This window comes from Equus quagga, chromosome 1 (genome assembly GCF_021613505.1).
Source record: "Equus quagga isolate Etosha38 chromosome 1, UCLA_HA_Equagga_1.0, whole genome shotgun sequence".
In the NCBI taxonomy this organism is placed as follows: domain Eukaryota; kingdom Metazoa; phylum Chordata; class Mammalia; order Perissodactyla; family Equidae; genus Equus; species Equus quagga.
In genome coordinates this window covers 36,998,593-37,142,771 of record NC_060267.1, presented here as the reverse complement: position 1 = coordinate 37,142,771, position 144,179 = coordinate 36,998,593, and the positions used below count along the sequence as shown (strand labels likewise).

Sequence of the window (144,179 nt, the reverse complement as noted above, 5' to 3'; positions counted from 1 at the left end):
AATGAATGCGGAAGGAGAATAAATTCCAGGTGGCAAGGGCTTGTCATATATCTGCTTCCAGCTGGCTGAGGGAGCCATTGTGTTCAAAATCTTGGCTCGTCTCATTTCATGGAATGCCCATCTGCATTGTCTGCCATGCAATGGATTTTGTGCTACAAGAGGCAAGTTTCACAAGTCGTTAATTGTACCAGATGGTGGCAGAAGACTTGATAGACAACATTAATCTGCTGGGGAAACAAACATCAACAAATCACTTCAGCAAACAGCATCTATCCATATATCATGGACTGTCACTAGTTTCACCACAGGAGGTATCAGTCATTGAAGCTGGTTGGATAGTCACAAATTAAGTCATCCTGGAATCCAGATAGGAAAATCCTATTTTTCTAAAACGTAAGATCTCAGAATGATCAATTCCAAGAAGAAAAACCATACTATGCCTCTATATTTGAACAGAAATATAACTCAGTGTAGTGCACTCATAGTGCAGGGGCGTGGAACCCTGTGAAAACAGAAAATTGATTAAGAACATACTTGTTATGATGGCAGGGACCTGGGATCTGTGACAGGGTTGCTCCTTTGAGTAGAAAATGGTGCTGATGTACCAGGAATGAGGTCAAAGTTGTGTATTCAATCCCCGGGTGGGCCAATTTTCTTTGTTTTCAGGCTGCAACGTGCAATTTCCCCTTAAAGAGGACAGAAAAGGGGGGAGCACTGAGAATGTATGAATCTATTTCTATTATTGGAAAGCTACTCAAATGGCTTATTCTGCTGGTGGCAAGGCAGTAGAATTTTCTTTAAAATGAAAGGGAGAACCCGGAAGGTACTTGTAACTCATATCAGTGGTGGAAAACATGAAACGTTATTTCAAGAAATGTAAACTATTGTTTTACTTTTGATATGAGGTAAAGTACTTTTTTAACAGTTTTTTAAAATTTAATTTAATTTCTTATTGCAGTAACATTGGTTTACAACATTACATAAATTTCAGGTGTGCATCATTATATTTCAATTTCTGTGTAGATTACATCATGTTCACCACCCAAAGACTAATAAGAATCCATCACCACACACATGTGCGTAATCACCCCTTTTGCCCGCCTCCCTCCCTCCTTCCCCTCTGGTAACCACCCATCCAATCTCTGTCTCTATGTGATTGTTGTTGTTTTTGAGATAAAGTACTTTTTAACCACGTGGGACCTGGTAACAATTTAACTCACGCTATTTCCCATAGAAAACTGTGTTCTATTTTAAATTTTCCTAGTTTAGCATTAAACGTTAAAAGAAGTCACCATAGTAGCTCACGGAGAAGAAACATATTGTAGTGATCTTACCAGCTTACCCTAGATACTGCAAAACAGCATACTGTTAGTTCTTTCCCATAACACTTGTCATTATAATATTCTTAGCACTTGACTTTTCCTTTGTGAGTAAAAAAAAAACCTATTAAAAAGTTAATAATAATAGCAGTAGTACAAAAACTATTACTACAAGCCTATAAATACTGGTATAATAAAAGTAATAGGATTTATTTATTATGTTTAGCAACAGCTCATTAATTGGGAAACCTGGAAACTCTTTGCCAATTTATCAGAATTACAACCAATCAAATTTTTCAAAGGTAGATGCTTAAATAAAAAAGTTAGCACTGAATTTAATAAAATTGAAACCTTGATACTTAAATTCTAGTCACAATTTTTGAGGAAAAAAGTGACCTAGAAAAAATGGATACTTTCTTTAGTCTAAAAATCTAGCCCCTGGATGCTTATCAGCTGTAGATAAAGAAAATGAAGCATAAGGAAGCAGGCAGAAGAGAAGGAGGAATTACTGCTAGATTTCCGGGATGAACAAGGAAGGTTCTTCCCAGATGAGTCCATAGAATCAGGTAGGATTGGCTAACTGCTATAGCAACCCAAGATCTCAGTGGCTTAACCTGGTAGAGGTTTATTTCCTGCCCTATCCTGCATGGGCCTGGAGCATCACCAAAGTTTTAGCTGGTCATGTCAAGACTCTGACCATTCTTTACCAGAGCCATTCTCAGGGTGATACTTGCTGTGAGCAACCTTGAAAGATGAGATAACGTCTTGCCCATGGGCAAAGTTCAGGCTTGCTTCTGCTTACTATAAAAGTGGTAAGTTCCCCAAGTTCAGTGCTCTTCTCCTGTAGTGTAGCCCACTGCCTGTGTAGACAACTCTCATGTGTCCTGTGTTGCCTGAAGGGAATGTGGGAGACAAGGAGAACAGATACAAACCAATGTCAAGCTGTGGCTACCACTTTTGCCATGAATAATAAGTCCTTTGTCTCTGACTCCGGAGTTTTGTGTCTTCTGCCAGGATCCATGGTAGAGTAACAGGTTAACTAGTTATCTTGTGAGTAAGATAAAATCCTATACCCTTCACAGTTCTTGACAGCTGGAGCCTGGGGCTCTGTTCCACACAATCATGCAGGGACCCAGGCATGTTCTATCTAGTGGCTCTTCCAGCTAAAGAGTCCTCATCTAGATCTTCAGCATCTAGCTGCCAGGTGAGGGAAGGACCAACGTGGACTGTATAGGAGGTTCTAGGGGCCAGGCCTGGAAGTGGCATATATCACTTCCATTGACTAGAATGTAGTCATATGATTCCACCTTACTCCTGGGGAGGCTAACATGTAATTTAAATTTAATATAACTGTGTGCCCAGGAGAACAAGGAAACAGGGCTTGGGGAGTATATAGCAAGGTCCTTGCCACAGTCCATCGTACTGGTGTGATCATGGAAAATATGAAATTATTTTTCAAACTAGAATTTACTCAATGGGAGCTAGTGCCTGAACCAAATAAGATCAACAATTACATCTAGAGTTTTGTTTTTTGTGGAAGAATCAGCATTTCTAAAATACGGTCAAATGGGAAAAAAATAAGAAAGAAGGTACAACATTTTCTATTTTTCAGAAAATGAAGAAGGCTTTCTCATCTAGATCTGAGGCCCTTATCCTGTAAAGGCTTGAAGCAAAAGGGGAATTAAACTTGCCAATTAAAGGTAACTCATGTTATTTTTTAAAAAGTCTGTTTGGGTTTAACCTTGTTTATTTCAGGCAATTGCTCAGTCATTCAGAGTGTCTCTCTTATCAGAGGGTGTCTGGGTGTGGAGATGAGGAGAAAAGGGTCCTGAGGTCTGGGGCAATGGAGGTGTGTCCTGCACTGTGCTCTTGACCCTCCTTGACGTCTGTGAGGCTGTTTCTCATCCTGCCAGGACATTGGGCATTTTTTCTGGTATCGACTACTGAAATCCACAGGAAGGGAAACTTGTAGTCTTTCCTCTTTCATGATCAGATCCTTGTGCTGGTCCCTCCGTGATGACTGAGCTTGGCCTTGGTTAGTTAGAAGAGAAGCTGACACTTCCTCTCCTCTGTCGAGGGACCCTCTCAACCATTCCAACCTGTCACCTCGGATGCACCTTCCTGGCTGTCCTCCTTCTCTGAGGAGACTTGAAATCCCAGCCTGTGTCCAAGGAAATGAGGAGAAAGTCTCTATTCTCCCATATACCTGAACCTTATCTGGTTGTGTTTAACACTTGACGTGAAGCGGAAGGAAGAAGTCATAAATCTGACCATGTCCTTCTTTCCTCTTCTCCACTCACCCCTGCAGATCTCCCATTCTTCCCCATGCAAACGGAAGCCTTCCTACATCACAGCCTGTATTCTTCTTCTTCTTATAATCTCTAGTAGAATTTGAAGTCCAGATCCCAATCTTTAAGGAGTTTGAAAATGTAGAATTCCTTTTCTCTCTAAACAAACCTTGCGTCTCAGGAGCCCCTTTTTACAAGAGCCATAAATGCATCTGTGCAATCAATAGCATGTTCTGTCCTTCCTCTGAAGCCCTGAAACCCACTGGGTCATCAGGTGGAAAGTCTAGGCCATCATGATTTAGAGGGAAGGAAAGTACATCCCTTCACTGTTTCAAATGCATATCTGTTACACTCTCACTCTTGAGGGAAAACTGCTAAAAATATTCATGATGTTTCCTTCCCACACATACTCTTCTAGTACCACTTGTAACAAATATTACTTTGTGATGTTTTGGGATATCATAATGTTCCTTTCTACCACAATGCTAACATCTTGGATGACTTTCAAATCCAGTCTTACACAATCAACTTCCAGTAATTACTTCTCTGGCCCTTTTTCCCACATGAGTGTTTAGTAGGATCCACTGTCTTAGAGCCACACTGGGAACTTCAATGTGGCTATTTCATGTTTAAAGAAAAGAGACAGCCCTTGTCATAGAATTTTAACTTGTCAATGTCAGTATTACAATGAAAAGGGCAAGTTTTCTTGTTTACTGGTATGATTTTTCAATGGGATTTCCAAAACAAGCCTGCTCTTTGTGCTAGAACTCTGACTCTCAAGGTCAGAAAAACTAAAAACTGTCTCAAGCAGAAAATTAGGAAATATAGTCATAGAGGTTTGCTATTCTAAGCATTCTTCATGAAGAATTGCTCTATGCCAGAACTCGATGGGGCGTTGTCATTGAGTACATGACCGTATTGAAGCGTGTCCCTAGTTTCAGGTCACAGTCTCACATGAGCACAGAGGAGGAGCACTCATGTTAGGGCAACCACAGGGCCAACATGGGCATGGGGAGAGACAGAGGATGTGAAGAGTCCCTTAAACTGGTAGTTTAAAGATTCAAAACGACATCCTAACTACACCTCTGTCAGATGGGCATTTGCTTAGCCACAAACCATGACAAATATTTTGTGCTTACGTATTATCAAAACATTTTCTGACAATTACCTGATATCAATGTTCTGAAACTTTTTCTTTGCAGGAGAAGACTCACCCTAAGCTGACATCTGTTTCCAATCTTCCTCCATTTTTTCTTCCTTTTTTGCCCCCGAAAGCCCCAGTACATAGCTGTGTATAATTGTAATTTCCTCTGGTTCTTCTATGTGAGCCACCACCACAGCATGGCTACTGACAGACAAGTGGTATCATTCCGTGCCTGGGAACCGAACCTGGGCCACCCAAATGGAGCATGCCAAACTTAACCACTAGGTCTTCAGGGTTGTCTCTCAATGTTCTGTTACTTTGAGTTGTATTTTTACAAATAGAATAATCTGCCTTGTGAATTGTAAGTTTCTTGTCACAGGAGGTATCTAAACAGGCTGTTGAGGCTTATTATTGAAATATGAAAATAGATTCCTTGTTAATTTACATTTTACAAGATCTGCAGTCTTGTGGAATCTCAATCTAAAAGATCAAAAAGGTAAAATAAGTCCTTTGGATTTGGGGAAGAAAAATCACGTCACTGAAAAGAAGTTTTTCTCTTAAGAATGGAAATATATTCAATAACTAGGAAGCACTCTTGTTCATTCACTTATTTTTTCCACTTCTTTATTTTTATAACCTTAGCAACACAAATATCAAAGCACCTCAGCTTCCACAAGGAGTATCAGCAAGACATTACTTTATATGTAGCCAATAAAAAGGTTATCAGAAGACTTTTTTTCCACATCTGCTGAGCAGTCACAGTAATTTCTATTTTAGCAGCTTCCAATGATCTAAAGTGGAATAGAAACCAATATGCATCTTTCTTTTGAAAGAATTATAAATATCTGAAATGTCACTGACTTGGGAGAATGGAAGATGCCCTCAAAACCCTCCAACGCTCCCCCAGCTCCTAGGTAAGCCCCCTCTCTCTCCTCCATCACCTCCTTGATGGCCCTGGAGTAGCATCAGTAATTTCTTGTTCTTGTTGTCTTTGTGGTATATAGTAGATATCCCAGGGGAGAAGAACTTCTCTGTTCTATAGTATCACTTGCCCTTTTCGTCCTTTTCTTGTGGCGAAAGAGGTGGCAATATAAAAGGATATTAAAATTAAAACAGAAGCAGCTGTGGTCACTCATGTTGATGAAATATAGCCAGAGAGCTTTGTCAAGTCTTTATTGCAATGATGAATTCAGAGAGTTTAAATTAAAAGCATTGTTTTGCCAGTACTAGCTGTGTGACTTTGGGAAAAACGACTCATTTCTCTGTGTTTCATGGAGCAGATAAGATAAAAAATGAAGAGAATAAAATTCCTCCTTTATAGGATTGTTGTGAGGATTAAAAAGTTAATAGATGTAAAGCATTCAGAGTATTTGTATATAATAAGCATGATAGAAACGTCAGCTATTTTTGTTGTGGTTTGTTCCGGTAGAAACCAAGGATAGCAAAGATGGAGCTGGTGTCCTACCTTCTATTATGATTTCAGAATATTTCTTCTTGCTTGGTCTTCAGGAAAACTACTGACTCACTCTAGTCACCTAAAGGCATTCGTGTCCCCTTTTTGTTGGTTGCATTTTCTTTATAGCTACCCATCAGCCACTTGAGGCAATTGTTATATGGCCCCTTAGCTTTCTCTGCCCTACACTTGATAGTGTGACAGCCCTAAAATCCATCTCATATACTTTCATAGCAGATGGTGGATTGTAGAATTTATGCCCTGAGGTTACAGCCCACAAATTTAATACTAATAACACTGTATAAGCCAGGAACTGTCCAAATCAGCACCAATAAATAGTAATCAAGGGAGTTAATGCTAGTAGAACTAGTTTGATTCCCCCCAAAATACAAAATAATATATATTTTATATGTCTAAACTACATGATATGACTAAATTCTAAGAAATATTTATATTTTCGTGTAATTGCAAAGTTTTCTGTGTGAAACGTGATGATGCAGAGTTAGGCAGGATTTTTAAAAACTGGACATTTAAAGTTCTCAACTTCTTTTCTCTGGAGGTGAATCCACTTTTTCGACTCAGCCAGCATTTTACTTGTTCAAGGAAGAGACTGGAAGGCTGTATGTCTCACAGGTTTTCCATAGTAATGCTGAGTGGCGGAGACAGAAGTAATAGCATCCGAAAAATGTCTCCCAGTGGATTGATCAGAGTCTTCAGTTCCTTCTTCACCTGCCACTTGGATACAGGACTGGCCCCTTTGGACCAAGTAAGCCTTCAGGTTCTTACACATTTGATTAGAGAGGAGAGAAATACATGAAATCCTGCTAATTTGAGCAAATGGGTGACTGAGCAATTATTATAAATATTAAAGGAGATATGGGTTATGAGAAAGCAGTGCCATGGAAGCCAAGAGAAGAGAGGGGTTCAAGCAGAGAAGAGTAGTAAACAGTGTCCAAAACTTCTGAAATTTGAACAAGATCAGTAAAGATGCTTTTTAGTCATCTCTCGGATCTTTGGTTTAGGCCATCAACCTTGTGAGCGCAGTTTCAGTGGAAAGGTTGAGGTGGAAATTAGATTTCAGCGGATGGAAGAGTGAATGGCAACTGAAGATGTAAAAAAGAGCAAAATATACTACTTTCTCAAGGAAGGCCAGGTCACTAAAGACCGACAAAGGGAAGAGTGGGAACAAATTTACATGTTGGGATGAAAAACAAATAGAGAGGAAAGCTTGAAAATAAAAGAGCTGGACTAGAATTTGGAGGAGTTTTAGGAAGAAACTCCAAGGCTGTAACTTAAAACCCAGGTGCAGGGACGAGGCTGAGGAAAGAGGAAGGAGTAGAGGGAGAGAGATAGGGTTGGAAATAGCTACTGGGACGAAGGGGCGAGGGAGCAGACGAGAGACAGGCTGAGGTCTACTGTGTATTGGTCACTGTCCAACTGAGATTATTCCAGCACCAATTATCAAGAAAAGGGTAGACAGCTAGAGTGGCCCAGGGTTGCATCTTATCAGCTAATGTGGAAAGAAAATAGATTTGAGACTTGCCCAGCTAGACCACAAAATTGTGTAATTCCTTAAAATAAATCCCTTTATAGGTGCATGTGTATGTATGTATTTATGTGCGTGTGGGTATATACACCTATACATATATATCTCCTAGTGGTTCTGTTTCTCTGGTAGGACCCTGACTGATATAGACATGAAGTGGCTTATTCGAGGGCATGCTGCTGATAAGTGGTAGAGCCACTGTCCTGACCTGGATGGTTTGGGCCTTGAACCAATGCTCTTAATCCACCGCCTCGCACTGCTCCTCCGATAAATTCTAGTCATTAACGGTCTAATCAAACATTCAGGAATTGGCCCTGTGGAAAAAAGCAAAGAGAAAGAAAAACCAAATGCACATGAATGAAAATAAATATAGTATAAAGGAGTTCATTGTGTGTAGGGATCTGCAGAGTAAAGAGAAAAGCGTTAGTCCCTGCAGGAGAGATTTTGAGTTACCTCAGAGAATAGAAATGAAGAATGTGTATTTGTGTAGAAGAAGAGGAGAAGAGCATTCCAAGTGGAGTGGAGGATATATGCAGATGCCCAAGGCAAATCGTGTAGAATTTGGCTATGGCAAGCCTCCAAAATGAAAGTGAATGAGCAAAGGGCATGAACTCTGTATTGGCTGTCAATTGCTGTGTAACAAACTGAGGGCTCGGATCAACTGAAAACCCCCTCTCGCACGTGTCTGGCAGTGTCAGTTTTGGAAAATAAAATCTGCCGCACAGTAACCAAGGGTAGATTAGTCCCAGGGTGAGCTGGGCCGGTATCTCCTTTAAATGCTGGCTGATGAAAACCTGGTGGGGGAGGGAGAAGAGTGTGTCCCCCTCCTGTTTGCTTATCGCTCCTCCATTCGACATTCTTCAAACAGTGGTCTGGCTTTTAAACCAAACCGTCTAATTTCACAGCTCCACCTCAGGGATGTGTAAAATACATGTAAGTCCTCTCTGTCGATTTTTGTCATATTACAAGTGAGGGAGGGGAAGGCTCAGAGCTGAGCAAGCAAGCACCATCGATGGGTCAAGACCCAGCTCACGCTGTAGGCTGGAACTGGAGCTAGGACGAGGCAGGTGAGGTTGTTTTCATTCCACCGAGAAAATGACCTCCATTCACGGCAGAAGCAGAAACAGAATCTGAACACACGTGTTAGTTATCCTTCCTGTAGAGGGCCCAGGAGCCCGGGGCTTCTACTCTCTCTCACTGAGTGGTGGTATGATGGAAAGTGCTATCGCCACCTTCATACAAGTGAGGCTTAAAGACACAACGGACTTTCCAAACTAAGGACGGTGACCTTTTGCTCTGGTTTGGGGCTGTTGTCTATGATTCACAAGGTTTTCCCTAAATGCAGCTTCTTTACTTTACACTAACTGAATCTTGGCTGGCTGAGTCACTCCATTCTGCGTCTGGACATTATGTTACCTTGCTTCCAGGAAGGCTGTGCTAAAATTCTCACTTTCAGGCTGACTTCACTAACCGGAGCCACTGACTTTTTCATGTATTTTCTGACAGCAATAAACACACTTTCCCCATCTATTTCTGTACTCATTTATTTTTTCAGTGCCACCAACAAGCTACATTGATGACTCGTTTATTTTATCAATTACTTCTAAAAACTGCTAACGTGCTCATAATCTGATATGAAGAACATGGGAGTTTTTAGAAAACTGATAGAAAGTTTCTGGAAACAAGATAGAAATCAAAGAAAAAAAGTAAAAGTACTTTGAAAACTAGAAAGCACCACTATTTAAATAATTACATACATGTATGTGCATATATATATAACTTTTCATTTTTTGCAGACTTGTGTAAATATTTATCAAACCTTTACTATGTGAGGGATGCAGTGATGAACGAGAGATATTGTAGTTACTTTCTGGTAGTTGAAGCAGAGGAAGGCGGGAATGCTGCGGGAGAGTGGTAGGAGCTGACGGCAGAGAGGGTGGCAGGGGACAATTTGTACAGAATCTCGCAGGGTTTTAATTGTAGTCTACATGCAGAGTGATGCAGTTAATGGAGAGAGCTTGACTGGAGAGCTCTGTGCTCTAGATGTTGCTAATACAGTTGTACCTGGGTTGTCGTTGTTGTTTAACCTTTCTCTATTTTCTTCCTGTATACGATAATATTTCAAGACTTTGCAGGGTTTTTGAACATGTGTTTTGGGGGATTCGTTTTGAATATCCTTCCCTAAAAACTATAGCAAAGGATAAGCTTAATGGACAGAAAACTGATCTGGGTGACCTAAAAGCCCCCTCCAAGCATAGAATTCCATTTATTATCCTTTGGGAAACTTCCATACATGAAGAGCAGGTCCCCTAGTAAAACCATCTCATCCGATCCTCTCAAAGTTGTTGCCTGCAACTGATAAGTGGTATCCTTCATGTCCTCAATCAGGAGACACATCTCTTATCACCTCCATTTCAGGCCCGGCGTCTATACAGAAGCACAAGCAATAAAGACTCACATCTAACAGTTGATCCAGCACATAAATCTCTTACCCATCTTCCGTTTTACCTGTTTATCATGTGTCTAATAATGAATTGTTTCAGATTCTTTGTTAGTCAAATTTCCCTAATTTGTTATTTTTTTATTTTTTAAGCTTTACCAAAAAATGTTCAGTGCCTTTATCATTAAAACAACAGTTGACCAGGAGTGAAAGATTGTCAAAATGCACATAATATAAATTAGCATACATGCAGTTTCAAATGTGACAGGTAATTAGTTTTCCATAATGTACGATTCTGGAAAGCTGGTTTATGATGAATAATGTATCTGGAAGAACATGGCCATTAGTCTGAACCTCTGGGGCTTTGCAGTTTCAAAGGAGAAAATATATTCTGCATATAATTGCATGGCATTTTCAGCAGCTGCAGAAATACCAGTAACTAAGTACCTTTGATTATACTATTAACAAAAAATTTGGCAGGGTACTTAGCAATTTTTAGTAAATGTGATACATTCACAACCGGCAGGATACAATAAGTATTTCTGAAGTGGTCTTTAAATATTGAAATGGACTTCTTCTTAATCCTTCTTTGATTCTGACCCAGAAGTAGAAATTCAAATTATGCTGAGAAGAGAAGATTTTCACACCAGTGTGAAGCGTTAGCATCATGCCAAGTATCTGAAGAAGTCTGTGAGGGAAGTTTAAGACAGCTTCTGCCTGTGTCATAGAACCAAAATGGAATGTTTCCTGAGGCATTGAACTGCGATAAATTATCTGTTCTAGAATGGTTAAAAAAAAAAAGGAATGTGTTGACTTTAGTTAATAATGTACTCCGTTGTTCCTTCTCAGTTCTCTGGGGAGGATTTCATAACCTAGAGAAAGAAACAGGCAGGAAGCAGTTAATTACAATAAAGTCAGACACTTTCAGTCATAGAAGAAACAAAGTAGAAACCAATCCCAATTTTCCTTATTCTAGTTTCTGTCCTTTCAGTGATGAGCAGGAGTTCACTGTATCCGAGACAGGGCCTCCAGAAACACAGCGAGATGTTTAGCAAATTGAAGGCCATGGGGATTAATTGGTGTAGGTAGCCATATTGGGCTATACGACATTTGAGCCTAAAGAGATTTTCAGCTGGATGGTGTGCATATATACGGGTTATCTGGTGGATCATGGAGTTGCTCCCCAAATTTGTAGGCATTGACTTTAGGCTTATAAAGGAGCAATTCTGTATTTACAAAGTGTCAATTCAGCCACACCTCGAGCTGTAGGACCCTGAGGGCTGTGTCTAGACGGATCTTACTTGACAACCATTTAAAAATCTTGAAAAGCAAGATTTTTTAACCTCTGCCCATTGGGTCACTGCAGCTAGGCCAGATATTCCTGTTTTGGCTACAAAGTACACCATGGCTGCAATCAGAGGCCTGTTCTCTGCTTGGCACCTCCTGGTATTTCCTATACTGGCAGAGTCCAGAGGTCATCCCTTCCCTACATCCTGGGAACTGAGCCATAGAAAGGCTAGGCATACATTTCTTCCTGTTTGTAAATTCTCTCATTGATTAGTTTTTCTCTCTCTGAGAGCAGTGTTGTGTGTGCTGTATATTAACCAGTTACAATGAGGGAGAGAGAGAAAGGAACGAGCTAAGTCTGGCAAAAATCCCCACACTTCACATAACATGTTTTCTGAGCTAAGCTCTTATCCCTCTCATCAATTATCTGAAAGAGCAGCTGGGTGGGATTCTTTTATTTTATTGACGTGATAATAGTTTATAATGTGAAATTTCAGTTGTACCTTATTATTTATCAGATACCATATAAATGTGCCCCTTCACCCTTTATGTCAACCAACCAACCTCCTTCCCCTCTGGTAACCACTAAACTGTTCCCTTTGTCCATGTGTTAGTTTATCTTCCACATATGAGTGAAATCATGCAGTGTTTGTCTTTCTCTGTTTGGCTTATTTCGCTTAACATAATACCCTCAAGGTCCATCCATGTTGTTGCAAATGGGACGATTGTGTCTTTTTTATGGCTGAGTAGTATTCCACTGTACATATATACCACATCTTCTTTATCCATGCGTCAGTTGATGGGCACTTGGGTTGCTTTCACATCTTAGCCATTGTGAATAATGCTGCAATGAACACAGGGGTGCACAAGTCTCTTTAAATTGTTGATTTCAAGTTCTTTGGACAAATACCCAGTAGTGAGATAGCTGTGTCGTATGGTATTTCTATTTTTAATTTTTTGAGAAATATCCATACTGTTTTCCATAGTGGCTGTACCAGTTTGCATTCCCACCAGCCGTGTATGAGGATTCCCTTTTCTCCACATCCTCTCCAACATTTGTTATTTTTTGTCTTTGTAATTATAGCCATTCTAACGGGTGTAAGGTGACATCTTAGTGTAGTTTTGATTTACATTTCCCTGATGATTAGTAATGCTGAATACCTTTTCATGTGTCTGTTGGCCATCCGTATATCTTCTTTGGAAAAATGTCTGTTCATATCCTCTGCCCATTTTTTTGATCGGGTTGTTTTTTTTGTTGTCGAGTTGTGTGAGTTCTGTGTATATTTTGGAGATTGACCCCTTGTCGGATATATGATTTGCAAATATTTTCTCCCAATTAGTGGGTTGTTTTTTTGTTTTGTTCCTGGTTTCCTTTGCCTTGCAGAAGCTCTTTAGTCTGATGTAGTCCCACTTGTTTATTTTTTCTTTCGTTTCCCTTGTCTGAGTAGACATGGTATTTGAAAAGATCCTTTTAAGATCAATGTCAAAGAGTGTGCTGCCTGTGATTTCTTCTAGGAGTTTTATGGTTTCAGGTCTTACCTTCAAGTTTTTGATCCATTTTGAGTCAATTTTGGGGCATGGCAAAAGATAATGATTTCCTTTCATTCTTTTGCATGTGGCTGTCCAGTTTTCCCAACACTATTTATTGAAGAGACTTTCTTTTCTCCATTGTAGGTTCTTAGCTCCTTTTTCAAAGATTAGCTGTCTGCAGGTGTGTGATTTTATTTCTGGGCTTCCAATTATGTTCCACTGATCTGGGTGTCTGTTTTTGTACCAGTACCATGCTGTTTTGATTACTATAGCTTTGTTGTATATTTTGAAGTCAGGGATTGTGATGCCTCCAGCTTTCTTTTTTCTCAGGATTGCTTTAGCTATTTGGGGTCTTCTGTTGCCCCGTGTGAAGTTTAGGATTCTTTGTTCTGTTTCCATGAAGAGTGTAGTTGGGATTCTGATTGGGATTGCGTTGAATCTGTAAATTGCTTTAGGTAGTATGGACATTTTAACTATATTTATTCTTCCAATCCATGTGCATGGAATATCTTTCCATTTCTTTAGGTCATCATCGATTTCTTTCAATAATGTCTTATAGTTTTCATTGTATAGTTTTTTCACCTCCTTGGTTAAATTTATTCCTAGATATTTTATTCTTTTTGTTGTGATTGTAAATGGGATTACATTCTTAAGTTCTCTTTCTGTTAGTTCATTTTTAGAGTATAGAAATACAACTGATTTTTGTAAATTGATTTTGTACTCTGCAACTTTGCTGTCATTGTTGATTATTTCTAATCATTTTCTGATGGATGGATTCTTTAGGTTTTCTATATATAAAATCATGTCATGTGCAAACAGCAAGAGTTTCACTTCTTCATTGCCTATTCAAATTTCTTTCCTTTCTTTTTCTTGTCTAATTGCTCTGGCCAAAACCTCCAGTATTATGTTGAATAAGAGTGGTGAGAGAGGGCACCCTTGTCTTGTTCCTATTCTCAGAGGGATGGCTTTCAGCTTTTCCCTGTTGAGTATGATGTTGGCTGTGGGTTTGTCATATATGGCCTTTATTACGTTGAGGTACTTTTCTTCTATAATACTTTATTGAGAGCTTTTATCATAAATGGATGTTGGGTGTTGTCAAATGCTTTCTCTGCATCTATTGAGATGATCATGTGATTTTTATTCCTCATTTTGTTAATGTGGTGTATCACGTTGTTTGATTTGCAGATGTTGAACCATTCCTGCATGCCTGGTATAAATCCCACTTGATCATGGTGTATGATTTTTTTAATGTATTGCTGTATCTGGTTTCCTTGCCAATGTTTTGTTGAGGATTTTTGCATCTATGTTCATCAGTGATATTGGCCTGTAATTTTCCTTCTTCGTGTTGCCTTTGTCTGCCTTTGGGATCAGGGTGATGTTGACCTCGTAAAATATGTCAGGAAGTGTTCCATCTTCTTCCAACTTTTTGGAATAGCTTGACAAAGATAGGTATTAAATCTTCTTTGAATGTTTGGTAGAATTCTCTGGAGAAGCCATCTGGTCCTAGACTTATTTTGGGGGAGGTTTTTGATTACTGTTTCAATCTCTTTGCTTGTGATTGGTCTATTCAAAATCTCTATTTATTCCTGATTCAGTTTTGGGAGGTTGTCTGAGTCTAAGAATTTATCCATTTCTTCTAGATTGTCCAATTTGTTGACATATAGTTTTTCATAGTATTCTCTTATAATCCTTTGTACTTCTGTGGTATCTGTTGTAATTTTTCCTCTTTCATTTCTAATTTTATTTATTTGAGCCTTCTGCCTTTTTTTCTTAGTGAGTCTGGCTAGAGGTTTGTCAGTTTTGTTTATCTTCTCAAAAAAACAGCTCTTTGCTTCATTGATCCTCTCTACTGTTTTTTTATTCAATTTCATTTAATCCTGCTCTAATTTTTATTATTTCCCTCCTTCTGCTGACTTTGAGCTTTGTTTTTCTTTTTCTAATTCTCTTAGATTGAGTTTAAGATTGCTTATTTGAGATTTTTCTTGTTTGTTAAGGTGGGCCTGTATTGCTATGAATTTCCCTCTTAGCACCACTTTTGCTGCATCCTATACAAGTTGGTATGCTGTATTTTCATTCTCATTTTCCCCAGATTTTTTTTACTTCTCCTTTAATGTATTCAATGATTCTTTGGTTGTTCAGTAGCATGTTATTTGGTCTCTACATGTTTGTCACTTTCCCAGCTTTTGTCTTGTAGTTGATTTCTAGTTCCATAGCATTATGGTCAGAAAAGATGCTTGATATGATTTCAACCTTCTTAAATTTATTGAGGCTTGCCTTGTTTCCCAACATATGGTCTATCTTTGAGAATGTTCCATGTGCACTTGAGAAGAATGTGTATTCCGCTGTTTTTGAGTGGAGTGTTCTATATATCTATTAAGTCCATCTGGTCTAGTTTTTCATTTAAATCCACTGTTTCCCTGTTGACTCTCTCTCTTGATGATCTATCCATTCATGTAATGGAGTGTTAAGGTCCCCTGCTATTACCATGTTGTTGTTAATATCTCCTTTTTGGTTTGTTAATAGTTGTTTACTGTATTTTGGTGCTCCTGTGTTGGGTGCATATATATTTATAAGTGTTATGTCTTCTTGGTGGAGTGTCCCTTTTATCGTTACATACTGTTCCTCTGTGTCTCTCATTACCTGTTTTATCTTCAAGTCTACGTTGTCTGATATAAGTATGGCAACACCTGCTTTCTTTTGTTTGCCATTAGTTTGGAGTATTGTTTCCATCCCTTCACTCTGAGCCTCTGTTTGTTTTTAGAACTGAGATTTGTTTCCTTTAGGCAGCAGCTTATTGGGTCTTGTTTTTTAATCCATCCCACCACTCTGTGTCTTTTGATTAGAAAGTTCAATTTAATTACATTTGGAGTGATTATTGATATATGAGGGCTTAATACTACCATTTTATCACTCGTTTTCCAGTTGTTCAGCATTTCCCTTGTTTTTTGTCTCATGTATTTCGGATTGCCAATTCAGCTTGGTAGTTCTCTATGAAGGTTTTCTCAGTTTTCTCTTTATTCATCATTTGTGTCTCTGTTCTGAATATTTGTTTAGTGGTTACCATGAGGTTTGTACAAAAATCTTATATTTTCTGATAGCCTCTTATTTCCTTAGACTAAGCCGATTCCATCCCTTTCCACTTCCCCTTCTAAGTTACTGTTGTTGCAAGTTATTCCATCTTGTGTTGTGAGTTTGAGGTTAAAATTATGAGATTATATTTATTTTTGATATTTTCCTTCTCTTTATCTTTAATGTTATAACTACATGTTTTCTAACCTGTTCTGATAGAGAGCTGCAATTTTGCGATTTTGTCTGCCTATTTATCTCTTTTCTCAAGCCTTTATGAATTCTTTCTTTTTTGTTTCAGGTATGAGGGCCTTCTTGAGCATTTCTTGTATGGGGAGTCTTGTGGAGATGAACTCCCTTAGCTTTTGTTTATCGGGGAAGTTTTTATTTCTCTGTCATATCTGAAGGATATTTTTGCTGGATAGAATATTCTGGGCTGACAGTTTTTGCCTTTCAGAATTTTGAATATATCATTCCACTCTTTCCTAGACTGTAAGGGTTCTGCTGAGAATTCTGCTTGAAGCCTGATAGGAGTTCCTTTGTAAGTTATTTTCTTCTGCCTTGCTGCCCTTAACATTTTTTCCTTGTCATTGACTTTCCCTCGCTTTACTACTACATGCCATGGAAAAGGTCTTTTACATTGATATAATTAGGAGTTATATTAGCTTCTTTTACTTCTATTTCCAACTCCTTCCCCAGGTTTGGGAAGTTCTCAGTTATTACTTCTTTGAACAAGCTTTCTTCTCCAGTCTCTTTCTCTTCTCCCTCTGGAATACCCATAATTCTTATGTTGCATTTCCTAATTGAGTCAGATATTTCTCAGAGAATTTCTTCATTTCTTTTTAGTCTTACTTCTCTCTCCTCCTCCATCTGAAGCATTTCTATCCTCCAGACTTCTAATTCTGCCCTCCATAATATCAACTCTGTTATTGAGAAAGTGCAGATTTTTCTTTATCTCATCAATTGTGTTTTTCATCTCTAACATTTCTGATTGGTTTTTCTCTATAGTTTCAATCTATTTTGTGAAGAATTCCCTCTGTTCATTAATTTTGTTCCTGATTTCATTGAACTATCTGTATTTTCTTGTAACTCGAGTTTTTTTATGATAGCTTTTTTGAATTCTCTTTCATTTAGATTGTAAATTTCTGTGCCTTCAGGATTGCTTTCTGGGTGCTTGTCATTTTTCTTCTGGTCTGTAGTATTAGTATATTTCTTTAGACTGTTTGGTGGCATGAATTTGCGTCTTCTCATAGTGATAGCATCTGGTTGCAGCTTCCATCTGCTGGAGTCAAAAGCTGTGTATTCCTAGCCCACCACCATCTTTGGAATCTGTGCCTGTCCTTAAAATCTATGCTGACAGGTCCCATCTGTGATTTCCAGTTTGCTCTCTCACAGCTGCTGCTTTTCTAACCTACACGTGGGCCCTCTGGCCAACTGAGCTGAAGCACCAGGCAGGGGGAGGGGTGCTTTCTTTTACCTGCACGATCCTGGGGACATTCTCGCTCTGCCCTCACTATCTGCTCTCTTAGGGTGCTGGCTTGATGAAGACACCCCCACAACAGCTTATCCACCTCTGTGTGAGGCTTTCTCATAGGCTATGAGGGAATTTCAAGGGCCAAGGTGTTCCTGCAGAGAGCCACCCTTCCCCGCTCTTTTCTCAGAGCTGCACCTGGTCCCACACCTTGGGTCACTGGCATTCAGGAGAGAGAGGCAATCTTCTTATGTCCTTCCACTTGCTCTGGGGGTCCAGCACCTCCACCTTCAGACATATGGCTGTATGGGTCTCTCAGATGTCTTTTGTGTTGTGTGAATGTCCTCTGTTGGTCTATGAATGTCCTTCTTGTTGTATCTTAGGAGGGAGCATCTAAGGGAAGAGCTTGCTCTGTCATGATGCTGACAACACTTGGATGGTTATTTTTTTAGAGTCTCTTTTTTAAGTAATTTTATTGAGATTATAATGGTTTATAACATTGTGTAATTTCGGGTGTACATTATTGTTTATCAATTCCTGAATACACTTCATCATGCTCACCCCCAGTAGTCTAATTTTTATCCATAACCATACTTATGTGCCCCTTTGTCCCTTTTGCCCACCCACAACCCCCTTCCCCTCTGGTAACTACTAATCCGTTCTCTTTATCCAGGTGTTTGTTTATCTTCCACATATGAGTGAAATCATGCAGTATGTATTTCTCTGTCTGGCTTATTTCACTTAACATCATACCCTCAAGGTTGGGATAGGATTCTTATTGTTTGACCTGGAACCTTGAATCCTTGAAGACTAGGCTGGACAGAATATTTTTTTAATAGTTCACTAAAATTATATTGCCTTACATTTATACAACTCCAGACACTTACAAAGCACCTACAATTTTTTAAAATTTTTAAGTGAGAAAAGTAAGGTTTAAGGAATAAACTGGCTTGCCCAAGGACACAGAGAGTTGACAACAGTTGTTTATTCAAATATTCAAAAGTTATTTATTTACTGAATACCTACAATTCTATTTTTTCGCAATTTTAAGATGTAAAATTTTTTCACATTTTGGCATCTCTGTAATCAGGGTGAGTCTTAGAGCTGTTGCCCACTAAGCATTGACTGCCCTTCAGCATCAAAATTTGCAGAGTGAATGTCATCATCCAAGAATAAAATCTCAAAGACAATCACACAGCAATCTTTTAAGAAATATTGCTTCACCAATGCTCTTGATGGCTCAATGATATTGTGTGGAAAATAGGGCATAGTGACAACTTTTCATTGAAAATTAATCTGAAGAGTTTGACTCTGAGTGAGAAGTTGTTTCAGGAATAGCTTAACCAATTTTATTTTGGTTACATTCTCAATTTTAGAGTGTACAGTAAGATATATGATAAATCTATGGTCTTTCTAAATAAATCTAAAAGAGGTCTTAAGTACATAGAAATAAAAAGTCTAAAGTGACAAGGCATTATCCCATAGCTTAAATGGTGGCGTTTTTTATTTCATACAGTAAAATGATGGTGTATCTTAAAATTGATGTCAATTTTAACTTTTTACTCATAAAATGATGGTGTATCTTACAATTGATGTCATCTTAGATTTGATGAGATATAGCATATTCCTGGCTCACCTCTGATGCTGGATATTCAGAAATGATAAAGTCTCTGAAGCTTAAATTCTAGAAGGATACTCAAAAGAAACAAACAAGGAAAATATCAAGAGTGAGTGATAAGTGCTATGTAGAGAATTGGAATTAGGTGACGTGAAGAAAGTGACTTTAGATTATCAAGTTTCTCACCTCAAGGAGGTGACTTTAAGCTGAAGAAGTAATAATGCTAGACGGGTGGAAGAGCCAGGACTGGAAGAGGCTCCTGAATACCAGCACTCTTGCCAACAGACCTCGGCAGGCTGATGGTATAGTTATTGTACCAAACCTTATTTACAGTTTTTCATTTCACTCTAGTGGCATAATTCTTATTTCAAAGTGAATGTGGACTTTAAATCATACCACTCCTTCATCTGGTCATTTTAAATGGAAATATAACGATCTTAGATGGGTGGTATTTTATGCAACAAAACACATCCAAATTTTGATGCAGTAAGTGACATTGGGAGAATGAATCTTGAAAATCCCTGTGAAATGCAGAAAATAAAAACAAGGAAGGAAGGAAAGAAGGAAGAGAGAGAGAGAAGGAAGGAAGGAATGAAGGAAGGAAGGAACGAAGGAACAGAAATACTTAACATTGGCAGCGCACTCGGCGTCCCTGGGATCTGTCTCTTGCTTCAACAGTGTTTGAACAGAACAGACCCCTGGGACTCCCCTTCTTCCAGCCTCCAACCACCCTCCAACGTCTTTTCCAGTCGCAGCCTTCGGACCGACTTCTCAACCATCCCCTCCCTCAGGCGAGACCAACCAACACTGTTTTTTGAGCTCGGCTCCTTATAGCCAATCAACCACGAGCTCCCAGATCAGTCAGAATTATTCTACCGAAGTTGAGGTCGCCATCAAGTGGAGGCTGCCTGGTTAGCTTGTATCTGTGGCCCTCCTCCGCCTACCTCTCTCTGGGCTTCTATTTCGACTGCAGCGATGTGGCTCTGGAGGGCGCATGCCACTTTTCCTGCTAGTTTGCGGAGGAGAAGCGCGAGGGCACCAAGCATCTCTGGAAGATGCAAAACCAGCGCAGCAGCAGCATGCTCTCTCAGGACTTACAGAAGCCGTCCAAGGATGAGTGGGGTACAACCCTGGGGGCGATGAAAGCCGCCACTGTCCTAGAGAAGAGCCTGAACCAGGCCCTTTTGGATCTGTATGTCCTGGGTTCTGCCCATGCAGACCCCCCCATCTCTGTGACTTCTTGGAGAGCCACTTCCTAGACCAGGAGGTGAAACTTATCAAGTAGGTGGGCAACCACTGACCAACATTCAGGGGCTCGTTGGCCCCCAAGCTGGGCTGGGCGAATATCTCTTTGAAAGGCTCACCCTCAAGGATGACTAGGAGCTTCCAGAGTCCAGCGGCCTTTGAGGGGCCTCTCTGGCATCCCCCGATGTCAGAGCTTCTGCCTGAGCCTCTCCCTGCAGCCGCTGGATAGCTTTTTAACCACCCTGGAGCCCTTGGCCAAGCCGTGGACCAAATGGAAATAATAAAGCTTTTTGCAGCCGGGGAAAAAAAAAAAGAAAGAAAGAAATACTTTAACGTCAACTTTCTTACTCATGAAAACTTTTGCCAAAGCTTTAAATAATTAGACAAAACCAATATCAGAATTGAAGAATATCACTTTGGAGTTTGGGCAAAGAGATAATTCATCTCATTGGGTTTTTATTCTTTGCCTGATTGATTGCCGTTTAGATAACAGGTATTTTAAACCAGGATGTTTATAAAAGAATTAACTAAAAAGTTCTTGGCCAGCAACCTTAGTTTTAAAGTATCAGGTTGTGATTCCAAAGAGAAGCCTACAAAAGAAGTGATAAAATTTTAAAAGATCCTGAAACATTGGGATCAAAGAATAATAAAATGTTAATAAAAAAGACACACAAGGTAACTCATAGGATAGATTAAAATTCAGATAGCGTGACACGAAAATGGTTAACAAGCTGTTAGGGACGCATAAGCCCTAAGAGAATTAACCGCTTTTTAGCTTAAACAGTTTTATGCTTAAAAGTTTACCTTGGATCCTAAACAATAACATTTCAATTTTCTTTTTAAAAAAAGAAGAAATAAAAGTTTTCATTCATTTTACATGTAATAAATATTTACTGTGCCCTAATATACCAATCACTGTGCTGGTGGTGGTGGAACTCTTCTTAACATGCCAGGATCAGCTCAAGAAATATAAAAGCAACTATAAACAGGTTATTAATAGTTTAAGACCTAAAACCTGAGGGGTAAAGTGGTACCTATGTCCATTCCAATTGAGTATCAAAGAGAATTGGTCTTTAGTTGGGACCATTAAGTGGCAATCCCATAGCCTCCTGCCTCTGGAACATGACAAGAAATAAATATGAAAGCCTTTCTGGGAAATGCCCAAGGGGACAAATAGCAATCAAGCTGCTGAACCCAGCTGCTCCCCACCTCCTTCACCCATTACGAATTGATGTTTCAGCTTTTATTTCCACCATTATAACCACTTTGGTAAATGAGGTGTTTGTGTCAATGTGTGGAGGAAAACTTTATAGACCAATAAGCATTTCTAATATCTACACTGAGAGCCAATCGTGGCTGAGTAATTTATTTCAAAGTGAAGGATTAGGAGGCTGATCAATTTAAATTCTGAGGAGGCCCATCAAACATAACTGAGTCTGGCTAGACAAAAATAGAAATAATTTTTCCTCAATTTCAGAAAGTGAAAAAGAGACAGGCATGACATCTGTAAATAAAGCAGCTTCTCTAAGTAAGCCTAGCAAACACCACCCAAGGCAGACAAGAATAATTTAACTGGATTACTCTGCTATTTAAACATATGTGTGTGTTTGTGTCTGGTAGGGCATGGAATAGTTACTTCCGTCCTTAGCCAAAAGTAATCCATCTTGTTCCCTCAACATGATTCTAGTAGTTTCTCTGAAAATCTTATCTGCGAGGATAAAATGCTGTGTGTGACTGACTGCAATGCAAAAGGAGAAAAACTTTTCTAACCATTATAGATTCTGGGTCATTCTTCATTCCAAGCTTCATCTGTCATCTTCTCTACAGATCTCATCAATTCCCTTAAACAATCTCAAATAAATAATTTCCTGTCAAGAAAACATTACTGCTAGGAATATCAAGTTTTCCAATTAACCATTTATAGTTAAAGCCAGCCCTGGTGGTTAGCAGTTAAGGTTTGGTGCTTTCACTACGTTGGCTGGGGTTTCTTTCCCGGTCAGGGACCCACACCACCCATCTGTTGGTTGTCATACTATGGCGGCTGCGTGTTGCTGTGATGTTGAAAGCTATGCCACTGGTATTCCAAATACCAGCAAGTTCACCCATGATGGATGAGTTTCAGTGGAGCTTCCAGACTAAGACAGACTAGGAAGAAGGCCCTGGCCACCCACTTCCGAAAAATTGGCCATGAAAACCCTATGGATAGCTGTGGAGCATTGTCTGATACAGCGCTGGAAGGTGAGAGGATGGTGCAAAAAGACCCAGCAGGGTTCCACTCTGTTGTACCCCAGGCCACCAGGAGTTGGCATTGACTGGACAGCACTGACAACAACTTAAAGTTACTTCAAAAATCATCACAATGAAAGTGCTACATTGACACACTGGAGGAGAATCTTCAAATACACAATATCTATTTTTACTCGTCCTTTTTACTAATTGATATCATTAAATTCCACAAGTAAGAGTTACAGCTATGAAACATAATAAAATGATTCTATCATTTAGCAATGAAAAATAAACCAACCTTATCAAAAATTCGGAATCATTTACAAGACACATTATCAAACTCAATAAGTGGATGTAGATTTAATTCAGTATTTTGGAAATGTTTCTCAATTGATATTAATTATTTCACAATAATTAACCGTTCAGAAATTGTATGATTTTATAATTAACAAAGAATTTTCAAATTCATTCTTTTCTTTTTCTTTTGAAATTCACAGGATGCTGTGAATTAGGGCACAGATTATTATTCCCATTTTCAAGTGAGGATGTTATGATAAATGGCTTTGCCAAAGCCAAGTTGTAATAAGCAGAAGATCTGGCATCTAAGGGCAGTTCTTCTGAGTCCTAATCCAGGATTATTTTCACTATTCTGCCCTCCTAATATCTGTAAAGTACATTCATTCATTCATCTCTGGGTGTCTGGTGCTTTGCTAGGAAGAGTGGCACAGTTCTGAGGAAAAAGTATTGTGAACCTAGAATTATATAATCCACCTACTACTTCGAGAGTGAAGGTGGAATACAAACAATTTGAGACAAAAATTTTTAGATACACACAGAACCTGCGTAAACTAACTTCTCATAAATATACTTGAGATACAAGAATGAAAAGGAACCCAGCAGAAAGGAACGGTATGTAAAAAAGTAATAATAAGTAGACACCAGGAAAGCACATTGGTAATCTAAATTAGAATTTAAAAATATAAAACAACCACAATTTGTATATGTTTAGAAAGGTTAGAATTAAAAAATCATAGACAACATTAAGTCCTTGCTTATTTGGGAGAAGGATAGAGATACTCCAAGTTTAGACTTGTTAGAGAAAAAAATTATTAAGAAGGTAGATGTGGGAGCTGGCCCTGTGGCCAAATGGTTAAGTTCGTGTGCTCCACTTCGGCAGCCCAGGGTTTCGTCGGTTTGGATCCTGGGCACGGACATGGCACTGCTCATCAGGCCATGCTGAGGTGGCATCCCACATAGCACAACCAGAGGCACTCATAACTAGAATATACCACTATGTATGTATTATGCACCTAAAGTCATAGCCTCAAAATAATAAAAGTAAAAATGCCAAAATCATAAAACAAATTGACAATCACGTAATTACAGTACAAAGTTTTAATGCTATGTATCAGCTAGCTGTTGCTCCATAAAAATTACCCTCAAATTTTCCATCTTAAAATAATTGTCATTGATTATGATTCATGAATCTACTCATCAGTTAACTAGTTCAAGTGCAGGATAGGCACAGTTAGGATGACTTATCTTTGCTCCACAAAGTTTCTCATCTTCTAGAAGTCTAGCCATGGCTTGTCTGCATGGCATGGTAGAGATTCCAGAGAGAAGGCAGAAGCACACAACACGTCTGTGATCTAGGCTCAGAGCAGGTACATCATTACTTCTGCTGTATTCTCTTGGCCAATGCAAGACAGATGGCCAGCTCAAACTCAAGACATGGGAAAATGGATTTCACCTCTTGATGGGAGGAGCTGCAAAGTAACATTGTTAAATCCATGGTTACACAGAGGTCATTATTTAGGGCCATCAATGTAATCAATATACCACATTCACCTCTCTTAGAAATTAATAGATCAAGGGGATAGAAATATTGGTAAGGATAGAGAAGATTTAATAATGTAATTAGCAAGCTTGGTTTTATAGCTACATGATGATGGATGATAGATGGATGACACAGAGATATACAACCTTGCAAGCAACAAATAAACAATGTATTTTTCTTTTCACAGGAAACAGTTAAATTGAACAGAAAAGCAACCAGCGAATTTTCAACAATTCCCAAAGAACTTGTCATTTACATCAAAATATTTCATCATGGTACAACTTAATTAGAAAACAATAAAGTGAAAAAACCCACACATTTGGAGACTAGAAATACACTTTTAAAATAATTTACTGACTAATGAAGAAATCATAATGGTAATTATAAATATTCAGACTTAAAAGATATAAAAACACTGCATAAAACTTGAGGGATGATAAAAGAACAATTTCAGGGGAATTTATAACTTTAGATATGCTTAGAAACTAAGAAAGACTGACAAGGAGCAAGCTAAGCATTCACCCCAGGAAGCTGATAAAGCCTAAAGGAAGTAGAAAGAAAAAACTAAATAATAAAATTGATTGCAATCATTCAGAGAATATTCTCCAACCACAAAGTAATTAGGCTAGTTTATGTGAAGTAAGAAAACTATAATATTATTTAAAGGTAGACTGTGATAAATTACAAGTATATATTGAGCCAGCCCTGAAGGCCTAGTGGTTAACGTTCAGTGCACTGTGTTTCTGGGGCTGGGGCTCAGTCCCTGGGCGTAGAACCACACCACCCATCTGTCAGTAGCCATGTGCTGGTGGTGGCTCACATAAAAGAACTAGAAGGACTTACAACTACAATATATGTTTATGTACTGAGGCTTTGGGGAGGAAAGAAAAAAAAAAAAGGAGGAAGATTGGCAACAGATGTTAGCTCAGGGCAAATCTTTCTCAGAAAAAAAAAGTATACATTGAAAAGTCTAGAGCAAACCACCAAAACTTTTTGAAGAAGAGGCATAACTTATATGTCAATAGTGGGGATAACATGAATAACATGAAATTGGAAATACCTTGAGGGCATTATGCTAAGTGAGATAAGCCAGCCAGAGAAAGACAAATACTGTATGACATCCTTTATATGTGGAATCTAAAAAAATGAACTTTCACGGTATAGTAATAATGGAAAACAGTACTGTATTATAAACATCAAACTTACTGAGAGACTAGATCTTAATTATTCCCACCACAAAAAAGAAATGATAATTATGTGATGTGATAGCTACATAATAATGCTATGGTAGTAATCATGTTCAATATATAAATATATCAGATCAACATGTTGTACACCTTAAACTAACACAATGTTACATGTCAATTATAGTGATAAAATAAATAACCAAAAACAAAATTAAAAAATAAAAATCGGAGAGAATAGTGGTCACCAGGCGCTGGGGAGTGGTGGATTTGGAGAGATGTTGTTTAAGGGTAAAAACTTGCAAATAGTAGATAAAAATGTCCTGGAAATCAAACGCACAGCATAGTGATCATAGTCAACAATACTGTATTATAAACTACAAAGTTGCTAAGAGACCAGAACTTAATTGCTCTTACCACAAAAAATATATCTGGAAAATCCTTAAATATTTGGAAATTAAACAACATTCTTATAATTAACTCATTAGCCAAGGAGGAAGTTAAAAAGAAAATTATAAAATATTTTGAATTTAATGAAAATAAAAACAACATATCAAAATTTGGGGACCCTATTAAAGTAGCGTATAGAGAGTGTATACAGGAAAAGGTATCACATTAAACACTTATTTTAGAAAAGAAGAGAGGCCTCAAATCAATGATCTAAGCTTCTCTTTAAGAAACTAGAAAACCAAGAGCAAATTAAACCAAAAGCAAGTTTAAGGCAGGAAATCTAAACATAAAAGCAGAATCAAATAAAATTGAAAGCAGAAGAAAAAGACAATAAAGAAAAATCAATGAAATCAAAAGCTGGTTCTTTGAAAAGATCAATAAATGAGATGAACTTCTAGCCCAACTGATCAAGAAAGAAAGTGAGAAACCACAAATTACCAATATCAGGAATGAAAAAGGACACATCACTACACATCCCACAGATCTTAAAAAGATAATAAGGAAAGAGTATTAATAACATTATACCAATAAATTTGACAATTTAGAAAAAAAGGACAAATTCCTTAGGCACAAACTACCAAGGTTTACACAAGAAGAAAAAGATAACCTGAATAGCCCCATACCTATTAATAAAATTAATTTATAGTTAAAGACATTCCAATGAAGAAAACTTAAGGCTCAGATGGTTTTACTGGCAAATTCTATCACACATTTATGGTGTAAAGAGCATCAACTATAGATAAACTCTTCTGGAAAACAGAAGAGGGGGGAATGTTTGGTTTAACATTTGGAAATCAGTAAGTGTAATTCACCATATCAACAAACTAATGAAGAAAATTCATGTGATCATCTCAATAGATGGAAACTAAGCATTTGACAAAATTCAAAGTGCATCTTAGAAAAACCCACAGATAACATCATACTTAATAGTGAAGACTGAATGCCTTCCCCCCAAGATCTGGAACAAGCCTAGGCTATCCACTCTTACCACTCTACATTATACTTAATAAGGCAATTACTAATAAGGCCAATTTAGTAAGGAATAAGAAAAATAAATAAAAGTAATTCAGATTGGAATGGAAGAAGTAAAATTGTCCCTATGCACAAACATGACAATGATTATCTACAGAAAAACCCCAAAGAATCACACCAATCAGCAACTAGAATCAATACATGGCTGTAGGATACAAAAGGAATGTAAAAGATCAATTATATTTGTAGACACTAAAAATAACTACTGGAAATTAAACAGTACCATTTATAACGGAAACAAAAAACAAGAAGTACTTAGGAATGAAGCCCCTCCCCAAATGTGCAAGATCTGTGTACTGAAAACTATAAAATATTGATGAAAGAAATCAAGCAAGACCTAAATAATCAGAGAGAAATGGCCTCTTCATGGACGGGAAGACTCAACATTAAGCTGCCAGTGCTCCCCAAACTGATCTAAAGGTTTGACACAACCTCAACAGAAAGAATACAGCAGGTTTTTTCATATAAAAATTAACATGTGATTCTAAAATTTATATGGAAAAAACAAAGGAACTAGAATTATCAAAAAAAACTTTTTAAGAAAGTTAACAAAGTTTTATCTCACATTCCTTGATTTCCAGACTTACTATAAAGTTACAAGAATCAAGACAGTGTGATATTAGAAAAAGGATAGATACATAGAACACATGAGTCCAGAAATAGACCCATACATACATACGGGGTCAGTCAATTTTCAACAAAGATGTCAAGTCAATCCAACGTAGGAGTTAGTCTTTTCAACAAATTGCGCTGGAGCAATTGAACAGCCATATGGCCAAAAAAAAAAAAAAAAAAAAAAAAAGCCTTGACCCATACCTCACACCATACACAAAACATAATTTGAAATGATCATGCACCTAAACATAAAACCAAAAACTGTGGGGCCAGCCCAGTGGCTGACTGGTTAAGTTCACGTGCTCCACTTTGGCGGTCCAAGGTTTCACCGGTTCTGATCCTGGGCATGGACATGGCACTGCTCATCAGGCCATGCTGAGGTGGCATCCCACATGCCACAACTAGAAGGACCCACAACTAAAATACACAACTATGTACTGTGGGGATTTGGGGAGAAAATGCAAACAAACAAAAAACCAAAAAACTGTGAAATTTCTAGAAAATCTTACGGATGTTGAGTTAGGCAAAAATTTCTTAGACAAAACACAGAAAGCACAAACCACAAAAGAAAAAAAAAGAATTAGACTTCATCAAAATTAAAAGCTTCTGTTCCCCAAAGGACAATGTTTAAAGAATGAAAAATAAGCCACAGACTGAGAGAAAATGCTTGCAAAATACATATCTCATTTTAAAACATGCTATCTAGAATTTATAGGAAACTCTCACAACTCAATTGACAGTTGGGTTGAGCACTAGGAAATGAACTTGGCAGGCTTCCTTAAATGAAGTAGGCATGGAAGAAAGAAGTCTACCCACTGAAGAATCCTGGAAAGCTACGAGTCTTGGCCAGTTTGTCGCCGTCACTGGGAAGACCAGCATCTTCCGTTTTGCTGTGTGGAATCCATTCCAACAGCGACACCATGTGGCAGTGAGAAGCATATGCAACAGCGTACCAAGGTGGTAACTCCAGCAGGTTGGGTGTGGAAGCTGAACTCAAAACTTTTGGGGACTACATTGAGTCCCTAGAGTTCTTGGAAAATTCTAGAAGTGGAGACGACCTCAAAGGCGGGAGAGTCTGGATTTCTGCTGATTAGTCTGGTGGGTGTTCAAAAAGTTAATTGGAAAAATAAGAGAGAGAGAACTGTGCTTGTACCCTGAGTTTGTGAAGCATTTCCTGTTACCATAAATAGCACAACTATATGGTAACTTTATCTATCTCTACAGTTTAAATGTAAAAGAATTTGTATTAGTTTTCTATTGCTACCATAACAAATTATCACAAACTTAGTGGCTTAAACAAGTTTATTACCTTACAGTTCCACAGGTCAGGGGTCTGATAGGGGTCTCGCTAAAATCAAGCCATTGGCAGGGCTCTGTTCCTTTCTGGAGGCCCCAGGGGAGAATCCATTTCCTTGCCCATTCGAGTTGTTGGCAAAATTCAGTTTCTTGTGGTTGTAGAACTGAGAACCCGTTTTCCTACCTGGCTGTCAGCTGAGGGCCATTCCTAGTGTGCAGAAGCACCCACATTCCTGGGCTCGTAGTTCTCTTCTTCCTTCTTCAAAGGCAGCAATGGCAGTTTGAGTCCACCTCTCACAGAATCTCTGACCTACTCCTGTACTCCCTCCCTCACATTTAAGGATACACGTGATTGGTAGATTCTAGGACCCTCGCAGATAACCATGGATCTCCCCATCTCAAGGTCTCTCACTTTGACCACATATGCAGTTTCTCCTGTCATGTAAGGTAATATATTCCCAGGTTCAGGAGATGAGGCTGTGGACATCTTTGGGGGCCATTTTTCTGCTTACCACAGATACAGGGTTTTTTTTTAATATTTAAAAATCTAATCTTAAAAACATCTTGACTTTCCTACTGAGGAAAAGCCACACTTTTACGACTGTGTTTACTCACCCATTCCTAATGTTTCCTTCGGCCTGGTACCTTACTCCCCTCCATTCATCCTATACTAGAGTTAACCTGGGGTCAATGATGGGCTTCCAATAAACCTCCTGAAGTAGTGTGCAAAATTTCACATGTATGCTTATTTTTCTGGGGAAAAGGTCCAGAGTTTAGATCAGATTCTCAAAGTACTCTATGAAAGATCTTCCCCTGGGGAAAAAAAAACTACTACAAAAGTGTTTGTAAATAAGTGTGTTGCTTTCACTCAACGTACATTTTCACGCACCCACGTTTCTATGCATCTCGTTCTATGAGACTGGGTGGTGTAGTGGAAAGAGTATATAAGCTTTGGCTCTCCTTCAGGTATCTGACTCAAGCGAGAACTGGCTAAGTGGTGACGGCATTTATCTAATAAGAAATAATGAAGGGTACCAAGCTTGATGGGAGGCACCAGATGAGAGCAATTCAGGACATAAGTTTGATGAACCTTCAAGATAGCCCCAAAAGCAAGAGGACATCATCTTACCTAAGGAAAGCTAAGAAAGTCATGTTGTCCATAATAAAATTAAAAATTTGGACATGATACAAGCTACCATAGACTGCAAGGATGGACAACAACATAAGGGGAAATTCTGTCACACATGTAGCAGATTATCAACAGAAAAAGTCAACCCCACAGAACAGAAATTCAATTTCCAGAGAAAAGTGTGAACTCAAAAAAACTCTCTTTATTCGTAATAGGCAAAAATGTCATCCATCTGTGGAGGCATCCAGAAACCATTATATTAAGTGAAAATTACCAAGCACAAGATCCCATTTACACAGAAAGGGAAGTGGGCTGACTGAAAAGGAAACAGGAGAACTCTCTTGGGGTGAGGGAAATAAATGTTCCTTATCTTGGTTACACGATTGAATCTATTTGTCAAAACTCCTTGAACTGTACACTTACAATAAATTAGTTTTACTGAATGTAAATTACACCTCATTAGATTTTTAATATGTAGGGATACATACTAGGTTATTAACATGGATTGGGAAGGATGTGATGGGGAAGAAGAGAAAGTCAGGCAAAAAGGTAAAAAATAAAACCATTCTATTTAAAAATTGTATGATCCCATTTATGCATTTATGAAAAATGATATCCGTACGCATAAAAAAGCTTGTCAGCTATCCAATTCTGCAACACTGCAAGCCAATATTTGCATCCTTGGCATGTTCAAGTTCAGTGGCAGAGCAGGAGATGAAAGCCAGATGGTAATGGATTATGGAAGAGGAGGAGGAGGAAGTGGGACAGGGAGCGTAGCAAATTCACAAAGTGTTGGTTAAATTGTGTAGTTTACCCTTTGGGGCAGCAATGAAGAATGAAAGAGATGTGAGGGATGCTGTAAATACTGCAAGTGGCCTCAGGATATTTCCAAGAGTAAGTCCCAGCCCGTGTGTTTAAAATGATCATGTTTCTGAGAGAATCCACACATAGGGGAACAGCAGCAGCTCTTGGGGCAACAGAGGGTGACACTGGTTTTTCTGGAAGAAGCCAGTCTTGACATGGGCTGATTGTGTTTCAAAGGCAGCCCGCAGGAACAAATGGCCCGTGTGAGCAGACAGACAGCAAGCCTGAGTGGTTAAAGAAACTCCAGCTTTTCTGGAAGTCAGCCTGGGCCACTGTTGAGTATACAACTGTTCGTACCAAAATGAAGATAGTGCCACCTGGCTAGTTTTAATTAGTAATAATGTATACGCACAGAATATGGCACAAAACACGTACTCAGTGAGTGATACAGTTATATAATTATGCCCCTGCCTAGATAGGACTCTGAAACATACTAGGCAATCACAAAATAGCTGTTGGATGGATGAACAGACGAACTGATGGATGGATGGACGGACGGATGAATAAAACTATGAACAAATAGTCAATTCCAGTGAACTATCTATTTTCCCTGGACAGAGCTTAAACATCCTTTCCTCTGGAAAGCTACCTTCATCCCAGGCTACAAGCATTTTCTCACTTAATAGTAGAGGTCTCAGAGCCAGATTGCTGTGCTTGAATTTCCACTCGACTACTCCCTGTACCTTTGGGCAAATCGCATCAACTCTCTACTCAGCTTCCTCAACTATAAAATGGGGCTTTACAATAGTACCTATCTCACAGGGTTTCTGTACAGATTAAAAGGGTTAGCACAAAAATATATTTATTAGACTGCCTGGCACATAGTAACCATTCAATAAACATTAGCAATTGTTCTAATACTATATACCACATTTTACAAATTATTTACTTGTGTAGCCATTGAAAATAAGCTCCATGAGAGCAGGAACTTAGGCGTGTTCTGTTCACTGCCTATAACTGTGCCCTGGCATTCAATAAATGGTTGTTGAATGAATACCTACCTACCAAAATGCCACAATTACATATAAATATGTATCTTTTTTTTCCCCTCAAAATTAAGACAGGGCCTTGCAAACAGTAGCTACACCACAGACATTTGTTGACTGAAGGAATGAATGGAGATGAACAGATGGAAAGTGATTTCAGACTACAGACAGTACCACATCGAGGAGGCAAAAAAGCGATTTAGGTACATTCCACTTCATCTTTATAAACTTTTTATTTAAAAAATAAAATTATAAACAAAATACAGAAAAATATTGACACCTGTGATAACAAGGAAATGACTCCTAATCTTTAGAGCAGTTTGTTATCGTGGAAGAGCAAAACCATGAGTTTTATAAAGAAATTTTATTGTGCAAAGGAGGAATGTACTTTTCAAGGTTCATTTATAACAGGTATTTGGCATTGACCAAAAAAGTATTTCTAAGTATACATTCATCATTTTGTAGCATATTTACATTCAAGTTACGTTTTCAAATTCTATGCCAAATACAGTCTAACTCACCTTCAAAAATCCCTAAGATATTACTAGAATTCTGCTTATTTGATGGGAGTGCAGTATGATTTTATTAGAAAATAATTTTATATTCCTACCAGATCACTTATATTTTAACTACTTCAACAAAATTCACTGACCTTTTCTTCCCAGCTGAAGTCAAGCCTCTTCTAGACAATGAAACACTAACTGAAGTTTGGCCAGTAACAAAGTTACACGGTAATTTTTTTCTTGCCTCCTTAGAGACATTATTAAAACTTTGAACAGAGGGACAATGGCTCTGATAAATTACTTTTCCGTTTACAGTAGTTAGGACATATTACAGATATAAACTGCAGAATTTTCACTTCTTTTGCTGAACCACTTTCCCTTCCAGTTGTTACCAAATTCCTCATCAAAAGAAAACACGTTTGGAAACCCACATACTCTTCTGAAAACTTTTCTCCATTTTCCCCACACATTCCTCAAATCAGATTATTTATTTATTAACAATTTGTGAATTTCTTGCTTGGTTTGTCTAAATTACACTAGGGTAGCTATCCTAATTTGCTGATAATCTTACCATTTCATCTTTTAAATTAGGATGTTATTAAAATCAACATAAATTACAAATAGCTTTCATCTTTGCTATGGTTCTCTGAGAAATTTATCTGACCTTATTGCAGGGTCGAGATTCCATGGGGCCTGACTGTCTAGGCTTGGCAAAGAAAACATCAAGATTCGAAAATTCTATGCCTCCAAGAGATTCCAGACAAATCAAATCCACCCATAATTCTTTCTTAATTATCTCCAATTAAGTTCATTTTTTAAAGTCTAGTAAGAAAATTAATGACAAAAGCATGGAGACAGATGGATTTCATTTAGCTGAGCTCTTTCTCATTTTCTTCAGGTCGTAACTTCTCCTCCGGTACACGCTGGCTGGCAGTTGGCAGCGGGCTGCTGCGTTGACACCACTTCTAACTCAGATTCACGAGCAAAGACCACTGCATCACCGCTTACGTTTATCAGACACTGTGCCTATAAGAACGACAGGACATGTTCCGTCACAAACTCAACAATATGCTCGTATTCTTCTGTTAGACTAGGTGCGGTCCTGTATAGCCGTAAAAGCACAGGCTTATAAGTCATTAGAGAAAAGATAGACAAACCAATAGAAACAATGAGCAAAGGATTAGAAGGTAATTCATAGGAAAGAAAACTCAAAAAACCATTAATACAGTTATTTAATTTCGTAAAGGAATCTTTAACAATTTTAAGTAAGTTATTATGTTAACAAAACTGATAAAAGAAATGTATCCTAAAATTTAACCTAAGCAACACTCCTTTGCCCCCATTAACAGAATTATATTAATTAGAAATAAACAGTGTGGTCCCATCATGGCACTTGGAACTGGAGACCATCACAGTCCAAACTAGAGAGCATCTAACTCTCCTCGTCAGCCATCACTGCACAGTCAAGCATGGCTTAACCACGGGCACACGTTCTGAGAAATGTTTTGTTAGGTGACTTCACCATTGTGCAAACATTACAGAGTGTACTGAAGAGGAACAAAATTTGCCACCCCAAAATGTGTCTCCTTAACATGAGGATTATTTTAGGCTGATTATTTTTAAGAAACAAAAGACTCACAAAGTTTTTCTTGTTACCTCCCCCTTAACTGCCTAAAAGAATTCAGATTAAAAAAAGTCTGTCTCAAGAAGTGAGCTATCACCTTAGCATACCAAGAACTAGATGGTACACAGGGAGGAACCTAGAGAAGCCTGTTTGTTGGGGCTCCCCTCTGTGTTCTTCTGTTTCTGTGTGGTCAAACACTTGTTTTCCAAAAGTCTGCTCCTTTTCACCTTCTGTGAATTGCCTTCCTTCCCTTTGAAGTCCTTGACTCTCCCCACTCCCAACATCTTTTGTCTTTAGAGAGGATGATATGTAAAGTGAGAGCTTCAGCCATTTTTGGAGAGTAACTCAGGTTTCCTGGGTTTCTCCCATGTACATATGTTATCAAACTTTTGTTGGTTTTCTCTTGTTAATCTGTCTCATGTCAATTTAATGCTTAGATGAGCCAGAAGAAACTAGAAGGGTAAAGGAAAATTTCTTCCTTTCCTACAGTACTTACACAAACTAGATGGTATAGCCTACTAAACACCTGGGCCTTATGGTACTAATCTTACGGGACCACTGTCACATACGTGGTCCGTCACTGCCCGAAAAGTTGTTGTGTGACGTATGACTGTATTCCAAAGACCCACCAAGAAGATGGTGGAAACAGTAACTTCCAGAGGCATTTAAGAATAATAACTAGTCACCTGGGATGTAAAAACAGCATCTGACCTATGTATGACCATGGTTATTAATAAATTCATTAACATGTTTTAAGAATCTAGAATCAAAGACGTCTGAAGAGTAATTCTCTTTTGGGAAGGAGGGTGGAGGTGGAAAGAGCACGGGAGAAATTCAAAGCCTCCCCCACCAGAGATTTTTAACTACATCTCACCTGGTTTTTATTTGGATTCTCCATGAAGACACACTGCTTCATTATGTAGGAGACAACAGCATTCCCTCCTAATGCAGCGACATGAGCTCGCACCATTGCAAACACTTCAGCAATGAAAGCATGGAGAAACCCACTGACTCCTCCCTCCTAAACAGTAATGCACAAGAAAATCAAACTATGCACATGTGCACATGAATGTAGATAACATGTCAAAGAATATGTATTAAAACACCTTAAATGGTCTTAATATAATGGATGATAATTTTAATTTCCTTCATAATGGAGATTTGCTGCATGAATGAACAAACCAACCAAGCTTTACTGAGCAGGTATCTATGACACAGATTACTATCCTTACTCTACAGATGATGAAATTGAAGCTCAGAGAATCTGTAATACGCCCATGACTAGCTATGATCACAGAGCTAGTAAATAAACGGCAGGGGAAGAATTCAAATTGTTCCTCCATCTTCACCATCTCCCTCTATCAAATTGTTCCCATCATCATTCAGATAAACTGATGGTAAATATAAACAATGAAACTTCTCTGTATCCACATCTGCCATTCTGAACCATGTTCCAGTCACATTTGGTTCACTGTTTTTCAGAGGGAGAAAATGATAGAGCTAAATTACATAAACTATCCTCATAGACATCTATCTATAATATAGTCCCTTGCTGTTTATAAATGTAAACTTTTAAAAATTGCTACTTAAATATATCTCAGGCAAATAACTACTGAGAAAACAAAGCTGTTCTTTCAGGGCTATTTGAAACCTCGAATCAAACATAACTAAATCTGTTTTATTTACCATACGATAAGGATGTGGAATTTCTAATAATAAATGGGTTTAAACCCAACATAATTCTTGTGATAATACTAGCTACTATATCAAATTTGATAAGTGTAATCTAGAATCAATCCAGATTACTGAAAAAAATTGCGTGTTACTTTTAGTAAAAACTAACAATTTGAAACCTGTTTGGTTTTGTTACTAATATCTTTAATCAGAGAAAATTCACAAAAACAATGAAATAACATGTATAAAATTACCTCACGAAGAGAAGTGGTTTCCCGAATAAAAAACATGTTGATTATTCCAAGATATTTAGTTATTTTTGCTCCCGGAATGAAAGAAAGAGGTGTCATCTTAACCACCCCAACTGTAGAATTTGCACAAGGTGCGGCAGAACGATTCCGGAAATTTCCTTCACCCATTGGACTTGTTTTTTCAACTGTCACAGCTAAAATCAGAGAAAGAGAGAAAAGCCTCAAGATCAGACGTGGATAACTCAGTTACTCCCTAAGGTTTCCAAAGAAGTGGTGACAACATTCAGCTCTCTGTGAGGCTAAGCCATGTCACGAAAGAAAAGAAATGCTCATGCACCGCATGCAATTAAAAAGAGAGAAAGAAAAACAGAAGAGGAGATGCTGGGATGGAAGTCTTTTGGAAGAAAAATGGCATTCCTGCAAAAGAAAATGTTGATGCGGTGTAGCCACACACACAATGATCGTTACAAAGTGAAGACAAAGAAAAAGCGGTACAGCATTCAAAATTATCTGCTGGAGGAACAAATTATTACAAAGAGAGTGTGAAAGTTGTTACATTTCCCAGTGCAGTTTTTTCCATCTTTTTCAGAAGACTTCATCATTGTCAACTTGTAGATAAACCTTATGTTAACTAGTTACAATAGGTTCCTTTCCCAAACCTTTTTGATCAAACTCATAATTTTAAAAACTTAACAAATGATCCTGGCTGTCTAAAAGTTGTTTATAAAATAACATAAATAATAATAGCTACTGCTTGTCAAATAACTACTATAAGCCAGAATATATATATCTAGTTCTTACAACAACGCAGCAACATAGGTATTATCATCCCCATTTTGCACATGAGGAAACTGAGGGGCAGAGAAGTTAAATAACTTGCCCAAGGTCACACAGCTGTTAAAATGGCACTTCTAGGATTCAAAACCAGATCTGGCTGGTTCCATATCCTGTGAGTCTTTCCTCTAAAACATAGCTCCTTCCCTTTAATATACTGTAAACTCTTTCACTCAAATACGTTTACCTCAAAGTCTACCAAAACACATGGAGTATAAAGAACATATAAGTAATGATCCTGATTCTAGCCGTGAGATAAGAGTTAAGCACTTTCTCTCTGGAAATCTCTCGTTTTCTTAGCCCTCTGGTGTCACTCTCAGGAAACTGACATGCCATATACTACATGTACCTTGGGTCCTGGAAGTCTCTTCAACAAGATAGCTCATAATTTCCTTCCATTAGAAGGACATAATATCTATTTATATACTTTTAAGAATACCTTCACAAAAAGTAAAATTTTAGAACACAATTCTACCGTTAAAATGAACAAATCTAAAGGCCTTTCAGTAACTTTTGCTAAGTGACCATTAGAATCTGCAGCTTTCACACTCCAATACATGGCTGATTGGCAATGTTATTACTGGGAGTAAGGTCTAGCCTTCCCCACTGGGAAATCAGGGATACGCTTCTCAGATCATAACGTGGTAGAAACATCCGCCTACTTGTCTTAATTGATCCGCGCCTTATGGTCTGAGCTTTCAGTTTAATGAGCTCTATCCAGCTGCTGCATCTGTCTGCAAAGGAACTGTAATCAACTGACGTTGCTGAAAACACAGACAGAAAACAAAAGAAAAAACAAAGAAAAAATATGGATGACGTCTCTTACTCGTCATAACACTCCTTTTGATGATGTAATTTAACTGTAACTTAGAAAAAGAATGGTCCTTTTCAAGTCAGGTAAGAGAGATAGTAAAGAGTCAAGCTTTAGACACTGATTTGTCCAAAACCAGGTTCTCAGTTAGTGGCTGAGCGCTTTTGGTGATGTCACAGTGGTGTGCTCTCTGACGGGGAATCAAAGTGGGGTCTAATGGAAATAGTGAAAGGACCATACACTGTATTTTAACCAACTTTATTTCCCATTCTTTGTACTTTAGAATGTTTTAGCTGCTTATATTTCAGGACTTTAACTTACAATCCAAACTTTGTGAATAATTCCCTTCCCTAGTTTTACCCTAAAATCAAAAATAAAAATAATGCGAATCAAATGTGGAAGAACATATGAAAAAAAAAAACCACCAGTTGACTTATCTTTTTAAAAATACCTTCTTTCTACCATCAGTAACAGGAAAGCCAAAGGGTCCTTTTTTTCAATGTTCTGTTTCCATGCCAGACTGGCACCAAAGCTTCTGATAATATGGGGATGGGGAGGTGGGGGGTGAGCCTCATAAGTTTTCCTTTTAAAAAGAACTTTTACTACTACTAAGCTGAAAAAATAAAGAGCTAAATTTTATTTTTAGAAACTTTGAAACTAGTAAAATCCTAAAAAATTTGAATATTACTTTAATAAATATTTTTAAGACACATTCTAACTACAATAAAGCCACAGTTTGGTGTCTATTCCACTGTCCAGTGCATTTCTCCAATGTCTGTATGTTTATGCACCACCACACTAGAATTTCACACCTTTGGTGACTATTTGCTTAATGAGACAAACTCACCTCTCTGTGCAGCTGGTATACCTGAGTTAGAACTTGCACTCTCCAGGTGTTCTAATAAGACAATATGAACAACATTAGCTTGGATGCTAAGGACAAGCCAGTATCTCTTCTTTGCTGTTTGTTAATACTCTCTATAACCCAGATGAACAGACCGAAATCTTTACAGCTTCATTATAAAAGCAAACCAAATAGAAGTATTTAGGTTTCAAATGCAGTTTCTATTGAAATACGACAACTAGCTCGGTTAACAATACCATGCCAAGGAAGACTACTTGTTACTCTAACACAAAGAGAGTTTCAGAAACTTTACAGACACGAGAAAATATAAACACAGGAACAATTGTTAGTAGGATGAAAGCAGGATGTGGGAAAACTGAACAGAGAAAAGGGTCAATGTATTGGGAAGAAAATCTGAAATGAAACACGGAAGGGCAATACTTGTGGGGAGAAGAGCCAGTGAGATTAAAAATTAGACAAGGCAATAACCTGTGTCTCAGAGATGAACACAAGCTGCTTACTAACTGTACCCTCCCCTCACCACCAACCTCTTCATTCAAGGACTTCACTACCAACAGCTCCCTCTGGTGGTATCAAGACTTTATGGAACTAAAAAGCGACTGCTCTCCACAGAAATAACCAGGAATCCCAACTAGAATCACTCCCTCTCCAGCAACCTCATCAAAGCAGCATCCAGAATTTTCCCTGTATTTTATATTTTTATTATAGATACCTGAGGTATTGTACAAATTTAAACAGTACTATAAAAAAATTTCATAATCTATTTCTAATGCTCAGGCTTTACCCACACAAGCATATTTGAATGTTTGTTTCAAAGAATTTTTTAACTAAAGGAATAGTTACCAAGTTAGAAACAACTCATCAAAAACACTGAGAATAACTTGAGTCAGCCAGTTTTCTAAAAAATTTATCAACTAAGTAAATATATATTTTTGTCTCTGCCTAATGTGTTGATCTTTCGGTAATAGTCTTAAATGAATAAAAATTATACTTTTCAAAAATAAAATTTGTACAGAACATTTCTGCTACTTGGGTACAACGGAAGTATGTCCCACACCCCCTCCCCATTTTTATAAAGCAAGTGACCATAAGCCAACACTGGAGAGAGTACAATGGTTAATAGTCCTCTTACATACACAGAGTTGTTGAATAAAAAGGGATCACTAGGTAGGGTCCATAAAATGTAAGGGTACCATGCTGTGGACATGCCCTGACCATCATGCCCTCACACTGTACATTTAGACGGGAGAGTCTTCCTAATTCAGGATCCTGAGGGGCACTGGAAGCCTAAAAGGAGATAGAACCTACAGGAAGAAGACCAAAAGAGAACTGACATTCCAAGGTTTATCAGATCTCTAGCAACCTCAGCACCGAAACAGACCCAGTGCAGAAGCTGGGAGAGCAAATGGCCTACCCTAGGCTTACAAATCCCAGGAGGGTCCCAGGGCTCTCCTGAGCAGTATTAGGCTTGGTGAGTACAGACTTATAGAAAATACAGTCAGCATTAGGAATTCTGTAAAAATTTAAAAAATGCAGGGATAGAAGGGAAAAGCTAAAAAAAAAAGTGAAAATTACTAAAATGAAATTATCTTCTACACTTCCATATTACCTAGATAACATGGAATTCCCCAGTAGCAGCTGTATATAATGGCGAATGCCCACAAAAAGAGCTGAAATATGTAGAAAGAATCTGCTCCCATGTATAAATATATCAAGTGAAAAAACAAAGGTACACAATGATCCACAAAATATTTGTATTTTGCTTGTTTGTTGTTTTTTATGGGTTTTTTTGGTGAAGAAGATTGGCCCTGAGCTAACACCTGCACCAGTCTTCCTCTATTTTTTATGTGGGACACCTGCCACAGCGTGGCTTGATGAGTGGTGTAGGTCCACACCTGTGATCTGAATCCACAAACCCAGGCCACCAAAGCAGAGTGTGTGAACTTGGCCACTACACCACCAGGTAAGCTCCAAATATCTGTGTTTTTTTTTAAAAAAAAAAGGCTAAACAGACTATCTTTGCAGAGTAGACAATAAGCTGTTAAAAATAGCTCTTTCTTGGGAAGGGAAATGAAGGGAGCTTTATTTTGGACTATTTGATTTTTTTTGTAAGATTTGAATTTTTCATAATGTACATTTATTACTTTTCCCGAAAAATTTTACAAAGGGTGGAGCACAGAGGGGAAAAAGTGAGGGAAAATGTTTATCCCCTGCCCTCAAATATGAATGTATTGGAATTAAAATCCGAAAAAACCAAGTTTTTAAATTGGAGACATATTTAAGAGAAAGTTGAAGGGAGAAGATTTTTGACCTCACTTAAGGAGACCAGGGTCATCTTCTAACATGCCTGCTATAATCTCAACTTTCCTCTCAGAGAAAAGGCCCAAGATGAGCTGGTCCTGGCAGCAGATGAGCATCGGCACCTCAGACTCGTCTGAATACCTCAACCATCTAACGACCTCCGACTGTCAGCTCCTTCTGATTACTGTCTGGCTTCCCAGGTAATAGGCTTTTCAAAAGAGAAGGTACTACAGATACAAGCCGTCTAGCTCACTGACAAATTAGTAATTCCAGTTAAAAAGAAATAAACAAATGCAAACACAATCTCTAAGCCAATACTGAAAAAAAGACAACCTATTTCATACTCGAGGCAAAAAGCTCATTGAAAGTCTTTCGGGCTTCGTTGAGGAGCTAACGCTCAGTGTGGGCCATTTGCGTATCTATGCGGAAGAGTTCAAACACTTCTTATGGTAGGTCCCCATTCGGACTGCAAAGTATCTAGACCAAGCCACACAGCAGCCCACTCCTCTGACGATCTCCTTTCCCACTGAACACAGGAAAAAGACGATTGTGCTTTTTTAAGTCACCAGTAAGTGATAACCCTGTTATCCCCAAACAAAGAACCCTAGAAAGTGAGCGAGGCAAACAGAATATGCAGTTTATTCTCTTAGTATATTCTAGCAATACTTAACAAGTCCTAGTGGTGTGGGGAGATGGACTAACCTAGGTTAAAGTCAGTTTGGTGGCAATGAGCATATTGATGACAAACAGAAAAAAAATGTGGCAAGGATTCTTCCTCCCTCAATTATACATGCTCCTACGCTTCTAAAGTTTGAGACCTCTCCATTCTCCTAAATCATTTGTCATAACCAATGACAAAGGTATTATCAAGCTATGAGAAAGTTCTACACTGACCACTAACTCTTCTGACAACTTATTCACTGTGTAGCATTAGCATTTACAGATAATCTTTGCTCTGAACACAGTCATGCGACACATAATGACATTTCCGTCAATGATGGACTGCATATATGATGGTGGTCCTATAAGATTAGTACCATACAGCCTAGGTGTGTAGAAGGTTCTACCATTTAGGTTTGTGTAAGCACACTCTAGGATGTTCACACAACGAAGAAATCGCCCAACAAAGCATTTCTCAGAATGTATCCCCATTATTAAGCAACGCATGACTGTAAATAAAAAATATTTGAGACAATCTTATTTGGTCATCTTAAGAAAATTACTAAAACTAAAAAAATTCCTGCAAATTCTGAAAAGATTCTCTGGTAGATTAAAATACAATATTATAGTTAAAAATAATTAAGGCATAGATAAAAGATATAAATAGCTTCAATTTGGATAGTCTACTAGGGGAAAAAATTCAACTATAATACACAGATAATATATACCTTAGATGACAAAGACAATTAGCTTCTCTATTTGGATCATTAAAGCTTCCAACTAAAGGTGTACAACCTCCTAGGCCGCTTGTCTCTCTTCTTCAATCCCTACCTGTGTTTCCCTGTCTGGTTCCAGGCAGCCACTCCTCCTCTCACTCCCATTCTTTCTATCTTCTCTTTCAAATCATCCCTGTTTTCTCCCAGTAACCCCATTCAATTTTCTTTGCTTTTTACTCCTTCTTCCTCTGACTCTGGATTTCACTGTCTCCAAGCTGCCTTGGAGAAGCGAGGATTCCTTATTCCTACTTCCCCATCAATTCTCTTTCCCTCCTTCCTTCCCATTTCTTGGATGAGGTTTTCAATCATTTCCCACTCTTCAGTTTCTGTTTTCCTCTCATTCTCCTTCCCCTTGGCATCTCCCTCCTTTCAGGACCTTCTAGTGTTTGTTGTGGCCGTCAATAACATGGAGAACTTTAGCGTTTCTTATTGTCACTACCATTTGGCCATAGGACTAAATAAATATATTAAAACAAAAGAGAGAGAGAGAGAGAGAAAACAGACATGCAATGAACTGTTAATACACAAAGATATTTTTAGTCAGTATAAAGAATTATATATACTTGTAAGAATTCAGAATCATTAGTTGGCAGGAAAAAATAAAAACTAACTTTTGTAGTTTCTATAGATTTATATTTCTAATTGCTAGTTTAAAATTTGAGGCAAGTCACTGTAATTTAACAAGTTAAACTATCTTTTAAAATCAAATTTGGTTTAACAAAAAGTAACTCATATCACCTACAATAAAAATAAAGATAAAAAACTTCAAATGTAGATAGCTAATTATGTACTACAATGCATTGAGGGGATAAGCCAATTTGTTTTCTTTTATACTGAAACCCAGAATTTGACCTACGCTTGTCACATCAGTCAGCAGCTGCTTAATGAAAAGAGTACTCCTGCCAGCCTACAGCTTACGCCATTGAACATCAGGCTATCAGCCCAGCATACAGCAAATGCAAGAGGAACAAGCTGGGTAAAAAAAACTTGTCTTCTATACAGTTTCATTCAACAGTATATAAAACTAAAATTGCCTTAACTAAGCCTTTTTAAAGCCTTAAATTCTCAGAATCTTAATGAAAACTATTATCCTATTATAGATTAGATTTATAAAGTATTTGATATATATTTATAAGGGTATATGATTGACACACCTTTGCCTAATATAAGTTCTTAAGCCCCACAATATGGTGTCTATTATCTCGAGATTTAGGTCTTTAGACATGTATCTAAAGTAATATACTAACCTTTTATAACAATTACATGCATAAAATCTATTTGGAAATTAACTACAGTCTATGAGAAAAATCACACTGATTTTCTTAATCAGATTATATTCACTCAGATTCCCTATTTTTACTATATTTGCTATATCTCTTTTGGTCTCTATTTTTTTTAAAGTCTCTTGAACACCACTTCAGAATAAAGTGGTAGATACTCAGAAAACTGAAGTGTAGACATTAATGATGAGGAAAAAGCATGGAAGTGGTACATAAAGTCTATTATAGCCACCTTTTTTCTCATAACACAGCCTCATATGAAAATAAGTAATTTATGTTGATGCCACATCACCTATGTTCCTCATAGTATTCATCAAAGAATTTTGATGACCTTCACATGATACTGTTCTTTAAGAAATCACTCAGGCTCAGCATCTTTTAATATTTCAAATCAGAAAAATTAAGCTAACTAGCAAGGTAACACCAAACCAACCATAAATTTGAGACATACATCAAACTATTTTGTTACCTTGAGAAACAAAACCAAATATAACAAAAGATGGAAGGAAAAAATTGAACGTGGATGGACAATTCAGGCCCAGGCTTACTCTACACAGTTAATTAGGATTCATGTAATTGAAGCATCTTTTCTTCATGTAATAGTCATTCATTTTCAATAACATGAAAAGATAAGGAAAGGTTTATCTACAAGTGAAAAGATGGAAGTATTAAACATACTGTGCATAGCTCTTGAAACCTCTCTGTCAACATGAAAGGAAATGAAAAATTTTAATAAATCATCCTGCTTGTCATAAGAACATTAAAAAGAATTTGAATTCAAAGTTTTCAGAATTAAAAAAAGAAAAGGCTCTATCAACTTAGCTAACTGACCTAACAAAACTATAAAAACTATATATTTATTTACTTAGTATCAGTAGTTGACTTTTAAGCCTCTTGTGGTTGCATATAAGAAAGCAGAGAAGTTTTTTGAATATTTATTCCTAACACTCTTACCTTTCTCTCTCCTGTCTGTTGCCTCTAAAGTGCTAAGCTTAACTTTTTCCAAATATTTCTATTCTCTATTCACAGCCTCCCTTCATGTTACAATGCTTAATTACTACATTGATACTAAAACATTCTATTACTACATTCTTCAGACATTTTCAAAACCCATTCTATTGTCAAACCTTCTGAAACACTTTGAGATAACTTTTCATATCTATTTAGTATAGCCCATGTCCTCCTGAAAAGACTTGAGGGAGCAAAGACAATAAATAAGCATGCAACATAAACAACAATTTACAAAACTATTTACGAAAAGGTACAGATAAACTGTTGAGTGTTTATGCAATAGTCAAGGAAAAGCACATAGGTTTTGTAGTTCAACACTTAGGATGAAAAGTTTCATATATATTAATATTAGATGTGATGATGTTGATCGTTATGAAGATGATGGTAATGATGATGATAAAGGTGGCATGATCTGATTCAGTGGTTTTCAAACTTTTTAAAATCCTTCCTTCCAACAAAATCACATACTGTATAGAGACCAACAAGTAAAAGCACACTGAATCGAAGCTGCTCTAGCTCTGAGGCAGGGGCCCAAAGACCTGTCCTGTCACTTCCCCACCCTCCTCCGCTCCCTTCCCACCCTTCCTCCTAGAAGACCATGAGGCACCTCTGAAGAAACTCTATGGCTTGGAGGAGCAGAGTTTACAAATTATTGGTTTAACTGATTTGAAGCTATTGGGAAAATTTTATCAATTTAATTAACAGAAGCTCAGTATGTCTCAGGTATAATTTAGCTTTTATGTTTTTAATAACAGGAACATGTTAATAATTGAAGGACCATGAACTATAGAAACCCAAGGAACCAGAGAATTTTAAAGACCACAGAGAATCTTAATCCTTTTGAATTTTACAGATGAGGAACCGAGGCTTAACTGGCTTAATTAGAGGCTAATTGGGCCAAGTTCTCCGACTTTATCAGTAGTAGAACTGAGAAGAGAACCCAGGTCTGTTGCTTTATTACGCCAGCTCAGGGCCCCTCTCCACGCTCCTTCAATGAATTGCAAATATTTTACTATTGTTCACATACGACTTATTCCTCTCAAATTCTTCTTTCCTTGTTCCTCAGATCACAGAGTATCATTTGTACAAAATACACTCATGACCACAATAAGCACTTGTTATAATAACCTTGGAAAACATTTTGAAAGCTACTGGAGAAACTATAAGTTATCAACTGTAAGAGTTTAAATCTAATCTTCTACAGAATTCAGTAGCTATTAACAACACGGTAAAACTGAGCTAATAGGGGCTCCAAATCCACAAATACATATTCCTATGGCTTGGCAATTGACCAAATCTTTTTTGTTGCTAATTGGGTTTTTGGTTTTGACTTTTTCCCCCCTGCCTCCACCCTCAACCCTGACCTCCCCCTCCACCCAGCCCTGTCCCTTGCAGGGTAAGGACACATGCAATGATACCTAAAAGTGGTTTGGAACTAACTCTGTGTGAAACAGAAGTTTCTGTATAAAGCCGGTGTTTTAAAAAAGAAAAAAAATTCTCTCTAGTCAGTTCAAGGAAGACCTTGACAGTTCTGCTTTTTATTCTGGAAGTTATTGTTAATTCATAAATCTGAACTGAGATTATCTTTGGATTTGATTTTTCCTCTCTATTCATTCTTTCAAGGAATTGAGGTATGCTAAAGTTCTCTATGGAGTTCTAAACTAGAATTTTAACTCAGAAGAAAAGGAAAGAGGTTACCAAGTTAGAAAGCTCAGAATCTGAAAGTAGCTTATCTTTTCTTCTTGAAAACATGAAACAGGATCTTTATCTACACAGATGAGCCTTGCGCTGATTTAGTAAAGACTCTATTGACATATATACAATGTGAATATAAAACAATTCTGTATTATAACTAATTTGGTTATAACTTAGAAAGATAAAATAATTAACAAGTAGAAATCATAATTTCACTTGTATTATAAAATGTAAAACTTAGAAAAGCTAATTTGATTTTAAATAACAAATACATCATTTCTCAGAATAAAGAATTTAGGAAAAAACACAAATTACATTTATTATATATGTGATGCTATAAAACAAGGTACAGCAATTCTGGAAATTTTCATAATAAAAACTGTACTGAAATAAGAAAAGAAATGGAAAAAACTACCTCCCATTTTTCTCGAAAGATTGTACAGATCTAAGTAAATTTACTGCTATTCAGTTAAGGGACAATTATTTTGCATTTGAAAAAATGGCAGCATCCTGTAAGTACATAACAATGTTTCTCAATTATAACCAAGGCACCAAAAGACAGAAAGTTCATCCTTTTCTCATTGTACTGCCCCCACCCAAAACCTGTCTACATATCTTCTGAAGAAAATAAGTATTGTGTTGTCTACGAAAACCCAAAAATTTTTGTAAAGGTTTGATTGTTGCTGGAAAAAAATTTACTGAATAGAATATATTCAGTAAACTATACCATGTGGGAACAGGAACTTTGGGAAATCCAAACCTCTGAAAATAAAATTTAACACATTTGAGGAAGAAGAAGGGAATATCATATGAAAAATCACCTTATTATGATGAGATTACTCGAGAAATTAAAATGAGACGAACATTACTCTCCCCCCGTTATGAACATGAAGAAATATACAATGAGGAAATGAAGAAGAAATCCTCATCCCAAGATTAAGTAAGACTGCCTACGATGAAGAAGCAAGTGCAAGGAACCAGACACTAGGATTTGTGTTTGCATTTCCCTTGCTTAACCAACCTTTAGCTGGTGGAAAAGGATGAGAAGGAAGTGAATCTGAACAGAGTTCCAGTGGAAACTGCAGAAGTTCTTCATTATCTGTAGAGGCTTGGGAGGCAAGAGAAACACTAGTTATTTAGTAATGATCTATTATTAATTTTTTAAAAATTAAGAATCTGGGATAACAGACATATTCCCCCCCAAATCCAATTTATTCTGGTTATTTTCTCTTTGGTCTCTCAATGGGGACCCCTCACCTGTATGGTGTTGAGAGTGATGCTATCTTCCCTGGCAAGACTGTTGTGAGATTTAGAAAGGATAATGTGTAAATCTCTTAGCACAGTGCCTTGCAAATAATAAGCACCCAATAATTATTATTATTATCCTACTCTTGGTACCATACTAGTTTCTATGATACTTAAATCAGTTATTATCTATCTTTTTTGATAAATATCCTAACACATAATCATTTAATACACCTATCTGACAGTAATTCAATGCTATACATCTAGAATGTAATCAACTTAAAAAATTTCAGATCAATCATGAATATTCTATTTAGCCAAATACACTATTTCCCTCTCCTTTTTTTCAAAACAGATACATGGTTCCTAATAATTTGGGTTTCTTTGGAATATATTAAGAATGGCACTTCCTAAATCTTACTGGATAAAGGACAACTCTGAGAATCTGCTGAATATTAAGGGAACTTTCCCGAGAAAAATACATGATACATTAGTAGGTTCTCAAATGCCTTAAGGACCTCCTCAGAGATCCTAGGATAGGAACCTCTAAATTACTGCAGAATTAAGCTATAATCTAAGTCTAAAAACCAGTAGCATTCTCTATGTAAATATACCAGTCAACTACGTATTCACGTGTGAAAAATATCGAGTCAGCCATATGCATATCCACACAGTTATTTTGACAAAGATAAGCAGAAAAGTGGCAGTATCTCTTCAAGAAACAAGTCATTTATTTCCTCTATCTATCCTCTATATGTTATCACTGAACGATAAATGTAGATAGACATGAACTATGCTCCCAACCATCACAGGTTTACCTCTTTGCAGTGACTTCTCAACATGTGCTTTAGTGGTCTGTAAAGCCTGATTTTTGTCAAAAGTTATTGCAACTGCTGTGACCGTAACCTAGAATCAGAGAAACAATGATCAGCAAAACAACCAATGCCCAAAGAAGTTTCCCGCAAATCTTCTTCAGCACCATGGAACAACTTAGACTAACTGGCTAATTTGCCCTTCCTGCTTAAGATTCTCAAGGAGAACGACACATAAACTCAGATATTCAGACTACAACTAAGTCCAACATTTACACCTGAATCTAGATATTCCAGAAAGAGCTCAAGAACCTTCTCTAAACAATGGGACTCGAGGAACCCCACAGGAGGACACATGCAGTTCTGTGTGTATACCTATGTATACATTCGCTAGAGCACACATGTGACTCCACCTTCAGATAACCGGAGTTCAGAGAGATGAAACACATACGGTCTGATTCACACTAATACAGTTAAAAAGATTTTGAAGTAAAACAGCTTATACTTATTTAATTACAGTAAATTTATAATATTAAAACAGATCAGATAAAAGCTAGAATCTTCCTTAATGGTAGACTGAATCTTAATTACCTGAATTAACTCATCTTCAGGCAGGGATACTGTAAAATTTACATGGCAAAGGCAGCAGGGGATCATCGACCGTAGTTTAAAATACAGGCTCTAGACAATAGAAAATATTAGTATTATCACTTCTGTTAATTTAAAAATTTATAAAAACTAATTTTTTAATGCACATTCTAGAAAATGGAAGTTGAAAAGATCAAAACAAAGCTGGTCCACTTCTGTTTTGTCTATTCTCATATTAAGAATACATTTTTCATATTTAAGCAGACAATAAGATTAAATCATATTTATCACTAAGTCATAAAAAATAATCTAAGAAAAAGGTTTTTTCATACATACATATGCAATAGATGTTTCTGAAGTTTAAAGCTATAACACTTAAAATATATTTCTTTTACAGTATGCTATATTAACATGGAGAGGACAACTTTAGCATTTTACCTGATAGCAGAGTTAAGATTGACATGTAAATAAAAATAATCCAGCCCACAACTCTGTAAGGTAGTCCAGACAATATATACACTTTTCTTCTTTTAATTTCATGATTCTTAGAGTTTTAACCAAAATATAGTTATTCAGAAGGTTCCTACCTTGAGCAAATTTTCACAGAGGTCATTAAAGTTCTTATTGAGGGCTTGATTAGTCAGGTTAAGGCTGCTTAACCGCATTACTCTTACTGATGTGAACATCTAAATACAGAGAGACATAATAGCAGTTATTTTATTATTTTTAACTGAAAACTGTAACAGTTAATAGAACTGCCAAGAACGAAAAATAATAACTAATGTGGTATGAAAAAGGATAACATTTCAATTGCAATAAGGAGGTCAAAAAGAAAACACATATTAAGAAGGAACTTGCTAAAGTCAAGTATGTTTTATTTGCTTAAAATTAAGAATGACATGTTTACCTGTATTTCAGATGTCCAATTATTTATACCAGGCATAATTTCTGTATTACAACTATAAAAGCCTGCCAAAATAAATTATAGTTAAAATATATGATAATATTTCATTTGGTTTTAAGTTAAAGAATAACATTTTTCAATTACTACATGAAGTTCTAACTGTAAGATCCATTCATTCTTTTTCCCTAAAACTCTATACCTTCAGGAAACTTTAGACCATCTTATTAAATTATCAGGTTTTTTTAAATGTATAAACAGAAAAGGATTTATTAAAAATCAGTTCATCTAAGTTCTAACATAAATATTTTTAAACTGTATGTTCTCAGCCTTGGAGCAGCAAAGCACCTAACAGGATGTGACACTGATAAAGTCTTTAAAGTAAAGTCTATAAAGTAAGTACTATAATAATTATGAACTAAAATACTGATACGCAAAACTAGTCTCATCTCAAAGATAATTTTCTTCTGTTCACCTGAAGGAGGAGGAACATCAGTAAGTAGAGAATGTACATCTTCCATAGCATCTGTGTCATCAATCTGAAAATAAAAGGATTAAATCACTACATAAGTAGTAAATATATAATCATTTCAAGTTTTTAAAAATAATTTTTAGTTACTATATAGAAAACATAAGAGTCAAGGAAAAGTAGAGCCATTTTCCCCTAAGTTAAAGTATAAAACTTGAAAAGAAATTTTTTAACATCTGTACATTTCTCCACAGTAATAATTATAAACACTTCTAAATGAAATATTTTACATTATGAAGTATACTGAGCTGGAAAAAAAAAAACCAAGCCTTTTCTCAAGCTGTTATGAGGGTATGTCTCAAAAGACTTAACAAAGATACCATAAGCAATCATTATCTCTATTTGTTAAATTAATGGCGTACAATTAAAAAAAAAAATCTTTTGACTAAATACAGAACTGCTTTAAACTAGAATTGAGTAGGGATAAATTTAAAAGCATGTCTAAAAACGGTAAGTCCAAATCCTCTATTTCTTACATCACAATATTCCATCGTGAATAATAAATAGTGAAAATATCCAACTGGACATTATTGACATTCATCTGTACACTGGGGGTCTAAGTCCTGACTCACACACTCTAAGCATCCCCCCCACATCACCCTTGGATGTTCCAGAACCACTTCCACTTCACTTTAGCTACCCACAGTCACAGCCATACCTCAACCCACTATTCCCCAAAACACTCCACACCCAGATGTCAAGTATACTCAACTACAGTCCCTTCTCTTACTGAATGTGCACCTTGCCCTCAGTCTTTCACCCACATCTGCAGCACTTCTGCTCTCTACTTAGCCAGGATCCCAGGATCAGAAATAACCAATAATGCTCTAGATCAAACTTCTGGTAATGCTAAAAATCACCTGGAGAGTTTGTCAAACAGATTCCTGGGCCCTACCCTGAAATTTTCATTTACTAGGTCTGAAGTAGGGGCCCCAGAATTTGCATTTCTTACAAGCTCCCAGACCGTGCTGAGGCTACAGGTAGTCACAGCACACTTTAAGTAGCCAAGTAACCCGGAACTCTTTACCTCCTGAACCTGACGTATTCTTTCCCCAACCTCCACTTCCTTCCATTCTCAGTCTGTAGAAAAACATGAGAAGGCACAAATCCGTACGGTTTGAGATTTTTTTACAAATTAACACCCTCATCTCAGGTAAGCCCTGTGTATCTCCCATGGCTGACATCCTGATCACATTCATGGGCACCGTTCTAGACTCTTCCAACCTCCAATCCCATCCCAATATAATTCTACCATTAGTTCCTGCTTTACTGAGATCAAAGCATCTGATTTCTTCTCTCAACTGCTACCTTACCACAACATTTCTGAGTATCCTCATTTATTTTCTTTTCCTTCAATATCAAAGGAAGATCATTTATCTCTTTCAAAGCTCACCATTCTACAGGGGAGGGCAGGGGAGCCGATCTGGGAGGGAGCAGGCAGGCTCCATAAACCTTTCATGCCACATTTCTTCTCCAGAGACGTTAGTTCTGAGTATGTTTTTATAATGCAAGTTCATTTATAGCTTCTGAATTCAGAAAACGTTACACCCAGAAGTCACAGTGCTTACATTATTATAATACATGTAAAAATGTTATAATTATAGTAACATGTTATAACATATAAAGCAGGTAATAATTATAGTAAGTGAAAGAAGCGTACTTTAATTTATTTAAATTCATTCAGGCTTACGAAAATAGCTCCAAGAGTTTAACATTATTTTAATTTTGTTTCAACCCATACATTATTTTTTCCAGAACCATCTCCATTATTGTATCAGTAATCTGGTATTACTAATATTACAAAAAATTACTGGTATTACAAAAAAATATTACCAAGATCGATATTTTCAGGTTTGCTGTAATTTCTATAATAAAATATTCTTTGATATTTATAGCAGTTATAATGATACAAAAGTATTACATCAATTTAGGATTTGATGGTAAAAATGTACACCTTATCTTCCAAAAACTCTAAGAAATTAGTCCAATGCAATAATACCTCCAAAACAAAAGCATCTTTTTTCCCATGTGAAAGGTCCAATTCCGTAACTTCATCAGAGCTTTCTGATTGAGATCTTAAAAGTCTTGAGCGTTGTCTAGGTTCTGGGATGGGCGATCCTATAATCTCTTCAGATATCTCCTGAAAGACATGTAACTGCTCTGTACCATATAAGACTGCCTTTTTTAGTTTGTTTTTGGGGGTTTTTCTTTTTGGTAAACTGCAATCTTTTCATATTTTTCATTGAGGTATAAGTGACATATAACATTATATTAGTTTCAGGTGTACAACAAAATGATTCGATATTTGTATACTTCAGTTTGGTTTTAAATTTTTATATTAATAGACAATTACCCGTGGGGGAAAAAAGTTTGTAAAATATATTCACAGTCTATAATGATAACCTTTATAACTCTAACTAACTTTTTATAGAGTACATAGGAACTTCCTTTGATTGATAATAGCAGCCTTGAAACACTAATCCAGAAACTTCATACTGTCACAGACACAGAACGCAATACTGACATCTAGTGTACAGAGAAGACACTAAAATGAATAGGGAATCGGCAGTCCTTCCAGCTCGGAAAGTATTTTCTACTCAGTGTTTAAAAGTCCTAATAGCTCATAAAGAACTAAAGATTTATGTCCCCAAATAGGATTCTACTCTTTTATATCTTTCCTTATCCAGTGGTAACTTTTCAAAGCTCCACATAGTAAAATATAGAATATGATAAATGTATGTATATGTATGTATACATAATACATATATTATGCATGTATTTGCTGTGCAACTTACTAAGCTAAACAAACTTTGGCAGTTACAATAACGATCTTTTAGAGGTAAGTGTATGATGAAATCTTATATGGGTCTGTGAGCTTTCACCTATTCCACAGCCAAAGAGTAGAGCTAACTAGAGGTTCTAAATATCTGTTGGCCACAAGGAATATCGGGAGAATGTGGATATGTGAGCACAAATGCAAAAGGCATAGCCTATTGTTGGCGTAACAAAGCTATCTTTTTAAAAAACAAGGAAATTATAAGAAAACGTTTTTTAAAAACATAGCTTTAAATGTTCATTGCTAGTACATACATTACAAAAGACTACCACCAGTTTCATAACAGCTATCTATGCATTACTTTCACATCCATTTGTTTTATTTGCACTCCAAATTAACTTGCCCTACACAAATTTGACAGGGAGCCTACTATAATGACTATAAAATGAGAAAGAACTGCAGTTCAGAGGGAAAGCAGTTTGCTGGGTTTGAAAACTAGCAAGTGAGGAACCTGTCTAGAGCACTTCTTTTGACTCTGAGTGAAATGTCCTTCCCACTAGATTTCACCTTTCTTTTTGTAACTTTACAGTAGTTTAAAATTCAGTTATGCCTCTGTTGACTGTATCATGGACCTAATAAATTAACTTTCTGGCATTTAATATATTTTAGATTCATACCAAGGTTTTATCTCTGATACTGTTATTCTAAAAGTTCTGCACCTTATTTTGATACCTTTGCTTGACAGAATTATCTCCATTTAAGTGGTACTACACTACTGCATTAGAAACATCTTGGGGGGCTGGCCCCGTGGCCGAGTGGTTAAGTTTGCGTGCTCTGCTGCGGCGGCCCAGGGTTTCGCTGGTTCAGATCCTGGGTGTGGACATGGCACTGCTCGTCACGTTGAGGCGGCGTCCCACGTGCCACAACTGAAGGACCTACAACTAAGGTATACAACTATGTACCGGGGCTATTTGGGGAGATAAAGCAGGAAAAAAAAAAAAAGATTGGCAACAGTTGTTAGCGCAGGTGCCGATCTTTAAAAAAAAAAAAAAGAAATATCTTTCAATGTATTGAGAAAAATAATCAAGCAATAGCATTCACTCCAGCTGGGGCACCTTCCTAAGAGAAGGAACACTCTGACCCACATTTTCAAGGTGGGAATATGTTGTTTTAGAAAATTGAAAAGACAGAACTGTAATCTGAGTAGTGGCCTGGTACACTGACTTTGTCAAACAAATTCTGAGATGTTAAGCTAAAAGACTGTAATAAGTCAGTATCGAAATAAGGAAAGACAGTAGAAGGTTCATAAGTTGATTAGTCCTTTTTGCGGAAATACAGTCATATAATCAACACATGAAATCCATATATGCTGAAATCTTAAAAATCATAACAGATTTATTCCCTCCTCTGAAATGTACTACTAAAATAGGAGAAGTTCAAATAAATTACTGGATGAAGTAATTTAACTCACATTCTGATTTAAATACGTCTCTGTCTTCAAGGGGCTCACATTATAGTAAAGGAAGACAGACATGTAAAAAACAAGCACAATAATATGTAATAGGCACTAAACAGAAGCACATACAGCTACAACAGCAACACAATGGAACAGGGTCAATTCTTCCTATGGGAGGCCAGGAGGGAAGAATAGAGCTGATAAATACTGTTGAGCAAAAGCATTCGGCTCATATCAATAGAACAGATAAATGGAGCCCTAACACATAGCTTTGCAAATTCTTCTCCCCAACAGGCATAAACACTGTTAGTAGATGTTCAAATATCAAAACATAATTAAACAAGAAAAACAATGTATTGCAAACAACGTACTGCAAACAGTCTACTGCGTTGTGTGAAAAGCTTTTACGAAGGCTATTTAAGTATTAATATAGTAACACATCAACTTTTTTTTTTTGAGGAAGATTAGCCCTGAGCTAACATCTGCTGCCAATCCTCCTCTTTTTGCTGAGGAAGACTGGCCCTGAGCTAACATCCATGCCCATCTTCCCCTATTTCATGTGGGATGCCTGCCACAGCATGGCTTGACAAGCAGTGCACAGGTCCACACCTGGGATCTGAACCAGCAAACCCTGGGTCGCCAAAGCAGAACGTGCACACTTAACCACTGCGCCACCAGGCCGGCCCCCACATCAACTTTTTCAGATGTTCTATATCAGCACAATAGAAATACAAAGCAAGCCTCATAAGTAATAAAATAAAAAAAGAAACAAATAGAATAAACTTCAATAAAATATTTCATTTAACTCAATATATCCAAAATATTACATTTTCAACATGCAATCAATATAAAAAATATTCATGTGGCATTTTACATTCTTTTTCATATTAAGTCTTCAAAATCCGGTGTATACAGTATTTTACTTACAGCACATCTCAATTGAGACCAGGTGCATATCGAGTGCTCAATAGCTACATGTAGCCAGTGTCTACCACACAGAACAGTGTAGCTCTAGGTTATATCCTTAAAATTCCTCCCAGCTTAACAACTTTGCTAGAAAGCTATAAATCTGAAGCTAGAACTCAGATCCACTGTTCCAGAAGACCAAAATTCAATAGTATATATAAAATAAAATAAACAACGTTATTCAAACACTTTCCTTTTGTATAATATTTCCTTTTGAAATACTGTTTCAGAAGTACTTCATTATCAGAGACTCCTAAAACAAATAGTTTCTTTCTCACTCTAACACATCTTTCTTTCAATTCAGACCACACCTCTAAGGCATCCGTAGGGTAAGAGGCATTGTTATACCAACTGGACACTTGGGCAGAGACTGACTATGGAAATGACTGGTAGGAATATTGTAAGAAAGCAGCTGAAACTGAAAAACTCTGTATTCTATCACATTTTTACCATAGATAAGCAATCTTGCTTTTTACTAAAAAAGAACATTTTAAGCCATTTATTTAGTCATAGTATTTATCAAGAGGCTACTACTAAGAGGAACTGTTCTAGGCATTAGGAATATACAGCTTTGATGGAGCTTCATTCTACTGGGTGTAACAAGCAACAGACAAAAATCAAAAACATCTCTGTGTACACACACATACAGAGATAAGAGAAACAGAAAATAATAAAACACTGAAGGGGGATAGGAAGTATCAAAAATTGATGGGAGAGTTACAACTTCTAAATAGGATGGTCAGAGTCAGTCTCCCTAAAAGAGACATTTGAGCACAGACGTAGAGGGAGGTGAGAGAATGAGTAATGAGAAGAGCAAATCTAAATAGTAAAAAAATATCTTTTATGTCCCAAATAAGATAAACTAAAAATACACTAACATCTAAACAATAACTTACGCATTCATAACGTAGACTTATCTTACTTACCGGAGGATTGATTTCATATAACTCTTTATTCTTAGCAATCGTGTCATTTATCTTCTTTTGCATATGAGATATATGCTGTTCATATGAACCATCATTAGGAGTCTTCCCAGCAATCTGAATACCACCAGGAGTTGGTAAAGCTGCTAAATAGACACCTGTAGCCGACTTGTAAAAATAATGGGGAAATAATCAGAAAAAATATCTGAAGAATAACAGTCCTGAAGTTTTCATATTTATTAATGTGGTCTTTGCCCTATAGGAAAAAGAGTTAGCATCAGTGTAAGCATAGGTCACATGTGGAAGGGCACAGAGAAACATTAACCAGGAACGAGGTTAGTTGCTTCCGGCTAGAAGCCCAGGTAGATTTACTTTTCACTGCATAGCCAACTGCACTTTAAAATGTTTACTCATGATTGTAAAAAATAAATTACATTGAAAAAACAGCTTAGAAAAAAAGATAAAAAGTTGTTAGAAAGTAAATTTTTCATGAATGAGTAATTTACCTTTAAAATGCAGAAGTAAAAGGGAAACTTTTTTTTTTTTTTTGGAGGAAGATTAGCCCTCAGCTAACTACTGCCAGTCCTCCTCTTTTTGCTGAGGAAGCCTGGCTCTGAGCTAACATCCGTGCCCATCTTCCTCTAGTTTATACGTGGGATGCCTACCACAGCATGGCTGCCAAGCAGTGCCATGTCCGCACCCAGGATCCGAACCAGCGAACCCCGGGCCGCCGAGAAGCGGAACGTGCGAACTTAACCGCTGCGCCACCGGGCCGGCCCCATAAAAGGGAAACTTTTTGCAAAGCAAGTAAATAAACTGAAGTTCAGGAGATAGGAAACTTACTCAAGATCACACTGTCAGTAAAGGTGGAGAAGAGATGTGAACTTGTTTCTCACTCCAAAACACAAGAACTTTTCACTATCTAACCCTCCCTCCATAATGACCAAGGAAGAAAACTTTACTTGATACAGATTTCTTTTAAATATTTAATCAAATGACTATTAATTTCTGACTGTAATAGTACTGCATGCCATTAGTGCTTGAAAACTATTAGGGGAAATACAAAACAAGATAACACACACATACACAGACTTATGTGCGCTTATGTATAAATATGTTTATCCCAGCAAAGCAAAAAATATATATAGAAGCATAAACATCAAATTGTGAACATCAAAGGAGTGGAACAGGGAAAAGAGAAGATGATTCTCCTAATTCTAGATATTTGTGTATTTTGAATTGTTTGAGTTATTATTATTTTTAAATTAATCAACTGCCAATTTTGTAAAAGTTCATCCTAAAAAGGGTATGATACTCTATGATGAAGTCTGTACAGTAGATGAAAGTGATCCTCAGACGCTCTCTCTTGGTTTGTTTTTTAGTGTCCCTGACTGCACCAATGACCCAGTCTCTGATGCCCATCCTCAGAATGCCCTCTGCACCACATGAAGCCTTAGTGCACCATCTCCAACACTTTCTTAACTGCATTCACTAGAGGCAACAACCCAGAATGGCTGAGAACACAGACTCTGGGACTAGATAAGCCTGGGTTTGAAATTAAGTTCCAGTACATGTAACCATATCACTCTGGACAGGTCTTAACCTGGCACAGCACCCATTTTCTCCTCTTGTAAAGTGAAGATATTACATTCCTTCCGAAGTAGCATGTGCCGGATACCCAGTGGGCACTCATCAGAGATTAACCATCATGGAAGCTACTCTTGGGACTCTGAGATTTAAGTGCACAAGCTAAAACAGAGCACAAAGATCCAAATCTCAAACAGCTGTAATTAGTGTCACTAGTGATCAAGAAGGAAAAGATTAGTAAGAATCAGAAAAGGTGGCATTTGAGGCAGGCAGGAAGAATTATACCAGGATCACAAACTAGCTTCCTGGGACTCAACCCTCAGAAGAGTTTGATACAGTTGGCACAGTGTTTTTTAAACCTCTGAGTTTGAATCAAGCTCTTAGTTCCCATAGACACCTACCAATAAGTATCATTTTATATTCATCCCAAATTACATATTTATATTATGTCCTCACTTAAGCAAGTTTTTAGATGAATGAATTATAATGAACACTATTTTCCCACAAGTTAATCTAAATATCAAATACCTTAATATAAATCAGATTACTTTCATTAATTATCACAAATTTCTCCTGTTAAAAAACTGTGATTACCAAATTAGTTTATCATCATCACACATATAGAAATTTACATATCTGCTCTTATAGAAAGAAACAGATGAAGCAGGAAACAATTTAGCATACCGAGAAAAATACTACATATTAGCATACTACAAATGCATACCGAGAAAAAGAATCCAAGTTCCATAAATTTTTTTTGCTTTTTCTCCCCAAATCCCCCCAGTACACATTTGTATATTTTTTTTAGTTGTGGGTCCTTCTAGTTGTGGCATGTGGGACACCGCCTCAACATGACCTGATGAGCCGTGCTATGTCCTCGCCCAGGATCCAAACCGGCGAAATCCTGGGCCAAGGAAGCGGAGCCTGGGAACTTAACCACTCAGCCACGGGGCGGCTCCCTATAAATTTCTTAAAATGAAATTTCTACACATGTCTCAGAAAGATGGCAGAGAATTTCAAGAGGAAAAGTGCGAGTGACATAGACAAAAATGTTGGCTAGCAAAGTGTCTAGAATATGAGAAGATTTCCATAAATATTATTGATCAGATTTCATCTGATCGATATCTATTTTGCAGGCATCTAGTTCCCCAGGTTTCAGGCTACTTATAAAGGCAAATCTCACTTTCCCCATTGACAACTTTCTTAAGTCAGAACTTATTTTCTAACAAGCTAAGGTGAACATGAAGCTGAGATAAAGAGCTTTTCACTGCCTCACAATTTATCAGCACTTAAGAAACATGGTATCTTATTGCACATTCCATTACGGACCACAGGTGCCCGTTATGATGAAACTTAACTCTCTGTCCAACAGTAGACAGTGTCTCACATGTATTGCTTTATTTTCTCCATTAAAACTAAAGATTGTTTTAGCACAGTGGTCCACCCCCTCAGGAGTGATTTTGCCCCCTCAGGACATCTGGTAATGTCTGCAGACATTTTTGGTTGTCACACTGGAGGGAAGCTATTAGCACCCAGCGGACAGAGGCCAAGGATGCTGCTAAACATCCTACAATGAACAAGGCAGCCCCTACAACAAAGAGTTACCCAGCCCTAAATGTCAACAGTGCCAAGGAGAAACCCTGTCTTAGCAATGTATAAACAATAATCAAGTCCAGAACAATGGAGGTCAACTTACTAAACAAACCATACATGATAATTTTTAGAAATCTGACTATTGAGGTTACGGTCAGAATATAAAAATATAATAATAATATAAATGTAAATAAATAATTTCAGATAATAATTAATTTAAAATAATATAATTGATAATACTTTTATAATAAATATAAAAATAAAATATCTGAAAGCCTATCATCAGATTTTTTACTTCCTAAAATGTCTCCAATCCTTAAAGGTCTTGATGCCAGTTTCTTTAGGTAAGTCTTTTGAAAATACTGTGAATTACATGAAATCGAATCTACTACAACTACAGGAATTGCAAAACAAAACCGAAACATCTAAACTTACCGCTAAGCCCATCAACATATTTTCACCCACTGTGATCTGAATTCTCAGTCCAAATAAAGCGTTCATTCCTTTGAGTTTTAGTTTATTCATTAGCTGAGTATGCACTTCATATTCCATAAATGGCAACAGATTACTGATAGCTGTGGCATTTGCTTCTGCCTGTGCTTTCTTTTTTAAGCGACACAACCTGTTAAGGAAAATAATTTAGACAGTGAATGGTGTTGTTGGTACCATCTTAAGAAATGTCCAATTTATAAAGCTTTCCAAAAGTGTGCTTGATAAAACATTTCGTTATTTCAAATGGGCTTATTAAGTTATATCAACAATCTTCCATTTTTTTACTGTCTATACTTTTGCTAAAAGTTCTATTTCAATAAACAAAAAGGAAAAAAATCTCAAAATCTCTAGAAATGAAATAAATACTGATCAAAATTACTAGAGAATATAATTTAAAATCTTAGGTTTCATAACTCCATGTGATCATATAATGGATGGATAGCAGGAAAAAAAAGTTAATTTACTCATTAAAAGAATAGAAACTTACTTGAGCATCTACCACATGCCAGGCATGGTCTGGGTGGTGGGTACTAAGCAATGAACAAAACACCAAATGCCTGTTCTCATGGTTACATTCCAGTGGAGGAGAGTGGGGTGGGAATGAACAAAGACATGAAGTAAGCTCAGTGTGTTTAAGACTCAGGTGTCTGAAAAAAATAAACCAGGAAAAGTGAGGGATAAACTAGCGAGAAGGCCTCACAGGTGAGCTGGGGTCTTAATGACATGATGGAACTGGGAGAGTTGGAGAAAGACAATTACAGAATGCAGCTCGCACATTAGAAGAACCAAAAGGAGACGTAGCTAAAGTGAAGAGAACAAGGGTGAGAGTGCAGCTAAGGGGCACGACCATGATAGGGTCATATGGGTCATGGTAAGCAGTTTGATCTTAATCTACCAGCAATGGGAAACCCCAGATAGGTTTCAAGTAGTAACATGATCCAATATACATCTTAGGACATCATTTATATTGCTACAAAGAGAATGAAATAAAATGACAAATATGGTGTGGGGATGGTAGACAAGAGGCTATTTAGGTGAGAGACAATGAGAGCTAGTAGTAGTTCTCAAACTTTAGCTTACATCAGAATCACCCAGAGGGCTTGTTAAAAAACAATTACTGGGCACCATCCCCTGAATTTTTGATTCAATAGGTCTGAGGTGAGGCAGGAGAATTTGCATTTCTATAAATTCCCATGAGGATGGTGATGCTATTGGTCTAGGGACCACACTCTGAGAACCGCTGATGGAGCTAACCTCATCCTCCCTAAAACAAAAATAAATTAAATTAATTATATATTTTTAAAAATCTTCCCAAAAGCATCACAGACAAGGGCAAAGGGGTATAAACATAAGGAGGGAGTTTGAGGAAGTTCTTTTGTGGGGGGAACAGTTCTGTGTCTGGACTGTAGTGGTGGTTACACAAATCTATTTGTGGGTAAAACTGCAGAGTACTATACATGTACACGCAAATACATAAATGAATGCGAATTTAAAAATTGTAAAAACTGAATAAAGTCTGTAGTATAGTTAACAGAATTATACCAATGTCAATTTCTAGTTGATACTCAACTACAGCTGTATGAGATGTCACCGATGGGGAAAGCTGGGTGAAGGGTACATAGGACTCTTTGTACCATTTTTGCAACTTCCTGTGAGCCTATCAGAGTCAAAGGAAACAAAATGACAAACAAAAACCAGCAGAAACAACAGAAAACAAAGAGATTTCAGATATTAAAATCATCAGTTACAGAATCAGTCACATGATATTAGATTTGAAAAAGAACAAAATAAAACTTCTAGTAATGAAAAACAGATTGCCAAAAATTAAAAACCCCAATTATTAGGCTTAATAGCTTATTAGAAACAGCTGAAGAGAGAATTAAAGATTTGAAATATAGATATAAAGTATCCAAAATACAGCACAGAGAAACAAAAAGACAGAAAATACAGAAAAGAGAGTAACAGACATAGGGGAGGCAGTGAGAAAGTCTAACATATTTTAAATCGGAGTATCAAGAAGAGAGGACATGAAACACAGGAAAACTAATATATAAAAATTTCCTAAAACACATGAAAAATACCAATTTACAGATTTAAGAAACCTTCAATTATATATTCAAAGACTATTTAATTGTTATATATATTCAAATATATAACAATTAGGATAAAGAGAACTCCATACCTAACACTTCATAATGAAACTGCAGGAAACCAAAGACAAATAGAATAGCTCACACACAGCCTAAGGAAAAAAATAAGCTATCTTCAAAGGAACATCAGTTAGTCTAATAGGTTACTTTTCAACAGTAGCAAAGAAAGGCAAAAGGCAGTGGAAGCATATCTTCAACATGCTGAAAGAAAATAACTGCCAGCCCAAAATATCTTTTAAAGATAAAACAAATACATTTTCAGACAAGCAAAAATAGTTCACCACCAGCAGATCCACCAAAAGAAATACTAAAGAATATACCTCAGGCAAAAGAAAAACCACCCCAAATGGAAGGTCTAAGATGCAAGAGGGAATGAAAGCAAAATAAATGGATTAGAAATATATTTTTGAATAAAATTCAGTACGACTTTGTAATAGATTTGATGTGGGGAGGTTAGGAAAGAGGACAGTATCAAAGAATACCATATTTGGAATGAAGAACTGGATAAAGCAAGGTACTATTTATTAAAATAGAGAAGGCTAATATGAAAGAAGTGGGGAAAATCAGCAATTAGATTTGGAACAAGTATGACATGCCTATGACACATCAAAATGGGATATGAAATAGACAGGTAAGTATATGGGTCTGAAGCTCAGAAGAAAGTTCTAGACTGGAGTTATAAATTTGGGACTCACAGACATATAGATAGCAGACAGACCTATAGGAATTGATGAGTTCAACTAGGGAAAGAGCTTTGAGAAGAGGTCCAGATCCATGGCGCTCAAGGATCAAGAAATGAGAAGGAATCAACAGGGAGACTGAAGATTATACATAAAGACAGGAAAAAGCAGAAAGTGTAGAATTTGAAGTCAAAGGAAGTTCAGGAAGGAGAAAACCATCAACTGTGTGACTACTGCTGAGATGCCAAGTAAGATGAGGACAGAAATACTCAATGGACTTGGTAACCTGGCAGTGGTTAGTGACCTAGACAGCTATAGCTGTTTCCTGTATGCCTACCACAATTTAGCGTTTCCTACTTTAGTACATTTTAAAAGGAACTCAACAGCTAAATGAAGTAGTAAAAGAAACACTACATAGCATTCTTCTTTAAAAGAAAAAAAGTCAATTTCCAAAACGTCTTGCGTATTCAATGTCATTAAAGCATACTGAGTCACATCCTAGCCTGCAATAGGTTAATTAATGATCCTCATAATAATAAACATTTGTACAAAATTTAAATGTTTAAAACTGCCTTTGTTATAAATTTGTTATAAACTTGAGTTTTATAAAGAGGATATTTTTCCTCCCAATTTTCCGTACAGTAAAATGCAAGGTTCAGCTGGAACTGTCCAACCTGCCCAGGGTCACAGGTAGGAAACTGTGGAGCAGATATTTGAAAATACGTCTGCTTGACTCCATTACCCATCCTCTTCCAGGGACCCCAGATGTTGCTTCCACAAACATACCTTGCTTGAATAAGACAACCTTTTCCAATAACTGTTGCATCTGTCGGAAGGTCTATAGTTGTAAAGAGAACATCAGGAACTTTTTGTTTCCTGCAGTTATAGCAATATGTGAGATGAGCTGGAAATGGCATGTTCAGTTCATCATATGGGATATGGCAAAATCCACAGCCTGCAGGCAAATTTTCTTCTAGCCTATATGAATACATGAAGAAAAAAAATACAGCATTCTTGAAAATTCTATGCATTTCTTCAAAAACAGAGATTGTGTATACAGTACTTGTATACAATTGACACAACTTCTACCACAGCAGGTTCTAAGAGTACTATTGTGACTGATAAAAATTACCAATGACCATCAGGGTCTGGCTCCATGGCCGAGTGGTTAAGTTCTCACACTCTGCTTTGGCAGCCTGGGGTTCACCAGTTTGGATCTTGGGCACAGACCTACACACCACTCATCAAGCCATGCTGTGGCAGCATCCCACATAAAAGAACTAGAATGACCTACAACTAGAATATACAACTACGTACTGGGCTTTGGGGAAAAAAAAAAAGAGAGAGAGAAAGATTGGCAACAGATGTTAGTTCAGGGCCAATCTTCCTTACCAAAAAAAGCATACTTAAAAAAAAAAAAAAAGAATTACCAACGACCATAAAATCAGAACCATACGCTTTCCTATGAGAGAAAAGGCTTATACAAGGAGAAAGTCATCTTGCATCAATTCATATGTTTGATGACTTAGCACCTGATAAAAACTACTATTATCCCGGTTTTTTTCTTTGGGATATAACACAAAAAGAAATGGTTAAACAATAAGGGTGACATTTTCCTACTGTCTGACCAATATACCACAAATATAATCACAAAAAAATGCCCATGAAAAAAAATTTTTCAACTACACAACCTAACAATTTGAAAAAAATTTATCATTAAAAAATAAATCCTTTAAGAATAAAAAAAAGTAAGTCAAATACAGATATACTCTAAAATTTCTAATTTCCAATGACTGTTTTAATATTTCTTAGAAACCAAAACACCTGTTTCATAAACGACACACATATCATAATTAAACCACAAATGAACAACCCACAACCTTCCCCTTCATTGTAAAATGTTTGTTGTTAACATGCTGTTCATGAATTCCTTTTAGAATGATTAAGCATTTTTTCACTCATTAAATCTGAGGAAATCGGGAGAATAAGAATGCAAATAGAAGGAAGCTCCATGGAGAACTCCAGATTTTCACACAATCACAAGTCCTAGGGTTCTGGAAGATGTGGGTTCTCAGTTCTCTCTAACCTAAAGCAATCCTTTAGAAGCTGAAACACGGCAAGCAGACAAATTAAAGAGGAGAAAGGAAACTCACCCCATACCTACTAGGAGTCAGGCTTTCTGCAGAGTCTTTATATACATTATTTCACTGAATTTTCACAATAACCTTCTAAATCAAATTAAATTACTCCCAAATATTACTCTTTTATTGTTGAGATGGCATTCTGATATATTAGAAGTAACAGGGAAATCAGACAGATCTGAGTAGAGCTGTGTGACCCTGAGTAAGTTATTTAACCTCTCAGAGCCTCTTCTACAAAACTGGAATCACAATTTTATAGGGTTTTTTTGTGAGGTTAAGTAAGAAAACTATGGCTTAACACACACCCCCCTCCCAATCTAATGCCAGCAGACGACAACAAACACCAGGTCCACGTGACCTGAAACCAACCAGAGACACGAAGTAACTTGCTCAGTCACATTAAGTACTAAGTAGCACACCTCAGATCTTAATGCCAGTTTGTTTGAATCCAAAGCCCATGTGTTACAAGGGAGCACAAAAGGATGAAAACTGGGACAATTTTTAACTAAACACCTCATGGAAATTTGAACGTAAGTGGTGTGACATCATAAGGCTTAAAAAATAAAAGTATTAAAATGTATGAAAGCATTCGAAATGTGAAATGTACAAAAGGGATTGCCTCTGAAGAGTGAGATCATAGGGAATTCTCTCTTCCTTCTACTCTCCTGTATTTTTCAAATTTTCTCTAGTAAGCCCTAATCATTTTACAGCAGGAAAAAAAGGACATTTTCCTCTTTTACAAATAGGGATGATATCTGCGGCATCAGACTGCCATGGAAGAGAGTTCACTGTACCCATTCAAGCACAATACCAAAACAGCTGCCTGGGAAAGGTCATTTCTATCTACTCAAGAATGAAATCTACTGATATGGCTGAGAACTACATTGTGGCACCGGGGTAACTCACTGGCAAAGTCAGTTTTCTCAAGAGAACATTCCAATTGTTTAATATTCTTGAAAACGTCCCACCTTCGCTTTCCTATTCATGATGACTTTTAATGTTCTGGAATATATTATGATCAAAATCCACTTTTTAATACTGACAAAAGAAGAAACTGACCAATGTCTTCTATGTGCCTACCAGACCTAAAAGATCTTTTTTATATAGAGACTTGCAAACTTATACTAAATTTGATCACATAGAGAATTTTTTTTTGCTTTCTTCCTTAATGTACATTAATATAGTAATACTGGAAAAAAAAGCAAACATGCATACTGTGGGATAAGGAGTAATTAAAATTTATATTATCTGGGTGGAGTCTTGTACCAAACTAATGGTTTTCTGTCTATATATTTGATAATTTCACCTGTTTATGGAAAGCATTTTTGACATTTATAGAAGCTAACAGATTAAAGGGACCAATAATCAATCAAAAAGTAATCTCATTTTATCTAATGCTTTCACTTTCTCGTTCTCTTTCCAAACATTAAAGTCACACTTCACTTTCCATGAAGCTTTTTATATGTCATTTCGGTACAAAATAGTGTTTTGATTGTTTTGCAAATTAAGAATTTTCTCTATAAAAATTGTTTCATGGGCTTTTTCTGTTTTGGAGGTAAGACAAAGGGAAAGGAAAGTAAGAGAAAAAGCAAATAAAAGAAATTATTTCTATAGTATAACAAACAAAAGATGTATACTTCAAATGCTTCAATTGGTAGTCATACATGTCACTTATCAAGATACCAGAAGTCAAACTGTGTCATACGGTGCAGAACCCAATCCGTCTCTGTTGCTGTGGGTTAGGTGAAAACCAGCAAAGCGCCTGGTCCTGATTTCTACCCTGCACCACTGGAACCCACCCTCCGAGAGAAGAACTAGCCCAGCTCTGGGAGAAAAACAGTCATCCTCTCCCTTCTCTGCTCTTATGGACAACAAGCCAGGCTGCCATGACAACCTCTGTTCCAAACAGCCCTCCACGGTGCCGTCCTGCAGGAATCTAGGGTTCAGGACCGCCGCCGTGCCGGACGCAGACAAAATACAGACCTCTTCACTACAAGAGAAAAAACGTAAACACGTTAACAATTTCAGGCAATCCAACTGTGGCAAATGTTAAATATCAAAGTGTTACAAGGGTGACAATTTAACTTCAAGTTAGACTGTACTAAATATTAATAATATCACAGGCTTACCTCCTAAACCTAGAAAATAGAAGTAATGTAACGTTATTAAAATGGGGAGGGTAAGAATTCTTTAGTACTTAAAAATTGTAAAAGATAAAGTATAATATTAATGACAATAGATTCCTTTAAAATTGGTAAAGCTGATAAAGACTGGAATGTTTCAAAATAACACTAGTTACAAACAGCAATAACCCATTTGATACTCATATTAAATTTTATTAAAATTATTCTAAAAGCACAACTATGCACTTATCTATATTGCTATAGCTGAATTTAAACAATAATGAAAAGGTATCTGAAACAAATAATATCCAAAATATACTAAATGGAGTTTACGTTATTATATGTATGATAAAAACTGATTTTGAAAAGAATTCTTTGAAACTCTTTATGATATATCACCCAATCCGAAAGCCAAAAAATTAAACAATCAACACAATTATTGAATGAGATCACCCAAAGCAAATGAGAAAAGTAGGGGCCTAGGGATGAAATGCTGGAAACAAAGTGCAAATGGACCAGAAGCCTAAGAGGGCATGAAGGAAATGGACACTTGATCTGTAACTGAATAGAGAGAGGCCAGGCTGAAAATGTTTAAGTGGGCACTGAGAACATGAGGAGGAATAACAGGGAGCCACTGAAGGCGTGGAATCGAGGAGCTATAAGAGCAGAAGTGAATTTTAAGAAGTTTAATCCAGTAATAGTATGTAGGATGGGTTAGAACAGAAAAAAATAGTGAAGACTGGATTTAAAGACAAAGATTTTTTGAAGTCTAGAGGAAAAAAAGGAGTTTGTGTCAGATTAATTGACACTTCTAAGTGAAATTAATTGGATTCATCTCTGTGGACTCCTGCATCTGTGACCCATCTCCACCCACACTGAACCTACAGCTCTGGCTGCTCCAGGTGCTATTCTTTTAGCCTTGACACTCTCCCTATGCCTCTTCCTTTATACATCCCGACTCATCCCCGAGACTCAGTTCAAGCTTCAGTTACTTCATTAATCCTTTCTTCCAACCTTACTTCTAACCTCCAACCCTCTGGGATCCCAAAACATCTTGCGATATCTCTATCATATAATGTATTACACTTGTCATAATTTTCCAGTAGAATGTGAATCTGATGGCCCATATCTCTAGGACCTGAAAGTGTATGACATTAAATCCATGAATGCGACCAGACTATGTACTGAGGATAAGCATAACAAAGGTGGCAGTTTAACAAGAGTAGAACAGCTACAATGGGAACAGAACAGTTCAAGAGTATAATACATGGTCTGCAAAGGAAACAAAGGGCCCTCAGAAGATGAAATAGCTTGGCTCTGTAATGTCCACATTTACTACAGTCAAATCATTTTTCTCTAACAATAATGATCAACACAAGTGCAAGAGAATTATCCATGTAATAGCTGGCAGTAAGAATTATCTTCTTACTGTTTCTAGATGACATCTGTTATAAACTTTTGAAGAGGCTGAAAGTAGGGTTCAAGGATGGCAGAGAGCAAATCAAGTCAGAACCCAAGTAAGGAACCGGGAAACCTCTTGGTTAAGTTAAGGGCCAAAACAAACCAACTGTAAATAAGCAAATAGGATGGGTGAAAAAATACTAAGTTGTGATCCGAGAGTGAAATTTCATAGTTCCAAATTTTTAAAGAGGAACAGTTATTTCAAGAAATAACGAAGTACAAAATATGGCTGAAAGTCAAGTGAGGACAGAGGACTTGAGAATGAGAAAGCACAATGCCAGGCTGTCAGAAGAGAATCGTGTAACTGGAGGAGATGGCAGAGAAGTAATTAAGGAAGGCAGGAGAATGTTTTGGAGGTAGAAAAGTCTGAACTGTGGAATGCATGGACTTTAAAGGCGGAGAGGTTGTTCAAATGAAAGGTAGGAAAAACAGGAGTCGAGAACTAAGAGTATGAGGTCTCTTCCTAATTTCACAAAGTTAGGAAGGATGACTTGTTGGCAGGAGAAAGTTAAGTTACAATTAGCAAAGGAAGGCAAAAAGAGTTTACAGACAAACTTTAAAGACACATGGCAATTCATTTACAGTAGATCAAGGGTTTTAAAGATCTGAAAGGAAGAAGTCAGAAGAGTCAGTATTATATTCTCACTTAATCCCTCAATAACCTTAATTGACAGGTGGCTATTATCTCCATTTCAATGTATACATTGAGGCTCAGAGAAGTAGACCAACTTTCCCAAAGTTTCACAGCAATTAAGTGGCAAAAATGGCGTATGAACCTCAGTCTGATGTACTTTAAAATCCATGCTCCTGGATCACTCTACTATTCTTCTTTTCTCTATATTTGCACAAAGCTTTTCCTCTTTCAGTTGACAATCTGTAAATTACACCATCTAGAAAATCAAGTTGTTATTATCATTTACCAGATGCTAGTTGATTCACTGTAGCCCACTACAGCATGACAGCCTAAAGCTTTAGCATGTGACTTTATTTCTTGTCTGATTTCTGCCCACCACGCATCTCGAGTTTCTGGTTCATCTGAAAAATAAATTTTAAATCAGTTCACTACTCAACAGCACATTGTCTGGATGAACAAGAAATGCTTAAAATAAATATACTCCGGAAGGCAAAGAAATACTGTTCTACAGCAGATTTTAAACTTCACAACTTTAAAATGCTCCTTCTCAAAAATTTCAACATCTTAATGTAATGCTACTTCTCAAAATGTTTAACGTTTTAAACTTGATTGCCAGAAAATAAATCACCTAGTTCTATTTGCTTTATTACTTTAAGGGACACCAACAGGGATGTATTTTAGTAAATACAACTTAAAATGGAGACCCAGAGTTTCCAGATTTTAAGCTTAAAGTGAGAGGATATCTTATGTCTCACCTCACTGAGTGAAGACTTTATGAGTCATACTCATAATTTAATTTAAATTCTGATTTCATTTCCTGGTACCTATTTTTTATAACCCACTATATTCTGGGTTCTTTCCAAGGCAAAGATTTGTCGATGTTAAAGAAGAGAAGCCATCTATAGGACCCAACCTTCTAAAGAAATGTGGGTCCTAAAGCAAAGTGACAAGAAATAAAGGGACTAACCAATTCAAAATAAAGAAAGCAAATACATTTAAAAGATTAATACAAATATTTTGGTTAATGTATGTAAGGACAAATTTCAGATAGAAGACTATAACTCTATGTATGGCTCTGTAATGAAGAAAATGCCTTAGAATCACAGAATTGTATTAGATTATCATAGAGGAGTCCAATATTGCTTGTAATGGAGCATTATAAATGGAGCATCTGTCACATATACTTCCTAATCACTCGCATTTGGCTGCAAATTACTGGTGAACAGCAGCTGCAAATTATAGTAACTTTTTATGTGCAAAGATGCTAAAAAGAGAAGCAGTCTATAATCAGCATATCATAATTTGGTTTTTTTGTGGCCAATTCCGTCTGGGAAGAATCTGAGATTAAAAAAACTTACTCGACTCTATACAGGATGCTAAGTTCTTATTGTAAATTTTCCACATAAAAGGCACTATTAAAACTGAAAATCAATCCAAAAACTTCCTTTTTTGAATTTCAGTATATATCCACTTACAAATATGTTTTCCAAAATAAGTAGAATAAGTAGAATTATACTCACTAGGAAAATACTGCAGACAGCAAAGTAAAGAAAAGTTACAAGGCTTGTGATAGCTCACATTCCTATGATGTGATTTTGTTTCCCCCACAAGGAGGAGATCAGCAAAAGGGAGAAATGAGCAGATAAAAGCCAGAACTACAAATGACGCCAGCCAGTTCTTGAATTAAAGTTTTGGATCCAAGACAGAGCTACCCTAAAACTTTCTTTCAGAAGAAAAGAAAGAAATGCAGACTCCAGGAAACTGAGGAAAAGATCAAAGTATGAGATAAAATGAAGAGAGAGAAATAGAAAAGACTACAATACGGTGTTAGCAATCAATATTATGAATTAAGAAATGTGTGAGGCAATTAAGTGGCCCTATTTTGCACATACTCGCTCAAGTTAAAGCATTTCTTCATATTCCTAACTGAAATATAGACATTAACAGCACAAATACACTTGCAAATCCATGCTCTCTGTTTCTTTTAGGACACACATGTTTCCAGACCAATTCGGACATCTATTTAACATCATCCTTTCCTAATAGGGAATTTTTATATCATAAAGCAAACTTTCATTTAAGTAGTTGCTAAATCTATCAAATTATTTATGATCCTTTGAAAAGAGACATAAAAAAATAATAGAAACATATCTCAGTTTAGAAAATAATTACTATCCTGAAAAACTGTAAAATAAGCAGTCTAACTTTTCTTAAATTCACTAATAAAACCTGCTATTTACTTTTTACACTGTTCTGGAAGTTTAAAATAGTATTTGCTAAAGCCAATAACTGTATACTATGTTTATATAAAAGTAGATTTTTCTCACGTTAGGTCTGCCTACATCTGTGCCACAAGTAATACATGGTAGCTTTTCTGTTTTAAAACGAATTTTACAGGAAGTAATCCATAACATTATTTTTTAAGTTAGCAAAAAAATGGAGGAAGCTAGTTATTTTAAGTTCAAGATATACTTATTTAGAAATGGCCAGCATGTTCTAAATGGAAAAGTATGTAATAATAATTACTATGAGATACATGTAACCACATAGAATACAAAGTTTACTTACATCAAACTTACCTTGGTATAACACATAAAATAATCAGATAATTAAACCAAACACTATGAAAGAATAAGTGGCTGATTAAAAAAAAAAAAAGCTGAATGCAGCGCAAGTGGAGCATTCATATTCTTCTGACAAGTTCACAAGCAGCCTTTGACACGTGAGCCACACACCGCACATGGGGATGCCATCGTTATAGTAATAAAGTATTTACAAGATTAATAAAAGCTAAAGAGTTACATAACATGGCAGCTAGGGAAGCAAATGGCATATGTCCACACTCTGAAGAATTTCTTAAATTTGGTTTTTGGCTAAAGCAAAAGCTCAAAGAACAAAGGGTTTTGCAAAGCAGATTCAGCAGACAAGAGCCAGAAACAGTGGATATTCGGGCGCATGCTTGGATCAGGTGACAGTACAGACTGAAAACTATGGCAGCTCACTGAAATGAGTTACAGAAAGTAATGGCCCTAGATTCTAGGTGAAAGCAAGGCAAGCATACAGTAGGGAGCACTGGATCACAAACTAGGAATTGGATTAACAATAATTATCTACAACTGTAAGCAAGAAGCCAAAGGATGAATTTTTTGGCTATTAAATTTAGGGCTTAATTAAAAAAAATTAAGATTAATCAATTTATTTAATATTAAAGAAAAATTAAATTTATCTTCAAATCCTTATTATACTTAGGCCAGAGCTGAGCCAGAGAACATTCAAGTAGTAATTATGATTCAGACTAACTCGTTACAACTGAAAATTCAGAAATATCACAGCATTTAATCTCCATAATGGAACTTCCGAACCTTAAAAACTGCTAACCACATCTTATAGGAAACGCATGAGTGAATTTGAATTGTTTTATTCACCCTACAAAGTCAAAACTGAGGATCTACGACACTTACATAAAAGGCAAAACAAAGAGTCTGGCTTAAAAATTTACGGCAACAGTCCATGCCATAATGAAACTGGATACAATTTAGTCATTTGAAAGATAGACAGCTGAGATGTGAGGGTCCCAATTAATAAATATTTCAGAGATGTCAAGAAAAAAATATCTTCCCTTTAAAATACCATGCTCCTCCCAATAACCTATAGAATTATTTATAATTATAAAAAGATATTTTAGGATAGATTAAAATTTATTTTATACAAATTATATTTCACACTATTTTATGTTTTTCTTCTACGGGTCAAAACTCTTCTTAGATAATATCACAAATCTTTTAATATATTCTTTTTAATTGTAGGCATGAACTGAGATCTCCATCAATACCTCACTGGTGCCTCTTTTAGGGGTAACATCAGCATGCTTGGGTTGACATCACAATTAACTTATTTTACTACTGTTACTTTTCTAGAGCATGGCCATAGCTTGATATCTTGCCATCTTTTTAGCATTTTATCTTGCTTCTGAAATACATGTAGAACTGGTAAAGATGCCTAAAAGGACTGTAAGAGTCTATATCTCAGAAAGTAAAGAAGTAAACAACTCAACATAATATGCCTTTATAAAACTTAATCCCGTTGAGATTCTAGGCAATCACACACTTGTCACTAAGAAACACTGACTACCTGAAGTGTTAAATTTAGTTCTATTTTTAAATAGCTCTGGGAGAGAATAACTCTGCCCTTGAGAATCTGTAAATCTGTGAAAGAAAAAAAGGAAATGGATAGTTATTCAATCTAATTTTCAAAGGAACAAGGAGATAAAGTGTTAACCAGGATCAAATGAAGGTTTTTAACACAATGACAGTCTATCTAGTTAATGGACAGCATAAAAAGTTACATTCTCAAATACCTGAAAGTACTGTTCTAGCCCAAAACCACCTTTTGAAGAAGATAAATTTCCCCTAATGAAACAGAAATTAGACAGTTCAGGTTCAAGGGAGTATACAACCTCAAACTGGGTGGGGGTTCAGTACCAGAACCAGGAAGAAGAGCTTCATCACAGAGGGAGTGACGTGCAAATTCAGAACAGACATCAAGACAAAGTAATTTGGGACGTTAGGATGGTAGCTGGAATATAATCCACGTTGGATCAAACTGGAGTCTTCACTATTTAGGAAAAAAGTAAGATATGTAATCTACTCCTTAATTGTGAAATTTCACTCTTTATATATATATAATGTATCTGGAGACCAGTTACATGACAGAGAGAAAATTATATATTACATTTACATGTTACGTTATAATAATGCAATGAATATCCAGTTACATTTTATATATAATACATAAAGAGTGAAATTTCACAATTAAGAAGATTACATATCTGACTTCTTTGTACAGATAGTAAAGAATGGGTAGTAATGAATATCCAGTTACATTATATAAAGAGAGAAAATTATATATTACATTTACATGTTATATTTTATAGAAAGAAAAGCTCACATATCATATATGCTACATTTATGCCTTCTTGAATTCTATGTATCTACTTCCTGAAAACCTTATTAAAATGCTGAAAACCAAAAACTGCTTAACTACTTTAGGCTTAGTTTTGCACATCTCTCATGAGTACCTCTCAGATGGAGTAAAAACAATTGCTGAGATCATCAGTAGAATTCAAGTTCCAAGGAAGCTTATATCCATTTAACTAATACACACACACAAACACTGCAAAATCATGTAACAAATAGTCTAGACTGGGGATGTACACAGAGTGTCTGCCTGGCTGACCAGTGGTGTTCCCGATCCCCGACACTGTGCTCAACACATGGTAGGCATGCCACAAACATCCACCGAATAAAAGGTTTTTACTTAAAACTAGAAAAAAACCCCACCTTGGACATTCAGATTGATATGTATATTCTATAAATATTTCCTTACACATCACCTGACACATTTTGTTAAAATTAAATATTTTAAAGTAATAATTATACTCATTTTTCTAGGTTTTAGCTATTAATTTTTGTCCCCCAAATAATTTGAATTTTCTAAACAACTGTAATTCTGATAACTAACTAAAAGGAGGAATATTTTCTAAATTCGGACCACTAATCTAAAGTTTGCTTTATCACTAGCAAAAGTTTATTATAAGATTGAGAAAATCTTAAGTATGTGTCATAAAATCTACAATCTGTCTAAAACATATACAAAAACTTTTTAAAATACTCTCAAAAACAAAAGAAAAGTTATCCAGTTTTAAACAACCTGTTTTACTAACTTGGGACTTCAAACATTCACTCTTAAAAATATTGTCTGAGTTTGGAAGCTATTTCAAACCAGTGCTTTTCAAACTGTATTATATAACTACTTTATATTGCCCCTTGTCACTTCCTGAAAAAATATCTAAGTTGACAAGCATCCTATACAAAGAAAGAACAACAAATTTTCCTCAACTACACTGAGACTACTGCTAACTAAAAAATCTATGTACGAGCCATTCAGAAATATTTTTACTGATAAACTCAGGGAAAAAAAGAAGATCATAGCCATGTGGAAAACAATGAGCTAGCATTATTAAAATTTACTCTTAAAATATTTCTTACAACTCCACTTTCAAAGAGACTTGAGTTTCCAAAAGAGAGGACTCGATTGCTTGCTGGGATTTTAAACTTTTGAATATGTGGAATAATCATGATCTTTCTCTCTCTCTCAGCTCAAAGTTGCCAATAGCCTGTTTCACTCGCCACATTCCAGTAATTACCAAGTAATTACCTGTCGATTTTACATTCTAAATATTTTGTAAATTTATGGTTAAGACTGTAAGCCCTGAAGCCAGAGCAGTAAGGTTCAAATTTTGGCTCAGCCATTTCCTAATTTACCTTGGGAAAATTGCTGTTTTGTTTTGCTAATCTACAAAATAGGAACAGGGTGTACCTTAGAGTTGTGTTCTGACAATTAAATGACCTAGTACCACAGAACACTTAGAAAAGTGCCTGGCACACAGCAAGTGCTCTATAAACGTTAGCTCTCCTATCACAACCAAATCCTAGGTCACTTATCTGGCCAGGACTACTGCAGTCTACTAACTAGTCTCCTTGTCTCTAGTATTGCTGCCTTTAAATCCATTCTCTATCCTATAGCCAATGATCTAATGCAAATGTGACAACGGGCTATCGGTCTTATTCCTATGCCCCTCCAACGCCTGCCATGTCACACACGATATTTGTAAATGCTGCACCTGCACCCTCCTTCCTAGCAGCAAGACTCATCTTATCTTTCTCAAAGCCTGTCACCAGGCCTGAAACCTAAGAAGTAAGATAAGAAAAGGTTTAGAGTGAGATGTGTGTTAGTCAGATGATAGAACAATCTTGGAAAGTGGAAAAGGCAAAAGTTAAACCTTATAGACATAGTAAAGACTTTGTCCATGTAAGCAGAAGTACAGAATTTGGCAAGGAGAAACATAGTTGAGGAAGTAGTGTATCTTGCCATCATTTAAAATAACAAGGTTTCAACTCCTTAAACTATTAATGATCAAGGTTTCAACTCCTTAAATTATTAATGATCAATCTGCCCTCAATGTCCTTTTTCTATATAATTACTTTTCTCTTCCCACTACAATAATCCGCCTATGTTTTAAAAGTATATTTATTTTTATTAAATGAATCCAGTAAGGTATTTTCAATTTATCACTAAAAATCAAGTATAAAGCATTACATTAAAAATGATTCTTTTGGGGCCGTCCCGGTGGTGCAGCGGTTAAGTGCGCACGTTCTGCTTTGGCGGCCGGGGGTTCATGGGTTCGGATCCCGGGTGAGGACGTGGCGCCGTGTGGCAAGCCATGCTATGGTAGGCGTCCCACATATAAAGTAGAGGAAGATGGGCAAAGATGTTAGCTCAGTGGTAGTCTTCTTCAGCAAAAAGAGGAGGATTGGCAGATGTTGTTAGCTCACGGCTTATCTTCCTTGGAAAAAAAGGATTCTTTTCCTTCTAAGCAATGTGATACACGCTGGCAAAAACTTGGATAGGAAATAGAGGTGATTTCCCTAAAGATTTACCAATTGATGTTGGTCTAAATCTGCCAAGTTGGGGCCTGATGCAAGTGTTTACTAGACTGAATTCAGGTAAATCTGCATGATGAACATGAGTTACTTCATAGTCAAGCATGCATTACTTACATCAGAACTTACATCCTGGACTCCTAAGAACAAAAAGTTTATAATATTGAAAAGATTATGAGATATTATCTAAAACGCAGAGCCTCTTGGAGTTTCTGTTCTTGTTTTTCTGTAAATAGATATACTTTCTGACACAAAGAACTGAAAAAGTTCTAAATTCTAAAATGCAAATAACGTAAAAGTTCAGACATTTATATTATTAAGAGAATATGCTTTTATCAAAAAAAGAATTGGCTTTGACTCTAAACCACATCATCAGCTGTAACATTATCTTAGTTTAGTTTCCTTAAAAGCTACAAACTATATCCATATGAAATTACTAAAAAAGAATAATTGTATTTTCGTGTGGAAGGGGAAGGAAGAAAGCTTATGAAAACTATTAATCTCCCAAAAGTCGTTTTTACTTACCAAATTTTGGAACACTTCTAGAATTATACACAAAATTCTAATAGTTATGCTTTTAGAGTATTTATAGAACACTAAATGCATTATATTCAAATCTAAAGTGAAGTTTAAGTATACTTTAAGATTATCAAACGAGTTATTTAATACTTATAATACATTTAACAACTAGTATTTCCTTAATCGTAAAGCTAATGCCTATGTCATTTTCCTGACACGAAAAAACTGTCCAAAACTATTTAAAATTATCATTCTGAAAGTTAATCATCTAACAAAAGCCATTTGTAATTTAGGATATTTCTATGGTTTTGATTAGTTCACTTTAGTTAACACATTTTAATATTTGCATTTCCATGGAAATTACAAATTACATGTATTGCAGAATGTAGCTGTATAACTGAATTGACATTAAAACTATTTAATCTACAACATTTCTAAAAACTTCACTGAGCTGCCATAATTTTTGTCAGCATATGTAGTACTGAATGACCATTAAAATACCTGAATTGAAACTATTCCAGTCTAGCAGTTTGTAAGATCTTGTGTTACCCATAATTCCGACAAAGGCTGAGTTCAAAACAGCAAATTAGTAGATCAGTTTTAGGTGCAGAATAGTAGGAAAAAAAAACAAAAAGCACTACAAACAAGAACACAATTGACAACACCACTCGACAGGAACTGGAAAGACACAGACAGCAGAGTTAATAAGAAGTAGAAATAGAAAGGAAAGGAGGAGCATGCTATCATAATCTAACATTAACTAAAGTCTATTATTTAAGATAAATTACCTTGATTTTTAAAACTACCCCATTCTTTCCCTTATGATCCTGTTGGCTTAATACTTAACAAAAAAGGAAGTTCTAAAACAAATAACTCCAAAATAATAATCCATAGAGTTAGCAGGTGGTAGTGGTTTTAAAATAAGACTTTTTTCCTTCTACACTCAGTGTGAAATGAAAGTTTCCCATATTCAGTAGTCAAAAAATAGCTGTAAGATTCATTTGAAAGTGCAAATACAGCTCTTTTAACATTAGCACATGCATCTCAGTCCCTAAGTTTCTCTCAGCAGAGTTAACTCGGTGTCATAAAGTCAACACATTATCAGTATGGTAGATGCTAATCGAGAGCGTTGTTTTGTTTTAATGTTCAACTTTTCTCAACAAATTGAAATTTTTCCACAAATAATTTTTAAGGGGCTTGTAGATTAATAAAATGTCCTTAAGAAAATGTTCCTTTTTAATGCCTAATACATATATAAAACAATCTAAAGAATGTGATATTTATATCAAAATAATGCAATGTTGGAACCATTAGAACATATAAATTGATTTGTATTTAACTGAAAATAAAACAAAACTAAAATATAACTTATACACCATTACAAGCATTTACATGTATATGACCATAATCTTTTGGGAAATAGTCCATTAGTAACTGAGAATTTCTACAGGTGAAGTGAAAAAATATTCTGAAAGGGGAAGAAAGGAAGAGAATGGAAAAGCTGGTAATTACAATACACAAACGTAGTTTGTAATAAGGATTCCTATTTTCTTCCCAGGCCTGGATTCTTACATTTCTTACACAGCTAGAATAAACTGACAAATATGAATAACACCCAAAAGTCGCTTTTAAAAAAGTAAGGCAACTTTAAATACAGCTCTCTACTTAAACTTATTTAAGTAACCTTCACTTGTTCTCCCAGACTCTACAGCTTACTCAGAGTACATGGAAGCAACAATAAAAGTGAAATGCTTTCAGGAAACAGAAGACATCACCAACAATTGAATATATTTGTGAAACTATTGTTGGAGCTATTATACCAGTGGGTGTCATCTATCAAAATATTTGAGTCAATGGTCCATGGAAACATGGGTAACTAGCCTTGGGTCACACAGTTAATGTCAGGTATCTTAAAGCAGTATTTCCTTGCACTTTCCAAATAATTCAAGTTCCTAAACACAAAGCTGTGGAACTTGGTATAGCCTTCAAGGTCTCAATACATTAAACTGCTAACAGTCTAAATTTGTCTTTAATTACTACAGAATATACAAATACTACATGAAGAAAAGATCTTAAATTGACCAGAAAAATAAGGAAGAGGGAAAAAAAATAATAAACCACAGAAGAAAAAGAGAAGACTGATGCTTACAAGATGCATTTGCTCAGCTTCAGTGAGATAATCCTAGCTAGTACTGCTTTTCTGAAATCCCATTCAGGGTCTAAAAAAATTCCATTCTGTTTCTCTGTAATTATTAACTCAAATGACATCAAACCACAGGGCATAGATTAAATTTGTTTAAGTCTTTTAAATGGTAACGCTCTGTATCCTCAAAATCACTATCCGCAATGTTTTGCAAACAGTAATTTCAAAGCATTTTACTCTTCTTATAGCTGTTAGTACAAGCTTCAGGAAGAGGTTACTGGAAGTGACAATTTAAAATTTTAAAAACTATATATATATGTGTGTATATGTATATATGCCAAATAAGAATACTAATATAACTTCAGGTTTAAGGTATGTCATGAAAATAGTAAGTGACCGGAGCAAGTTACTGGGCATCTAATCAATGAGAGATACAAGAGCACATTCCATACAGCAAGTTCCTACTACACTTATCATGCTTATTTTAGATTTAGAAAAATCACCAAAGCATTTCTCATCCAAGGGCCTGAAATTATTGGGACTTTGATGCCTTTCCTCCTTTACAAACATGGCCCCATGTTTTAAAGAAGAGAGCCTGTTTTAAAGAAGAGAGCCACTATTTTTACTTGTCCACTTATATAGAACACACAGCTACATAAAAGAAACTGAGGAACCACAGACAGCAGCTTTTTAAAAAATTCTTTGATATTCTACACAATGTTTACAATTACATTTTAAAAGAATGCTTCTTTTAGGAACAAGGAAGTTACTCAAATAATCTATAAAGAGTTACTGCTAGCAAAACAAATTAACTTAACATCTTAATGGCCACAATGGTCAAATTATAATATTTGTTATCTGCCTGGGTCAAAGAAAACAGCTGACCCAAAAGTTTCTTAAGGATCCCTCAAAGTGATACCCTAGCCAAAAACGAATGAAAATTTGTTTTGTATAAAAAAGTAACTAAAATCTACTTCTACTTAGTTTATTTTTAATTAAGATTACTGCAAATGTCTTAAAGCAACATGTGCCAGTTTATATCTTCTTTTTCATTTCTCTTTTCAGATAGATTTGGCTTAAAAAAACAACATTATAAAAATCATGTTTAATAATCACCATTTACGTAAATGAAACACGGAAAACAAACTTCTAAAGGACATACCAGGATTGTGGATACGATCCAAAAGCTTCACAGAGCGTGCACTAACAACGCCCCCAACGTGCACGAGAAATCCAGGGGGAAACGCCGTCAAGGTAAAAAATGGAAATTCCTAGTAGAAAGAACGAGGGAAAAATACAACTCACCATGTGCAGAGTACAAAAAATATGCTTACTAAAAACCTTGTCATAACGAAACGAATTCTATCCCTTAACAATAGGTGACCAATTACATATTATACATGCTCTGTAATTAAAAGTTTCTTTGGATGTTGAGAATTCTAAATCCATTTTCCCATATATAATCATGTTATTCAAAATCCGAACACTCTTTTCATCAATTCTCAATGAGAAAAAAAGTTCTCAGAGTTCCAGTTTGAGATATCTGAACACACTCCTCTTTCCTCTCTCAAAGTCCTACTCTGACGCAACTTAACAATGAGATGAGGGATTCCCAGCCCCCTACCCCATATCTACTTCTCAATGGGGTAGACTCCCCCTCACACACACACCCAACTCCAGGCTACTGGTAAAGACTCTGAAGGCCTGGGGCAAGAGACCTAAAAGAATGTGGGACTGAGGGAGTGAAGGGGAGAGGATGAGCACTGTGGGTTAGGAGATGTGCAGAAAGGTGAAGCTAAGGGCAAATACCAAGTTGAGGTGGGTAGAGAATCGCTGTGTGGATTATTTACTCTATCAACATCAGGCCAGCAGGAGAAAATGTAAGCACACAAATGTATATTAAGAAGGGGAGAGGGAATACAATTCCACAAGTTCTTCCAAGCTTATTCTCCCCTTTTCTCTCAAGGACATCAATCCCATCAATTTAAAGACAAAGACAAGCATGCAAGAGAGAAATGGTAGAGAAAGGAAATTTACTGAAATAGCAGCCAGGAAGAAAGGGGAGCTCCTGTGGCTGTACAAATATAGAGGCCTCTCAAATTACACAAATTGGGTGCAAGTAAGGGAAACTTAGTATCTGACTTGTCTGGCTGCAAGATTAATGTAGCCCACTTAACCAGAAGTCACTTACCAGTAGCCTCAGCTATTCAGAACATAACTGAGAACTGGAAAATAAGCAAAACAGGGCTCTCAGCAGTCAAAAGAACTGTTACAGTTCCAAGTACTAAAGTTTATGTACTTCATTCATAAAAGATCCCCACAGATCATATTCATACAATTATATATAGTAATTATAAATATATAGCTTTAGGAACATATTCTAAAATCTATCATTATCTTTTTTTCTGGACCACAGCAGATTAAATGCAGCAAATAAAAGCTGGGAGATAAAGAGATACTGAATAGTACTAGAAGCAGGCACATTAAAAGCAGCAAGATTACTGACTGGCTGCTTAAAGCATGGAGAATAAGAACTCACCAAAGCATAGTTCACAAAGCATAGCAACTTGGAGCCATTTACACAAAAGCAAACAGTCCTGCACACCTCAGTAACCCATGAAGATACACTATAAAATATATGTATGCATATGTGTATAAATATATACACACACATATATTTAGAAATAAATTCAGTTAGAATTTAAAAGTAATCTTTAAATTAACAAGGGCAAGAAAAACCTAGGCTATGTGAAAAAAAGTGAAAAAGCAGTCTATGAAAGTGGATAGGCAGAGCCAGCCCTGATGGCCTAGTGGTTCAAGTTCGGTGCTGTAGCCCAGGTGTGGCTCCCAGTCACAGAACCACACCACTTGTCTGTCAGTAGCCATGCTGTGGTGGTGGCTCACAGAGAAGGACTTACAACTAGAATACACAACTATGCACTGGGGCTTTGGGGAGGAAAAGCCAAACAAAAAGAAAAATGAGGAAGATCGGCCACAGATGGTAGCTCAGGGTGAATCTTCCCCAGTTAAAAAAAAAAAAATGGTTAAGTTTGGTCCAGCTGATAGGCAGAGGGAAAGGAGGAGAAGGGAGAGGACGGGAGGGGAATTTCACTTAGATGTATTATAAAATGTTTAGTCAAAATGCCTCCTTATTTCCATCTAAACTTTTTAAATATAAGTTTTAAATGAGAAATGTACAGGTAAGCTTATCTTCTCAGAAAGTTAAGTATTAATAAGTCTGGTCTTTAAGTTTTTTTTCAATTTTAAGAACACAAGTTTTAAAAGTTCCTCAAAATACTGAAGCATACTATAAAAAAGCATTTTACATTTAATCTTTATACTTAACCATTTTAAATATTCTGGACAAAACTCACTGAAAATAAAACTCTTTAAAGCTAAATGGAAAGCAGTACCTCCTTCTAAAACTGAGAAATAAATTAGGTAAAATTAGATATTGGAAAATATCCTCATATAAGACTTTAGGTAAGTATGAAAAATCAAATCTAAATGATCTCTCTATTGGGAATCCTTGACTCCTCTCCCCAAATCTGAGAAGATGGGATAAAGGGACGAGAGCGGAAGCATCCCACTGGGGGTAGAAGTAACAGAAAAAGAGCCAGCAGCCCACTCTGCCAACTTCAACTCTGTCCTACATGTCCCCAGTTTATCTAACAGCTCACCCACACACTTTAACACTCAAAATTTAACCTGGAGTAAATAAAAACAGCAGTTATTCAACCAAAACTACGGCTTCAGACAACGCTCTCAGAAGGGCTACTACCGACACCTACAGCCCACTGTTCAAACTCCTACCATCTCCACTATCAACACCAGCAACTACTATGGTGTACTTACAATGTGCCAGGCCCTGTGCAGTGTCTTGAAACTATCCTTCATAATCTTTACCATACGCTGAGAGGGAGGTACTATTATCTCCACGTTTTAGGTGAAAAAATGAGGTCAAGAGGGCCTAGAGTCTTTCTCAGCAATAAACTTATCATCTGGTGAAAACACTGAGTTAAGTCAATTTTAATCTCTAGTCTATTACTATCCCTGATGAATCCACAGGTTCTCTTCCATTGAAAAGGACAGCTTCCTTAAGATCAGCCCAAGCACACACTACTTTCAATGCCTAGATGAGAATTTCAGGAACTGTAGAAGACATTTTCTCTGGGAAGTCCTTATATTTAAAGTACCTTGCCTTCTGCTACCAAGGTAAGACTTCATAACTTGATGCTTTGACATTAAGCCAAGTGCATGCAGCATAAATCCACTTAATAGCATGTGCTCAGAGACAGGCTAGTTGAAAAATCTGAGGGGCTGGCCAGGTGGCACAGCAGTTAGGTTTGCACGTTCCGCTTTGGCGATCCGGGGGTTTGCTGGTTTGGATCCCGGGCGCGGACCTATACACCGCTTGGCAAGCCATGCTGTGGCAGGAGTCCCACATATAAAGTAAAGGAAGATGGGCATGGATGTTAGCTGAGGGCCAGTCTTCCTTGGCAAAAAAGAGGAGGATTGGTGGCAGACGTTAGCTCAGAGCTAATCTTCCTCAAAAAAAAAAAAAAACAAAAATCTGAGAGCACAATGAGAATATTTTTTTTAAGGTTTAAATAGGATTTTTCTCAAAGATACTTAGTTTATTTTTTAATCAAATATTCTTTTTATTATCCCAAGAGACCAGAGTAAACTTCCTAGATAAGAAGCTCCATGCCAGATTCCTACCATGATTTATTGTATAATTTTACCCCACTTCTAAAAAAGTTCATAATTTATCAAGAGTTTGCTTTACATCAATGTTTGCCAAAGTGTGTTCCTTACTAACAGGTTTTTTAAATGGAAAACTCCCTGGTAAAATACATTTGGAAAATACTAGATTAAATTATGTCAATTGGGTTTCTCTCTTGAAGAAAAATATACATCCCAGAATTTAAAAAGTAACTTCATTTTTCTTACAGGTGAAAGAAGAATCATTGAAAAGTAAATCTATTTGCTTTACATTAAATAGTTCATAGGCAGAACCTAAATCTAAATAAAACTTTTATCTCCATTTCTCATCTCCCAATAATCTAACACCTATTACCAAGATCTTGTCAATTTATTTTTTAATGTTTTTGTGAAAGAAAAAAAAAAATTTATTTTTGAGAACTGCTACGTGAATAACCCATTTAAATAAAAGATGTTGGACAAATAGTTTCTCTTTTCCTCAGGAAGAAAAAGCCAAAGAATTTTATTAAGGGTGACAAGGGGTAGAAATGAGTATTTTAAAAATGAATATAAATATTTAAAAAATTAATATAAATATTTTTAAATGATATAAGTAGATCATGTGTTCAGCTGGATCTAGTGTTCAACTTGGCAGAGATAAGGGATATCTGAATATATATGAGAAGAATTCTTCATAGTTCTGTACAAAATTTTTCCAAAACAAAGCCATACTAATGGCAGCCGTAGGCGAATGGGGAAGCCAAAGATGATAATGCTTTTTCCATTTATTATGTACACAGGGTAGAGAGGTGGTCCCAGAAACTCAGCTAACTGCTGCTGCAAGGTTAGGTAACTTACATGTATTGCCCACTCAGGTTTTACAAAGTTGTAAGTGGAAACTGTAGTTTGCCACACCTCTGCTGTTAATTCCATGAAGATTATCTGGTAATGCATGCCCAATGCGTTAACATGTCCAAACTTTTAAGAACGTTTAAAAGCATATTTGAAAGTATAAACTTTATCCATACTAAATCCAAAACAATTTCCACTGATTAGTATTTTTTCCTTTTAAAGCTAGATGCTTTTAAAAGTTCTTAGTACAGAGAGTGAAGTCACAGGCACAACATACAGGCAAAATCTCATTCTATCAAATGTTAAGACAACCCAAGTTTTCCTGTTCATGTGAATTCGAACAATCTAATTAGATTACAGGCAATATTCCTAGTGTAAGGGACTCTGTAGAAAATGTAAAACTGGGAGGAGGGAGGAGATAAGAGCATTCTGACCTAAAAAATAACTGGACACACACACTTTCACTCTACCCTCTTCTTCATGTTTTTAGTCTTTCTCTGTATTTGAGTTCAATGGAGGGTTTGAATGCTTAGCGGGGCTTTTTGATGGCAGTAGTTGGCACGCCTGCAAGTGCGAGAGCAGATGAAAGGCAGTTACTGCTTGATAGGGTCTAAAGCAAAGACCTGGGACCAGCTAAATCATCACTCTGCTGAGTTCAGCTCTGCTCTCCCCAGCCTTGTCTAGAAGGCCAAGAGTGCATACACAGACACTTTGAGCACAAGGAAAGAAAGTCTAATAAAAAAAAATGGTTGTATTATTTATAATAATAGGATCTGAAAAACACTATTCTCAAAAGCCAACCTCTAGAAAAGAAATACTTTTGTTTTATAAAATGCCTTCTTTTACAGGTATTTGCTATGTTTCATCTTTTTTTGTAAATGCTAGTGTAAAATGCAACATGTAAAATAAAATTCTGTAAACGCTTATAACTTCCAAATGAGACATAATGAAAGCTATGGAACTGTGCCTTAAAATAACTAACATGACATATAAAATCATGCACTGTATTAGTTAAGTAGAAAAAAGAAAACGAGCCTCATAGAGCTACTAAATAAAAAAAAAAAAAACACATTACGAAAAGAAAAAAAGCTGGCAACATTTGTTAAAAGCTTAAATAAAACTTAAATGATCAAGATTAAAACTAGAAAAGCTACCAATACAATAGGCTTTCACACGTTCAGAAACATACCCGCCTTCTACAGAACCTATGAGGTGATCCTCCCTTAGCAATGAAGTTTATACAAAAAAAAAAAAAGAAAAATCATCCAAAAACTTTATTCATTTCCCATGTAACATATTTAACTAAACATTAAACTTACAATAATTAAAAGAGATTTATTCACATACTGAATAACTATATTATTTATGTTAATCTGTAGAAATATGGAATCTGTGCACTTCTTGGCCAGTGATGAAAATAATCTCAGCAAATAAGTATATTAATAAAGTAAGGAATTATTTTTAATATATTACAACTAAAACGTTTTTCTGGAAAAAGTATCTCCTTTTATATAACGTTAATGTAAAATTAGAAATGATTTTACTATGCAAAGGATATTTCCAAATAAACTGTTTCTAATAATAGATAATAGATAATAATAGATAATAAGATTGGAGGACAAAACAAAAATGATTATAGAATTATTCCAAATTAAAAATAATGATTCATAATAAAATATTCATCAATAAATAACACAGAAGCATGATAATAAAATCCTATTAACAGTGTAAGAGTAAAGAAGGTTGAGAGACTCTTACCCTCTGTTCCAATGCTGACTGGGTCTGTTGTCTTAAAAGGGCTTTAAATGGCCCCCCTTCTTTTCCAGCACTACCACTTCCCATTCCTACAGAACATCAGTACATAAAGAACAACCAAAAAACAACTATAGAAACAAAGTTGAATTGCATTCATCTTCACAAATATCATGAGTCAAAATCTGTTACTATAATCCAAACATTTAAAACATTCGGGATACAACTAAACACATATTTTACTCTATTTTATTCACAAAGTTTTCTTTAGAAGCAAGACGTCAAAGTCTTACTGATTGCAGCTAGTTTTAGACTTAGTCTAAAAGTTATTTTAAAAATTATGTTGTATATTATTTTTGTATAATATTCAGTTTTTGAAAGTTGAGTCTTCTAACAAAAAATAATCAAGATAACACCAATTACTTACTATGCTAACAATTTAAGAATAAGAGAAATATTAAATGTTCTTTTACAAGTAAATATAGAGAGGAAAACATTAATTGTGCTTTCTTAAAATATTCTAAAATTCTCTAAATAGCATGAATTTTAGGCAAGTGTGAAATATAGTCAAACCTATTTTCTGATAACTTCCCATCCCTACACGTAAGATTCATGAAAAACAGTATTCATTTTCATAGTTTTCAACACTCATTTGCAAAAATCAACATAAAATTTTTTTAAAAAACTAAAAGTCACGGACAGATAATAGACACACCACAAATGTACAAAGTTATGGATGAAAGAATTATATTTCCCAAGCTCTTAGATGTATTTTTTAAAGTCTTGATTTTAAATTTCTTTCCCTACCTTATTTTATTCTTTTGATAATACCAATAGACCAACTATGGTCAAAGGATTATAGAAAGCAGGGGACAGGTGAGAAGTCAGTGCTCCACAGACTAGAGTTAACAGTTCAATCCCACCCTTTCGAAACTGAAGCTACATACAGTCAGATTTACTACAGTGGCTTAAAAAAGGAACTAATTTACTTTTACATTTTTAGCTGTTCTTGGATAAGGAAACAAAGGTTAGCATGTGTATAGTCTCATTCTGTTCTTTAAAAATAAAAAAGAAATTTTTCTTGTAGTAACCTACACATGATTTTTAGAGACTATACAATACTAAACAGAAATGAAACGAAGATCTTCATATGAAGCATATTGAAAGCCGTAAAATAAAATGTAGTTTCGCAGAGATAAATGAAATATCAGAAAATACAGCAGAATAATTTGTAAATTAAGGTAATGGGCATAAAAAAATGAATAATGAAAGAATATCACAAAAATGAGACTTAAACTGATTCAAACAGAATAATTTACTAATGTAACCATATGGTTTAGCAACATAATGGTACAGGTCCAACGTGAATGGAGCTGGTGTGAAGGGAAAGAAAGTAAAGTATCTAAAACAGAAACTCTAGTAATAAAAAGTTAATAATTAATGGAAATATACAGATTTATGTTCTCAGATATATAATTTTTTTAATACATAAAATAATTTTAGCAAAATATTCATAATTATTCATCAAGTAATCCTCAATCATGTCTTCATGATAATTCTAATCATTTAACTCTGTCTGCCAATAAGAAAACAAGAAGTACACCTTGTGTAAAATACCCAATATTTCTTTATAGTATGAACTAATTAATTTCTTTTAAGATGACTTAAAATACAGGGATTAAAAAGCTGACATAATGTAATCCTACCAGAAGCAGCCAGGAACAGCTCTTCACTGAAAGAAACACTTTTCCTCAGAACTGGGCTGACAAGGCTAGAATGATGAGGGGGGAGGCTAGATTCCGAGAGGAGGAGACAGGACTTTTTAAGATGAAGGGACCCACAAGAGAGAGAGGGGGAGCTGGGACACAGGTAAATCCTAGGCCCTTGTGGGTAAGGTGCTGTGGAGGAAAGTAGCAGAGAAAAGATGCAGATTCAGAAGATGACCAGAAAATGCAGGATAAGGAAAGCAATGATGAAGCAAAACATAACAGTAAAAATGAATTTTAAAATGCATACACAAATTACACTAAGCATATGAAGTCATTAGCAAGACCATCTATTCAGCATAATATAAATAAAAGGCACAGTCTAAAATTCAACAAAACCTTTACAAATTTTGCATTCATTAAAAATTTTTAAATTACTAAATAGGATTTTATTCAATTCTAATCACTTCTAACTGATTTCTTAAAAACACTTAAATTACCCTCCTTTTTTTGCTTAAGAATGTGTAAGATTAAAATGTAACACATTTTACACATTTTTAAGGCTAGAAAGTTGTTGCCTCAAATATCAACACTTATTTGAACTGGTAAAACACATATCACTTATGAGTATTTTAACTGAATATCCACAACAAAAAAACAAACAGTACCACATTAAGCAGTTGTTGTTATTAATTTTAAATAAATAAAATAGTAACTTCTTTCTGTTCAGCTTCGAGATATATGTTAACACTTTTCTCTTTTCTCTAACATTTTCAATACTCAAATCTGACACAGTACTGACTGCATTTTACATAGATTTGAGTACTTAAGGGTCAAATACCCTTTGGATCACAAAAACTATACATGGCTAAAAGCCTGACTAAAAAAAGTAAAAATTAGCTTGAGTCAGGTGTCAAAACAATATCCTAACATGAGCATTCTAAAATCCTACTTCTACTAGTTGAGTACTTGGGAAAAAAATAGCAAAGTAAAACCCTGTAAAATGTCAAAAACTAAAATCTACAGAAATAACTCAGTATGAAATTTTTTAAAAACGAGACCTAGTTAAAAAACAAGCGATAGTTTTAACTACAAATAGAAAAACTTTCTCAGTCTCAGCTTGATTAAGTTTATTCTATTTTTGGCTCCCCAGTTTACATATAATAAATCAATCATACACAGCTTCTCTATTCTCAGGATTTCTCAAGAGACTGATTTCGTATACAGGTAAATTAGAAGGCAGAGAATCATGAAATATATGATGAATTAAAGTTTGAGAAATTTTAGAACAATAATAATTTTGCCATTTTAAATCTCCACGAGAAATAGGAATGCTGCTCAGGAGTATTCAAAGATATTTAGGGACTCATGACAAGGTCAAAGGACTAAAAATTGCTAATATCCTATAAATATGCTACTGAGGTAGTGAATAATTACAGGCAAAACAAAATAATTTATTTAGAGGCAGCTTATAAATACAGAAATACATGAGAATAATGCCTCTATTGTAAAGGAACTTTTCTTTTCTTTTTTTAGATTTTATTTTTCCTTTTTTCTCCCCAAAGCCCCCTGGTACATAGTTGTGTATTTTTAGTTGTGGGTCCTTCTAGTTGTGGCATGTGGGACGCCACCTCAGCATGGCCCGATGAGCAGCACCATGTCCACACCCAGGATCCAAACCGGTGAAACCCTGGGCCACTGAAGCGGAGGGCGCAGACCTAACCACTCGGCCACAGGGCCAGCCCCCTAAAGGAATTTTTAAAAACTAAAACTCTGGAGCTACAAAATAAAATGCAAATAAGTTTTCACTGATAATACAACTGATTGCCTACTAGAAAGCTAAGGGAAGAAACATCTGGTTGAGTTAATTTATTACTTGACAATCTTCTTTAGGTTTGGCCTTTTTGGTGAATTAAAGAAAAAGAAATAGAAAGACCAAGGAAATACTTTCAAAAATTTGTCTGTGCTATAGCAATGGAAAATAAAGACAAGAATATTGCAAAGTGGCCTGCAATATACAAATAAACAGCCAGTGCACAAAGTCTCAAAAATATTTTCAAGAAAAATTATTCTTCAAATACTATCCTGTCTTTCTTGTTTCGATTGTCATGAATTTCAAGGCCAGAATCTCATTCTTTATTTTAAAAAAAAAACACTTCACTACAATTTGAATGGTTCAGTTTTTATGACATGAATATGGTTAAGATGCCACATTCCAAAGCATCCATTACTATCAAATATCACATTATTTTTAGATGTTATTCATAATCACGTATATGTAAAAATAAAGCTTTTCTCTTCAAAGAATTAGGTATTCATAATTATCTTCTTTATATTTTGTGACATTTATAAAAATAGATATTAAATCTACAGGCTTTTTTTGAACATCCTTTCTTTACTTTGGAAGTAACACTGGTTCTAGAATTAGATTTCTTTTTATTATTTTCATAAAATCTGGAGTCATTTTATAAACTTCTTGTCTAGCACAAAAATAAGGTTATTAAACATGATAAATTAAAAATAACACAAACAAGAACTATGCAAAGTGTTTTCATCAATCTGGAGAGGAAACTGCCAGACAAAATCATTTACAAAAATTGCAAACTATTAATTTTTAGACATTTTATTTATTTTTTCTTAAGAATAATAATTTATTGATTTAAATAAGCTAATTCTGCTTTCGGGAGTATGAAATTAATTTGACTTTTTTATCAATTTTTTTATCATAAAACATATAAAAACTCACAGAGATTATCAAAATACAAATAAGAAAGGGAAAATTATAAATTTAATACACTGAGAAATATGCAAGAATAAGTAAAAATGCTATTTTATAACCTAGAGAGTAAGCCTAGCAAAACCAAACATTTTAAATAACAAGAAGTTAGTAAATAAATAGATATATGTACTTCAATATAACCATTTCAGTAGTTCTTAAGATTTTTTTCATAATAAAATCTTAGAATTAAATTCAGAAATGGAAAGAAACAATGAATTCAAAAATGCTTATACTGTATGAGGAAGCAGATTGCAAGCTACTAGTGTTACTTTCTATTCAAATGCTTTAAGATGTTATTCCTTTTAATGTGAGCATGAAATGAAAAACGTCTACATGCAAAAAAACATCTTTGACTTTACATCTATCCTACCATTAAATCAACAAATGTAGATCTCTGAGCAAGGAAATTTCTGAACTGTACAAAATGTTCATATTTTAATTGTAGTAACTGAAAATGATCAGCATTTACATTATCTTTTAACTTAAATGCCAAAAACAGGAAGAAAGGCTTGGATGGAAAGCCAATAAGGAACAGAAACAAATTTGAAAAGAAAAGACAAAAAAAAAGATGGGTGGAAGCGCCTTACCAGTTTTGGGTGTCAAACTCAAATCTGTGTCAGAAGAAGAGGACTGTCGACTGTAGGACTTGGAAGGTGAAAAGGAATAGGTTTGGTTTTTCAGAGGGGTTGAGGGTCCTGATGAGTGAGTATTGGGATTGGGATCTTCATTGAAGGGAATCCTGCCAGAAGAAGGTGGAGAAATATTAAGTAATCATGTGCCAAGGACTTGACAGAAGGCAGCATGATCCAAACACCAGGAAAGTATTGGGGCAGGGCCAGCAGTCATTTCTTAAGTGTGGAGCTGGGTCTGAGGCCAAAGACAACCAAATGCTGTTTAACCATTCATCATTCTCCAGATAAATAATTATCTGCATTGAAACAGTTAATAAGCCAAGTTAAAAAGCAAAAAAGCATGAAATGACAGACTAAGGGGGTAAAAAATATTAAAAGGAGAAATAAACGAAAAGAATAAATACGTGACTAAAAACATTTTCAAATAAACAATGCTCTTTTAAGTTACGAAAGAAAAAATGATGACTGTAAATGGTGTGTGTAAATATTCACAATCGTTTTTATATTTGCACACACACATAATCTTCCAAAGAAAAATATGTTTCCTTATCCTATAGCAACAAGAGTGCCACAGCTAAAAACAGAGCAGAGTGGAAAATGAATACAGCTACACAGAAACAACTGCATTTGATGCAGAATAGTCGCTTACCTGTTTTCCAATAGTTCTCTTCCACAGAATCAAACAGACCCTACTGTAATAGGTTTTGTACATAAAGAAAATGAGCAAATCAGAAGCTTTGGGATCTACTTCATTTAGAATCCAATGATCAATTTCATTTCTAGCCAAATGCAGAAATAATGGCAGAAACACACACTGGAGGAGTCTCCTAAAAACTCACAGTACACGTACACAAGATAGGGTCCTTAGAGGGTCTATGGAAGAGACTTTGGAAGCCAGAAGAACACTTTCACTTCCACGTAGTTAGAGCCTCTGTGGCGCCTAAATACAGTGTTTCTTCACTGCGGCTGGACTTCAAGTGAGAAAAGGAGGAAGCAAAGACTCATGGTATCTGCCTGCACTACCTGCCTGCCTGCCCTCGGCAGCCACTCTGCCCGTGGTCTGCCTTCCCCAGCTCGGGAGTCTGAGCAGTCTCGTACCAGTATAGATGAGAGTGGGAACAGACACAGAGAAGTTCTGAGTAAGTCGTGAGCCAGTAGCAGTGTGAATTGGGCTGTTGTGAGTCGAGCGGCATCCATGGCTTGGAGGGTGAACCAGCGGAGACCTGAGGGAATTTGTGGTCAAAGTGGAAGAAAAGAACACAATACATACAACAGAGAGCAAAGTTATGTTAAAATAATTTCAAAGGACCTTTAGTTAAGGAAGAGGAATTATTTCTCAATCCCTAGCATGCAAAAAACAAGTTGCAATTAAAAAAGAATAGCTCAATATTAATTTGTTAGGATAGAGTTATTAGTTTTAAAGGACCAGAGTAATAAATTAGGACTGTAAGAAAAAGAGCAAGCAGAATAGTCAGTGGAATTAAATAAGAAAAAGACTAAGATTCGGATTTTAAGTTGCTTTAAAATGTTATTATTTTGATCACCATAGAGCTTCTAGATGGTATTTTAGAGAGAAAACACTCATAAAAGGGAAAAGCCACATATAAAGTTCTTATATTACCTTTGAAACTGAGATATGAATAATTGCTGATATAATTAATTACATTTTTCAATGAAGAAAGTTTAACTAACAGGACTGTTTCTGTCTAGAATCTCAACACAGGGGCACTTAACAATATGAAAAATGACAGCATAAAGAGAGATGAGTGAACTGAATGGATATAAGCAGACAGAAACATTCCAGTATTTCCGGACACCAAGTACTTAGCTCAAAACCAGGTTACACTGGGAACAAAACAAAGCAAGGGGACACTGCTTTAAAAACACACCAATACCAATGTACATGTTTTTTGTCCAGCTCTCAAACAGAATATATTATTTAAACATAAACAGAACTTACCATTTAAACTACATTCTGAACTGAAATTTTGTAAGATACAACTTACACATCCTACAAGGACCATATCTACGCACATGTAGATATATTTGGATCAGATACACTAATAAATATTCATACACAACATTTAAATTTTTCACAAAGAAATCTGGCTAAAGGGCATAGTTACATTGGAGGGGAAAAAAAAGGTCAATTATATAACTAAGAATCCTGGACTTCATATTAGCAGTTATTTCACTGTGCAATGCCTTTGCTTACACACAAGGAGGGGGAAAGAATCACATGTGAATACATTCTGAAAAACTACCATATCCCCATTTTTTTAGAATTCAAATTAAAAGCAGGCCAAGAGCCCAACTCTTCTTGGCCTTTTCTTTTCTATTCCCAGTGGCCATTTCCAACAATCACAATTGGTCAAGGTTCAAACATAAGCTATCATTAATTGGCAGTAATGGTCTTTCATAGAGTCCACAGACTACTTTCTGAAAATATCACTGATTTTACATAGGACAAATGTTTCTGCTTTTGCTGCTAGTTTAAATTAAAAATGTGCTTAATATAACTGATGAAAGTCAAATATCTCATTGGTGACTTATTTATATTCAAACAACTGAGTGAGGTTTTCATTTTTGGTTTTTCTTTCTCTGTTGAAGTGACTAATGGAGTTTCTAAAAAGTCTAAGGACCAATGCTGTAGAAAAGAGAAATTACACCTAATGTCTATTAGGAAGAACTTTTCTTTTTAAAGTAGAGAAGCAATAAATCATATTTAAAAGCACTTCTACCATCAAGATAGTTCAGCTACAAAACACCCAAGAGATTTATACTATGCATTACTAAACATCTAAAAGAAAAAAACAAACTGATAGAGTAGAACGTACCATTAATAAAGGTAAAATAAAATGAACATTGTAAATTGTTCACATTATGATATCAAATTAAAATCCAAATACACTGGAGCATCACCATAATGAATTCTTGGAGTTCTAGTTCTCATCAACCTTGCAGGAAAGGTTGCCTTACCATAATACCTTAGTGGTATTTCTAATATTAAATCCATTCAGATGGGAACATAATCCAGACTACCTTTTATCAAATCTCTGTCTAGAATCAACAATGTTATAATTAAATACCAGAATAATTATAATCAGCTGAATCATAAAACAATTTTAAACTAGCACCCAAATTGATTCATTATCAACAATACAAAGAAGCTGGTTGAAATAAAGCAGCCTGAGTATTGAGGGTTTGTTTTTTTTTAATAACATGACTTAGATAGTAAGATGCCATTCAGAAAATCTTAATGAAGCAACTTAAATGCTTCACGGTGTGAATCTTTGACAGTTTAAGGCAATGGCTACAACAAAATGAAAAAGGAGAAAACTTACACAATCCCAGAAGATTTACATTAATGGAACTCTTCCTGAATGCAGGCAAAATGTATTCCCCTACTATCCACACAGCATTCTGAGACACCAACACGTAATATAGCTTTCTCGTTCCGCTAAGTAATTTTGTGAAAAGAGGAAAACTTCAGACAACACAGCTGCAAAAGCCAGGCCCCTTGAGGCAGTGCAGATAAAGCTGGAGGGGGGCAGGAGAAGGAGGAACCCAGGCCTTTACTTAAATTTGCTATGCTAAGAGAAAAAAAATCTGAATCCCTCAAAAAGTTACCTGCAATCTGACTTTACCCACAGCAGCAGGCAGTTCATATCTTTTTAAGACATATTTTAAATGGAATATAAAGCAAATTCACTCTTCAATTTATTTAAAAAATTATTTCACTTGTCAATGTATTTCCAAATAAAATTAGGCAATATATGTAACCCTGTACTCCTTCTTGCGACTAAAATTTAATCCAAATAACTAAAGCCAGCAGAAAGGAAATAATTAAACAAAAACAAAAAGCTTAAGACAAACAGAAAAAATTCATTCTAAAAAAGATTGTTTAATGGGACCGGCCCCGTGGCGGAGTGGTTAAGTTTGCACGCTCTGCTTCGGCAGCCCACGGTTTCACTGGTTCGGATCCTGGGCGCGGACATGGCACTGCTCATCAGGCCACACTGAGGCGGCGTCCCACATGCCACAACTACAGCGACCCACAACTAAAATATACAACTGTGTACTGGGGCGATTTGGGGAGAAAAAAGCAGGGGAAAAAAAAAGATTGGTAACAGTTGTTAGCTCAGATGTCAATCTTTTTTTTAAAAAAAAAAAAGGGTTGTCTTGTAAACATTCCATGGCCAAGAATCCTGTATTTCCTTTGTTAATTAAGATCACTGGTTTAGTGCTATTAAAAAAAAAAAGATTGTTTTAAAAAAAAGATGGTGATTGCTTTCTAGTCAACCTCTCCTGACTACTGCTGAAGTGGGAAACATTTCTGGTTTTCTGACTATAGAATTCTGACTCTCTGATGATACAGAGCAGGGGTCAGCAAACTACACAGTACAGGCCAAATCCATCCTGCCATGTTTTGTAAATAAGTCTTACTGGAACACAGCCACACTCTTATTTGCATACTGCTGATGGCTGCTTTCACACAACAGCAGAGTTGAGTAGTTGCTGTTAGCAAAGACAATTATTTTACCTGTACCTTCTAGTCATTTACAGAATGTTTGTTGACTTCTGATCTAGAAGAATCTCTAGATCAATGGTTCTTAATGAAAGTATTAATGGCACTGAGTATGGAACAAGTCGTCTTATGCAGTCAAGCATCACTTAACCACAGGGATACGTTCCCAGAAATGTCATTAGGCTATATCGTCATTGTGTGAACATCACAGAGTGTACTTACACAAACCGAGATGGTATAGCCTACTACACACCTAGGCTTTATGGTACTAATCTTATGGGACCACCATTGTATACACGGTCCATTGTTGACTAAAATGTCGCTATGCGGTGCATGACCATACAGAGTTGTCCCTTGCTGTATAGGATAGTCAGTACTTCCAGTCCCCAACAGGATTGTCCCTCTCATCTCACTCATGACAGAAAATTTTCGGTTCAAACATTCCCTGTTGACTGTACCACCACGTTTACAATTCCTGCCTTAGACACAAATGATGACACATAAGCCAAATCCAGTCAACAGAAGTGTTCTGTTGGATCACACATACTTTTTAAAAAAATGTATGAGTCAGGGGCCAGCCCTGTGGCCGAGTGGTTAAAGTTCTGTGTGCTCCACTTCGAGGGCCCAGGTTTGGATCCTGGGTGCAGACCTATACCACTCATCAGCCATGCTGTGGAGGCATCCCACATACAAAGCACAGGAAGATTGCCACAGATGTTAGCTCAGGGCTAATCTTCCTCAAGCAAAAAAAAGAGGATTGGCAATGGATGTTAGCTAAGGGCGACTCTTCCTCACAAAATAAATAAATAAGTAAATAAATAAAAATAAAAAATGTATGAGTCTAAATTCCTTTAGATCAAGAGTAGCAAACTGCTTATTCCAGTCAACAGAGATAGAGATTATATATATGATCAGTACCTGAAATATTTACCATCTGGCCTTTTATAGAAAAGTCTGTAAAACCAGCTTTACTCAGTCTCAAGTATTCCCTATTTAATTATACCCCACTATTTTATTTATATAAACAGCTTGGCTTCTGTAGACATCTGAGAATGAAACCCCTGTACAAGTCAATCTTTCCGGCCTTCTATACTATGTTGCTAATAATAAGCCTAAGTGGATTATCAGGTATAGAGTTTTAAGCATTCTCCAAGAGAATTAGTAAAATTCCACACAATGCATAAACATTCATTTATGCCTTAGATATACAGTTCTAAAGATCTGGAATGAGTTTAATTTTACATTGCTTAATTTGAATTTCATTATCAACACAGTATAAATAAAATATTAGGAATATCTAAATAATTTTAAGCTTTCAGTTTTGACAGTCATCTCTGAGAAGAACAATCACCAGAGAACCAAATGTACATTGAACAAATCTACTAAAATGTTTCAAATCCAATGAAAATGTATAGGTTAAAAGATAAAAAGCTCCATAAGAACAATTCATTGATTCATACTTACTCCTTCATTTCTTTGGATGGGGAATTACATGCAGGAAGAAACGCTGCTGGGCTACTTAATTTATCCAGTGTACACGCTGTTCCTATGGCTCGTACCACTAACCCAGATTCGCCTTCCAGATCAAAACACTGTAAGTACCCAACAACCGCATTTCCTCTCATTTCAAGCACTTTCAAGCCAATCTTCCTCTGCAGTTCACCTGCAAAAGGGAAGAAAACTCATTCTGCTTCATATTGCCACATAACATAATACAAAGCTGGAAATGGCAGTAACAGAAAAGAGTCCAAAAAATCATAGGTTTTTAGAACATGAAAGGAAGCTAAAAGATGATCTGCCTTCTACTTTTAGGGAGGTAAGACTATTAGCAACATTTTACCAATGTGGCAAGTAAGGTTCACTCATTCATGCATTCATTTACCAAGTAATTTTTGGATGTGTACTTTGTACCTGGCATTCTTCCTTTCTAAGTGCTAGAGATGCAGAGATGAACAAGAAAGATAAAGCCCCAATTCTAGTGGAGTTTACATAACAGTTGGAGAAACAGACAAAAAACAAGTAAACAATATAAATAGTACATATAATATAAATATAACATATAGAATATATAGCATATAATATATTCTAATTGTAATATATAATACATTATATATGATATCACATAATACAAATATGTAGACTACAAACATAACATATAATTAAATATACTATATTAAATGACATTTAAACTTATAAATATTAAATATAATTAATATAAGTATTAAGATATTTATATTTTTCTATTTAAAATATATAAATTTATTATATATAAATACATTTATACTTATTAAATATAACATTTACACTTATTTATTGTCTGATATATATGTGTGAGAGTGTGTGTGCATATATACACACTCACATATATATAAATATAAATTTTAGACAGTAAATAAGTTCTTCAAAGACAAACAAAGAAAAGTAATGAGGTAAGAGTGGCGGGAAGGGTAGAAGGAGCTACAACTTGTCAGAGAAGGACCATGAAAAGACAACATTAGAACAAAAAGCATTAGAGTGATGACCTGAGTTCTGATCACAAATAAATGCTAGAGAGGAGAAAACTAGAGCCCATTTCCAACCTCCTTGCTCTGGGCACTTTCCACTAGGCCACTTCATGAGCACAACTTCCTTTACTACCTAGTTAAGAGGAACTATAAGATGCTGATTCAGATTTCTTCTTGTTCTAAAATGGCAATTCAGGGGGATGGGGCCAGAAGTAAGGAATCAGTCGCTTACAATTCAGTCTTCGTTGTCAAATTTCAGGTGGCATGTCAAAAGGAAGCGAAAAATTTGGGAACATTAAGTCGATCAGTAATGACACTATCTTTTTTAAATACCTGACATTAAAGAAATGAGTCTCTGTCTGGCCTCATTTGACGCCCTTGGTGTACGAATTCGATCAATCCATTGATATTCCGGGTCTTCATTGACTACAAGTTCTTCTACAAACCCATGAATTATCACAGCTCTATAGCACTTTGGAATAGATGTTGCTGTTAAAAAAAAAAAAGTCTGTTATGCTTCTACTTATCACAAGGTGAAATTCAATTTTTAAGAAATGTACAATTAAGCTCTTACCTTTAGGATACAAGTTACAAGAACATCTTTTACTGTGATAATCTCAATATAATTATAATACTTCCAATCAAACAGTCGTCTAAGTTCCATTTTATTCTTAGAAATAATCATTTTCTCACATGGAGACTCTCACCTTTCTCATGTAAGCATAGTAGACATAAATTGCATGTTTATAATTTAGAAAACAGCTCTAGACTATGTTAAATACCTTTCAACACAAAGTTTAAGAAATCAGTCAGCTAGATGATTATCACATAAATAGGTAGAAGGCAGATAATGCATACAAAAAACTTTAATTATTCAAAGGGCTTTGAAAAAGTTCTTCGGTACACCACGTACTGCAGCCTCAAAAATCAAATGACCTTTCTGACATATCTGAGGAGCCATACAGCCCTCAGTTTCTAATAATCCATGGTATATGGCCAACTGGTTCAGCCGTTACTACTTAACAGACTCATTTAACACAAAAAAACCCCAAATGTCACTGGATTTATATAAGATCTGGTCAGATTCAAAAAGAGGAGAACCCGAGAACACCTACACCAAACTAGTCTCTTATAACAGACATTCGTGCCTTGAAGCTAACTCAACTACCTAGGAGTCTGCAACCCTATTAATCCAGGCTGGCTATGAATTGCCCAGATCTGCCCAATTCTGACCCGTAGTATTTCACAGTATTCTCGGGACTCCATACCTGTAGGAGCCTATGTCATTTTGGATAGCACCACAGTGCCTGGCTATCATGCTCTGCTCCTACCTTTCAGTGTCCTATACTAGAGGATATACCACTGGATTTTTCTCTCTTTTTTTGATAGCCACACAAAGTTTAATATAGTTACATCTTTTACATATTTGACAAAAGTAGTTTGTTCTAATTTATGAACGAAAAATTTAATAGTAATAAAATATTAATCTCTGTGAAAGTAATACGACAAATATGTGAAAATTGTCTTAGAGCTTGTTTTTCATTGCTGTTGATCTACTGGTACAGAAGTGAAGTCTGCATTAGATGAGTAAAGCTTCTCCATAAGTTGGTGCCCAATAATTCTGCTTTTTTAAGGCCACCGGAGACTTCTGCAAGTTACAAACCCATCCACCACAAACGGCTCCACACCTGTACTGTCTGGTTTTAGACAGCCCACTTGAATTAAGTCTAAATTTGCTACAAACGTAGCCTCATCAAATCTGTTTCCCCAAATGTAGACATTAGAGAGTGTGGGATTTGTTTCCGTTGATTAAGAAAGTGCAACAAGTCCTCCTCCCTCTCTGTTGTGGCTGATGACTGACGACCAGCTGACATCAAGATAGTGCCCGCCACTGTTCAGATACAGGACATCACCTGTTTCGTACCACAATTTTTTATATCATGCTTACACACGTGTAGCTCCACAAGGCAGTGATTTTCTTTCAACATGTGGCCTAGATGAACACTGGGCTCTTCTTGTTTGCCACATAGTATAGGTCGGTTAGGTTTATGCCCTTAATCGTTTGGTTTTGAGTTAGGACTGTAGCAAATGCTATCACACTTTCCATTCCCAGATCACAGTCACCCAGACACGTCATTTCTCTAAGGATGAATTAATTTGTAGCACTACAGGAAAAAAAATCTCACCTTTATTTTTCATTTTGTTTCCAGTCATTCACGGGTATTTCAGAATGGTATTCTTAAGGAATGCTTTAATTTTTAATCAATTCTCCAGCTTCAGACCCAATAATATTAAACAGAAGGTTTAAGTAAATGAGATTAAGTTGTTTTAATATACAGACTCTTCTATAAAAGCCTGGAAAGAATCCAAAAATTGCCACTTCTTACTCTTTCTACTGGCATTAAGCGACTGTTACCAGCAACGTTTCATGGGATTCTTTCCGGTCACGTTCATAGGTGGGATGGAGGCTGCAGCAGGGGCTGGAGAAGGGGCAGCACCAGGGGCAGGAGGGGGAAAGGCCAGCCTGGCACAGCCTCCTCCTGGCCTCTGGTGGTGTTGTCATGACAACCACATGCATGCATGCCCCATTGGATTTTTCTAAGAAAAATTTCTATAAACTTGTAAAAAATTAGATATCATTTACTTTAAAATCAGATAAATGGTCCCTAAAGCTACAGTAATTGGTTCTGAAAAATTAACAATTTTCTCTTTGGCATTAAAACCAAAGTATAATAGGTTTTCCATTAGCCTTCTGAAATATTAATTTGATTTTCCATATTTAACAATTATTAAATTTCTAAGTAAGTAATAAAATGTATTTACTTACTGCAAAAGAATTTGACTCCACAGGACGACTGCCTAAATCGATTTAAATCATTAAAGAGGTCTACTTTGACAACTACATTGATTTCTCCACGGATACCTATAATTACAAAAGGAAAATCAAGTTTCTACTGTTAGAAAATAAAGTACAATTAAATAATCAAGCAAATAAGTGCCAATTAAGGATTTCAAAATAATGGATCAATCATAACAGCAATGCTCAACTTGCTTCCCAGTTACTTTGATTCTAAGTGGGTTTCTTTATTACATTTTCTGAAGAACATGTATGCATTAGAGAATGAATAATTTTCATTTTTACAACAAGTCTCCAATTATTTGAACCAAGACTAACCGGAAAGGAGTCCCATTTAAATTGAGGAGGATGATGATGACGATGACAATGACATTTGCTGAGCACTGATAATGTTCTAAGTGCTTTACACGTAGTATCTCACAGTGCTCACACAACCCAGTAAGGGAATTTCTGTAGTAGTATTATCCCCATTTTATAGAGGAAGAAATTAAAGTTTAATAAAAGATAACTAATTTACATAGTATCATTAGCTAGTAAGTGGTGGAGCCAGGATTAAAAGTCAGATCTTTATTATCCCAGAGTAAATATTCTTCACAAGTAATGTAAGAACCCAATTTAACACAAAAGAGGTTTTATTCTTTACAACAAATATAATCAGTTAAAGTAAGCTAACTAAGAAATTCCAAGAATAAAAGTTTATCAGAAAATATCCTAACAAATAAAAATGACCCAGGCCCTATCTCTAAACATTTACTAAATATTTTCGCTTGACCATCCTGACTTCATGTCAGATTCATGCTTATGAAGGAAGATCTTATAAGAAGAGTGACCTGTTCATTTACCCACTGAAATAATACAAGAAAATTATGTTACTAACAAGGGGCCCATATAACATATTAAACCAACTATAAACAATATTTAATATAAAAGGTTCAGAAAATTCATTCACTCTTATAGCCACTGCCTTTAATCCAAGCCCAGATTAATTCTCCAGTGGCTTTTTTTTACTGGTAATGTAACATTTGACTGGATTTTATTTCCTGATTACAAAGATAATACATATATTATAATACATATACCATAGAAAATATGGAAAAAAGCAAAAGAGGAAAATTAGTATTACAGTCCAGAAATGAAACTATCCAAGGATAAACATCTCAGTATGTGTTCTGCCCATTTACCCAATAACATCATATACATGCAATTCTTTTGTTTCTAAACAATTCGGGATCATCTTATGATGTTTTATAATCTGAATTTTGCAATTCTTAATTTATCATGCACATTTCCTGATGCCACTGTATTCTGAAAATATGCTTTTTGCTCTGGCTGTATAATTTATGGTCAATATATGCTCTAATGTAAGTAAATCTTGCTTTCCATTTTAGACATTAGTAAATAATAACAGAAGGTAAATAATGTCACAATAAATATACATAAATCTCAGCAAATATCTTATTTTCTTATAAAAAACTACTATCAATGGAATTGCCAGGTCAAAAATGTAAAATAGGCAGAAAGATGCAAGACTGTAGAGAGAAGCGCCTGCCAGTTCCTTATGGGTCCATGTGCCATTCTAAAGAGACAGCATATTTTTAGACTAGCTGTTCTCAAACGTTTTGATCGCAGGACCCCTTTACAATCCTAAAAATGACTGAGGACTTCAAAGAGTTTTTGTTTATGTGGATGATATCTATCAATATTTACCATATTATAAATTAAAATTGAAATTGAAAAAAATACTTACTACTTAATTTAAATAATAAATCCATTTATGTTAATATAAATAATATTTTTTAATAAAAACTATTTTGAAAAACAAAAAGAAATTTAGTGATAATAGTGTTAAGAGTGGCACTGTGTTACCTTTTTGCAAATCTCTATAATGTCTAGCTTAATGGAATACAGTTAGATTCTCATTTCTCTTCTACGTTCGGTGTATGGTAACATACATCATAAAAGTTCTAGAAAACTCCATTGTACACTTGTAAGAGTGGCAAATGACATATAAGTATTCTGCTGAAAACAGTTCTCATTTCACCTCACAGAATCTGTGAAAGTATCTCAGGGACCCATAGGTATCCCCAGACCACACTTTGAAAACCCTGCTTCAGGTAACAAAAAGCCTTTGAAGAATTTTAAGCAGAGAAATATCAATATTGTCTATTTGAAAATGTGTTTTACAAACACAGAGTACCAATACTAGATCATTTTTAAATAATGGATTCACTTACTATATTGTACAAATTTAGCAGGCATTATTTCAAATTATGTTGAGAAGTGTAACAATTCTACCAATGATATTTTACTACTACATGTCTATTAAAAAGACGACATCTTTTAAAGATACATACTTCAAAACCACTAAGCGTAACACAAAAGTCTTAGGATAAATTTAAAAGGTGGTGATTTATCTTCTTAAAATACACTCCTTACCATGTATGGTGTCATAAATTGGAAACCATCCCGAGATGACTGTTGCAGCTTCACTGTAGAGTAAAGGGTCGATATCAATGTAGACTTTACCAATGGCATCATTCGCACTGTAGGTATCATGGTCAAGAACTGTGATCTGTAGAGGTTCGTCCTGTAAATCTTCATCATCCACCTAAAAGTATACCTTAACATTAAATCTTATCATTCAAAAATCTTCGCTACCATAAATGTATACACACACCAAATGTAAAGGATTACTTATTTCTGGAAAAAAGAAAACCTTATAGATTTATCTCTAAGCACAAAGGTAGAGGGATTAATATACATAGAAAAAGTTATAACTCTTTGCTACAGTTAAAGCTATAAAAAAAAAAGCTATAGTTTACCTCCAAGCACAAAATTAAGATGATGAACACACAAAAAGTATTAGGTTTTAATTCCTTTTTCTACATATAATCCTGTGTTTTACTACTCTACCAATGGTATCCAGCAAAAATGCTTAAGGAATGTCATAATAGAGTCCACATATCATATACAGAGAATAAGGATGCTAATAAGCACAATGACACCATAATTTCTAAGGACAATGTCAGAGAATAAAACTGTAAGCAAAACTAACATACTATTTGTAAGAGAAAACAATTTAAGTCCATGAAATAAATGTCTACCCTCTCTCCTTTTATTTACTTATTATCAAGTACTTACCATGTGCCAAGCACTGTTCAAAAGAGAGACTGCAATGGACTGAATGTCTGTGTCCCCCCAAAATTCATATATTGAAGCCCTAATCCGCAATAGGATGGTATTTGGAGACGGAGCCTTTAAGAGGTAATTAGGTCATGAAGCTGGAGACCTCATGAACGGGATTAGTATCCTTTAAGAAGAGACAAGGCGAGATAATCTCTCTTCTCACCATGTGAGGACACAGCAAGAAGACAGCCGTCTGCAAACCAAAAAGAGGGTCCTCACCAGAACCCAACCATGATGGTACCCTGATCTCAGACTTCCTAGCATCCGGAACAGTGAGAAATAAATTGCTATTGTTTAAGCCACCAGTCTCTGGTATTCTGTTACAGCAACCCAAATTGACTGAGACAAAGAACAAGGCAAAAAAAAGATTGCTCCCTCATGGAAGACACGTTCACTATTTTGGCGGCCATCCTCTGCATACCAAGCCATCCTCTAATTTGCCAGTTCTCCTTATCAAATATAACGGCTAGATGGAACACAACATGATAGACAGCAATAAGACGAGGACAAAATACAAAAGATTATTTTTTCCTCTAACTCAAATATTATACTTTTTAAATGCAGTCTATGAATGTTTGCCATTACAGCAGACATACCACACTGTTAACTAAGACTGAGTTTGTGGTTAACTAAAATCTCTCTATCTTCCTTACATATGCTTTGGTCAAGTGGTATCTCTGTAATCCTTACACTTTGGTTAAATTTTTTTAACTGAATTTTGAAACATTATGCCTTTCCCCATTCCCTGTTTAATTTCTTGTTGATTTTAGGCTAACAACCAGCCTCTGAAGAATTTTTTTTTTTAAAGACTGGCACCTGAGCTAACATCCGTTGCCAATCTTCTTTTTTTTCCCTTCTTCTTCTTCTTCTCCCCAGAGCCCCCCAGTACATAGTTGTATATTCTAGTTGTAGGTCCTTCTGGTTGTGCTGTGTGGGACGCCGCCTCAGCATGGCTTGATGAGAGGTGCCATGTCTACACCCAGGATCTGAACTAGTGAAACCCTGGGCCGATGAAGCAGAGCATGCAAACTTAACTACTTGGCCATGGGGCCAGCCCCCTGAAGATTATTTTAAGAATTAAAGTGCATAACGGAATTATTGTTGATATCATTGATGTGATAACATAATGGATGATTTAAAAAAGGGGTCTTTCTCTATAAAAGAGATATAATTAAAATTTTCTAGATAAAATTACATAGTATCTTTACTTTGCCTTAAAATATTCCTGCCTCCCCCCACAAAAAATGTGGGATAGGGTAGCAGATGAAACAAGCGCAGAAGAATGTAAACAACTTTGGGAGGTAAAGGGAAAAAGTAGGTAACAGATCCATGAGATGGTTCAACATACTCATCTGTCTACTTGCGTGCATTTTTTAAAATTTCCATAATGAAATGTTAAAATAAAACAATTCTTTTGAATTCCAATCCATTCTGAATCATCCGTCATCAACGGCATACTACCACTACTGCACTACTATATGCTTAACAAAAGGGGGTCACAAACTAAGCCATTAACCATGCCTCCAAAGATGTCCCTCCAATTTCTAACTCCATTAATAATATTTTTGTGTACATTTATTCAGCCACTACACATCCACCTATGAGTACTACCATTCTTATCTCATGAGACACTACGGTATCCCTTCCCTGATATTATAGGGCTCCATACCGATTGGGTGACTAGAAATAGTTCATGATACATGTAGATAACTAATTATATGAAAAATCTGAATAGAGAAGTTTAGGAATTAATTTTAATTATGAATATTTGAGGAGCCAGCCCAGTGGCATAGTGGTTAGGTTCACGCATTCCACTTCAGCAGCCTGGGGTTCATGGGTTCGGATCCCAGGCACGGACCTATATACCGCTCATCAAACCATGCTGTGGCAGCATCCCACATACAAAAGAGAGGAAGACTGACACAGATGTTGTTAGCTCAGGGACAGTCTTCCTCAAGGAAAAGGGGAGGATTGCCAACAGACATAAGCTCAGGGCCAATCTTCCTCAAAAAATATACATAGACATCTAATAGAGTAAATGAACCAATTTCAAACCAATAAACTGAACCAATTTCAATCATAAAATATTATAAATTAAGAGTCTCAGAGATGTTTCAAGTGTTTAAAAATTTTAGCTGCACAGCAAGATGCCCAGCTAAAAGACTACATTTCCTAGCCTCCTTTGCAACTAATGAGATACAAGTGTAAGTCATTACGTAGCTAGATAGGGTGGGGAAAAACTTAAACAGGGCTTGCTTAGCTGAAAAGTGTATGTTAATTCACCACCATTCCTCCTATACCCCCCTTCACTCCAGCTCCTTCTTCAGCCTGGAACACTGACGTGAACTATAACTCCAGCTGTTAACTTGGAGGCTAAAGTGACCTTGAGTATGGAAACCATAGGCTATGGATGACACAGGAGAAAGACAGAAGGATCGTGTGTCCCAAATGACTGCATGGAGCTACCAAAAGACCCTTACACTGCCTTGCTCAACATTTCTTCTACATGAAAGAAAACTAAACATCTATTTCGTTTAAGATATTATTTGAGAGTTTACAACATATATAACTAAATGCAACTGACAGCTGATAAACAGGGTCAAAAAAGAAGTATATAATTACTGTTAACTCTAAACATAAAATTTCAGAACATTTTTCACACAATATATAGTGCTATTAGAAGTACTAGCCAAAATAGTAAATTTTAAGGGAAATGGCTGGTAACTTTAGTTAATAAAGTTCATTAATATTATAAAAATCTCATTTCAGAGAAGTACAAATATATTATTTTTTAAAGTTATTTAAGCTACTTGAGTACTTTGTAGCTTTCAAACTTATCAGTATTGTGTCATCAATAAAATGAAATATCCATTTTCTTAAATAGTAATGTCCTATTACCATGAAAATTACTAATTCATAAAGCCTGCCCCTCCTACCATTCCAATAACAATGTAATTGACCAAGAGCATTCGTTTTTAGCCATTTCTAGGTTATGGAAAAAAGAAAAAGCCATGAAAATGAAGCTATATAAGTATTTAAATGTTTTGCTTGGGTAATGAAGATGTACTTCATAATTCTAATTCCATCTGAAATGAGCTAAGCAAGTTACTTTAATTACATGCGTGACTCATATATTTCACATTTTTACACTAACAGCACAATAGATTTAACACATGTGCAATAATTTATGGGTCTTTCAAAATACATGTCCTTTTGGAAACAACTAAAAAAAGTCTATATATACACAAAAGAAAACAAAAAGGGAATCGAAATGCCCCATGACAAAAAAATCAACACAAAAGAAGAACAAAGTTGTAGGATTCACACTTCCTGATTTCAAAACTTACTATAAAGTTACAGTAATCAAGAAGTATGGTAATGGCATAAGGATAGACATATAGACAATGGAATAGAATTGAGAGTCCAGAAATTAACCCATACATCTATGTCTAACTGACTACTGACAAGGGTGCCAAGACGATTCAGTGGGGAAAAAACAAGTCTCTTCAACAAACAGTACTGAAACAATTGGATTTCCACATGCAAAAGAATGAAGGTGGATGCTTACCTCAAACCATTACAAAAATTAGGCCAAAATGGATCTATGACCTAAAGGTAAGAGCTAAAACCATAAAACTCTTAGAAGAAAACACAGGCGTAAATCTTCATGACCTCAGATTTGGCAATGGATTCTCTGAATTGACACAAAAAGCATGAGAAGTAAAAGAAAAATTGATAAACTGGATTTCAACAAAATTAAAAAGTTTTGTGTATCAAAGGAAATTATCAAGAAAGTAAAGACAACCTACTGAACTCGAGAAAATATTTGTAAATCATATATCTGATAAGGGTTTAACATTCAGAATATATAAAAAGAACTTGTACAACTCAACAACAAAAAGATAAACAACCCAACTTAAAAATGGGCAAAGGACTTGAACAGATAGTTTTCTAAAGAAGATATACAAATGGCCAATAAGCACATAAAAAGATACTCAACATTATTAATTAGGGGAACACAAATTGAAACCAATGAGATACCACCTCACATCTACTTTCTTCGTATTAAGCTGGCCACCAAGTCGTGGTAAGTCTACCACCATAATGTCATCTCTAAATGTCTTCTTTGGAAGGTTAAAATACGAGGAGATAGTTCAAAGTAAAAGAAATGCAAATGGTCCTTAGCCACAGAAGTCATAAGTTGTCTCATTCAAAACAAAAACGCCTCATTCATAATTAAAATTATACATGACTATCACTTCAGACCTACTAGGATGGCTTACATATTTTAAAAAAACATAAAATAACAAGTGTTGACTAGGATATGGAAAAATTGGAACTCTCATACATGCCAGTGGGAATGCACAATGGTAAAGCCACTTGCAGAAAACAGTTTGGCAGTTTCTCAAAAAGTTAAACATAGAATTTGCCATAACACCCAGCCATTCCACTTGTAGGTACACACCCAAAAGAAGTGAAAACAGGACTCAAACCGATACCTGTATAGCAATGTTCATTGCAGCATTATTCACAATAGCCAAAAGGCAGAAACAACCCAAGTGTCCATCAATAGATAAATACGATAAACAAAATGTGGTATATACAAAGGAATATTATTCAATCATAAAAAGGAATGAAATTCTGATACATGCTACAACATGGATGAACCTTGCAAATGTTATGCTAAATGAAAGAAACCAAACACAAAAGGACAAATACTTATAATTCCACTTATATGAAATACTTAACATAGGTAAATTCAAAGATATACAAAGTAGATTAAAGGTTTCAAGGGGCTGGGGAGAGGAGAGAGTGGGGACTTACTGCTGAATGAATAGTTTCTGTTTGGAGTGATAAAAAAATTTTGGAAATAGGGGCCGGCCCAGTGGCACAGTGGTTAAGTGCACACATTCCACTCTGGTGGCCCAGGGTCCGCCGGTTCAGATCCCGGGTGTGGACATGGCACTGCTTGGCACGCCATGCTGTGGTAGGGGTCCCACATATAAAGTAGAGGAAGATGGGCATGGATGTTATCTCAGGGCCAGTCTTCCTCAGCAAAAAGAGGAGGATTGGCAGCAGACGTTAGCTCAGGGCTAATCTTCCTCAAAAATAAATAAATAAATAATTTTTAAAAAATTTTAAAAAACCATTTAGTACAGTGATATCAAAAAAAAAAATTGGAAATAGTGGTGATTGCACAACATTATAAATGTAATTAATGCTACTGAATTGTACACTTAAAAATGGTTGAGCCAGCCCTGATGGCCTAGTGGTTAAAGTTTGGTGTGCTCTGCTTCAGCAGCCCAGATTTGGTTCTAGGGTGCAGAACCACACCATTCTGTCAGTAGCCATGCTATGGTGGTGGCTCACACAGAAGAACTAGACGGACTTACAACTAGAATATACAACTATGTTCTGGGGCTTTGGGGAGGCAAAAAAAGAAAGAAGACTGGCAACAGCTGTTTGCTAAGAGTAAATCTTTAGAAAAGAAAAAAAAGGTTAAAATGGCAATATTTATGATATATATTTTTTACCACAATTGAAAAAATTTTTTTAAATCTGTACATTGTTCTTAAGCGATTTTTGGTATAAGTAAGCCCAGAGAAAATTGCTATAGTAATAATATAATACTTTTGAGGAATTCTATTTTTTTTAATCTGGGTTCCCATATTCACATATTATACTTTCTTAACTGCAACACAATTTCTTAAAAACTCAATATTCCTAGGAAATATTTTTATGTTGTAGAAAAACTCCTATACTTGAAATAAAAGGTACTCATCATTCCTGGGGAAAAGGGTCACTCAAAGAAATACACTCACAAATGCTGACATTTAAAAACTTACCTCAAATTTAAACCATTCAGAGTTCCACTGAGGGTTGAGGGATTTCGGATACACGTCTGTTTTAAAGGTGGTATTACCAAATTTTACCTAAAAACAAATAAGAAACAATTCAAATATAAATATCCAAAATGTGAATAAAAATAAAATTTAATGTCAGCCACCAATGGGAGGATTAGCCACAGAGGAGAAAAAAGACAACTATTCTGAGACCAAAGGGAAGAAACTATGGATGGGTCCAGGTAAGTTTATAGAATACATCTGGAACAAGAGATTACCCACTGTTATGCTTCACTAGCTCCACAGGGAAATTAAAAACAGAGACCATTATGTCAGCACGGAGGAAGGAGTTGGTATGGCCTTTACTAAACACAACCTCAAACGAAAGCAGAAAGTCTTAAGAGCAGATGACCAGCAAAAACAAAATCAGAAGGTAAAAGGTCAGCTGACTCTTACTCTACTCTTACAGTGCACGGTGACCAGCAAGAAACTAGGATCATTAGCGGTTTTATGTTTCTACCTTCGGGGGCAATGAAAGGGGATGGATGGGCAGACTATCTTATTTCATAGCCAGTCTTGGCAAGCACTAAATCATGAAGCCCCAAAACTACGTAAATCAGAAAGAAAGAAAGAGGGCAGAGAGCAGGCTAATCCCTGGGACTCGCTTCCAACAGCGAATGGAGATTGTGAAACCTCAGACTCGATTTGAGAAGTGGTCAGGAAGCTTAAGAGCTAAGTTCCTCCATTTCTAACAAGTTCGTACAAAGCAATAAGAAAAAGATCAACAAACCAACAAAATAAAGGGCAAAAGCCATGAACAGACAATTCAAAGAAATGGAAATAAAGATGTCTTTTAAATATAGTGAGAAATGATCGACCTCATTCATGGCAAGAGAAATGCAAATTAAACCAACATTTTTACTTATCAGGTTGGCAAAGATCAACAAGTTTGAAACCACAATGTTAGGGAAGTACTTTCATACTCTGTTGGTAGGAGTGTAAATTAGAACAATTTCTATAGAGTGCAGTTTGACAACACATATTAAAATTTTAAATGCCTATATCTCTTAAGTTCATACAGAGATGGTCAAGACATATATAAGCAGCATTATGGTAGCAAAAGACTGGAAACAACCCAGATGTCCATCAGTTTGGAACTGGTTAAATGCAGTAAATAAAGCCACACAATGCAGTGCTAAAGAGAAGACTGAAGCAGTTCTCCATGCACTGGGGTGGAACAGCATCCAAGATACATCTTTCTACTACAGAACAGTGTGTATGCCATTCTTCGTGGCAAAAAAAAAAAAGGACAAAATGTTATAAGGTATATAACAAATGCCTATATATGCACAGATTATTTGTAGAAGGATATACAAGAAATTTTTTTTTTGGTCACGAAAATTGGCCCTGAGCTAACATCTGTTGCAAATCTTCCTCTGTTTTTTTTTCTTTCTTTCCTCTTCTCCCCAAAGCCCCAGTACATAATTGTATATCCTAGTTAGAGGTCATTCTAGTTCTTCTATGTGGGATGCTGCCACAACGTGGTTTGATGAACAGTGTATAGGTCTGCTCTCAGGATCCGAACCAGCAAACCCCAGGCCGCCAATGCGGAGCAAGGAAACTTGACCACTCGGGCATGGGGCTGGCCCCCACAAGAACTGTTAACAGTGGCCATGACAAAGAACAGAACAGCTTGGTTAAAGGAAAGGCCATGAGAGCCTGATTCATTTTATACCTTTTGAATTTTGAACCATGCATATATATTAACTATTTTTTAAATATATTATTTTAAAATTCAAAAACATCAAAAACTAAAACAAAATTCAAATGGCAAAAACTTTATTTTGATTCAAATTATAAAATTCTCAATCTACTTCTGGGAATTTATCCTAAGAAAAGCACTTTCACATAAGGCCCCCTCCCCAAAAATATACAAAAACCAAAATAGTCATTCAACAGGAAAGTGAATAAATGACATGCTCCTACTAAAGAAGGAAGTCAGTCAGACGTACTGTTAGGGGAAGATCTCAGTGACATAATAGCTGAAAACACCAAGTAGCAGAATATATAATGTAACATTACATCTGTTTCTAAAAATATGATATGCAAATTTTTTTTTTAAAAGAGGGGAGAAAGAGTAGATGAACACACGCCAAGAAACTGACAATTGTCTCTGAAGAAGACCGACAGGGTTAAGCAATACTATACAGTGTAGAAAGTAAGAAGTGGGGTTTTCAAGTTATATTTCTAAGTATTCAAATCTTTTGTAATGGGAGCTATTCATGGATTACTTGCATAATTTTTTTATTTTCTTTAAAGATCGGCCCTGAGCTAACATCTGTTGCCAATCTTTTTTTTTTCTTCTTCTTCTTCTTCTTCTTCATCTCCCCACAGCCCCCCAGGACATAGTTGTATATTCTAGCTGTAGGTCCTTCTGGCTCTGCCATGCGGGACGCCGCCTCAGTACGGCTTGATGAGCAGTGCTAGGTCCACATCCAGGATCCAAACCCGCGAAACCCTGGGCTGCAGAAGCGGAGCAAGCGAACTTAACCACTTGGTCACAGGGTCAGCCCCATTTCTTTTTATTTTAAATCATAAATGTTAAAGAAACAAAATTTAGGGGCCAGCCCAATCGCGCAGCAGTCAAGTGCGCAGGTTCCGCTTCGGCGGCCCCGGGTTCACCGGTTCGGATCCCAGGTGTGGACATAGCACCAGTTGGCACACCATGCTGTGGTAGGCATCCCACATATAAAGTAGAGGAAGACGGGCACGGATGTTAGCTCAGGGCCAGTCTTCCTCAGCAAAAAGAGGAGGATTGGCAGCAATTAGCTCAGGGCTAATCTTCCTTAAAAAAAAAAAGAAAAGAAGAAAATTTAATGAGGGAAAAGAAATTTGAGAATAGAGGCTACTGCTCATTTACTAACCTAATTTTCACTACATTTCAATATTCAAAGTATCAAAGAAATACTGTTTAATTTACCTAAAAATTGCCTAATTTGAAGTAAAATATTATTAGTATTTATAAAACTTAAAACCGTTCAAAAGCCAAATGTACTTAAGGGTTTTGGCTCAATTGCTAAAAACAGCATACCATTTTTCAAGTTATGATTTCAGAGCCCTCTTCAGTTTTGTCCCACTATATTGCAGTGCCATACTGTGCCTTTTTTTCTTTTTTTGGTCAACTGTCCATTATAGATAGAGTAAACACCTGATAGTCTCCACACTGCATTAAACAAAGAGAAACAAGATTTTAGAAAAAGAAAAAGGCTGGAGTGTATATTTTGCCAACACTGTGGTGATTCCCCTTCTAAACAAGAGTCACTGTTCATTTAGTCTGATTTAATTCAAAGGAGATTTTATTACTCAGCAATTAAATGAATGCCTTACAACTTTGTTAAACACCAGGGATTTTAATGAGATTCCCTAGTAAAGTAAAAGCATTCTTGCTCCCCACTCATTAGCTAAATTACCTTGAGAAAGTTATTTAACCTGTTATTTAAGGCTGCTTCCTCTCTGAAGAGCAGGGCTGCTGTGAGCCTTACAAGAGATTAATGCATGTAGAGACCCAGCAAAATGGCTGGTACATAGAAAATACTCATTAAATATTAATTTCTTTTCCTCTCCCCGTTCCCTCAAAGGCTCCCGGATAAACACAAAATGAAAATGTAGGTTAGCGGCAAGAGTTTGTAACATGCACATTAATATGGAGATATATTGCCATTAGTACTTCCCTTGTACGGAATCCCATCCCATTCATCCCGGAGATTCCTGCAAGAATAAGCATCTTCAAATACTACTTGGTCATCTTCAATGGCTTCCTAAACGCCTCACATCACATACAGTAGAAATTCCCTCAACCAATGCAATCAGGACCAGTATTTGATCAGATAATCAAGTCATTTGGTTAAATCAGAGAAATCATTAAAAATGATACAAACAGTAAATATTTTAAGATAAAAGATATAAACAAATATTGATCCCTCTATCTTTTAATGAAAGACTAAGGCCTCTTCTTTGAGTAAAGGGGCACTCTGTAGAGTGCTGCATCATCTTTTTTGTGTAAACCACACGCCCATAATGTATCATCTGTGATTGCCACTTTGGGTTTCTTTAAAATGTGGTGGCAGAACTCAAAATCACTTGTAAAAAACTATGAACATAGAATCCTAGATTTTTTACAATCTTCATCTAATTGAAGAGTCATTTTTAGTGAGTGTATCCAAAAGTCTTTACATAGCATTATCAACTTCAGTTTCATGCTTATTTCACCAACTTATATAAGGTTTAAACAAATTACAGTAACAAACAGTTGGCATAAACAAGTTCGGAATAAACACAACTGCCTCTTGGTGAAGTATAATGGCCAACTGACAGGAGAAGCAGCCACTCAGGCACACTGGAAAATAATCTAAAGATATGAGGAATTCAGGACTGTGCTGAGGGAAGGAATGCAGAGCCCCAGGGACTGTAACAAGTCAGTTAATGAAAGTTGGTTAAGAGCTCCTACTGTACAGACTTCTCCCCCTGCTTTTCAGACCACTTGGTAATCTGTAACGCCCCCTTACCTAGTCAAATTTTGCTTCCCACTTCTATTCAACAAGAACCCTCCCTTCAATTACAAATGCTCTATCCTTTCTCTTGCTTTTACCAAGTTTGTCCTATTCATCTGAAAAATGCCCCTTTTTCCTCTCTGCCTACGGAACTGTTACCATCCTTCAACCTTGGCACAAAGATTTCTCCTGACTAGCCCAGGCTTCACCATGTCCCTCTCCTGTGAGCCTCCACAGTACTCACCGTCTCCATCACACAATTTATCCCTTTGTTATATTGTAATCCTCCATTATGCCCTTTTTCCTGCATCAATCTTTCCCTTTCTGCTGGATTATTCCTATTAGCACACAAATATGTTCTAATAGCTTCTAACATATTTCTTTTAAAGTACTAAAAGCTACATATTCCCCAAATACCACACTATTTCTCCCCTGCCCTTCAGAGCCCTATTTCCTGAAACAGCTATTCCTGCGGTTCCTCGCCTCCCGTGTACTTTAACCCTCTTTAACTCACTCCTATGGGCCTCTGTCCTTATCACTCCTCTCCTCAAGATCAGTAACAACTTCCATGTTGCCCAATACAGTGATTCTTCTGTCCTCTTACTTGACCTTTCAGTGTCATTTTATAGTTGAGGGTTTCCTCTTTCTAGAAACTTCCTCTCTTGCCTTCAGAGAAATTACTTTCCTGATTTTTCTGCCCCCTTTTAGCTGACAATCTCAGTTTCCTTCCCCTCTTCCTCTAACAGACCTCTTACTGTCAAGTTTTTTCAAGGATCCATCCCTCTTCTCTCTCTCCCCCTAAGCCAGAGGTTTGCAGAAAGGAAAGAAGCAGGTCCAAAGGAAGCTTTAGAAATTTCTAGGGGCGTTTTTTGGGGGAATCGTAGTAGTATTTAGTGAGGAAGGGCCAGAGATGCTAGGTGTCCTGCAATGCAAGAGACAGGCCCCAGCAATGCAAAGTTATCCCATGTCATGACTTTCAAAAGTCCGACCAGTCACATGGGTAAAAAACCTACATAGAACTTAACTCAGTTTTACAGACAAAAGTGTTGTGATGGGGTTTTAAAATACATAATTGTCAAGAAATGCAACCATTATGTAAAGTAAGGGGCAACTCTGTTTCTTTCCCGTAAGTTGACTATATTGGACAATCAGATAGCCGATGACAATGAGGACCCACCTGAGATGCCAGAACTACTGGCTCCCTTTGTGTAAGACTAGTCGTATTCACGTGATTTGACAGCTAGGTGAGGCACTCCCTACCCCGGTCCCCTGCTTTATTTTCTCCCCAGAGAGCACTTCTCACCATCTAGTATACTTTATCTTTTACTTAATTTTCTTCTTTATGAACTCCCTCCTCGCATGAAAATCTAAGTTCCATAACTACAGAAATCTTTGTTTTATTCATTGCTATATGCCCAGCATACTGTACTATATCCAGTACAGTGCCTGACATGCACAAAGGCTGAATACGTATGCATGGATTCAATCTGATTACTTCATATCTTCTACTACGGTCATGAGCAAGTGCTTCCATACTGAAATACATATTAAAAAAATACTTTCAGGGCCAGCCCAGGGGCATGGTGGTTAAGTTCAAGTGCTCCGCTTTGGCAGCCTGGGGTTCACAGGTTCAGATCCTGGGTGCAGTCCTAGCACCACTTGCCAAGCTACACTGTGGTGGCATCCCACATAAAATAGAGGATGACTGGCACAGATGTTACCTCAGGGTCAACCTTACTCACCAAAAAAATAAATAAATAAAACTTTAAAAAATTTCCTTTCTTTGCCTTATTACAATTAGAGTATTTGATTTTGTTTTTTTTCAGGAAGATTAGCCCTGAGCTAACATCCATCACCAATCCTCCTCTTTTTGCTGAGGAAGACTGGTCCTGAGCTAACATCTGTGCCCATCTTCCTCTACTTTATACGTGGCACGCCTGCCACAGCATGGCTTGATAAACGGTGCGTAGGTCTGCTCCCAGGATCTGAACTGGCAAACCCCAGGCCACTGAAGCGGAGAATGCGAACTCAACCGCTACGCCACCAGGCCAGCCCCTAGAGTATTTGATTTTTTTTAAACTGTGAGCATAGATGGTTTATATTAGCTATGAGTAACATGCCAAGATAGTAGAGGGTAGACTTCAAAATATCTGCTATATAAAGGGGACACTGGGTCTCACAAAGTTGAGAAGCACTGGCCTGTAGGAGTTCATTTTTAACTCACACCCCATTTCTGAACACCATACTCACAAACCAAACTTCCTCCTTGCCAACTCCAATTAAAGGTCCTAAAGACATCTTAAACTTAACATGCCCAAATGGAAACTCATTCTCCATCTACTCAATCAACGTCTGTCACTCCCATGGAGTCTCAGAAATTACCCCAAAGACTCCAGAAAACTAAGAGTCATCTTTTAGTCTCCCTTTCCCTGGTCCCCTATCCCAAACTACCAACGAATCCCCTCGAGTCTATCTGAAAAGTGTATCTGGAATCATTCGCTTCTCTCCATTACCAAAACCATGACCTTGGCCCTCACCACCTCTTTTTTGAACTGTTATCGAATCTCGTAACTAGCTGCCTGCTTCAGCTCTTGCCCCTCTTCAGTCCATTCTCCAGAGAGCAACAGACGTGCTCATCTTAACTGCTTCCCACTCAATTCAGAATAAAACCCAAACTCCTAATCAAGGCCTCTGAGGTCCTGCACGACTGGCTCCGTGACTAACTCTCCCACTTTATCTTACACCACTTCACTCACTACCTGCCAGCCACACACGTCTTCTTTCTCTTCCTAAAACAGAGCAAATCTCCTCGGGATCGGCCCTCTGCTGAGACTCCTCCTCTTCCAGCCTCTCGTCTGCCCCACCCCTGGCCTACACACACAAATACACTCCCTGAGCAGCCAGGTCCTTCTTGTCCAACAGGTCTTTCCTTCACTGACACATCGTCAGAGGCCTCCCCTGATTACTCAACCTAAAGTAAATATTCCCTGTTACTCTCTTTCTACTGTTTTCTTTCATGGCATTCACCACAATTTGTAATTATATATTTAATCATTTCTTTACATTTTAAGGTCTGTCTCACCCATCAAAATATAAACTCCATAAAAGTGGGAACCAAGTCTATTTTGTTCACCATTGTATATGCATGGCTAGACCAGTGACTAGCACTGGGCCTGGCAAATAGCAGACATTCAGTAACTATTTGTTCAAAGAAGGAATTAATGAGTTACTCTTGAATCCGACCCCTCCTTCACCAGCAAAAACCATCTGATACCAAGGTCTAACAATTTTACCTAAGAAACGTCCCTCAAATTTTTCTCCTCTCAACCGTTGCCAACGCCACTGCTCAACGTGCACATATCACCTGCATAATTTTACCACCTTCTGAAGTGATCTCTCTGTCGGATCTCTCACCTGTCCAGCCCGTCAATAATGTCACCATTCAAGTAATCCTATAAAGAAACAGCCTAATACAAACACCACTTATTTCATTTCTACTTAAAAAGCTCCCCCGTCTTACTCCTGCTTATAGAAGGAGAAATTCTTTAGCACAGAAAACGAGGTTTGGTTCCAACCTACATTTCCAGCCTTATCCCCTACAACCTCCACTACCCACACATCCCCTTTGACTCCAGACACATCCCAAACTAACATGGTTTCCTAAATATACCATGTATTCCCTTCTGCGCCTTTGATGTTCCCTCTGCCTGGTAAAACCCTGGCTGTTCTTCGAGGCCCAGCTCAAATATCACTTTTTTAGGAAGCCTCCCTAAACCTTCAGAGACAGAATTAAGCTTCCATATTCTACAACACCATTCATCCTCTTGTCTGGCAAGGCAGTATTAGCACAGTGGTTAAGAAAACAGACCACAAGGCTATAGAAATTTACAAGGTTAAGTAACCTGAGGCAAATTATTTACTGTTCCTAGGCCTCAGTTACGTCAAGTGTAATACTGGATAATAACAACACAATAGCAAAACTGTTGTGGAGACTAAGATTTACAAAGTACTTAGTACATACCTGGCAATAATGAGAACCAAGGCACGCTGGCTATTAGTTATTAACCTAACCTGTGTGGTCAGTCTCTGATCTACCTGAACGCAAAGACTATGCTTTGGTAATCTCTGTGTCCACATTACCTAACATCTGGTCCAGGAACCCACCCAGTAACTGTTTCTCAACTGACAATGAACTTGTGACTAAGAATTACCATGGAAATGTTTGGGGGGAAAACTTCAGTTTTTAGGTCAGAGAACCCTTAGGGAACATAAAGAATATTCTATATTGAGATGAAATCTGGCTATATCTTATCACGTATCTATCAACTTTAAGCATTAACAGCCCAAATGATTATTGTTCTAATGCTCTGACTCATCATGTCAATTTTTACTACAATTTTTACCTGGCTTCTTTAAGACCACATTATTACTTTCCGGGCCCTAGGCATGCGCTAATTTGCATGAGTCTTAAACTAATCATTAGATTTAAAAAGCAATTTTGCAATTTAAATCCATGGCACTTAATTGGCTTCCTACCGCAAGGGACTAAATTACACTGAAACAGCTCATCAGACCCACCAGTCAATACAAGAGCAGAAAGTGTTACAGTTGCCTTTTAGAACTTGCACTGATGATTCAGAAAACATCATCCTAGAGCGTGGATCTCCTCGCCTTGTAGGTTTCCAACTGCCCATAACGGACTGGATCTACATTCTTAAACATCTCCATCACTCTAGCGTGAAGCGCCGCCCCTCCCCAAAAGAAGGGCGTGTGGATGTGTGTGTGTTTCAGTGGCCGCGTGGCCACGCCTTGGGATCTCCTGACTGGCAGGCGGCCTGTTAAGAGTCCTGACATCAGGGTCACCCCAGCATGCAGAGCAGTAACAGCCTCCCCGCGGGCGGACAGTGCCGCGGACGCCTGCGAGCCGTGCACCCATCGCATGGGCTGCAGTGTCGGCAGGCAGCCCTCGAGGGACGACTGGACAAGCACCACATACGGGGGGCGGTCAAGGGGAATGGGCTGAGGGGCTGGGGCCAGGTGGGTAGGATCCTTCACAGGGCTTGGCGCTCCTGGTGTTTTGAGGGGCAGGACTTTGCACCAACCTCCACGAAGGCATCAGTCAGGTCACTAGCTCGGTCCATCACGGGCAAATGGCGCCCGGCCACGATTTTCACCTTCAGCTTCCCGGGCATCGTCTCGGCTTTGGCCTCTCCTTGGGCTCCTGCAGAAACAAACAAGCGAGTCTGCGCCGAGCGCCAGGCGGGCGGGGGAGGGGCGGGAGCGCGCGGAGAGCGGCGCGCGCCGGCGGGAGCGCGCGGGGTAACTGACAGCGGATGGCGCGCGGGGGCGCGCCGCGCCGGCGGCGGCCACTCACCCTCGGAGGAGGAAGGGGGACGTCCGGCGCGGGAGCCGAGGCCTCATTCCGGAGAGGCAGCCGGACGAGTGGCCCTGGTGGATTCTTCTGCCCCGGTCCCACAATGCTGGCAAGAGAAGCAAAAGCCAGTCGACATCCCGTTCAGCGTCTGCCGCCCCGACAAGTGTTTCTCCTCCCCCCAAGATGGCGGCTCTCGGGGCGTGGAGGAAGCATCGATCATTCGGCGCTCGGCCCCCTTCGCGGGGGAGAAATGAAATGCGCAGAGAAAAGAGCTAGGGGGCGGGGCGGACTTCGAGGAAGCTGGAGGACAGGGAAATGGGTCGAGCCCTGCATCATCCACCGAGTCGGGGCTGTAGCTTAGTCTCCTGCTGCCCTGCAGAAAACGTGCTCCGTCCTCCCGGGACCAGGCGCTGGTGTGGCTCAGTGATTTCTCCGCGGGCCGCTGCCACGCCACCCGCCAGCGACGCGTTTCCGAAGGGCTGTGACAGAAGGAGCAGCCGTGGAGACTGCTAGAGGACCTATTTCAATCTGCCTTTCACGACCCATTAGTGGTTATTAAAATCAATTTAGCTTTTCTACCTGGAAGGAGTGGAGTTTTTCTTTTATATGAAATAGAGGAAGAAATTTCAGGGACATCTCGGATGGTCGAATAAGTGCTCTAGAGTAACATTTTGCATTCGGTCGTATACACGTGTACTGTGCACTGGGTTACAGATGTTGCTGTAGGGCTTGGGCAAAACAAAAACTTTGAAATTTCAGAGCCACCGCTTAAAGGAGTTTGCCCTGTGCTCTTAGGCGGTCTCTGTGTGCTTATTAAGCGTCTACAAGCTTTATCTTTAGTTAAAAACCAGCAGTGCTGGCAGGAGTTCAGGATCTCCTACTACAGGAAATTATAGTCAACTACAAGAAATGGACCAGATGAGCTAAAGTAAACATCTTGAAGAATCGACCCAAGTATATATATATACATAAAAGTGCTAAAATGAGGCATAATCTGTAGGCTCAGGCCGTGAGAAAAAGATTAGGGAAACTGAGGCACACACACGGGACGTAACACAAATCGCTCCATACCAAATATCAAAAACAGCATTAACAATACATGACATATCAAATACCAAAATCAGCATTAAAATTCCGGTGGAAAGATTATGCCACTGGATTCATCAGGAATGGAAAATTCCCGAATGAAGGTATCAGGATGATCTTTTTAACTCTAACAGTGACTCAGCAGGTTAAGTGGTCCAGGCACTGGTGACGCAGAATTCTCTTTTCAAGGCAAAAATTCCTTCTCCTGTGGAAGTCTTGTTCACATAAGTGAGAAGTTGGGTTCCCAAAAAGAAAAGAAAAAGGCTACCTCAAAATAAGAATTTAAAATATAAACCGCTGACTTGTTGAACTAGAGAAAGCTTTATCCATTCAAACTATGACAAAAGGAAAGAAGCCACTAAAGTTCCCATGCAAATTTCCTTAGATCCACCTGCAGCTGTTTGTGGAGGCAGACTCTTAGCCAAACTCGCAAGGTCAGCCACACTATGTTATCAGCTAATTCCGGTGTGCTTTGTTTTGTTTTGTTTTGGTGGTAGAGTTAAAATAGCATTTTTACTGAAGTCAAAGTATTACCATACTAGCAGTTCTTTTTTTTTGATACCGAAACATAAAAAAATCAGAAAATTGAAGTTTAGCAACAGTCAATAGGAAGTAATGCACTGTATTACAAGATGTTGTTACGTAAAAAATTTGCAAATTGCACAATTAGAGGTTAGCAGTTGGGCTCCTAATTAGTAGCCTGTAAAGTACTCGTACATACCTGTTGCCTTAGGCTTCATCAGCAGGAGATTATAATTAAAATGCTTCCTGAAGACTTTTTTTAGTAGAATTAATCCTGACCAGTTTGCTTTCTAATAATTGTACTAGTTTATTTTAATTAATGCTGGGAACAATGCTGGCTTTCCTGACAAATCTGTCATGATCTGGTTCTTGATTTTCTTCTTTAGCTTAAGACCTTGCCACTCTTTTTGCATTTTAGAGCCTACAGTAATAACAAGAGTTAACATGTATTGAGTACTTGCTGTGTATCAGCTACTGAATTCAGTGCTTCACAGCTTTTAAGCCTCCCTAAAATCCTACAAGATAGGAATTACCAGCCTTCATTTTATAAATGAGGAAATCAAGGCTTGGCAAAGATAGGGTGATTACCCAAAGTCATGGAACTGGTAAGATTGAAGTCAGGTTTTGTATCTAGACAATGTGATTGGAAGAACCCATGGTCTTTAAAGGCTACGTGTAGTTTTCCAATAAACTCTGTTTTTCTCTCTGCCTGGAATGGCATTCCCATAGTCATCCTAGCAAACACTTAAGAATTCATAACTCAGCTTAACTGTCACTTCTATTGTGCTCCCTGATCTCATTACTAATAAACATACATACTCTCCACTCTCACCTCTATGCTACCGCTGAATCTAGTAAGTACATCTGTTACTGCATTGACCATATACATAATTATTGATCCATCTCTCTCTCCTCTATTAAACTTTGAGCACCTTGAGTGGGGGGACCTTTTCCTACTCATCTCTCACTTCTCAGTTCCTTGCCCTGTACCCTTCATGTGATCCACAAATGCTTGAGGCCTCAAATTTGAGTAACGTTTAACGCCCGTACTATCACTTTACTCTCTCGTCTTTCTTGGCTTGCTTTCTTGGCTTCCTAAAACGTTCCTTTTATCTCTCTCCATCCCTTCAAGGTTAAACTTGTCAGGGGTTATCTGTATTTGGTGCCCTCTCCTCACCTCCCAGGCACTCCTAAAACTATTTCTGTCTGGGCTTAGTTACCATCACTCTACCAAAACAGCTTTCTCCAAGGCCAGCAGTAACCTTTGATTGCTTAATTCAGTGGACAGTTTTCATTTTACATGACTCTCAGTAGCATTTGACCCTGTTGGTCACGCTTTCCTTGAAATACTCTTTCTCTTGGTATTCAGCTACCATGCTTCTCTTACCTATTCTGCTGTATACGTCTGTCTTCTCAGCCTGTTCACGGTCCTTAACAAATATGTGTTTTTCTCGGGGTTCAGCTCTTGGCCCTTTTCTCTTCTAACTATAGTCTCTCCCTAGGTGAGCTCATTCATGTCCGTAATTTCAATTTCTATTTCTATCTGTTTAGCAAAGGATTCTCACATTTTTATCTTTTTTTTTAAGATTTTATTTTTCCTTTTTCTCCCCAAAGCCCCCCGGTACATAGTTGTATGTTTTTAGTTATGGGTCCTTCTAGTTGTGGCATGTGGGATGCCGCCTCAGCATGGCTTGATGAGCGGTGCCATGTCCGTGCCCAAGATTCAAACCGGTGAAACCCTGGGCCGTCGCAGCAGAGCACACGAACTTAACCACTCGGCCACGGGGCCGGCCCCTGTCACATTTTTATCTTTAGCCCACAACTTTCTTCTAGGATCTGTGCCCATAGGCAACTGCCTAGTTCCTATTTCCACTTAGAATATCAAAGTGACCTTAAAGTCAACATATCCAAAACTAAACTTATTTTCTTTACGTCTCCGCAGCTACAACAGCAATTTCAACAACAGAATAAAAAGCCAGGTCCTCCTCCACTATGTTCCCTATCTCAAACAGTAGCAATCCCAGCTACTGAGTCAAGTGCCCAAGCCAGAAGCTCACTGGTTTAAGTTTGGGGGTGGATACAGATAACTGCTCGAACTCAGTTCAGTTATATTTGTTTTGATTTACTTCTAAAGAAGCAAATCAGTTGAGTAAAGGGTAAAAATGAACCAAATAGGCAGCTAGGTAGGATCATCTTCCGGTTGTTTCCCTCACATTTCATAAAGGCATGCCTAATGTACAGTGGGCATAGTGGCCACATTGAGTACAGTGTTCTCCAGATTGGAAGATTCTTGAAACAAAACACATTGCTTTGTATCAGTTCCTGTCAACGCACTCAGTGAGCCATGTCACCCCTATGTAATGACCAGGTTTTAGGCCTTGCCTTTCTTATGGTGCCAGCACCTGCACAAGCTCCCTTTATTAGTACCTGTACTGCAAATCCTGCAAGTTTTCCATTTATGTCTACTTAAGGCCTTTGTGGAAAACTAGCCACAATTGACCATTATGGTTGAATCTTCCTCTTCCTTACCCTTGACATCCGACTAACCACCAAGTCTTCTTGTTTATAACTCCTACGGATCTCTCAAATCCGTCTGCTTTCCTGCATTATTTATCACCTGGAAGACTGGTATCCCCACTTCTACACTTCTTGCTTCTAATCCATTCATCGTAAAGCAGCCCACGTGATCTTTTTAAATAGCAAATGTGTTTGTATTGCTCTGTTTTAGGGAAATTTTTTGTCCAAGATCAGGAGACACTCCATTATTCTTGTCAGACACTTTTCTTTATAAGAAAGTAAAAATGTTCAGAACTTAAAGGGAGAGACCTCAGTCAAAAGTGGGTTTTTATCTTATTTTTGCCTTGCTGGGTTTGTTTAAAGTCAAACTATAACTCTTCACCATGGTAATCTATCACCTTATGCTGGGTTATTTCAACGGAATTGTTGTTTGAATGAATTATTCAATTTCAGTATCTACAAACTGAAGTAGGTCCCAATTCACCTCAGTTCATGGGATCCAAGTTACATACTTGACCCTTAGAAGTTTAAACTCGACACTGTATTTCCTGTTATGCACACCATTTTTCCTTGACCAATTAGGTAGCACTAATAGAGTTTTTATGATCCTATAAGCCATTATCTTCACAGAGACACTAACTGTAACATTAGTTGAATTAATTACTTTGATACTTATTTTCCCGACCCCTTTGTTAACTTCCATTCTTTTCCTGTTGTTAGTGGACTGGTCCAGTAATGTATCTAGTGTACCTTGCAAAGCAAAGCTAGATACATATATTTACTAAATTTGTCAAGAGCAAGATTTAACTTCCAAACTGAACTCACTGTGGGCTTGTGTTATTTAAAGGAGGAGTGCTAACAAGTGTGGCAGTAATTATTAATTACTGCAATTGATGGGAAGAGCAAAAGCGAGCTGAATCTATGGCTAGTGTCCCTGCATAGCCCACTGTGAGATGATGCGTATTCATTCTATTCCAGACAGCTGCCTAAGGGATTTCTAAACCTGCTGTAGGTTCTGTTGCTTCCCACAGGAGGAATTAGTTTCACACATTACAGCTACCGTACATGTAGACAGCTATTGCAATTCAGATGAAGTGGGTTGAAATTTTAGCAATACTTATGGGAACCATATTGGACCAAGAAAAGTCAATTACATGTCTTTTAATACTAAAGATGTTGGGGCTTGAATACATATTCCAAGTATAAATTCAGCACATACCCTGGGACCTAACTCACTACTTCTCCCCTGTGGCTTTGTCTTTCCTCCCATTTGGGTAAAGAAACTGACCCACCACCACTAGCCCCAGCTAAGGGAGGTTTGCTCAAACATCCCCTGACACATACTACTCTTCAGTGTTTGTCTACTGCTATGAAGATAAAAACCAAAATTTCTCATCTGTACTATGAGATTCTATGTGATCTGGTCCCTGCCAACTTTACTAGCTTTATTTTTCATTGACCCTGCCACTGACTTATTCCAACTGCATTTGTCTCTTTTCAACTGCAAAGCAACACCATGTTCCATTTCTTAATAATTGATGTTGGGATAACTGAAAGCTGTATGGAAAAAAGGAAAAGTTGAATGTATTCCTCACAAGATAATAATTGAAATTTATATCACAGAAAAAAATTAACATCTTTGATATATAAAGAGCTTCTAAAAGAGCTTTTGAAAAATAGATAAGAAGAGTAAACAAATGGTTCACAGAAAAAGAAAATCAAATGGTCCTTGACCATATAAAAAGATGCTCATAATAAGAAACATGCAAATTAATACCATAATGAGTTGTTGTTTCTTGCACATTGGATAGGGAAAAATCCAAAAGTTTGACAACATACTCTGTTGGCAAGGCTGTGGGGAAATGGGCATCATACATTGCTGGTGGGAATGCAGAGTCGTATAACCTATATGGAGAAGAATTTGGCAATATTCAGCAAAGTTTCAAATTGACCCAGTCATCTCACTTCCAGGACCCTATGCCAAAGAAACAATAACAAAAGCACAAAAAGTTGAGTGCACAAGGCTATTAATGGCAGCACTCTTTGTAACAGCAAAAGACTAAGAACAACATATATGCCCATCATAAAAAAGACTGGTTGAATAAACTATGTTATTTTGCATAGTTAAATAATATGCTACTATAAAATGAATGAAGACCATGTCTATATACTACTGTGGAGTAATCACCGGGATATACTGGGCAAGCATTAAAAAGAAGCATGTTTAGAAAAAAAAGCAAATCTCTTTTTTTTTTTTGAGGAAGATTAACCCTGAGCTCACTGCTGCCAATCCTCCTCTTTTTGCTGAGGAAGACTGGCCCTGAGCTAATATCCGTGCCCATCTTCCTCCACTTTATATGTGGGATGCCTGCCACAGAATGGCTTGATGAGTGGTGCCATGTCCACACCTGGGATCCAAACCGGCAAAACCCAGGCTGCCAAAGCAGAATGTGTGAACTTAACTGCTGCACCACCGGGCTGGCCCCCAAATATCTTTTATCTAAGAAAGGGGAGGAATAATAATATGGAGAAACATATTTGCATATATTATTTTTAAATGAAGGGTAAACAAAAACTAATAAAAATGGATACCTATTGGGGCATAGAGAAGATAGGATGGGTGAGATAGGAAAGCTAAACTTTTCAGAAAAGTACCTTGTTTTATAGCATAGACTTTGGAAACATGTAAATGTTTTACATAATTATAAAGCAAAAAAAACCCAAAACATTTTAGTTGAAAGCAAAATGAAATAAATAAAATTAAATATGTAGAGAAATGGCACATTAGCCACATAGAAAAGAATTATTCCAAGTGCCAGTAGAACCATGAATTTATCTATACATCCCTACTGAGAAATATCCTAAGGAAAAAAATAACTGCAAAGAAATCTTTTTTTTTTTTAAAGATTGTCACCCGCGCTAACATTTGTTGCCAATCTTTTTCTTTTCTTCTTCTTCCCCCCAAAGCCTCCCGGTGCATTGTTGTATATTTTAGTTGTGGATCCCTCTGGTCGTGCTATATGGGATGCCACCTCAGCATGGCCTGAAGAGCAGTGCAATGTCCCCGCCCAGGATCCGAACCAGCGAAATCCTGGGCCACCGAAGTGGAGCCTGCCAACTTAACCACTTGGCCACAGGGCTGGCCCTGCAAAGAAATATTAATCTGTTTTGGTAATCATATTTTAGTAATATTGGTGCTGTATATCTGAAATTATATTTATATACATACATGTTATCAGAATACATCAAATTTAATAATACATATTTTTTTACAGGAACACAAACAATTTGTAAAAATCCAGAGTCCATAATGATATTTAGAACAGCAGGGAAAAAAAAACCTCATTGATCCCTTTGGAGAATGCTAGGAAACCAACACATTATTCTGAAAACAGAAACTAAATAAAGAGAATGAATGGAGCACTTACCCTGCCTTTCCTCAGAGAACTGCACCTCAGTGTAACCTGACGTAATAATTTATGAAAGAAAGTTTCTCTATATAGAAATTTTCCAGTTAATAAATGAAGAAGAGATGGTAAAATTAAAACATTGCCCATCTGTCGTCCCTCATGAAATCCTGGATTCAGGCAATGGAGATCAATGGCTGCTGACATCACAAAGGAGAGACAGTTAAGTTAATATGTCCCCTGATATGATACAAGAGGATGTATGAAACACCTATGAAATATTCCTGTCAAAAAAGTGGAACCTGAGTCTGTGAAAGATGACATGAGTGGAGCCATATTAAAAGAGAGCCAGAACTGCCATTCCAGAGGAATTGGCTTGAAAGTATTGTTTTTTTTATCTTCTGAACTGGACCAAACCACCAACATTCCAAGAAATCAGTAAGGGCAAGAATATCCTGTCTATAAGGACTGATGGAACTGGACCTTGCTGGTGACTGGATTGTTAAGCAATCGATGAAGTACAAGTCTAGCCTTTTGCCTGGTGATTAGAACTCAGACCAATCTATGAAGTACAAATCTAGGCCCCACCTCATCTAGTAGCAATGATCTCTTCTTTAATACAACTCACCTTATCTTCCCATTTTCCCATAAAAAACAGCAAGACCCTCTCCTGTAATTGGGACACTGTTTGGGTCTCTACATGAATCTGTGTTCCTGAATTGTAATTCTTTGATCCCAAGTAAACACTTTGCCTCTTAAACTGGTTTCTGTTTTTGTAAGTTGACAAATCTGATTAAATCTCTATCCCTAATTACCAGTTTCACAGAAAATACAGGAGACAGAGGAACATGTTAAATAACACCATGCGGATGCAATCAGGACAGTCCAAAATAAGGGCAATTCTATAAAACAAATGACCCAATTTCTTCAACAAATATATTGCAAGAAAACAAAAGAGATGGTGAAATGGTATATATTTTAAAAGATTTAAAACACAATTCTACTAAATGTAGTGTATGAATCCTGATTGGATCCTTGTGTTAAAAAATCAACATTTCTGAAACAATCACAAAAATTTTAATTTTGACTGGATATTTGATAATATTTATTATCAAGTTTCTTAGACATAATAACAGGATTATAGATAGTTTAACTCTGTATGTTAGAGTGAAGGGGAGCAGAATATGCCACCCTAAAATGTGCCACTCTGGCATGTGGGTTATTTTGAACTGAAGGTAATCAAGACCCAACAGACTCAGGGAAAACTTACCTCTCCCTTAACTGCCTAACAGAATGTAGATAGGGGGCCTGGCCCAGAAAGCGAGCTATTGCCAGAGATAACTTTTTATCTGAAAGACTTACCTGCATGGCAGGGCAAACATCTGGTTACCAAACATCTGCTTTTCTTATCTTTTTGTGAATTGCCCTACAGCCCTTTGAAGCCCCTATCCCATTCCTTAGTTCAGGATGGCACGTAAGCCTCAATTGCCTGACTGCCTTTTGAGTCTCCCTGTCTTTGTGGGGCACCCATACATACGTAATTAAATTTGTTTTTCTCCTGTTAATCTGTCTTATATCAAAGTAGTTATTAGACCAGCCAAAGAACCTAGAAGGGAAGAAGGGAAAATTTTTCCATCCCTACAAGAGATACATACAATAGTAAAAGTTTTCTTTTTTTTTTAAAGATTTTATTTTTTTCCTCTTTCTCCCCAAAGACCCCCAGTACATAGTTGTATATTCTTCGTTGTGGGTCCTTCTAGTTGTGGCATGTGGGACGCTGCCTCAGCGTGGTTTGATGAGTAGTGCCATGTCCGTGCCCAGGATTTGAACCAAGGAAACACTGGGCCGCCTGCAGCAGAGTGCGCAAACTTAACCACTCGGCCACAGGGCCAGCCCCATAAAAGTTTTCTTTTAAAGTTTCTTCTACCATGAGGTATTTTACTCACCCTGTGTCTAGGACGCTCATGACATTTAGGTTAAAATCTGAAAGACGATTAGAAATCAATTTCAACGCAAATGGGACTTCCTCAAAGAAACCTTTCCTGAATCCCCAGACTAGGTCAGTTTCTCCTGTTATGTACTTTTATAGAACTTTAAGTTGTCCCTGCTGATACTAAAATAATTGTAACTAAATAATTAATTATGTAGGTAGTTATTTAATTCTTCTGCCATAATGGTATATAAGACCCATGAAATCAGGCACTGTCCATTTCTGCCTCACCATTGCATCTCTGGCACGTTGCACACAGTAAGTATTTTAATGCACTTTTATTGAATGAATAAAATGTCACATCTCTCTGTAAGATGAGCCTATGGTGGATTCCCAAGTCCAGTGGAATTTCAAGGACTCGTGAGTCAAGATCCCTGGATTCAAATCTTGACTGTCATTTGCTAACTGTGTGAGATTAAATTACTTACCCCTTTCTGTCAAATAAACGATTGTTGGGAGAATTAAGATAATGCGTTTAAAGTTTCTAGTACACAGAATTGTCCAACAATTATTTTCTATTGTTTAGTTATTCTAATTCAACAAACATTTTTATGTAGCAGGAAATGTTCAGGGAACCAGAAATTTTATGGTGAATGAGAAAAATGATGTCCCTGCCCTCATGGAATACATTTTAGTAAACGAGAAGTTAATAAACAAGTAAATGAATACTATAACTTTGGGCAAATATATATATACAATAAAGAATGATAGAGAGGGGCCGGCCCGGTGGCGCAGCGGTTAAGTGTGCACGTTCTGCTTCTTGGCAGCCCGGGGTTCACCAGTTCAGATCCTGGGTGCGGACATGGCACCGCTTGGCACGCCATGCTGTGGTAGGCGTCCCACATATAAAGTAGAGGGAGATGGGCATAGATGTTAGCTCAGGGCCAGGCTTCCTCAGCAAAAAGAGGAGGACTGGCAGTACTTAGCTCAGGGCTGAGCTTCCTCAAAAAAACAAAAAAGAATGATAGGGAAACAGTAAATAGAATAACTTGAAAATAACTCTCTAAGGAGATAATAACTGAAAAAAAGGAAGGGACTATGCAATGCAAAGATGTAAGGAGAAAAGGGATGGTAAAGAAATTAGCTTCTCCATAATAATCTGCTATGATTGTGGATGTATTTATTTTCATTATTGTTCTGTCAATCTTTTTACTTTATAATTATTGAGGCTATTATTCAGAGCATACAGAAATAAAGTTGTGACATCTTCCTGATGAACTGGATGTTTCAAGACTACAAAGTGACCTGCTAGTAATATTTTTGCCTTAAAGTGTATTTCTTTTATGTTAATATAGCTAAACCAGCATTCTTTTGGTCACTATTGTCATAGACTGTTTTTTTCCTAATTTTTCAACTTTTGCATAAATAATTTTTGTTTCTTGTCAGGCATGTTTCCCCCAAAATCGTGCCTATCTCATAATGGGCACTCAGTGTATTTGTTGAATAAATGAGTTTGTTGTCTGACAGCACTATGTGTCAGTTGTTAGAGGAAGTTAAGGTCTCGCATAAATAGTAGTTCCACAGGGTTTTACTGGACCAACTATAAGAGTCTTTCAAATATATGCAAACAGCACCCATTTTAAAGAGCTCTTAGGAACTTTTGACTACGGGGCTCTCCCTTCCCCCATCCTGCTGGGTGTTAGAAGGCATTTCCTCCCTCGCTAACCGCAAGGCAACTCTGGGGAGATGGAGGAGGGGCATAGGTATAAAATAGATCCTGTAATTTCATATGTTAAGGAACTGGGGTATGGTGGTAATTTGCCTACGGTTAGTGAACACGCCCCCTCTTTCCTTCCTGTAAGACAGTTCTTGCAAACAACAAAGTAATTTTAAAATTCTATTTTGGTGATCATATTTTCCACCACAAGTGTAAAAGTCCTGAGGCAAAAATGAGCACCATTGTGCCTTGGAGAAAAGTAAGCCAGGGGAGGAACATAGCTGAATGCTGCTTTTGTTGTTGTTGTTATTATTGTTAGGGAATTAAATTGACCCTTTATTTGATGTTATCTTTCCCATCTCTGGAACAAACCATGCATTTTCTCACTTTGTTCCTCTTCTTCCAGAATGCTCCTTCTCTCCCTACCTTCCCAAATCTTACTGCCTCCTTGAACAGCAATTAATATTTACTGACAATACTTTATACTTATACAAGGCATAAGATATGGATCTTCGTCTCCAGAAGGATGCAGTTTAGGTGTGTGGCTAAAACATTATTATTCATAAAAAACGTAACTATAATAAATGACTATATACTGGGTGTTAACTGAATGGCTTGGACGATAAAATATTAAAGGAGTTCAAAAATTAATCTGGGAATGGTCAGGAAAGCAGCCTCACATAGAAGGCAGAATTTGAGTTGGACATTTTTGGATGAGCAAGATCTAGATAGTGGGGATTCTTTTGAGGGAAAAAAGCCAAGATCAAATGCATTAAAGAAAGAATGCTTATAATATAGTCTAGAAACAATAACTAGGCGAATGTGGCTGGAATTGGGGTTTTTGGAGAAAAGTGATAATTTACAAAAACAAAAACCAGATTAAGAAGCAAAGCATTTATTTCAGATCAAAGAATTGCAATTTGGGGAGAACAGATTCGAGTAGAAATCCAAATAGTGTCCTGCTAGGGGGTAAAAAAAAGCCAGGGGCTTTTAAAGTCAAAGAAAAGAGGTTGTATTACAAAGAATTTTAACTGGAGTTGGACTCAGAGAGCTAGTCTTGGTTAAACATTGATTGACTATTGATTCTGTCTTCAGAAAGTCCACAATCCTCAGTCTTTGTGATCTCGATGCTCATTCTCCTGCTGGCTTCTCAAATAATTGCTTATAAAACAGATGTTGTTTTGGCCCAGTCCAAGGTTCAAGACAGCATGGCAGTTTCTCTGGAAAGACGTCTCCGAGTCCATTTTAAAAAATGCTCCGCTGAAGTCAATTCTGACAGTGATAACTCAGAAGAAAGATAGCTTATGCCTGGAAAGTTACATCACAAGCAGAATTCGGAGGAGGTGATTCAACCGATAAGGCTAAGGAGCAAGAACATTATTGTGTAGGCAAAGGAAGCCATTTAAGGACTTTTGCTGGAAAGAAGCATAATTAGAGCAACACTTTACTACAATGACAGTTTCATGAGGATTCAGGATGAATTGAACTGCTGAAGACCAAAAGCAGAGAATCATTGCTGTACTTTAGTTATTAAATAAACATGAACATAGTGACAGCATTAATAGAAGGGAGCATTGAGAAGGAAATCATTAAGGAAGAATTGATGAGATTTAGATACTGTATATCATGGAGGGAAATAGAGAAAACAAAGAAAAAACATGCCTCTGTTTCAGAACAGAGTAAAAGAAATGGTGGCACTGTTACTAGAAAAAGTGAAGTCTGCAAGTCAAGAAAAATGAGGCTAGTTCTGTACATGTTGAGTTCCATGAAGTCTTCCTCAGCTATTCCAATCTGTTTTGACAACCCCAAAACTTGGTGATTTAACAAGAATTTATTATGCTCAGAGTTCTGTGGGTTCCTTGGATGGTTCCTCCGTTGGTTTTGCTGGGCCCACTCATGTAGCTGCATATAGGTTGGCTAGGATGGAATGTGGCCCTACAGGTCTGGCACTTTGGCACTGGCTGTCAGCTTGGGGTCTCAGGTCTCCTCTGCATGGCCTGCTATCCTGGGGTAGGACAGATTGGGTCTAACACAGTGGTTTCAGGCAGCATTCCAATAGGGCAAAAGCTATCTGCTGGTGAAATTTCTTGCCTTAATTATTTCCAAAGTTTGAAAAGTGTATCTACAGTCAGGACCCATTGTTATATCTAGTCACATCTTTCCTCGCAAAGTGACCTTCATGTCTAAAATGACATCAGATTAAAACATTTTATTTTTTATATTTAGGGTCTTGAAAGGTGGGCTTCCTTTAACTGATGTGTTACATGCATTTGTTACCAAACCAGGTTCGTTTTTGCCCACCGCTGAGAAAGCCAAACACCAAGATGATGAGATTGCAGCAGAAAAAGAGTTTAATCACAAGGCAGCCATGTGAGGAAGCGAGAGCATGACCCTCAAATTCATTTCCCTGAAAACAGGGACTCAGGGATATTTATGGGATGGGGGCAAGGTGGTCTGAAATGTGGAGGTAGGTGATTGGAGATGAGGAGAGGTGAGGTAATTGATGATCTGCACAAGCATAGTCAGATTTCATGCCTCTTCATAGGACCCATGTTCACAAAATGGCAGCATTAGCATGATCTGAGGGTGGAGTTTTTAGCCTCTTGATGTCAAAAGGTCACCTGTCAGACATCTGTGTAGGCCCAGTTGATGAGTTGGTGGTCTCAACTGGCGTGCAGTGGACAAGGAGTTCTAATTCTTGAAAAACAGCTCACACAGCCATTACCATGGTGACCAAGAGTCCAGGGAGATTTTATCTATAGGAGCCTAGAGGGAATCAGAGAGCATATCGCCTAAGCAGCAAGTTAACAATGGGTGTGTTAAATAGCTAAAAGCTATAATTGGTAATTGCAAAAAGGAAAAACCTTTAGTACCTAGATACTTAATCATCAATGACTGATTTCTGGTTTCAATCCCCCCTATTCTTTGGCCATTCCTCATTCTCGAAGGATTCGGGGTAATGACTGAGCTAGCTACTTCCTGCTGAATTGTGGCATAGATCTGGGTTAATGGAATGAAGCTGTTTAGCACTCATTTTGAAATAGTCTCTTATTCCTGGCTTAACAGAAGCATAAGAAGTATAGAACATCTAAATTTTAAAAGTCCCTGAAAAATAGACCTAATCCCAGTGAGGCCTCCATCTGATCTCCAGGTAGGGGCAGACATCTGGTCTCAGTTCCTGATAGTCTTTTGTTTTACTGCATATGCATCAGAGACCAGAGCAACGGCCTATACCCTGATCTTTCAGTTGTCGTTGATGATGGCCATCAGCACAGACTCTCTGCCTGGGGGTCATCACATTCCTAAGGAACTCAAAAAAACAAAGTCATCAACTTATAGCAGCTGAGAGGGTCCATAAAATCTACAGTGCTTCTCTGGATTAGTTAATCAGAAGTCATTCAAAGTTACAACATGGTTTCTTTTTTACAATATGGCTTCCCTTATGTCAACCTTGTGTTGACTGGTATCAATCACTCCTTTTGTTGTTCATCTTCAATCTTGAGGGGTTATCCTGTTGATGAGGGGCATAGGTTGTTGCATCTCATTGAACCATTCTCTTAGGAAGATGGTGATGCAGGTGGGCTCCCAAAGTTCAGCCTATATTGTGTTAGCAAGTAACCAGGTATTTAATAAGAAGTATTTCTAGAGAGACAAAAAGAAAAAGTTAATGGTGGGAGCAAATTATAAACCTTTCTGAGCCCAGGTGGGAGCCAGTCAAAAGATTTCTAGGTGTCAGGATCAAAGCATCTTTGGCAGTTTGAAATGTCTCTGATGATGTCATTAGGTGTTCAGGTATCTTACTGAGTGTCTTACACAGCAACAGACATGAGTCTCTATTAAGTTTATATCAAATTGTCCAGCTTCAGTTTGCAAGGCTTCAGGAAAAGGGCAGGTTCAGTTCTCAATGATTCCAAATGAAAATGATATGGAAAAAAATTGAAAACGTTAATTTGGAGATTGGTAGCCAGATATTTCAAGACGCCAGAAGAATTCAGGATCCAGTCAAGTTAACAGATATAAAATAGAAACCTCAAAGACAATTATCAGAACTAGAACTTAATATCCGTGAATGTGTTCTATAGTTTTTATTGAAACATAATTTTTCACTCTAAAATCACCCACATTTTTACCAAAGATAGCCAAATTAAGACTAATCGGTTTGCAAAATAAGTTTAGTTTCAATAAATTTGGCCCAATTATTTACATAAGTACAGCAAGAATAGCAATTGATTATATAGGTTCTTTCAAATCTGCTTTGCTGGAACTCTTTCTGAGGAATCTCAGATTGAACTTTAAAGGCTTCTTGAAGCCAGGAAAGCCAAGCCAAGGACTTGTCATCATATTTTGCCTGCAATACCTACAGATTTGGGTGGGTTCCTCTCTTCTCTTGAGGTTCCCCAAAGTATTTCAAGGTTTCAGGCAACTGCCAGATAAGTGATCTTCCTTACTTACCCAGGTTGCTGGAATCCTTGTAAACAAGGTACCAGGCCAATATTTCCAAGTGGCTTTATTCCAGGAAGTCAACCTTTATTCCTCAAAATCTGTCTTGTCCTATCTGAGTCTGTATATTTCTCTCAAATATGACATTCTAGGCAAAGCTTTGGTAAGATAACCAGTATTTCCAATTGTGTCCTGTTATAAGGAGAACAGATTCTTATTGAACTTATGCAAATAACCATATTGCCATGAAAACAATACTCGGGGGCCAGCCCTGTGGTTAAGTTAGCACACTCTACTTCAGCACCCCAGGGTTTCACCAGTTCAGGTCCTGGACACAGACATGGCACCACTCATCAGGCCATGTTGAGGTGGTGTCCCACATGCCACAACTAGAAGGACCCACAACTAAAATATACAGCTATGTACTGGGGGGGTTTGGGGGAAAAAAGCAAAGAAAAAAAAAAAGAAGAAGATTGGCCACAGGTTTTAGCTCAGGTGCCAATCTTTAAAAAGAAAAACCACAATACTCACTCATTAAGAGTTTTCAAATCCTGGAGGGATCAGGTAGGGAGAGAAATAAATGTTTCAAATCTGCTTAAAAAGGTATAATTTATCAAATTGATGTAAGTTATGGTTAGCATGAGAGAAAAAGACTTCCTTAAATCTGGGAACAAAACAGAACATCAAACAATCAGCAATATCTCAAATGAAAAGTCATATAAATCATAATCATCCTCATCAGTTCATTCAGTTGTATGTAATCAATTCTTGATCTTAATGTTCTGTTGGCAGTTTTATGAGGTCATCAGTTTCTCTGTTAGAGCTCTATAATTTCTTACCCAGTTCAGTTTTAAAATCTGAAAGTTTATCAGAAACCTGTAGAGTGTCAGAGTCCTTTCCAAAAATTTCTCTGAAGATGAAACATATTTTGCAAAAGCATCAGAGTAAAACATCAACTGTCTGTAAACAACAAGATTCCAAAATGGCAACTGACAAAGAAACTTGGTTAATTTTTTGACATATAATACTTTGAAATAATAACCAGAATTATGGCTGACAATCAGGACTGATCAGAATCTTAGGAATGTTATATAATTTTTAAAACATTTATATCAATGACATTTATCCACATAGTACCACCTAAGAAAGTTTATCATCACTTATTTGACAATGCTTCCCATGTAATTTAACATACCAAATAAGCCTAATTAGCTTAGTGTCTTCCTCCTTAGAGGAAGAGAGAGCAGATCTCTTTGAGAATTCTCAAGGGCCCTCTGAAAATCCTCAGAGAAATTCTCTTCCTTCTTCCAGGCCAAAAGAAAGCCTTTATTCAGGATTTGAATGTTTTGGCGGGGGGAGGGGGGAGCTTGTCAAAAATATGAAAAGGTTTTAAAACTCTTGCTCAGATAGGAAACAATGCTCAGTTATCTATTCAAAGTGACAATAGAAACAGTCAAGGGCAAACAGTTAAAACAGTCAAAAAATCTTAATAGAGAGACCTTAGTCTTTCTGAACATAGGAAATTATTTTAACAAAACAGATTTTCTGTCTTTTAGGTAGACTTTCTCAAAAATAAAGGAAAAAACCTTTTGTAACCTCTTTATCAAGAGCAGACCAAAAGTTCAAGAAAATTATCCTTTTAAGAGAGAAAACCAAATTTTAATTTTTGCACCAGCTCATTTTTTTTTTTTTTACATTAAAACTCATTTACTTAATTTGATTTACTTTAATCTTAGCCAACTTGTCCAGGCATAAAACTCCTTTCAGAATTTCTCTTTCACAAACCTTCTATAACTTTCTTTTTACATTCAGAATTTGTCCCATGCTTGCTTTCTTCCTCCTAGTACTTAAGGACAAATTTATCTTTCTTAATCCAACAAACAAAAATACTGCCATTCTTTATACTTTCTTAGTGAAAAAATACATTTTAATTTCCTCATATACAGAGCTGTTTGCCTCATTAATTTTTAGTAGCTTTAATTACATATATTAATTAGAATTTTTAATCCTTACAGGTCCTAGTAAAGACTAAAAACTAAGCAATTATGAACTGTCCTTTACATGAGCGTCTTGTGGCTTGGCAAATTTATAAATATGTTTTATAATTTCTAGAAACATGCTACTTCATGGTACGATCTTAATAAAATACAAGACATGTTTACTAATAGACCCAAACATCTTTTAGTTTCTTTGTAATAAGAAGCCAAAAGTAGATAAACCTAGATGTGTCTAATGATAATGTTTCAGTATTTTATCTTATTTGAAAAATGACCCAGTGAGTTTTTTGTCATTCAATTTTACCTAGCAACACTTCAAAGTTTCAAGTTACCAGAAAGATTTTGGAAGTTATTTTAAATATACATATCATAAGACATATTTATCTTAAAAAGTCCACCCAGCACTTTTATCTTTTTCACATCTATTTAGTTTACTCCTTCCCAATAATTATTTAGATTGCCTATAAAATTTCACGAGACATTAGACAAAATTAGCCATCATTTTAAATTATTATTTTTGCTAACCAGTTTTATAATAGAGATAGCATCATCTTATTTGACCAATCAATGTAGAATAAAGGCTGTATGTCAGCATCATATCCAGTGCTAACTCTGGAGGACATGTCCATTTTAATCAAACCAACTAATTTAAATAAGCTTTCATTTACCAAAGATTAATTTTATATCATGTTAACTTAAAAGACATTTGCGTTAATTTCTTTTCCATTTAGAAATAACTTAGGTAAGTGCTTACTTTAAGCCAATTAAACAGAGCTCTTAATTTTTGGCCATACCTCGCGAGGTAAAAATATCACACACATATAACATACACATAGACACACATACACAGAGACTGCACAGCTATTGTTTTAAAATTACTGCCATGAATCAGGTACAAGGCTCCCTAGTTATGAATCCAAATTTTGTTTTGAGCCTTTTTACTAATATTTGTGGAGAAAACACTCAAGATGCTAGATTTTTGGTGAGGGCACTCTCCTGGCCATTTTTTTGGCCTTTTTCCTTTTAATTTTCCTTCAATCTTAGGAATTAGTCATGGGCTAGATAGTCCGCAGAGGATTTTCAAGCTCTCAGAGGTAAGGGAAATGGGTGGAACTGCCTCTAAAGCTGCATTTCCAGTCTTACAAGGATTTTCCTAGGACACTTGATCTTGATTTCTCATAAGTTGGGTTGTAACTCAAATGACATTATGGGTTGATCTACCTGTTTAACCATACATAAAAGCACAGAGAAACCACTCAAGTTTTCTCCAAGATGGAGTTTCTGGGTCATAATCCATCCAATGTTGAAGGTGTTTCCAATTATTTAAAATGCACCCAATGGGTGAATCTCAGGATGCTTGGTGTCTGGGTGACAGTGGGCTGGAGAAGGGTGCAGAACCCAACTGCAGGTGTCAACATAGTTATAAGATTTAGTCAAGTCCCATTCAGCCCAGGCACTTAGTCCCTGAGCCAGCACAAGGCAAGCCAGGGAGGCAAGAGGCAAAGGCCTGGAGCTGGCCGGGGTGGGCTCCCAATACCAGGGTTGAGAGTTAAGTCCCTAGCAGAAAGTTTTTCAAGTTTTGATTTTACAGAAGGTCTAGGTTCTGCTCAGGTCCAGCCTGAAGTGAACCCCAACTTGATGACAACAGAGAAGGTGATAAACGAGACAGACAAAGAAGGGAAAGAGGTGATCAGACCTCGCGCTGCCAGCCTCTTCCCAAGAGTTATCAAGATAAAGGGCAAACAAACAACAGTTCCTGGGCAAGATAGTTTACAGGATAAGTTACCAGTCTCCTATCCCCACAACTGACTTAGTAGGTGCCTAAAATCCTCAACAAGCTCTTTTTTTTTTTAAGATTATTTTTCTTTTTCTCCCCAAAGTCCCCCAGTACATAGTTGTATATTCTTAGTTGTGGGTCCTTCTAGTTGTGGCATGTGGGATGCCACCTCAGCATAGCATGATGAGCAGTGCCATGTCCATGCCCAGGGTTCAAACCGGCGAGACCGTGAGCCTCTGCAGTGGAGTGTGCAAACTCAACCACTTGGCCACGGGGTTGGCCCCTCAACAAGTTCTTCACAGGAGCCAAAAGAGAGTTCCAGATTGTCAGTCAAAGAATTGACCAAAGGGCCAACCTGGAATCACTCCAGGTGCCCAAAAACCAGAGGAGAGCTCCCCAGGGGTGGAATGAGGACTCTCTGAAGCCAGGCAGAGGAGAGCTCCCAGGGGTGGAATGAGGACTCAGTGAAACCAGGAGAGGAGAGCTCCTTGGGTGGAATGAGGACTCTTCAAAACCAGGCAAAGGCGGGATGGGGGTGAGGTGTGGAGCTTTCATTAGCATCTGTAAGACCAGGAGCGGAAGCTGAGATTTCAAATTTGATTAAGTTCTTAAGACTAGTCATTTTAAGAGCTCTCTGATTGTGGCCATGTCGTGTTACAGAAAAATACCATCTTTTTCTTTTTCATGGACTCGTAATACAAAGTTGTCCCATTTTCAGGAGTGCAGCCTAGGGGGCTGCAGGTGGGAATCAAATTAGCATAATTTAGACACGGCTGGTCAGAGTATACTTATGCTGCAGTTAGAACCAGATCTCAAAACCAAACCAAACCAAGCCAAGAGCACTTCTGCGAGTGGATCCCCTAATTCTTCCTTATTATCCAGCGTCCTCGAAACCAAGACCCTCACAATGAAGGCCAGACCAAGGCTTCCTTTTGGAAGTCAGGTTTAAAGGAAGAAGAAATAAGAATGCAGTCACTTGTACCGAAGTTACTCACCAAAAAGACATCTTCCAAACCCAGAAACCATCTCTCTACTGCAAAGTGAAAATATGTGCCAAGCAGTCAGCAGTGCCAAACCGGGAAAGAATCCAGGAACAGTCCCAGGAGAAACACTCCTGGCAGCTGCTGGACTTGCCAACAGGTCCTTCGCCCTGGCAAGGGGCTCACGAATCTCGGGCAAAAAGGTCCATCTGGACTTAGCTCCTGGCTGGCTCGCCATTTGTTACCGAAGGCTCGTTTTTGCCTGCCACCCAGAAAGCTAAACACCGAGATGACAAGATTGCAGCAGAGAGAGAGTTTACTCACAAGGCAGCCACAAGAGGAAGCAAGAACATGAGCCTCAAATTCGCTTCCCTGAAAATAGGGACTCAGGGATATTTACGGGATGGGAGGCAAGGTGGTCTAAAGTATAGAGAATGGCAGTTGGAGGTGAGGAGAGGTGAGGTAATTGATGATCTGCACAAGCATAGTCAGACTCCATGCCTCTTCAAAGGACACATGTTCACAAATGGTGACATTAGCCTGAGGGTGGAATGTTTAGCCTCTTGACTTCAAAAGGTCGCCTATCAGATATCTGCCTGGGCCCAGTTGATGAGTTGGTGGTCTCAACCAGCTTGAAGTGGACAAGGAGTTCTAATTGCTGAAAAACAGCTTACATACCCATTACCGTGGTGGCCCAGAGTCCAGGGAGATGTTATCTATAGGAGCCTAGAGGGAATCAGAGAGCATATTGCCTAAGCAGCACAGTTAACAATGGGTGGGTTAAACAGCTAAAAGCTATAATTGGTAATTGCAAAAAGGAAAAAACTTTAGTACCTCAATATTTAATCATCAATGGCTGTTTGCTAGTTTCACATACAAAAATTCTCAAGACATAGGGAAAGATACAAAGGGGCTGGCCCAGTGGCGGAGCAGTTAAGTGCATGTGTTCTGCTTCATCGGCCCGGGGTTCACAAGTTCGGATCTCGGGTGCGGACAAGGCACCACTTGGCAAGCCATGCTGTGGTAAGCGTCCCACATATAAAGTAGAGGGAGATGGGCACAGATGTTAGCTCAGGGCCAGTGTTCCTCAGCAAAAAGAGGAGGATTGGCAGCAGATGTTAGCTCAGGGCTAATCTTCCTCAAAAAAACAAAAAAGGAAACAAAGATACAAAGACAAAACCATCCTTCATACTGTTTCCCCAGACCTTGTCTTAGTTTTAAAAGTTACACATGGAGAATCAAATAATCCTAGCTTTGGGGCACCTTCAACTTCTAATGACAGTGTATCAAATCTATTTCTTTCCAGGTAAAATAGAGATTGTCACATGGCCCATGTTGAAGGTTAATGTTCCAGGAGTCCTTGTCATCTGCAACTTTCTCCACTTTTTGTTTTTCTGATTCAGAAATAGGAATGATGATTTCAGATATTCCCTGAAGTTTAGTAATTTTATGAAAAATAAGCAGAGATTAGCAGAGTGAGGACACTTTAGTCAATGACCTCAATTATTACAGGCTTGGAGTAATGATGCGTGTGGATTTAATAACTAAGATGTAAGGAAAAAGCTGATGGGTGGCATCTGGAACTTGCCTGAAAAGTTTTTGCTTGGGGTCAAATAGAAAAAATGTTATGCAGATTGAAATCAGTCTTAGAATATGCTACTTTTATTTCGATGTTTCATTATGTAACAAAATTTAATAGTTTAAATACATTTCGTAGTAGAAATCATAATTGACTGAATCAAAGGCTCATTTCAGCTCTCATCTCACCTTGCCCAGAGTGTAACCTATCCACAGAGAAGGACACATTGATGGGCTTCCTCTGTCACATGGTAATGGTGACTGGAGTCAGAGAAGTAGTGTCCAGGAGAAAATAGGCATGTTGTTCCTTGGGGGCTTTAAAAGTTTTTTCTTGTCTTTCTCTATTAAGTGGTCACAAAGGTTACAATATTTTTGCTTAAAATATCTGGTTCTCTGCATAATATAATAGAAACTTAGAAAAGCTTTGGATTTCTAATCTTCTAAACAATGCACAAATTCCAAAAAATGAATAGTCAATTTACCTACTCTGTAAAATCTGGAGACTGCCAAGTCAACTGAAGAAGAGGCTGTCTAGAACTTTTGCTCATCTTTCATTGAGCTCTTATCAGATTCCTCACTTAGGGTGTTACAAACCCTCTTTCCACTCCTCAAGCTTCCAATTCTATCCTGCCTCCATTCATGCTTCTTTTTTTCTGGAAAGAGAAAAACCAATGCCTGCATTCCAGATATCTGACATGTGGCACCTGGATCTAATGTGTCACTAGAAACCAGATATTTTTTAAATTAAACTTTTAATTTTGAGATGAAATTTGTAGATTCACGTGCAGGTGTAAGAAGTAATATATAGAGAAATCCCATGTACCCTTTACCCAGTTTCCCCCAGTAGTAACATCTTGCAAAACTCTAGTCCAATAACACAACCATCACCTGATATTGTTAGTTCTCCCAAAAAATGTTTTGTTGTTGTTTTATGGATTAGCTAACTCATGTGAACTCATCAGCCAGCAGGGGTAGCCTGCATAGGCTACTTACCTGCCACCATCATTGTGTAATCAATTGAAGTTAAGAGTCTTGCTGGAAGAATTAGATTAGTCACACCGAGTGAAACTAATTATATAATTGTAAGTTCAAGTTTAATTCTATTAAAGGAGTGGTTCTCTATGGGAATGTGGGGAAAAGTATTAAGAAAAACCTTAGGTGTTTTTTGTTTGTTTATTTGTTTTCAAAATACACCCCCTTTCCTCATCCTGATAAACTTTCATGGCTAGTGGTATGGTGGGCACAATTCTAAAATGGCCCCCAAATTTTCCACTCACATGTTGTGCATGCCCTGATAATCCCTGGGATAGGGAATAGGATTAATTTTCCTCTTGTAATTATGTTTTTACATGGGAGAGGTGCCCTTCAGATAAGGAGATAATCTAGGTGGGCCTGACCTAATCTTATGAGCTCTTTAAAAGTAAAGAGT

The 144,179-nt window shown here is 36.9% G+C and overlaps 1 protein-coding gene and 1 pseudogene across 9 annotated transcripts; one reads left to right on the top strand and one right to left on the bottom strand.

Moving 5' to 3' along the window:
* The first annotated feature begins 19,382 nt into the window (after nucleotides 1-19,382).
* Nucleotides 19,383-20,542, top strand: LOC124240941 (ferritin light chain-like; annotated as a pseudogene).
* An 11,698-nt stretch (nucleotides 20,543-32,240) lies between these two features.
* On the bottom strand, nucleotides 32,241-120,958 carry C2CD5 (C2 calcium dependent domain containing 5). 9 transcript variants are annotated; one of them, XM_046659885.1, is made up of 28 exons: nucleotides 120,800-120,958; nucleotides 120,528-120,646; nucleotides 110,879-110,965; nucleotides 104,283-104,454; nucleotides 101,817-101,912; nucleotides 99,323-99,478; nucleotides 97,950-98,148; nucleotides 91,913-92,064; nucleotides 86,847-86,932; nucleotides 86,278-86,310; nucleotides 80,695-80,803; nucleotides 69,655-69,769; nucleotides 67,045-67,140; nucleotides 63,796-63,987; nucleotides 60,123-60,309; nucleotides 56,511-56,675; nucleotides 52,386-52,526; nucleotides 50,333-50,396; nucleotides 49,864-49,925; nucleotides 49,544-49,642; nucleotides 48,960-49,049; nucleotides 48,375-48,462; nucleotides 47,333-47,419; nucleotides 38,571-38,621; nucleotides 37,575-37,676; nucleotides 36,082-36,272; nucleotides 35,028-35,174; nucleotides 32,241-33,555 (listed from the first exon to the last, which is right to left on the bottom strand). In XM_046659885.1, exons 2-28 carry the CDS (start codon nucleotides 120,615-120,617, stop codon nucleotides 33,424-33,426), a joined length of 3,189 nt encoding a protein of 1,062 aa, XP_046515841.1. In that variant the 5' UTR covers nucleotides 120,618-120,646; nucleotides 120,800-120,958; the 3' UTR covers nucleotides 32,241-33,423. The 9 variants fall into 9 exon arrangements, with proteins under 9 accessions (XP_046515841.1, XP_046515855.1, XP_046515849.1 ...); XM_046659899.1 differs by having other exon boundaries at nucleotides 37,575-37,646; XM_046659893.1 differs by having other exon boundaries at nucleotides 52,386-52,523.
* Nucleotides 120,959-144,179: the final 23,221 nt, after the last annotated feature.

What these genes read in the sequence shown, in the direction of transcription:
- C2CD5 (XM_046659885.1), bottom strand. Translation starts at nt 120,617, where the DNA reads ATGCCCGGGAAGCTGAAGGTGAAAATCGTGGCCGGGCGCCATTTGCCC. An exon ending in AGTGAATCAACTAGCATCTG is followed by an intron (nt 67,141 to 69,654) that starts GTAAATGATAAT and finishes TTTCTCTTGTAG; the next exon opens with TGAAGAGGTCTGTATTTTGT. An exon ending in TATATGAAATCAATCCTCCG is followed by an intron (nt 52,527 to 56,510) that starts GTAAGTAAGATA and finishes CATGTCTTTCAG; the next exon opens with GAGATATCTGAAGAGATTAT.